Source organism: Adiantum capillus-veneris, chromosome 4, assembly GCF_014529385.1.
Source record: "Adiantum capillus-veneris isolate H3 chromosome 4, ASM1452938v2, whole genome shotgun sequence".
NCBI lineage: Eukaryota > Viridiplantae > Streptophyta > Polypodiopsida > Polypodiales > Pteridaceae > Adiantum > Adiantum capillus-veneris.
The window spans coordinates 158,569,145-158,713,323 of NC_140934.1; the positions used below are offsets into that span (position 1 = coordinate 158,569,145).

The 144,179-nt window shown below is 41.1% G+C and overlaps 1 pseudogene; it reads right to left on the reverse strand.

Moving 5' to 3' along the window:
• Positions 1-27,959: 27,959 nt before the first annotated feature.
• On the reverse strand, positions 27,960-87,364 carry LOC147460223 (tubulin alpha chain-like; annotated as a pseudogene).
• Between the last annotated feature and the right edge of the window lie 56,815 nt (positions 87,365-144,179).

Below are 144,179 nucleotides of genomic sequence, written 5' to 3' on the forward strand. Positions count from 1 at the left end.
TATTGACTAAAGTGGTTAGTTCAGGAAGGACAGATTGGGAAATGAATCTCCATGCCTCTCTATGGGCTTATAGAGTTTCATTCACGATAGATTTAAATGCTACACCCTTTAACCTTGTTTATGGTCTTGATGCCATACTGTTGATAGAATTTCTATTGCTGACAATAAGGGTTACTAAGGATCTTGAGTGGACTGGACATGAGCTGTTAGAGAGGCTTGAAGATTTAGAAAATCTTGATGAGCAAAGGCTAACTACTGTAGCTCACATCTATGCACGAAAGCGGAAACAAAAACAGTTTTTTGATTCCCATCTAGTTACAAAAATCTTCAAGAAAGGGGACTTAGTTTTAGTCTATTCCCTTAAGCAACACATTTCCAAGTTTAAGAAAAAGAAAAATAGATTATTTTTCATTGAAGATGTATTTCCAAGTGGAGCAGTTAATTTGTCCACTCTAGATGGTGAACCAATGGCTAATTGGATTAGTGGATGCCCATTAAAGGAGTACAATTTTCCACTAACCAATGAATTTCTAGAAAAGATGCATGCAACAAAGCAAAGAAAGATAAAACGACAACATGTTATTGATGAAGCCCAAGAGGAAGCTCGGCTTTGAGTACTCAAAAGGAAAGCTGCTCTCAAGAATCAACAAATACCTATTCCCATCAACACTCTGGAACTAGATGACTGACAAGGGGAATTACAGAAAGATGCAGTGTCGACAGATGATGAATGATTAGATGGAATGGACCTTTGCATCAAAGTACTGTTGAACAATCATAGCTTAGAAGCTTGACAGGAGCCGATGTTGTTTTGGTTTTGAACGACCCTTTCTTCTATTCCTTGCAATTAATGGTATTCGAGCCATGGGTATAGTAGCTTGAGTGCTTTTTCTAAAGGGGTAACGAGGAGTAACAACTAGGGCTTGAAGTGCCAAAGTACACCTAAAAAAAATTACACCTAAAAGTTGTTAGAAGGGATGACAATAGTAAAGAGAGTGAAATCAATGTTGATAGCTTTTATTTTGCTAATGAGAAGGCTACTAATGATGCCCCTATGCTTGTTAACTATCTTATTTCTAGGCTTCAACAATCCATGGGCAATCCATCCCTCCAAAGTGAAGTGCAACGGCAGCTTTGTGCTCGTGGGATTCTTCAAACACCCCACCATGATGCAAGAGTACCTAGGAAGCCTCCTTGCAAGACTCCCAAAAGAGGCCTCTCTCCGATTCAAGACGAAGAAGAGGATCCATACAAAGGGCTCAAAAATTTTCTTCTTGAAGATGCATATCCTTCTCAAAGGAGAACTCAAGAGCCCCCACCAAAGGAACGAGAAATAAGTGAGTCTCCTGCCACCTCGCTGGAGATGGCTCCAAAAAGACGACGGGCTAAATGCTCTCCATCACCCCCTAAACGGAGAAGACGATCGCACACTTCTCCACACCATAATTCAAAGAGGGATAACAAAAAGCAAGAGAAAAAAAAGGCGAGAAAGAGGTCACCCTCTTCTCCATCTTCCTCATCCTCTTCCTCTTATGAAGAAAGTGACGGTGCGAACAAAGAGAACCACGGCAAGAAAAAGGCGAAAAGAGGTCACCCTCTTCTCCATCTTCCTCAAATTCTTCATCTTCTGAAGAAAGCGATGGTGCAACTTTTGAACCATAAAAAAGAAGAGGCCATAGAAAATCCTATGCCGCGCGGAAGAGGTCATCCAAGCTCAAGAAGTTTAAAGAGGGAGGAAAGAGCATCTCTTTCCTTACCTACGATGGAACCTTTGGTGCTACGGACAAAGTCTTGTTAACTGCCAAAGGCCACACACCATATCAGTGGTTATACACCATACTATGGTGGCTTCTTGAATCAATTTCCAAACGGGGGCTAAAAGAAATTGTAAGCCCACAGAAAACAAGGGTTCCAATGAGCCTAAGGGGAAGGACAATGTCCAAAAGTCTCCTAAGGGCAATTCCAACAAAGATAAGGAGAAGGGAGTTTACAAATGCAAAAACAAACTCTCTCCTGAAGAGCTTGAGTGTTATCGCAAGGATAACTGCTGTTTCAAGTGCGGCGAGCAAGGGCATGCGTACCGCGCTTGTCCCCAAAAGAACACCTGCCATGAGTCGGGCCTAGAGCTACCTTGGTCAAAATCCAAGAGGAGGAAACTCACCACAAAGCTATGCCATTCTCGGGAAAAGGTAAGAGAACATGATGCTTTTATTCTTTTTGACCCTGCTCATAATTTCATATCCACAGAGTTGGCCACCAAGCTAGGAATACTAGCCTATGAGATGGGAGATTTCCTACTCGCAGATGGTGCTTTAAAGGGGCAAGAAGCTTCAGTCACTCCCTTACTTGGGAAATTGAGGCTCCATGTCCAAAGCTATGTGGACAAAGAGGACTTCTTTACCTCTCCTCTCAAGCATGAGGATGTAATCCTAGGGGCACCATGGTTTGATAGCATGGCTGCCAATGTTAAATTCCCTGAAAGGAGAATCTACTTTAAGTACAGGGAAAAAGATATGTACATAGATGCTAAAGAAAATGGTAACACCATACCCATTGTACATACGCAAGCTTTCAATAAGTCAATAAAGAGCTCTATTTTTGTGTACATGATTTTTGTTAAAGATTCTCAAAATGAACCTAATGCTTTAGCAAAAGAAAGTATAAATGATCACAAGGAATTAGAGTTATCCAATTTTCTCAAGGGGTTTCAACATGTCTTTATTGATGACATCCCTTGTGAACTACCTCCTAAATGAGGCAATGATGACCAGGCAATTGAACTTCTTCCAGGAAGTTCATCGCCTAATAAACCTCCTTATAGAGTTTCTCAAGCTCAACAAGAGGAGATCATGCGGCAAGTGCATGAGTTAGTTGAAAAGAGCATGGTTAGGCCTAGCTCATCTCCATTTTTCTCTCTCGTGTTACTAGTGCAAAATAAAGACGGCACATATCGTATGTGTGTCGACTATAGAGCACTAAATAGGATCACTATCAAGAATAGGTTTCCCGTTCCATGGGTAGAAGACCTATTTGATAAGCTACAAGGATAGACCTACTTCAGTAGGATTGACCTAAAAAGTGGCTATCATCAAATAAGGATAGGTAATCAAGATATTGTAAAGACCGCATTTTGCACTACATTTGGTCTTTATGAATACATTGTCATGCCTTTTGGCTTGACCAATGCACCAGCCACATTCAACCGCTTAATGGAGAATCTATTCAGGCCTCACCAAACCTTTACTAGAGTGTTCTTTGATGATATTATCATCTACTCTAATTCATTAGACGAACACAAGCAACACCTCTAGGTAATATTTCAAGTTTTAAGAGAGAATAAACATCGGGGGGTCCACCTCTATGTATATAAGTATACCATGAGAGTTCAACAGGAGGGGTTTTTTTATTCAAAAATTTTGGGTAAATTTACATAAATATATTTAAATAAGGTGTTTTTTTATTACACTTTGGAAAAAAAACCCGTAAGTTCATAAAGAAAGAGGGGTTGTTTTATTAGTTCAAGATTCACAAATAAGGGGTTTTTTAAATACCCTTCAAACGCACGTTTTATAGATGGTTTAAATATAGTGAACCCCCCAAGGAATAAACTTTATGTTAATCGAAAGAAAAGTGAATCTTTCTTGCAAGAGATTCAGTATTTAGGTCGCATTATCTCTCAAGATGGCATCCAAATGGATCCATTAAAGTTAGAGGTAATAAAAGGATGGCCTAAACCAAGGAATCTTCATGAACTAAGAAGCTTTATAGGTATGTGTGCATACTATAGACGCTTCATAGAAAAGTTCTCACAAATTGCAGGACCATTACATGACCTAACAAAGAAAAACGTTAGGTTTACATGGTCTGCCAAGGAGAACAATGCTTTCGAAAAGCTTATCTCTCAACCTGTGCTTACACTGTCGGATCTCTCAAAGCCATTTGAGGTTTAATGTGATGCTTGTGGTGATTGCCTTGGACCTGTCTTGCTCCAAGAAGGGCACGCCATAGCCTATGAAAGTCGAAGGCTTGACCTTGTTGAGCAAGCTCTAGGCATATATGAAAAGGAACTCCTCGCAGTTCTACATGCCTTAGACCCATGGAAGCACTATTTATTGGGGACTCCTTTCATTCTACAAACGGATCACCAAAGTCTTAAGTATTTCATGACACAAACCAAGATCTCTGACAAACAAGGGTAGAAGCATGTTAACGTGTCACTAAATATGTTGTCCCGGACAGTGCTAGTTACTTGTGCTTGTTAGCATATACGGAAAACGGATGGGCAAGTCCTTGAATTCCAAATGTTCCATAAAAAAATTATTTTCCCTCCTTATGTGCTTCTGTTTTTAGTTACTGAAGATGACGTGGGGAGTCTCTCTCTCTCTCTCTCTCTCTCATTTGTTCCTTGCACCGAGAATCCTACCTGAGAGATTAGTTGTCAAAGCTGAGCTCTTTCTCTCGTTATGACACAAACCTATAGAAATGGAGAACCAACAGCCAACAAATTACCACTCCACCCACCCCAAATGAAGTCATTGGTTTTTTTGGTCACATCTATAGTTTTGTGAGGGCATTTGTTCATAGTATGTGTGTATTACAACACAAGTGTTGACAGCTATACATTTAAGTGATTTTAAGTAAGTAACATATTATGAACGTCTACAGTTCTCAGGAAAAAGAAGAAGAGAGCCACTATAGGCAATGAATTACAACTCCCAAGATCCAGCTCTTTCTGTAATCAGGGAATATGAGAGAGTAAGAAAGAGGAAACAATGGGAGCAGAAACAAATGAAATTTGAGCGACAACATCATGCCGTCAACGATGAGAAGAAAAAGAAAATCTTCTCCGAGATTGTGAGAGCTTTCAAGAGTAGGAATGAAGGTTTTAGTACAGAAGCAAAGCGGAAAATCTGGAATCTTGCTGCTCAACATTCGCATGTTCAGGTGATCCATGATGAGTCTTTTGAGGAGGAGACTGCTGTACAGACCACAATTGTCTCCAATGTTTGCAGCACACTGGCTACCGTCCAAGCAGCCAGGTTCCAATGAGGATTTGTTTTTGAAGAATGCAGCATTGCAGATGATGTGGAATTCAAAGGAAAACATGTCTATTGCAAAAAAATTCCAGGGTCCTAAATGTCAATTGTTGCACCTTGCACAAGGCGAGATCACGACAGGCAAAGCCCGATGCTGATGGTTGATTTTTTTTATTGGTTGCATGTCACAACCAACACCATCATAGCCCTATCACATATGAAATTTAGGAATTGGTCTACACATTTTGGAAAGTGGAGACTCACGTTTCACCGAACAAGAAGGATGTTTGTCGAAAGAGGATGGGGAGGAAAAGGTACATACAACACCCAATGACCTCCTAGACGAGCCTCAGGTGATCAATGAAATACTTGTACCATAACTTATGCATTTTATGCATTACATCTCTAGTGCTTAGTAACTTGTAGATGCTGATCAATAGCATACTGATCTGTAGACTTTTGCAAGTTAGCATATGGATTGTGTTGGTTAGCATATTGACTATGCTAGTTAGCGTATGGAGTATGTTAGTTAGCATATCTTGGGTTCTAAATCGCATACAGAGCTAGTTGGTTAACACAATATGTATGCTAATTAACATACCTGGTATGCTAGTTAACAAACCTAGTATGCTAGTTACATACCTAGTATTCTCAATTGCATTATAAGTACATTGTCTAATAGAAAGTGATTATGCTAGTAAGCATATGGAGTTTCCTAGGTACCATACAAAGTATGATAATTAGCAGGACTTCAATCCTAAATAGCATACATAGTTAGTTGGTCAACACAAAAGGTATGCAAGTTAACACCACTTATGCTAGTTAGCACCTAGTATGCTCACTAGCATGATCGGTATGCTATTCAAGACAAGGGTTATGCTAGTTAGAACTAGCAGTTGGGCTGGGTATGGTAGTAAGCATATGGAGTATGCTAGTTAGCATGCCTTGTGTTCTACCTAGCATATAAAGTTAGCTAGTCAGCACAAGATGTATGGTAATTAACATCATTTATGCTAGTTAGCACCTAGTATGCTCAATAGCATGATGGGTGTCCTAATGCGTATACTAGTTAGCATAGTGAGTATGATAGTTAGCATATGGAGTATGCTAGTTAGCATATAGACTATGCTAGTTAGCATATGGAGTATGCTAGTTAGCATATGGAATGTGCTAGTTAGAATATGGACTATGCTAGTTAGCATGCCTTGGGTCCTAAATAACATACAGAGCTAGTTGGTTAACACAATATGTATGCTAATTAACATACCTAGTATGCTAGGTAACAAACCTATTATGCTAGGTAACAAACCTAGTATGCTCAATTGCATGATAAGTACATTGTCTAATAGAAAGTGATTATGCTTGTTAGCATATGGAGTTTGTTAGGTAGCATACGGAGTATGCTAGTTAGCAGGCCTTCAGTTATAAATAGCATACAGAGCTAGTTGATCAACACAAAAGGTATGCAAGTTAACACCACTTATGCTAGTTAACACATAGTATGCTCACTAGCATGATGGGTATGCTATTTAAAACAAGGGTTATGCTAGTTAGAACTAGCAGTTGGGATGGGTATGGTAGTAAGCATATGGAGTATGCTGGTTGGCATAAGGAGTATGCTAGTTAGCATGCCTTTTGTTCTACCTAGCATATAAAGTTAGCTAGTCAGCACAAGATGTATGCTAATTAACATCATTTATGCTAGTTAGCACCTAGTATGCTCAATAGCATGATGGGTGTCCTAATGCGTATACTATTTAGCATAGTGAGTATGATAGTTAGCATATGGAGTATGCTAGTTAGCATATAGACTGTGCTAGTTAGCATATGGACTCTGCTAGTTAGCTTATGAATTATTCTATTTAGCATATGGAGTATGCTAGTTAGCATGCCTTGGGTCCTAAATAGCATACAAAGCTAGTTGGTTAACACAATATGTATGCTAATTAACATACCTGATATGCTAGTTAACATACCTAGTATACTAGTTACATACCTAGTATGCTCAATTGCATGATAAGTACGTTGTCTAACAGAAAGTGAATATGCTAGCTAGCACATGGAGTTTTCTAGGTAGCATACGGAGTATGCTAGTTACTAGGCCTTGAGTTCTAAATAGCATACAAAGTTAGTTCGTCAACACAAAAAGTATGTAAGTTAACACCACTTATGCTAGTTAACACCTAGTATGCTCACTAGCATGATGGGTATGCTATTTAAAACAAGGGTTATGCTAGCTAGAACTAGCAACTGGGTTGGGTATGCTAGTTAGCATATGGAGTATGCTAGTTAGCACGCCTTGTGTTCTACCTAGCATAAAGAGCTAGCTAGTCAGCACAAGATCTATGCTAATTAACATAATGTCTTCTAGTTAACACCTAGTATGCTCAACAGCATGATGGGTGTCCTAATGAGTATGCTAGTTAGCATATGGTCTGTGCTAGTTAGCATGCCTTGTGCTCTACCTAGCATACATAGTTACCTGGTAAACACAAGATATATGCTAGCTAACACTCTTTATGCTAGTTAACATACACTGTTGCATGCATATTAGGATGTCGATTGTCACTATGATTTGTTTTCATGAAATTGCTGGATGTCCTAGTTAGCAATCTGAATATTGATCATCATTTGGATGTTGTAGGTTGAGTTATTTTGTAGATTCAAGGAAAAACATCCAGATTGCAAGATTGGCATGAGAATGTTTGAGATGTTGAAGCCATTCTTTTGTAGGTGGCTAAAGGATAGATACACATGCTGTTGTGAATACCACGTGCAAATGTCTTTGTTGAAGGACACACTGAACCACATGCTCTCTCGTGCTTTTGGGATGCATGGAGCAGGTTGTGACTGTATATGCAGTATCTGTGCCCCAGGTGAGAACATTAGCAAGGGTTTCTTGGCTTCACGTCACACGTTCAAAGGTGTCACACATATGTGGGAGTCTATTCTCTGTCCAAAGCCCGCAAATGCAGTTTTCCATAGAAGGGAATGCCTGATGGGAGAGTGTTTGACATGTGGAGTGAATACGTTGGAATTATGCTTCTTGGAGATAGCAAAGCCAGGTAATAGTATTAATGTGAAAGTATTTGCATATGTACAAGCTCAAGACAAGCATGGAAATAGTAACAAAAGAAAAGATCTTTTGCACAAAGAAATGTAGTGATGGGAGTTTCTTCAACTCTTGAAGACCAAGTTGGAGCTCTTTATCACTCATAACTATGTGGCTCGATGGCAAGGACAACAAATCAAGGATTGCCTTCTTTGGTTTCCAAATGATGTCGTTGTGTCAGTTGTTGATTTTGCAAGGAATTATGCCTTCAAGGAACAAAATGAGATTTAGTCAATGCATTGGCACTCTAGTCAAGTAACCATTTTTGTACCTATAACATACTACCGCAGGGCAGGGGAGGTAGTCAAAACCATCCACTCCTTCATATCAGATGACATGTTGTTCGTGCAACACTACTTCATGCTACACCATGACTGGTTACAACAAGAGAGTGTCACTCCTAAGCAACATTGGGTGTGGTTACAATAAGAGGGTGTCACTCCTAAGCAACATTGGGTGTGGTCTGATGGTGCGGCCTCACAGTTCAAGGGAGCCATGACTTTTTACTTCGTTGCAAGATATGGTGGACTCACAGAGATGGGGATGAGCTGGTTCTTCTTTGGATCAGGGAACGACAAGGGAGAGCATGATGGTGCAGGAATAGTTGTGAAAAGAACCTTGACCCATGAACAACTAAAACCTAGTGGAGCTATTTTGTGGTGTGTAGCTGATGTGGTTGCTTATTGCCAAGCCAACCTGTTGCAAGGAGCACCTTCACACTATTCTTCAAAAGAAAGGGAATGTGCCCGTGTGTTCTGGGAGGTTAAAGAGGGGGAAGTGAACAAGGAGGTGAAGTGGAATTGTGCCACTGTGGAAAAAACTCGCTCTCTACATGCTTTTCGTGGCCACAACCTTGGGGATCCAACTGCCCTTGCAACAAGAGCCTTGGCATGCTTATGTGATGCATGCATGCACGAAAGATGGAATCGCTGCGTCAATAAAGCTCACGTGCAGCCTTGGGATTATCATACTCTACTGTCATTACCTGATGAGGCTGTGTCAGATTCCGAAGATGAAACAGCCGCCTACAATGACTTCACATGCGAAGGTCATCATGATGTGTTGAGTAGCGCTCTACGTGCTAGCGACACATTTTCTATAAATCCAGATGCTTCGACCAACGTCGAGGATGTGGATTTCTACCTGGTCAAGTGTGTTGCAGCAAAGGAGAAGGTGGAGAAGGGGTACCTCTATTGATAGAGGCTCATATGCTGTGCAAGGTCTATATTATGAGAAATTGGATGCATACACCTTCAAGCTAGACCACAAGAAGCCCATCGTCCATGTACTTTCATCTGGTACGATGTATCAAAATACCCATAGAGCACATCCCAAGGAGACGGCAGGTGTACACAATCAACCCAAAAATCTATGAAGCAATCTATAACAGCATGCCCTTCAGATTTTAAGTTGTAATCACTGCATCTTCAATATACTTCTTGCTCGGAATAATGCAGTTTTATCAAAAACTTGGGTATCTTGTGTCTCTTGTGTCTCTTGTGTGCTTTGTTTATACATGGCTTTGGTGTCTATCACAGAGGGGTCTCAGTTTAAGAGAGATCATTTGTACAACATGTCTCATTGTGTTCTAATTGTGTTCTGTGGGTATGCTAATTAGCATACTATTAATGCTAGTTAGCATACAAAATGTTCTAATTAGCATACCTTTTGCTGGTTTTCAAGGAGAAGAGATGGCAGCTTCCTGTATACTGTGTATGATAATGCTAATTAGCATACTATTTATGCTGATTAGCATAAACTTATATATGATAGTTAGCATAAACAATATGCTAAATAGCATAACTTTGCTAATTTTCAAGGAGAAGAGATGGCAGCTTTCTGTATACTGTGTATGCTGATTAGTATACTATGTTGTGAGTGGAATGCTAATTAGCATATTGTTTATGCTTGTTGGCATACCCTTGCTGGTTTAGGGAAGAAGAGATGGCAACTTTTTGTATATTGTGTATGCTAATTAGCATACCTTTGCTATGTTACCATATACATGTGGTAGTGATGTGTGTGAACACACTAGGACCGCCGGGGCATTTTTTCCCTCTTTAGGAGGTTTTTTCCCCCGTGCATTGTATATACGCCCATCACTCTAGGGCTATCTATCTTTCCATTGCACACTAAGGAATACACTCTCTATTGTGTGCCTTGAGCTTCCTTCGTCTTCTCCAAGCTGTGTGTGTTTCTCTGCAACCCTAATTCCAACAATTGGTATCAGAGCAGGTCACGTCCTCCCGGGCTTAGTCGCCAGCTGCACCAGCACACGCCTACTCACTTTCTCCGATTTCAGTGAGCTTTGGCAAGCGTTCGCAGGTCGACAAATATTTTGGGACAGCTCGAAGAGCTTGGTCTGCTCAGAATTTTGATTTGGGCTCATTTCGGCCTCCGTTTCCACTACGGGCAGTACTGCACAGGTTATTTCGTCATTTTGTGCAGATTTTCTGTCAGTGCCGTTTTCTGCATAACAGGTGCCTTATAGTCTTCTACGGTTTGTGCTATATAGCACAAGTTGTTCCCGCTCCATTTCTCCTATTTTTGGGCAGTTTTGACATCAGGTGCAGCATTTACCATGGCTGACAACAACAACACAGATGTGTTCAAGATGTTTGCTGCTGAGGACAGGTTGGATGGGGACAACTACCCTATGTGGGCTTATATGATGCAACACGTTCTTGTGTCAAAAGGTGTCTGGAACATTGTGCAGGGCATTGATGTACGTCCTGGTTCTGAAGATGTAGGCGATATTGAGGATGTTGCAGGTCTTGCTGCAAGGATTGCAGCTGTTAGAGTTGTTTTGCCTACAGCAGAACAAGCTCGTTGGGATGTTAAGGATGCGCAGGCTCATGCATTGATTGCGTTGTCTGTGAAGCGCACCATTATTCCTCACATCCGTTCAGCAAAATCTGCAAAACAGGCTTGGGATATTCTAGCAGGTCTTTATGCAAGCCGCAATGAGGCTAAAATTGCTTTGCTGCGTAAAGAGCTAGAGTCGAAGATTATGCATGAGGAAGATGATATGGACACTTTCCTTGCTAGTGTCAAGGATATCAATGAGCAACTCGTTTCTGCAGGTGAAGTCATTTCTGACAGTTCCCTTGTGCAGACTGTTCTTGATGCCTTACCAGATTCCTACCAGACTTTTGCTAGTACTTGGAGACTGATGACCCAAGGAAATCCTGAAGTTGTCAAGTTTGATGCATTATGCACATTGCTGTTGCAAGAGTCACTTTCTAGAAAAAACAGGACTAGGCAGCGTGCAGTTGAGCAGGCTTTTATTGCTTCTCAAAGAAAGGGTGGTAACAGTAATGCAGCCACTTCTTATGGTTCTGCTGCGAGTGGCAAAAATTTTGTTCCTAATGCTTCTGCTGGCAGCACTTCGTCTGGAAATTCTGGTGATAAGGGCAAAAAGAAGATGCGTTGCCATTATTGTAAAGCCAATGATCACTTGATCAAGTCGTGTCCTAAGTTGAAGGCCAAAGAGGCTAAGAAGAAAGAGGGTGGTTCCATTGCAAATGCTGGTTCCACTACAAATGCAGCCATTGTTGAGTCTTCTGTGAAAGGAGATTTTGATGCTGATGTTGATGCAGAATGGGCTTTTAGCGCAGAGTGCACTTACAATCCTGCTGTCCATGATGCATGCTTGTCAGTTGCTGCAGATTCACATGTGTGGTATTTCGACAGTGGTGCTACAAAGCACATTACCTCACATCGTGAATTGTTTACCTCTCTCGAGTCTGTCCCTCATGGGAATTCAGTCACTTGTGCCAACAACGCCTCTTATCCAGTTCAGGGAGTTGGAAAGATTGTGCTCACTGCTGCTAATGGCAGTTCCTTCACACTTGTTGATGCACTTTATGTACCTGGGATCAAGAAGAATCTATTGTCTGTATCCGCACTTGCTAGACTTGGACTTGTAGTCAAATTTGTGGATGACAGATGTACAGTTCATGATCTCAGTTTTGGTGATGAAATTGTTGCATCTAGGCTTTTGTGCCATGGGCTGTATAAGCTCACTTTGTATGACAAGTGTGGACAAAATTTTGCAAATGCTGTTGCAGATTCAAGGGCTATTTCAGATGCAAAACTTTGGCATGCACGTTTTGGTCATCTGAATTTTGCCAGTTTGCTGCGTTTGCAGAAATCTGATATGGTTGCTTCTTTGCCGCCTCTTGAAGCACCTATCAAACATGTTTGTGAAGGCTGTATTCTGGGTAAAATGCAGCGTTCTAAGTTTCCAAAGGATGGTTCAGTTAGGGCCACATGCAGGTTGCAGCTTGTGCATAGTGACGTTTGTGGGCCCATGCAAACTCCGTCCTTGGGCAATTACCTGTACTTCGTGACTTTCATTGATGATTACTCCAGGCATGCGTGGGTATTTCCGCTTAAAGCGAAGTCCGAAGTTTTTATGTGCTTCAAACAATTTTTGGCTATGGCTGAAAATGTCTCAAAATGTACTATGGGCACCCTCCGTTCCGATCGAGGGGGGGAGTATATGTCTCATGAATTTAATGCATTTCTGGCTAGTCGTGGGATAAAACACCAATGTACAGTGCCTTATACACCTCAGCAAAATGGTGTTGCTGAGAGGAAAAACAGGTCACTAACGGAAATGGCACGATGTATGGTCAAAAGTCAAGCTTTGCCGCATTCTTTTTGGCTTGAGGCCATCATGTGTGCCACTTATGCACTTAACAGGTGTCCTACGAAAGCTTTGCAGTCTATTACTCCATATGAAGCATGGCATGATAGAAAACCTTCTATTGAGCACATGCGTGTTTTTGGCTGTTTGGCATATGCTTTGGTGCCACAAGTGCAGCGCAGAAAATTGGATGATAAGGCTGTCAAATGTATTTTTGTTGGTTATAGTGCTGAAAGCAAAGGTTACAGGTTGTATCATCCGCAAACAAAACGTATTTTGGTTTCACGGGATGTAGTGTTTGTGGAAGATTCTGTTCAACCCTTGCTGTCATGTACTAGAGACAGTAATGTAAGCTCACAGGACATTTATGACACTTTGTTGCCTCTTTTCAGTGGTGGAAATACGAATGTAAGTTCCAATGAGGCAAATGTACAGCCTATGGGGGTTTCTGAAAATGTTTTAGAACAGCCTATTACTGATGCAGATGTACATGATGTACTTGATGAGGAAAGGGCTGAAAATGAGCAGGCTAGAGGTATGCCAAAATGGCTGGTGCACACTTTGCGTGACAGTAAATTGGATGCACCTTTATCTAGTCGTACTCGTTCAGGCTCTCGCCATGCATCTTATGCATCAGATTGTTATGCTTTGGCTGTGTCTAGTTTACATGATGTTGAGGAGCCTCTGTCCTTTGATGAAGCACAGAATTCAGAAAATTGGATTGCTGCCATGAAATCAGAATATGATGCACTTATAGAGAATGACACATGGACTTTATGTGATTTGCCTCCTGGCAAAAAGGCCATTGGTACGAAGTGGGTTTACAAGTTGAAACGCAAGCCGGATGGTGAGATCGATCGCCATAAGGCTCGACTTGTTGCAAAGGGTTATGCACAACAAAAAGGCATAGATTATGAAGAGACTTTTGCTCCCACTTGTCGTATGACTACTGTGCGTTTTCTATGTGCATTGGCAGCTCATTTTGGTTGGGATGTACATCAATCAGACATTGTTACTGCTTTCTTGAATGGTGACATATTTGAGGAAGTTTATGTAACGCAGCCTCGCGGTTTTGTCATAAAAGGACAAGAGGACAAATTGTGCAAATGTAAGAAGGCTTTGTATGGGTTGAAGCAATCTCCTCGTGCTTGGTATGAGAAAGCTGACACTCATTTGGTTAAACGAGGCTTTCGTAACAGTCCAACAGAAAGCACATTGTATGTAAAGCGTGAGGATGATGTATTTCTCATTGTGGTTCTTTATGTTGATGATTTGCTGATCACTGGACCAAATGAGAGACATATTGCTGAATTTAAGGCTGATTTGAATGCTACTTTCAAGGTGAAAGATTTGGGGCTGTTGCATCATTACTTGGGTATACAATTTAAGCAGTGTGATGGTGGTATTGCCTTGTGTCAGAAAAGTTACATAGAGACATTGCTATGTAAGTTTGGACTTGAGGATTGCAAACCTATTGCCACTCCCATGGAAACAGGTTTGAAGTTGAGTCTACATGATGCTGGCGATCCTGCTGATGTCACTCTTTACCAAACTGCTGTTGGCTGCCTCATTTATGTATGCAACACGAGGCCAGATATTCAGTTTGCAGTCTCGCAGGTCAGCAGATTTATGCATAGTCCAGGGTCTAAGCATTGGCAGGCTGTCAAGAGGATTTTCCGCTACCTTAGTGGCACTTTACATCTTGGCTTGTTTTATCCCAAGGGGGGATCATTGCCGCCAGACTTACATGCTTTTTCGGACTCAGATTGGGCTGGTTGTTTTGACACGCGAGTGTCCACAAGTGGTTTTTGTTTCATGCTTGGCAGTTCATGTATATCATGGTTGAGCAAGAAGCAACCTACTGTGGCCACTTCGAGTTGTGAGGCTGAGTATAGGGCAGTCTTCACAGCTACGGTTGAGTGTGTATGGCTCAGACGCCTTATGGCTGACTTGGGTGTTGGACAGGACACTGCCAACACTATCTACACTGACAGTCAGAGCGCATTGGCAGTTGCGAGGAACCCAGTTTTTCATGCTCGCACAAAGCACATTGAGGTGCATTACCACTATGTCAGGGAGAGGCTCTCAGCAGGAGAGATCAGCTTGGCTTATGTGCCAACACAGGACAACCTTGCAGATCTTTTCACAAAGGCATTGTCTCGTGAGAAGCTTGAAGCTTTCCGCAAAGCTTTGGGCTTACTCCCCTTTGTGGACTGATCCTGTCCTCAGGGCATGGCACTTCCCTTTACTCATGTGCCAGCTCTCGTTCACCGCATCACTCCAGGGGGTATTTGTTACCATATACATGTGGTAGTGATGTGTGTGAACACACTAGGACCGCCGGGGCATTTTTTCCCTCTTTAGGAGGTTTTTTCCCCCGTGCATTGTATATACGCCCATCACTCTAGGGCTATCTATCTTTCCATTGCACACTAAGGAATACACTCTCTATTGTGTGCCTTGAGCTTCCTTCGTCTTCTCCAAGCTGTGTGTGTTTCTCTGCAACCCTAATTCCAACATGCTAGTTTCAAGGAGAAGAGATAGCAGCTTTCAGTTTGAAACCAGCATACCTTTGCTGGTTTCAAGGAGAAGAGATAGCAGCTTTCAGTTCTTTGTGTATGCTAATTAGCATACTGTTTATGCTAGTTGGCATAAACAGTATGCTAATTGGCATACCTTCGCTGGTTTCAAGGAGAAGAGATAGCAGCTTTCAGTTCTTTGTGTATGCTAATTAGCATACTGTTTATGCTAGTTGGCATAAACAGTATGCTAATTGGCATGCCTTTGCTGGTTTTAAGGAGAAGAGATGACAAATTTTTGTATATTGTGTGGTCTAATTAGCATACTATGCTGTGAGTGAAAGTTAGCACAAACAAAAATGCACAGTATGCTAATTAGCATACTATGTATGCTAAAAAGCATAATGTTTTTGCCAGTTGGCATAAACAAAAGCTAATAAGCATATCTTTGCTGGTTTTAAGGAGAAGAGATGACAGGTCTCTGCATCCTGTCTATGCTAATTAGCATACTATTTATGCCAATTCGCATTCTGTGGGTATGCTAATTAGCATAGTTAACTGGCATAAACAGTATGCTAATAAGAATATCTTTGCTGATTTTAAGGAGAAGAGATGACAGATCTCTGCATCCTGTGTATGCTAATTAGCATATTGTTTATGCCAATTCGCATTTTGTGGGTATGATAATTAGCATAGTTAACTGGCATAAACAGTATGCCAATTAGCATAGTTAACTGGCATAAATAGTATGCTAATTGACATGCCTTTGCTGGTTTTAAGGAGAAGAGATAACATCTCTCTTTATACTGTGTATGCCAATAAGCATACCATGTATGCTAATTAGCATACTGTATGCTGGTTTCAAGAAGGGATGGCAGCTTTCTATATACTGTGTATTCTAATTAGCATACTATGCTATGAGTGGAAGTTAGAAAAAACGAAAATCCACAGTATGCTAATTGAAGGAATGCTAATTAGCATACCATGCATGCTAATTAGCATATTGTTCATGCCAGTTGGCATGGACAGTATGCTGATTAGCTTACCATTGTTGGTTTCAAGGAGAAAACATGGCAGCTTCCTGTATATTGTATATGCTAATTAGCATATTATGGTATGCTGTGAGTGGAAGTTAGCACAAACAAAAATGATCAATATGCTAATTAGAATGTATTTTAATTATACTGTGAGTATGCTAATTAGCATACTGTTTTGGCTGTGTTAGCATAAGCAATCTGCTAACTAGCATAGACATTATGCTAATTAGCATACCTTTGCTGATTTCCAACGAGAATGTATACAAATTCAATGTTTACAAGACGCCAACAGTACACATAGATAGTCTTCAAAAAAAGAATAGTACAGGATCTGATCATTACTATCTAAAGTGAATGTCGGAATAGTTACAAACATTGGAAAGGCAATTTACAAATTTCCCTCATAATGTTACAAAATTGCAAAGAGCCTCCTACTCTGGATAAGATCGTGGTTTAGTGTGCTTGTACACTCGCTTTTGCCTAGTGTACGTTTGCTTCTTTGTTTGCTGAGCTTTTGGGTCTTGCTCTCTTTCTTCTTCTTGCTGAGCTTTTGGTTCTTGCAACTCTCTTTCTTCTTCTTCTTGCTGCTACTTCTCTAATTTTTTCCTCTGTAGCCTCTCTCTCTTATGTCTTTCATCTTCTTCATCAACCTCTCTTTGTCTCCTACACATGGCTTCATTATGCTAGGCCTCGTTGCACCAGTGCATTTGTGATTCCAGCTTCTTGATCACTTGATGTGAAAAAAAATCTGGGGCAATATCAAACACATTTTCAGCTGTATATCTACACGATCCTCTAATTGCAGCCATAGGAACAGCCAGCTACTCAAAGTATCTATCAGGAAGTTTTTCCGCTGTTCTTTGGTCTACTAGTCCTCTATTTTAGGAGTAACAAGCCAACTTCCTTCAGGGTTCTGGCACACTTTGTACATACTCTCATCAATAATTAGACTGTTTTCGGGCCCAAAGTTGCAATTCTTCCAAAACAATCTCAAATCCTTCAAGAATACAGGCTTATTATATATCTGCCAAGGCTGGCCACTACAATGACTGTGTAAAAACACCTCTCAACTTATCCCGCTGCTCTTTGAATAATGTTTTTAATATTGCATTCACTTTAGGTGCCATGCAGGTGCTCCATATATACACATGGAAAAACCGGAGGCACCAATCCAAAAATTTCTGGCTGTCTTTGCGACAAAATACCAACCTCCTATCTTGCAGATTGTACTTTATCATTTCCCCTGCATGTTTAAGGGGAATGTCATCGTGCATTGGCTCTATAACTTGAACAAGTATGCCATTTAAATCAAGAACCAAAGCACGCCCCTCGTCTAGCAATGGCTTTGGCACGCATATTGGGTATGGTAGTGCATACCACTCAACAAAAATATTGGGTCTGGCAGTGAATACTGTGCGCTCCTTGCCGCACTGTCGAAGCAAGGGACTTTCCTAACACTGTGTGCGAGCCACAGACGCTTCCAAGCACACAACTAGCTTAACTAGTAAGCTCAAAAGAGGGCAATGCTGTGTCACTCACCGCTCTATGCTCCTGCCGTGGAGGATTCCTCGCCGCGAAGAAGAAGGAGACGCCGCTACGTCGCACTCAACCGCTTCACCGCCGTCGTGCCGCCGCAATGCTCGATCGCACACTCTCTCTCTCTCTCTCTCTCTCTCTCTCTCGCTCTCTCGCTCTCTCTCTCTCTCTCTCACACACACACACACACACACACACACACACACACACACACAAGGAGGTGAAGAAGAAGAAGATGGAGATGGAGATGGAGCAAGAGCACTCCTCTATTGCACAAATGAGAGAATGCGTGAATTTTAGGTTTAGTTGGCTTTTATATGAGCTCACCCCATTCACACTTGGGCGCCCATGCTTAGCCAACTAATCCCTTGAATGTCCCAGTTAGAGTGCGCCTCTTATCGGCGATCACTCTTACCCTTTTCCTATTGGACCGACAAGCCCGGTACCTGACTCTACCAAATAAATAATGCAATGTCCACCGTAGTTTACAACGTCCGTCTCGTAGGTGATAGGGTGTCTGTGAGCCGTGAGGGTTAACATGCCCCCCTTCCTGATGTAGATTCCGTCCTCGGAAGCTATTGAGTTGAAGCTCGTTGGTCGAGGTGGAAGAGCATTTGAGATGAATGTCCTTAGCCTTCATTAGTCACTGCAAAATCAAACAACATTGCACAGTAATTGCATTTTCATAAGCGATTAAAAAGCATATGCAATTTTAGGCAGACAATTGATTGGTAACAGAATTTTAAACAATTTGTCAGCAATAAGCATTAAATTGCAATGTAATCAAATGCATAAACAGATGTAAAGGTAAAAAATTAAACAAGTATGGGGTCACTAATTTAACGTTCGAAAGGCACTAGAGATCGACTATTAATACCATGGGTAAGCTTCTTAATTTTCTCTGGTTAATTAAGTTGTTTAATCGCGAGAGCCAAGTATTTCATGTTCGAGGGCTGACTAGAGGCTATACCTAGAGGACCTTGTAGTTAAGCTACGATACAAGGAATTTCTCATGAAATCATCGCCTGACTGATTACCTTTTCTTTGACCCCCCAAAGTGTTTTCACAGTGATTCAATTTGATGTGTGTGCTTATTTTGTATGCCTTAGGTTTTTTTCTTTTCAAGGAAAAGCGTCCACACTGGGAACCTCTAGGGCTCTAGTACCATAGGCAATACATGTGAGTGAAGTGCCAAATCAAGCTGAGATTTCTCTTCCAGCTTAATATTTTACATTGTGGCACTTTGATTTTTTGTTTGTTCATTTTCAACATTTTAATTTTGTAACTTTGGGGGGTCATATAACACTGATACACCTCCCCAAGCTCATCACACTAGTAAACTCCCTTTATAATACTTAAGCGAAAGGTCAATAGGGTCAAGCCCACTAGAAAGCCCTAGTACATTTCACACAATGCTGCCTAAATTGGATTAAGAACCTAAGTAACCATTGATTATTAGGAAGGCATTCCCCATGGTATTAAGAGAAGATCTCTAACACGTAACTTGGTCAAACTAGCTTAGTCGGACTGCTTGATTTTTAAACCTAGACAAGTGATTATGACAAAAAATTACATTGAATTAAATGTTTGATACTAAGCAAATGCGGTGAATATGAGGCTACCAATCACAATTAAAGCAGACAATCATAGATGCAAAAAAGATAAGGGGCAATGGTAATGGACAAGAAACACCTATTTGTGTCGATTTCGTGCTTGATTTGAAGAGTGAGTCGAGATAAAGATTCCATGAAGGTCCAAATCCTATCAATAGCAACACGCTCCTGTACACACTAGGAAACAAAAGGAATACCTCCAGGAGGCACATTAGTGGGAAAAGGTACCAACACTTATTGAACACAACAAAAAACATAAGGAACCCTAACCTAATTATTTGCACTCCCCCTAGAGAGTCAAGGGAATAGGATATTGTATAGGTTGGGGGGAAACCCTAAGGCTAAACCCCTATCCTCGTCGTCGAGATAAACAAAGTCATCATCCATGAGACCATATGTGCCATCCGTGTAGTCCTGTAAATTTTCTTCTTCATCATAGGTGCCCATGTTTACTAAGAAGGTCACTAGACGCCTATAGTCATCTTGGTCAAAAGGGTAGGCTTGTGCAATGGGAGAAACGCTCTCTACTAAGTATGGATCAGACGTGGTCAAGAGACGTATCAGCCATTCTAACTCCTCAAAATTCCTCTCACATGCTAGCGTACCTATCAAATCCCATTCACATGCAAGCACTGGAAAGACCATGTGAAATATTTGTGAAAAGTAACGAGGGTACCTCTCACCCAAGGCAGGAGTGGATGACTCTAGCGTACTAGCCATATGTGTACTCACAAATATATGATGGTTAGAGTGAAAATATTACAAGGGTCGTGTTCTTGTGCATAATTTGTTTTTATGATTTGTGTTATGGCTCTTGCTCTTTTACTTTTTTATCTTGTTTTTGTGAGTATAAGGCTTTATATATACATTCCCTAAGATTGGAGATTAAGAGGTCAGGGAGAAAGGTTGAGAGGGAAGCAAGTGAATAATGGATGTCCACAAACACTCCCCCCTTCCTTGGGTAGATCATATCATTTGAAATGATGTCGTCACCCTTTGAAACCAGTTGTTCCAAGTTGTTATAGGTGAAGATTTTTGCCAGTAGTTTTCTATTACCTTAGGTGCCTCGTCGAGTTGCAAGGGTGGTAAGGTACTCTCCCAGGATCGAACTTGAAGTGATTCATCAGGTGATTCTTGAACACTGGAAGGTGTGGATTCCTTTGTAGCTTCATGGAGGTCCACTATTGTAGGTGGAGGCTGTGTAGAAGCTTTACCTCTATGGATGTATTACATGAGGAGCTAGAAGCTTCATGGAACTCCCCCCTTCCTGAGCTAGGTGGAATAAATTGGTTTTGCCTTGGAGCCCAAACTAGCTCTGGACTAGGTGTGTAGCATTCTGTGATCTTTCCCTTCCCACGGTCTGCCATTGGCTTTAGCGTTACACTGTTTGACTCATATGGGTTTGTTGTCGATAGGGAAAGACACATTTTACGTTTAGGTACCCAGATTTGCTCATTTCCATCATAGTAGCCTTGGGCTTCTAATAGTCGTTTTGGAATCCATCGTGATTTGGTCTTGACTCTCCTAGAGCGCTCTCTTGGTTTTCCAGGGGAATGTTTTCTTGGAATGGATGGGAGGGTTGAGGTAGTTGGAAGTAAGGCCTTGGGGACCCATTGATATGTACTCTTAGGTCGTGCACGTTGAGTACTTGCAATATTACTGCTTGCTGCAACTACAAGTGTTGAAGTGCTAGGTTCATGGGTAGCCGGCCAAAGACAAGTTAACCACCTTGGCTTGTGAATGTTGGCTATCCTTCAACTTTGCTAGATTTTGCAACGTAGGTGATATTGCTTGAATGATAGGGGTAAGAGTCGGTGGTCGCGTCGTGATACTACCAGTATCCCAATCAATAGTGCATTTGGTTGCCAACATCCACGTGCGTCCCAGGTTTACGTTGCCTTCCATATTCCCGCGGGCATGACTAGAAACCTCTGCACTATGTATCCATTTTTATAGACAACAGGGGTCTGAAGGACTCCAAGAATAGTAGTTTTCTTTTTATTAATGCCCTTGACTTGCATCGTACTCGGGGATAGGGTCGGTTTTCCTAATTGACACCAAACTCCATAGGACAACAAATTGTGTTTAGCTCCTGTATCTAATAAGGCATTGTATAGTACTTTCCCATAGGGGCTATTTAGCTCAATTGGGTATTGTAGGGGTGGCTCAGATTCTAATGAGTCGTCATCTGTGTCCTCGAAAAATGCTTGCGTGATTCCCAGATTAGCCTCTCGTTGGCGTCTAAGACGTTGTTGTCGTTCTCGAGCCTCAACTCTTGCTTGGATTTTTTTAAGCTCTGCTTGTTCCTTGGCAGCCTTCTTTTGATGGATGGCTTGCAACTCTTCCTGGCTTAGAGGATCATAATATCTTTTGAATTTACTCCCATTAAGGAATCCAATGGTTTCAACTCCATCTAGAGTCTCCACACGAATGGTACCTTGCGGGGTAATTTCACACACTCGATATGGTCCCTTACCAGCGTATTTCAATTTCTTCTTTTATTTACGTACCCCGTACATAAGAACTTTATCACCAACCTTGATGTCTTTATCCTTTAAATGGCTATCAAACCACTTCTTTCTCCTATCCTTCTCCACTAGATCATTTCGCACAGCTAATTGCCTCTCTTCATCTAGCCTTTCCAGGATATATAATCGCTCCACTAAGGGGTTACCATCCCAACCTTCTTGAGAAGCTACTCGAAGACTAGGAATGAAAAACTCCCATGGCATAACTGCTTCTTGGCCATACACCATCTTAAACGGTGTGCAATTAATAGCAACTTTATACGCAGTACGATAAGCCCATAAAGCTGATGTAAGCTTTAGGTCCCAATCAGTGCGATGAGCCTCAACTGTCTTTGTCAAAATGGAGATGAGAGTTTTGTTGGTACTCTCAGCTTGGCCATTTGCTTGGGGATAATAGGGTGTAGACTTGTGGTGAGATATTATGAAGTTTGATGTGAGTTCTTTTATTACTTCATTTATAAAATGAGTTCCATTGTCACTCACAAGTTCAAAGGGGCATCCAAAACGTGTGATAATGTTCTCAAAGAGGAACTTAGCTGTTGTTTTTGCATCCACCTTTCGTGTTGCTTTTGCTTCAGCCCATTTGGTTACATAGTCGGTAGCCACAATGATATATCGTGATTGCGTGTTATGTGCAACCGAACTAATCGGTCCTTCAAAGTCTAAGACCCACTTTTCAAATGGTTGGGTTACCTTGATGGGATGTAGAGGCATCCTATCCCTTCTTTGTGGCTTCTTGAAGCGTTGGCATTCATCACATCCCTTTGCAAAAAGTGATGCATCCTTAAACAGAGTGGGCCACCAATAGCCTGACTGTAAGATCTTTCGGGCAGTCAACTTTCTTGAAAAGTGTCCTCCAGCTACGCCCATGTGTGCCTCTTGTAGAATATATAAATACTCATCCTCGCGGGCATAGCATCTAAGAACATCATCTTTTCCTCTCTTATAGAGAGTTCCAGCCAGTAAGCAATAGGGTTCGCATTCCTTGATTAATTTTTGAGCTATATCTTTTCGTAGCTCTTTGGGTGAAAAACCATTAACTAAGAAGTTAACAATCTTTTCACTCCATTCAGGCATTGTCTCAACAATGAACAAAGGAGTATCAGGCAATTCATCATCAACCCCATAGAAGCTTCGCCATTAGGGATACGAGATAAATGATCCGCCATGACATGTTTCCTCCCAGGCCTCACAACAACGGTGAAGTCAAACTCAAGAAGAATTAACAACCATCGTGTAATTCGACCCGTGGAACACGTCTTGTTTACCAAATATAGCAATGCTTGATGATCAACATAAAACACAAACTTGGTAGCAAGAAGGTAATAACGAAATTTCTTTACTGCGTAAATAATAGCTAGGCCTTCACGCTCTGTAGTAGTGTAGTTCATCTCGGCATCATTTAATTGGCGACTTGCAAAGCTAATAGGGTAGTCCAATTTATGTTCTCTTGGTTGAGTTAGAACACATCCAATAGCAAAATTTGATGCATCAATATGCACATGAAAAGGTACATTCCAATCAGGTGTTTGCAGGATTGGAGCACTTGTTAGGGCCTTCTTTAATAACTCATAAGATTGATGACATTCTTCCGTCCAGTGAAACTCGATAAGAAGCTTGTACAATGGATGCGCTATCTCGGCAAAGTTTAAAATAAACCTTCAATAATAACCAAAATGGCCCATAAATCTTTGAACTCCTTTATAGTTAGTAGGTGGTGGCAAATTGGCAATGTCTTTAATCTTACTCTCATTTGTGGATATCCCGTTCTTGGACACTATATGCCCTAGAATGACTCCATGCTTTCTGTGTGAGCTTAGCTACTTGAACTGCCTTTCTCCTAGGCTCTCTATCAGGTGCACTACGCATGTTTTCCGCAATAGAGCGACCGATAGTTTGAGCAAATGCTGCCAAATCTCCTATTTGAGCAGGTATAATGGGTGTATGTGCTCCTGGAACCACATGTGAGATGGGAGTTGGCCTTGGCCTTGGCATACGCGCGGCTCTTGGGTCCCATATTTCGTATGGTGGTGTACCAGACGGTGGTCCAAAGTTTACAGGCGTGGCCCTAGGCATAGGGGGTGCCTGATATGGCATGTTATTATTAAATGGCATGGCTCCACTTGTATAAGAGCTTAGATAATGCCGTTGTGGATTGTAAGCTCTTGGAATAATCGGAGGTGTAGGAGCTACATGAGGCTGAGGTACGACAGGTGCACATGATTGATACATACATGTAGGTATAGTTGGGGGCACTGTGCTACTAGGCATCAGCGCAGTATTAACAAATGAACTCCATGGTGTACTTCTTGTCATGCTCACCACTGGGATATGCATGGTAGCCGTAGTGTCATTAAGAGAAAGATGAGCTAGATCTGGGAAGGTAAAGCTGCCACTTGTGGGCTCAGATTGTACTGAGGCTCCTGGAGAAACAACATATGGAGGATCAATAGGGCTCACTGAGGGAGTCTCCATTTGTGATAGGGTTGGTTGGTTGGCCTTTCCTGTATCCAAGAATCTCATTAGGCCTGTTGAAGGCATGTTGATCCCTGTGTTCTGTCTTTCTAACTCGACAATCCTATGGAGAACATCACAGACTTTCTGTTGTTGCTCATCTATGCTAGTAGCACCCGATGTGGATTGTAGAACATCTAACCAACCCACATGATAGGTGTGTCGTGTGTACCGATCAGTTAAGGCTTCTTCTTGTAGGTCATACTCCCAATTTTCGTTTAGAAATATCCCATCTAGGCCTGGCGTGCTGGAGGTTTCCCTCACAGTGGAAGCATTATTGCTCCCCATCACTTGCCCCTCCGTGACTGCTACCTTGGGAACACTCGGTTGCTCGTCTGGCACGATTGTTGTCATAGGAGCCTTTGCTTTCAGGGCTCGACTTTGTTCTAGCCTTCGTAGGTTCTCAATTTCCCTCTCCCTTGTTGCTTGCATATAGCGTTCGATCTCTTGTACTTCCGCAAGACTCCTACCATCGGGTAGTAAAACCTCAGAGGGAGATAGTCCTAAAGGATCAGGAGGTGCAGTGGATGGAACATTCACATGCACACTCTCAAGAAGCATAGGGTCTATTTTAGGCATGAATGACTAATTTACCTCCCCACTCCCTTCATTTATTTCATTAACCGCATGTTCGGAGCGAGTAGCTCTACTAAGGGTCTCTTTTAAGCGGCTAAACACGCTGGACCCGGGCCGTGGGCCCATGGCATGCATGTCTTGACTTGAACTATCAGGGTTTGGTGTAGGATACCCCTCCATGACTTCATAGTCAGAGGAAGAATCACTAGACGCGATATGAGGATCTTGGGTCGCGCTACCTTGAGTCCCGGCCGAAGGTCCAGAACCTAGGGTGGAGGAATAATGGGTGCCCGCGTAAATGAAGGCACTACCTATATGCTCGTGCTCTAACACACGTCAGAGCGTAGGTTCATATGACTTGGATCCCTTAGAAGTGTCAGTGAGTGCCCGTGAAGGTTGCTCACCTAGTAATTTTGGGTGTTTTGCAACCCAAGTCTTTTCTTATTTATTTATTTTTTCTTTTTTTTTGACCCAGCTATAGAATAGAACGTATGATAGATCAAAACGATCGTCTCGGTCAGAGGGACGTGTCGTGCTTTACAGCCCTCCGTTTGGTCACTTTATGCCCTCGGAATCCCTAAAACCGTCAATTTCTAGTAGGGAACTAGGCCCAAATTAGAAAGTCTAAGGGTGCAAGTGGGAAGAGAAGGGAGGAGAGTGGAGGACTTGCCCCACATGCTCTCATTCCCTCTTCAGGGGGTAGGGTATATATATAAGAGTGAGTCTAGTATATATCATAAGACTGAGGACCGAGGCCTGGGCCTGCGAAAATGATCCCGATCCCGATCCCGATCAAAATTTTAGTGTAGCCCCCCAGTCACTCACGCTTAAATTTTTTAAAATTTTTTAATTTTTTTAACAAAATTATTATTATTTTTTTTTACAAAATTATTATTATCTTTTTTAATTAATTATTTATTATTTATTATTTTTTTGAGGCGACGATCGCGCGCGGTTTAGGTGACCCTTTCTTGGCCACACACACTATCAACACCTACCTAACCTCTCTGTCAACAGCTCACAGACAGCTCGCTACCTTATCTACTTACTAACAATGCTGCTAACCACTAATTAATCTACTAACTAATCTGTTAACCACTCTGCTAACTGCTTACTGACAGTGGGCTAACTGTCCACCTACTGCCTCTCTCACTACCTTACTGTGCAAAGACTATGTGCAGGCAAACCTTGACAGAAAACTGTGTACAGACTATGTGCAAACAGAAATTGCTAACTGTCTACCTACTTATTCATTCACTACGAACAAGCTAACGACTACTAATTGTGCAAAGACTATGTGCAAACAGAAAACACAACATTATGCAGAAATCACAGAACTTGCAGACAATACAAAAATTAACAACTTGCAGAAAAATAACTCATTCCTCTTCCTCTTCCTCTTCTTTCCTACTACAAACAACTCATAGGAGAAGCACAAAGTGCCTCTTGGGCTTAGTGCAGGGCGATTCCCCGGCAGCGGCGCTAAAAATGTGCGCTCCTTGCTGCACTGTCGAAGCAAGGGACTTGCCTAACACTGTGTGCGAGCCACAGACAGCTCCAAGCACACAACTAGCTTAACAAGTAAGCTCAAAAGAGGGCAATGGTGTGTCACTCACCGCTCTATGCTCCTGCCGTGGAGGATTCCTTGCCGCGCACACACACACACACACACACACACACACACACACACACACACACACACACACACACACACACACACATACACACACACACAAGGAGGTGAAGAAGAAGAAGATGGAGATGGAGATGGAGCAAGAGCACTCTTCTATTGCACAAATGAGAGAATGCGTGAATTTTAGGTTTAGTTGGCTTTTATATGAGCTCACCCCATTCACACTTGGGCGCCCATGCTTAGCCAACTAATCCCTTGAATGTCCCAGTTAGAGTGCGCCTCTCATCGGCGATCACTCTTACCCTTTTCCTATTGGACCGACAAGCCCAGTACCTAACTCTACCAAATAAATAATACAATGTCCACCGTAGGTTACAACGTCCGTCTCCTAGGTGATAGGGTGTCCGTGAGCCGTGAGGGTTAACACATACCACTCAACAAAAATAACTTCCCCCGAGGGATGAACATAATTGAAGTACTCATTTATTTTTGTTAAGCGTTTAAAATAGCTAGCCACGTGCTTCTCGATCTCGGCTTTTTCTTGGAAATATGCTGCTTTTGTATGGTTTTGCATGCAATGGCATAATTCAAATCATGCAGGGCAACCAACTGCAATTTTTCTTGCCCTGTGACACAGAAATGGTATCAAATAAAGACATCATAAAGGACAAGCAAAAAACTATTGAATTGTTGCACAGTAAAATAATATTGAAAAGAGTTTTTCCATTATAAATATCTAGAGGGATACATGCCACAGGGTGTGGAGCTTGCTAACACTACATAACTTGGACACAATAGGGAACAAATTCAACATTGTTTCTTGCAAGCACGTGAGTGAATGGATTTCTTTTCACCTCTGTTGTGTTTGTTTATGTCATCCAGGGTTCTCGGAGGGGGAACACATTTCTCATCCAGGGTGCTCGGAGAGGGAACACATTTCTCATCCAGGGTGCTCGGAGAGGGAACACATTTCTCATCCAGAGGTTCTTCCAGAATCTGTTCCAGGCCACCTTTTCTCTTTAATTTCACTTTGTTTACAAAACCCTGTAGGGGGCTGTCATCACCGGCTTCTTGCGCAGCCAGCCCCCTGTCAGTCCTGAAACCTTCCTCTTGAGCACTCTTATCTTCCTCTTGCATACTCCTAAGTGTTTCCTCTAAGACGTTTGTTTGATCATTTGTAGGGGGCTTGGGTTTGGGATGAGTATCATGATAAATCTTCATCATCATCATCTGTTTCTTTACCATCTACATCAGCCTTGTGTGCTGTCGCATGTTGTGGCATTACATCTGCCCTTTCCTGTTGTCCATCTAGCTCATCAGATTCATCATTACACAGCTTCTCTTATTTCCTTTGATTGACAGGTGTCTTGTTAGGTTATCATCTTGAATCATTGATACCTGTGTCTTCCCTTCACCCGTTAATTCTCATCGATACCATTATGATTGCTTGTATGCATAGTGTGACAAGTAGCATTCCATGTATGGTAGGCATCTATATCCTGTAGACATTCAAATTGTCTATGCTAACTATGCTAATTAGTATACAAAGTGTGCTAACCACCATGATCAATATGATAACTAGCATATTGATCATTGTTAGCATACAAAATATGCTAACAAGAAAGTGTGAATATAGTGTGTATGCTAAATAGCAGAGAATGTATGCTAATTAGCATATATAAAATGTTAATAGGCAAAATTGTGTGTATGCTAATGGTATGTTTATTATTGATGGTGTGCTAATTAGCATACATGCTATGTTAATTAGCATAAATGGTATGCTAACTAGAGGATAAGTTATGCTAATAAACATAACATCTCTGCTAATTAGTATACCATTTTTGCTGGTTAGCATATTGTGCATGCTAACTAAAATACACATTACGATAACTAGCAAAGAGGTATGCTAACCAGCATACAAATTATGCTAGCTAGCTCAAAATGTATGCTAACTAGCATAGAGATATGCTAACAAGCATACACATTATGCTAGCTAGCAAAGAAGGTATGCTAACTAAACTTTGAATGCTTGTTAGCATGCACCAAATGCTAGCTAGCATACAAGGTATGCTAGTTAGCATACTGAGTATGCTAATTATCATACCTTTTTTTATAGTTATCATACTTGCATGCTAGCCATCATATAAAATGTTCTAATTTTTATGCTAATTAGCATAATTTTTATGCTAATTATAATATTTTGTATGATGGCTAGCATGCAAGTATGATAACTATAAGAAAAGGTATGCTTATGCATGCTAATTAGCATACTCTTTATGATAATTATAATATTTTGTATGATGGCTAGCATGCAAGTATGATAACTATAAGAAAAGGTATGCTTATGCATGCTAATTAGCATACCTTTTTGCTAACTAGCATACTTGCATGCTAGACATCATACAATGTTCTAATTAGGATAAAATGTATGCTAATTAGAATACCCTGTATGTTACTTAGCACATTGTGTGTGCTAACTAATTTACAGGGTATGCTAATTAGCAAACCTTATTTAATAGTTAGCAAAATGTGCAATAATTAGCTTATTTAACATGCTGATAGAGAGGGGTGTTGCCCTGGCAGCAAAAACAACATTCTGAGCTACTTGGCCAGCACAATCGTCCTTTGTTTCCACGGAGCCCTCCTCTATTTTGTGACTTGAGGGGTGGGTATTACGCACCCTCCACTTTTCAACATAGGCATCGTAGTATCCTTTTTCTTGAAGGTCATGCAAATACTGGACAACAACTCAGCCCAATTGAACTGCATGATTGAGCCACTTGCAATTGCCACTGGACTGAATTGTTTTACAAAACCCTTCGCAAAAGCCGAATTAATCTCCGTGTTGGTGGGGGTCTTCTGGTACACCATGTAGTGCAGCTGAAGTACTTGGTCGTACATGTCGCTACAAATGCTACTGCATTTGAAGCAATATTTGTTGCGATCCTTTGCCTCTCTGAATACACTGGACCACTCCAAATCTGTAATCTTCTCCCACTTCACCAATTTGGGGTCATCACCATCCATGGAGAGGCCATGGACAACATTAAACTCTTCTGCTATTACACAAAAATTTTCCTGCAGTGGGATGTTCAGCTTGGGAGCTTTTCATCAGCTTGCACAACACACACGATCATAAGATTAAAACCTTACAAAACTCCACTAGAATAGGGCTATCAAGTAATTTCTACGTAGGCAATTGCACGAGCTCTCCTTAGATGCAATCATCTAAGCATGCACCTTGAATGCCTAAGGCAATGCACAAGCACCTGATCAGTGTGAGAGAATTCACAACTAGATTGCATACAGGGGCTACTGCAAAAAAAAGCATATAAGCTGAATGCATAGTCCTCTGTGTTGATTGCAGCATATGCTTAGCAACACAATTTTCTCATGGGTGAGAGGATTCACTAACAGATTAGTATTCAGGGCATGCTGGAGAAATGTGTCATGCTTTGCTTGATTTACAACTTCCAAATGTGGCCCCCTCATTGAAGAGAGAGAGAGAGAGAGAGAGAGAGAGAGAGAGAGAGAGAGAGAGAGAGAGAGAGAGAGAGAGAGAGAGAGAGAGAGAGTACCTGAGTCCTGGTTCCCCTTCCCTACATGCATGTACTTTGACATTGGGGATCCTTGGGAATTAGAAGCATTCAATCTTTGCAGGGTGGAGGAGAAGCAACAGAACCTTTGCCCTCGACTTCCTTCTCGGTGGAGTACTGTCAAGATTGTTGTTGGGGATGGCTGTCTCCAGTGGTGAGCTATCCTCCACTTGGGCCTACTGCTAGCCTTTGACTGCAGGCTTGCTTACAACTCGCAATTGCTTTCCTCCCTCTCTCTGACCTATGGCCACTGCGTTGTGCTTCCCTCCACGCTTCATGACTACACCACTACCTCAACCTAACGACTGAGCTTAACTGTTAGAGATTTTAAAGATATTACGATTCATTTTGTCAAAGTCCAAGTATTACACTTTGTATAGTTCATGATGGTGGCCCACACACTTGAAAAAACATGGCTATCCTATCCATGTGTTATGCTTACAAGATGTGCTTGTTGGCATATGTTAACTAGCACAAAAAGCGTGACACGTTAACATGCTTTCACCCACAAATGACATGGGAAGATTTCCTTTCACAATTTCATTTTCATATTGCTCACATTGCTGGCAAGCATAATCAAGTAGCCGATGCACTCTCAAGACGGCCGAGAGTGAATGTGGTTTCCATAGCAACTCACAATGATCTATCCTCTATGATAGATGAGTATGCTATTGATCCTGATTTTAGAGATGTGATACAACCCTTGCACTAGGGAAGAAAGAGGAGCCATTTACTTTATAGGATGGTTATCTTCTCTATGGCAATAGACTATGTGTTACTAACTCACTCTGTGAGAAAGTAATGTATGAATCTCATGCTCCTCCTTAGGTGGGGCATAGAGGGATTCAGTCTACCCTAAAAGGGATTGAAACATATTTCTATTGGCCCACCATGAAAGAAAACATACAAGAGTATGTTTCTAAATGTGTGGTATGCCAAAAGACGAAGTTTGATAGAGGGAAGCAACCTGGATTGCTTCAACCTTTGCCAATCCCTAATTCACCATGGGAGAGCATATCCATGGATTTTATCTTTGGATTTCCCATGGGAATACGAGAATATGGATGATAGTAGACAGGTTCACCAAACAAGCTCATTTTATACCTATCAAAAAGACTATCAAAGCCCATCAAATGGAAACCCTCTTCATTTCACACATCTTCAAGTACCATGGCTTGCCAATGTCCATAGTGTCTGATAGCGATCCTAGAATGACCGTTTAGGGACAAGGATAAATTTCTCTTTGGCCTATCACTTGCAAACGGATGGTCAAAGTGAAATAGCTAACCTAACAATTCTTGATCTGCTAAAATCCTATGTAACGGAAGTAGATCAAAGGTCCCAATGGGAGAAGTTCATTACCCTTAGTGGAGTATGCCCAAAATAACACTATACATACTTCCACGGGAAAATCACCTTTTGAGGTAATTGTGGGAAGATCAAAAAGTCCCCTGCTACTTAAGGTACATAGGAAGATCTTCGCTCTGCAGATGAGTATAGCCAAGACCTACAAGAATCTTTCCAAAAGATTAAGGATGCTATCTCTATCTCACAGCAAAGGCAAAAGGCTGCTGTTGATAAGCATAGAAGATCCCAAGCCTTTAAATAAAATGATTGGGTCTTACTCAAATTTCCCAAGGCTCTATTAAGGAACACGATGGGTAAGAATCCTACGGGACACCAAAAGTACTATGCTAAGTTAGCAAAAAGGTATTATGGTCCCTTCCAGATTCTTAGACCAATCAATGAGATGGCCTATCAACTCAAGTTGCCCAGCCATTGGCTCATACACAATGCTTTTCATGTGAGCCTACTAAATCCTTACAAAGGAGAGCCACCTCAAGAACCAACTATTGAAGACCCACCGGAGATTGAGGACCAAGAAGAGGTGTTGCAGCCCGAGTCCATTCTCCGACATGAAGAGAAGGTATTAAGAGACGGTAAGACTATCCAATGATATCTTATTAAGTTTAAGAATTATCCTTTTTAAGATGCTAGATTAATGCAAGGCATACAATTAAAGGATAACCTTAACCTTGTCAATGCTTACAATGCTTCCCTAGAGTAAGTAGATGTACAAATGTTTAAAATGAACAAAGTTTTTGTCTTATAAGACTCTCTCTTTATTTATTGTGCACAAATGTTAAGTAGTATGCATGCTTAGAATCAATTTTGTGGAGACAACGTCTTCCAAACACCAAGTAGAGCTTGTCACTCTACTATGAAAGATTGATAGGACTAATGCACAGACATGCTTGCGACAACTTAGGCTCTCAAGCACCAAATGGATTAGTCATCCATTCTGGAACAATGTCGTAGGGTAAGATAGGGATCCTCTACCCGCTAACAAAAGGACTGATGAATGGGCTTTATCTTCTCTACCCCATAGTCAAGGACGACTATGATTTCAAGAGAGAGGTAACGTCATAATAACTAATATCTAATTCTTCTAAATGGTTTTCTCATGTTAAATTGATCATTTAATACGGGGAAGTGCCAGGGGAGAGAAAGTTAGAATATTGGTTAAGCTGGCAGACCGGCCACAATAGGGATCCAAAGGAGGGAAAATAGGGATTCAAAGGGGGGGCCATCTGCAAAAGAGCAATGTGAAACAATGGGATTTAAAGACCCTAAGGTTCAGCCCATAAAGACTTCCAAAATGCTAAACTTCCAAAAATCAAAGGTTGTGTCCAATGGTCAAGCTTAGGAAAAATTGGATGCTTTGTGTGTGTACCAAAAAGGCTTCATGATTCCTACATAGGAGGGGGCGAGCCCTGTAAGTAGGGGATGAGAGAAACACACACACACACACACACACACACACACACACACACACACACACACACACACACACACACACACACACACACACACACACACACACTCACAAGCTTCCTTTACAAAAAGGAAATGAGGGACACATGTCACCTCCCTAGCCCAGATGCCCACAAGGTGCACTCAAATCCTATTGAATGGCCATGGAGGTGGACCAATGAGAATTAGGCTAGAGTAAATCTAGTTTAATTCATTTAAAAACACTAAATAAAAGAAATAAAAATAATTAAGCTCTCTAGAAGACTATTGGACAGTCTCCCAAGGGGTCCAATGAGCATTCAGTAGCCCAATGGCTTGCCTGATTCCTATTGGCCAGGAGACAAAGAGGTCCAATGAGAGTTTAGTTGCATTAATTAATTACCTAAAGCTCTCACAAAAGGGAAAAGGGGGACACACATCAGAAGGCTATCACTTATGCTACTTAGTTCTCATTGGATAAGCTTGGAGTGGTCCAATGGGGTGTTAGCATGAGTAATTTGCATAAGGGGTCGACCAAGAGAGAGAGGGGGCTGAATTTTTAAAGGGATTATCACACACACACACACACACACACACACACACACACACACACACAATCTCATTTATGGAGCAAGAAGACTCTCTCTCTCTCTCTCTCTCTCTCTCTCTCTCTCTCTCTCTCTCTCTCTCTTCTTCTCAAGCTTTAATAATAAGCTTATCACCTACTCCAAGCTTGTGAGAAGGGAGGCCTACACCAAGAACCCTTGGCTTTGTGATGAAAATCCAACCAAGAGCCAAGATTCAATGCATGCTCATCTCCTCTACCATGCTAGCTACTAAGCCATGCTATGCTAATATGAGTGATTATGTGAGGAGATGTACATTTTTCTTGTAAGACTACTTCTTCTTCCTCTCAATCTACCCTCATACCCCGCTATCTCTCACCATCTTCGAAGGTGTGTGAGGTCTTGGATTTGAGACCGTGAGGGACTTGATGTTGTGTTTTATAAGTGTTTTGCTTAGTGCTTGAAGCTTCCATCTTCATTGCACTAGCTAGTTTTGAAGGAACACAAAGAATTGTATTGTAAAATGTCTCTCTTGATGGGAGAAACCTATAATACAAGGCCTTTTGGAGGGGGGACCGGCTCCATGTAAATCCGGTCCTCAACTGTAATCAATACCTTAATTTCTCTCTCTTTTGAAGTATTGTTCATGCTATGTAACTAGGTGTTATGCTTTTTGTTGCTCTCTCTCCAACCCAAGCACTCTTGTTATTCTCATTATAAATCTATTCTAATGAAATGCTCACTATGTTCATGCTATTTTCCGCTACACAAAAGTTACTAGGTCATCAAATGTTACACCACATTTCAAGTATGAGCCAAAATGATCAGTGATAACTTAGAAAATTGTCAAAAAACGCAAAGAAGTCTTCCAAAGCAAATTTTGAGTTACGTGTCACATTTTTTGATCCAAATCACACCATATCTCATACACAGGGTCTATATCATGCCTAGAACCAAGTTGCACCAAAAAATGTTCATTTTGATGAAAAGTTTAATAATCAAAATGGGGGAAAATTGCAACTTTGACCTTATGGGACCAAAGCACATGATGTGCCAAGGCCACTGACCAAATTTGAGCTACTTTGGATCTCAAAATCTCAAAATCCTTTTATATCTAGTGTTTCAAAGACAGAAAGCCTAAATATGGCACCATTTCCACCCTATGCACTCAAATGAGCCCAAACTTCAGTCAAAGTATCTAATTGCTATATATTTCAAGCCTATCATGCCAAGAATGCAAAAAGTTGGAAAAATTCTTCAGTTGTAAATAATCGCGATCATTTACTTTTATTGAAAAATTTTGTTTGGACTTTATGATTTTGATCTTTACATGTTTTTATGCATCTATGGATGTTCCAAAATTGATTTGAAGCAAACTGGACTCAATTTTTCAACAATTCAAACTCAAGGACATTTCAGAGCAGAAATTACAAAAAATTTCTAACTTTGGCACTGACTTTCCCTAACAGGAGCAATGCAAGATGCAGAGAAGGCCAAGAAAAGGGTATCCCAAAAATAAAAGCTGCAAGAGATGCCACCGTACCAACTGGACCCAAGTTCAATAAAGAATGCCAAGGCAGCATACTTGTCTAGAGAATAGCTTGAAGAAAACAACACCAGAGTTTTCATAGGCAGGTTCAAGAGTGAAGAAAGACTCCAAGTAGATGCAATTACGAGCGAAAGAGATCTATGAGCAAAAGAGATCTATGATGTCGCGGCAAAGCCTGACACAAAAGAAGCCAACAAAAGGTTGGGCCTCAGGGACTTCTACGACCATGAACCATGTGGTGTAGATTTTCAGAAAGCCTATGAGTTGTTGGCTACAATTAAAGAGGATGGATTAGCCCAAATCACTGACCAACAAGGGCAAAAAGTAGAAGTGGTGATCAAGAAAGAAATTGTGGCCGAGGCACTGAAGTTTTCGACACAAGGGATGACAATGAGGGCCCGTGATGACAGGAAGACAACAGACACTTTCACCAAGGAGACTGTGGTAGAAACCTTTGCCGACCTCATCCAAAAGCAAGTGGAAGAACTAGCACGGTTGTATCATCAGCACTTCCATTTTCAGCAAAAAGACCGCCAAGGTACACCACACCAAATCATGCAATTACGATTGCATTCACCCAAGTGTTGAAGTTGACAACCATGCAACCAATTGACCACGTTCAGTATGTACTATCAACACTAAAGGGCACCAAGCAAGAAGGTAAAATCACGTATCTGGGTGCACCTAAGGTATTGACAAGAATAGCATACCATGCTATTGCATGGCAGACAATTTGTCACCTCCCCCAGAACAGAACACGTGGATTGTGTCTGCACAGTCTTCTCCAAGAACCACCTGCTCGTCAAAGAGAGTTTACAAATCTGATGAAGAATTTGCAGAAAGTTCTCATGAGGCTCATAGCAATGAGAGCTCAAATAATGAAGAGAGGAGAGCCAGGATGGAAGAGATGAAGAAGAAAGAAGTGGCTGCACATCAAGAAGAACCTCAACAAAAGAAGGCGAGGTTTGAAAGAGAAAAACAAACTTACAAAAGAAGCCGCCAAGCTACAAGTGAGGACCCGACAAGATGGGTTCCAAGAGATATAAGAGGACCCCAAACCAAGAATCGTGCCAGGAGAGAACCGGAAGATCCCAAGGATTCTCTTGAATGCATGTACATGGAAGCAGAAGCCTTAAAGCTAAAAGAAGCTGAAAGAAAAGCAAAGGAAGATGCGGCGGAGCAGCAGAGACAAGATGAAGCGATCCAACAAAGTGAAGCCCAACACAAACAGAGTGAGATGTCTCCCAGACCATCATAACCATATACGTAACAGGAATACCAACCGATGCCAAACCCTCCACCTTCACCAACCTTTAGATCCAATGAGGGGAACGAAGCCAAAGAAAGGGAGCCTGAACTAGAGGAGGCAAAAAATTTTGAGCAACCCAAGGCAATAGAAACACAAACCACCCCTTCTACAACCACCCAATAGGAAACGGCCGAGGCATCCACAAAGCCTCATGAAAACAAAGCAGCCGAGGAAATCGCAACGCCTCAAGGAGAGGTAGAACCCCGCAACAACCACAAGCTACCACAGAACCACCCAAAGAGCTACAAGCTGAAACGACTGAAACATCCACACAACCTATAGAGTCAGAATATTGGTAGACAAATGATGAAGTCATTTTATAGGTAGACGAATATGCCAAGAAGATGCAGGTAATGACCGAGACAATGCAAACATCGGCAGTTAGTCGTAGTGCTAAAGCTAGAGCTGGAGATACTCATCGATGCTCTACAAGGAGAATTAGATGACAGAATGAATGTCATCTCAGATCTGCAGAGATAAATCCAAGAGCTGAGAGCAGAATCTGAACAACACCAGCTAGCCAAAGAGAAGCAACAAAAAGAAATGGAGGAGCTAGGCAAACTTCTCACGAAGTTATCAGATGCCTGCAAGACCAAAGACCAATAACTGATAGAGGTAACCAATGAATTCTTAACCACAATTATGTCAGTACAAAAGATCCAAGTGCAGCTCGACGTAGAAAATGCCTCTCTGCAATATTCAAAGCAAAGGATCAATGATTAGGTTACCTTCTTGACACAAATAATGAAAAATCCAACAGTTGCCTCGATCAAAGGTACATATGAAATATATAAATCTTTGGAAGAGAAAACTAAGGATCTCGAACTTGAGCTAAAGCTAGAGCAATCCCAAAGAAGAGACCTTGCACTGATGCGGTTACAAAGAGAAGAACAACTGCTCAAGGAGATAGCCGAGCTCAAGAGAGTCAATTAGCTGTTGCGAGAGGGACAGTCAAAAACACAGGAAGAAGATGGTACCTCAGAGCAACCAAATGTTGAAATTCCATCAGTGTCTTTTGCTGAGATGGAAACACAGCCGACAGAAGGGCTAGGAGGAGAAGAAGAGTTTCAGGTACCACTAAAAAATGTTGAGCAAGTGTCCATGGTCCAACTGTCTAAAGCTGAAGAAGATTCACTTAAAGAACAGGTTGCTCAAGAGAGAGATGAACAATGGAAATCAACGATGGATTGGGAGTTGAGAGTTCTCCATTTAGTTAATGTCACTCAACTCACTCCCAACAACCAAATCAATGCACAATGGCATAAAAAATCATTGCCATATCCCTTGATTAAGGTAGAGTTTTTACAAGTTAAAGAAAAATTACTTAAAGACATGCAGACAGAAGGCACAAAGGAAGTCCACCCCAAGTGGAGAAAGAGCTGGCTAAACAAGAATCCATGATATTTGATACTGTTCACAAGAGCACCTGCAGCCCTTCAGAAAGACCCAACCTTTTGTCCTCTCCCACGGGTAAGGACATGGCAAGCACATGAAGCACTGATTAAGAAGCAGCCTACATGGCTCAAATATCCAAGATTGCCAGCTCCAGAGCAGGGAACACCGACAGAGGAATACATAGTGAAAACCCTAACGGGCGCCATGACATTCTTCAAAAGTCTCCCTGATCTCTCATGTGCCATGCTCTACAAAATTTGCCGAATGCTGCTCACATGCATTGAAGCTTTTCACGAGCCAGAGCAAGCAGGGGCATTGTGGATGTCATTCCTTGAGGGCAATAAGGGTCTTTTCTACGACCTAAGTGGCCAGCCTTCCGAAGAAGTTCTTTACGGCTTCTACAACCGATGCATGTTCTTACCTTCTAGCAATATGTTGGTGTTTGAGGAAGCATTTTACACAGGGTTCTTCACTTAGCGAACGAAAATATTTGGGCCAGTGATAAGCAACCTAACCTCCAGATTTTTTGGCTACTGAGCCGTTGACCTCAAAAACAGGGTCACCATGCAGTTCTTGCAGGTTCTAGACAAAGAAAGAAAGATCAGATATGAGAAGGCACTCCATGCACTTAATGACCGCCTCGCTAGCCGTCAACCCGAAGATTACTTCAACCATAAACCTATGTCAAGGGACGACATAGGCAAGGAGGGGGGGAATGTTAGCAGCAAGCTAACTTGGATACCATTTTTCGGAGCTCTCATTGTAAAAATATTTATTATTTTGATGAATCGGGAATATTTTAACTCTTACTTTCCAGATAAAATTTGTAATTGAGATGAACTGGGGCTACAAGCTTCCAGATTGTATCAACCTGTCTTTAGTTAGAGCTTCTAGATTATTAGTTTTGACCACCAAAAACCTTGGCTAAGGTATAAAAGTCAATTTTTGTAAGTTTTTTATAAGTTTTGGTAAGCTCACTTCTCTCCTTCTCGTGCTTCCTACTCCCTCCCCGGTTGTCACATTGCAGTCGCATCTATTGCGTTGCAAACGCAACCATAGGTAAGATCTCTACGCATTGATGTAAGCATTTCACTGTATTTCATAGCTTTTGGTGTCATCGACCCAAGGCCTAATCTCATCATAAGTATGAATTTAAGCTTAAAAATCAGAAACTAAGTATAGGCGGGGTATTGGGGCATCATTGCTAAGCATTTAGATGCATTCTGGGTCGAAAACGACTTGGTCAAAAACTCACTGCTGTTAATAATCACGATTTTTTCACTTGAACTAAAGTGAGATTTGAGACCATAAGCATGTTGCTTAGCTCTTATAAACATTTTCTAGAAGTTTTGTTATGTTTGGATGTCGTTTGATGCTGTAACGGATGTGATTTGTTTGCCGATGAGTGATTAGCTTATGGTGATTTCAGTCATTTGAGTGTAGCTTGAGTTAAATGCGAGTTGTTTGTTGTTTTTCAAGAGATTGACAACCTCTTGTAGCCTCTATGCACTAGTCAAGTCAGCTTCGTCCCATGGATTGACAATTATATTCGTGGTTCTTGCTACGTTTGCAATAAGATAGGAGTGAGGTTAGACACCCGTCCCACACTTTGTACATATAAGACTCTTAGCAAGGGTATAAAAGGAAAGTTTGTAAGGTTTTGAACAACTAGTTCTTATTATCGTAAATAAATAGACTTTAAATAGACAAGGTTTCTTTGTACATCGTGAGCGCTCTCATGCTATCAAGATTTTATCTCTTTGCACTACATCACACAGTTACCGGATGGACAAATCGAGAGCATCAGCACGTTAGTGTCAAAGAGCTCTTCACATCGGTATCTATCTTGCAAGCATTTCACGAGATCCAAGCATCGACTCCCACAACCTTTCAGGTGACATATCTCACTATCCGAGCATTATTTTGAGATTACGTGAGTTGCATTAGATTCCCAGTGCTTAGAAGCACCTAGAGGAGTTTGACAACAGATTCAACGACGTGCATTTTTGCCTGCTAGCAAAAATTGCAACTTCCCTAGTGTGTAGATTTTATGTGTGATGGTCTAGAAGTGTTCTTGACCTAGTAAGGAATGTGCCTACCAAGTTTGGTGTTGATTGGATTTGATGTGCTCTTGGTTTTGCATGTCTATATGTGATTGGATCAAAGAGGTAGAAATCAGGGTTTGCGTAGTTAGAGAGTTCATAGATTGTCTCCACGGAGTGTATTGTGCTAAAAAACGAGATTGAAAACCTCTTGGCATGCCTCCATGCCCTAATCGAGTCACTTGCTCCCTCGAATTGACATAGTCTTGGGACAGTCTCTTGTTAGATGTGATAGATGCAGTAAAAAGCCCCCTTAGACATTTTGCCATTGCCGGTGAACGAGTACCTAGACTAGCACGAACATATACAAAGACCGACAAAGTTACTTAGATAAACTAGTTAGATAGATTAGGATAGGAATGGAGATCGTGGCACCCTTGGTTTTCATGTTTTTTATTAGTGAGTTTATCGTCATAAGAGTGGTTGAAAGATAGAGTAAATAATTGATCATAGGTTTAGAGCTTGATGCGTAGCTTTGTGGCTCTTAGAGCAATGAAGTTCACACTAGCCTGAAAAAACGTAAATTTTAGTGTTTTCATAGTAAGCTTTTTTTGAGAGTTTTTTTCTTTTATTTTAGGAATAGGATAAGTAGATGCATCTCTCAATGACCTTTTATCCACATTTTGGTTGAGATTTGTGTTAGCATGTGCTTCATATCAGAAAATCAGCAAAAAGAGTGAACAAAAGTTGCTAGAGAGGTTGAGTTCTTAGTTTGAGGAGAAAGGAAATTCACCTAAGGAGTTCGATTTTTGTGGAAATTTTGATTTCTTGTGACACATTGGACCTACAGTGATAGTCACAACCTGTGAAAAATTAAAATTTGGAAAAAATTGTGATTTTTCTCATTGACAAGAAAAAATCACATTTTTTTTCTTGACCTCAGATTTTGATGCAAATTTTGCAGTGAAATTTTACATAGAGAATCCACTAACCAATTCTAGCATACTTGTATAGTCAAAAGTTGAGAAATCACTCCACAAGTCAACCCTAGGAGAAAAAAAATGTATTTTTCTTCCCACTCCTTGCTAGAAAAAGAATTTCTAGCCAAGATTTATTTCAGTGGGAGGCCCCGATGCAAGGATCACCCTCATCAAGTCCAAATTGAAAAAAAATTTACCAGAAGCAATAGTAGAGGAAAAAATCGCTTTTTTCCCAACACCCAGCTACAGGAGGTAGCATTTGATAACATTTGGGACAAAGATTCTTCTTAACCCAAGAAAGCAAGCCATCAAATCAAAAGTGAGGTTGGACTCATAGTGAGAGGAAGTTAAACTCAAACCAGTTACCCAAACATTGTGAAATTTGGTGAGTGTACTCTTCAAAGAAGGTAAAACACTTGAGAATTGGAAAATTTTGAAAAACGTTGCTAGAAGTAGGAGTAGAGGAAGGAAATTACATTTTTCTCCCAGCTACCTGCAAGAAGAAGATTTTTTTGCCAAGCTTTGGACTAGAGGGGGACCTTGATGCAAAGATCGCACTCATCAAGAAAAAAGTAAAATTGGGATTTTGCACATCATGCTAGACCAAATCCTAGTCAAAAAGTGCCAAAAGATGCTAAAATTGGCGTAGAACACTCAAAAGAGTTCAAAACAGAACCAAAATTGGTAGGTAAGACCTATAGAGAGTGAGGAACCTAACAAAACAAGAAAAAATTCATTTGGGAAACTTTGTGTTGATCTTAGGAAGAAAATCACATTTTTTCTTGACCTCAGAAACAAGTGAAACATAGTGTGCTCACAGGCCTTCGTGTGAGAAACTCACTGGTCTTTTCAAAATCTGGGCACTCAAATCATAGGTTAGGTCCAAACAGTCAGCAAAGGACTCTAAACTACCAAAACGAGGTTTTGGGGATCATCTGGAACTCCAAACTGGACCAGAATTGGTGAGTAGACTATTCATGAGGTGAATAACCTAGCCTAAGGGAAAGAATTTGAAAAAGTTTTCAAGAAAGCACCTTGAGGGAGAAAATTGCATTTTTTTTCCAAGTACTTCTCAAGGTTGTTAGAATGGGCTCAAATTTGGTGTGCTTGTAGTACATGATGTATTAAGTGAATAGTTAAAATTTTTTGTCAATTGGACATTGGGGTGGCAATAAACAAGCAAAACAATTTGCTATTAGAACAGGCTAAAACTACAATTTTTTGTGTTTTCCTTGACCATAAAAGATCAAAACTTGACAAATAAGGTATATTGAGAGTGAGGAACCTAGTGAGCTCAGCAAAGCTGAAAAAAGATGCAAAAAATATACTTTGAGGAAAAAAGCAATTTTTTTCTTGACCATCTGCTGCTACAAGAGTCAGAACTTGAGAAGACGTGGTGAACTTGTAGTGCAATTCATATACATTGCATTAACTATGTTTGGGCTAATAATACCGAACATAGCTCAAGCTACAAGCAATTTTGTGTTGCAAGTGAAAACTAGCTTTCACTAAAAAGATCATAACGTTGACATATGACTCCGATTCCAAAACTTCTTTTATTAAAACATAGCTTGAAAGCGGCTCTACAAATGTTAAAGTAATTCTTGACCTAAAGTATATCTATGGAAACACTTTAATTTGATGGTTTGAGAAAACATCATTTAAGGCCTCAAATTTCCATTTTCTTTCAAGGGTGTCCACTGTCTGAAACTAGCTTTTTGGTAGTGCTGGGAGAAAACGGTCAAAATGTAGGATATGTTTTCTATCTTGACCACTGGGAACAACTAAGATAAGACCTTAGGAACAAAGAAAAGTCTGTCTTGAGATATACCATTTAAGAGCTGACATCTGCAACTTGAAAGGAGAGCTAGTTTTCTGGGTTGGCTTAGCATTTTTGAATATTTAATCGTATACACAAATTTCACACAAGTTCTAGACAAGAACACAAGATTCAAAGAGAGTTCAATAGCTTCCGGACAAGCTGAAATAATTTTTGCTTGTGATTTCATGCTTTTAAGATCTGGTATCTTTTATACCTTGAAGGCTAGGTCACAGATAGAAATTGAGATTATAATTTCATTAGACAAGAGCATCAATTAGGAAATTATAGCAGAGCCTATGGAAGTCCTAGAACCAATCATTGAGGACTACGTGTCTAATACAACTTCATAGTCTTCTGGTTTCTACAAAATGGCTTATGATCTACAAGAGAAATGATATGACATAGCTAGTTCTAGACGAGTGCCACTAAAGGCAATGGATTACAACTGAACTTAGTGTACCAATTTGAGAACCAATTTGAGGCAAACATCTATGCAGATCCCTATAATCACTTTGTATGTCAAATTGATAATCTTCCAATGAAATTCATTGAAGATCCAGCTGTGAAGTATCTAAATGATAGATATGTGGATCGCATTGGTGTCACTTATAAATTGGTAGAGTATCTAGACCTAGTAGAAAACCTAGGATGAGTGGTATCATAAAACCAAAGAGATGCAATGCCAAAATGATGGCCATTGCCATCTTCATAACTTCTCATGAAAGTACATTCCTTGAAAAAAAAACACAGGGACAAATGATACATCCATAGCTCTCTATTGGACATTCATAGGAGAAGATATCAACATGTATAGAGGTAAGTCCATTGGATACAAGGCGGTCACGAAAGACAAGATTCTATATGTTTTTGCTTCACTAGCTACAGACACTGTCTTAATCTTAGACAAGTTTGAATACAAATTTGAAGCAATATCAAGAAACGATTTTTGAAAGACCACTTTTTGTGGGATTCCAGTGAATGTCCAATTGACAATGCCTAGTGCTCCAAGTGTAAACCTAGATCTAAGAACCTTAAAACCCATCATTGGAGTTTTTGAAACACCGACAAAGCTGAGAGAATAACTAAGCATCAGAAGAGTAGATTCTACCACAATAACAACTAGAATGGAGGATACTCATCTAGAGAGAGCTGCAGATAGAGGAGGCTTTACGTCTGTTATTACAGGGTCACCTATGCCACACCTAGTACTGAGCAAGAGTAGTGCTAGATGTGATTAAAAGAGAAGTACCAAGAGGTGTACCTAGAGCACCATCACTTACCATACATGAGGATGCTTTCCTAGTAGCTCTGAGAGTGATGAGATATGTCATTGAGCCAAGGTCCATGCCTCCATCTCAAGTTGTAAAATGCACGACATTGAAGTACAATGAATCAGAGGATCCCCATGCAAATTCAACATGATTCAAGCTGGTATTGAGACCTGAGTACATAAAAAATTTCCACATCCACTTTGAAGGTTTTGGACTAGATTTGGAAGGCACTTCCCTTACATAGTTCCAACCTGTGGAAAAGGAAGACTAGGAAACATAGAGGCATTATTGTAAGACTTTGTGGAGGAGTTTTCCATGCAAGAAATTAAGCCCAATAGAGTGTCACAAATCTATTATTTCAAGCAAAAATATAATGAGAGAGTACGAGACTTTACATTGCAAATCAAGCAATATATTGAGAGATGTCCACCACAAGAGAAACCCCATGAGGATTTCCAAGTAACATTGTTCATTGAGGGGCTTACAAACGAGCACCTCAAGAAGGATTTGCCCTTGAAAAAAATACACAACTTTAGATGAGGTCACAAGATATGCTGCCTATTTAATAAACACAGTTGCACGATCTACGGAGAGCTATCATAGGAAATGGATATGGATTTAGATGACTCACGAGCTACAACTAGTGATGTAAATTAGTGAGGACAACACTGATATAGCAACAAGTGAATATGGATCATCTTGCTGATGAACTTATGAAGAGGTGGATTGGACCTTGAGAGTCCAAAACCAAAGAATACCACCATTGAGACATTGCTTGACATGTGGAGGAGACCATCCTATGATACATCAATGTCCTGTGTTGCCACAAATATATCCTAGAGAGTATTGGTATGCCATTGAGCATAGGAGGACTAACCACACCACTGAGGAAAAGTTACTACAATAGAGGTCAAGTGAGGGAAAGGCCTTATCAACCTAGTCTATAGTACCAGTGAGTCCTTAGTATCATCATAATAGGCCAGAACATGCCACCACCAAGATATGCATTAGGATTAGTAACTCCACAACTAGGCGTTCAAAGATCAAGACCAGTGTTTGGCCATCAATCAGCACTACCAATAGTGAGCACCAAGCAACTGTGAGGTCTGTGTATCGAGACCAATACCAAAAAAAAATTGGGTATGCAAGCCCACTTGTCCAGTGTCTAGCTCGTGGGTACAAGCCCTATAGCATGCAATTCAGTTTCAGTTGCAAGTTAAGTTTGCATGGCCTCTTTGACTTTGTATATACATTGTAAGGTTTTAGAAAGTACAATCAATAAAAAAAAGTGTGTTCTGTATCGAAGCTCTCTCTCTCTCTCTCTCTCTCTCTCTCTCTCTCTCTCTCTCTCTCTCTCTCTCTCTCTCTCTCTCTCTCTCTCTCTCTCTCTCTCTCTCTCTCTCTCTCTCTCTCTCTCTCTCTCTCTCTCTCTCTCTCTCTCTCTCTCTCTCTCTCTCTCTCTCTCTCTCTCTCTCTCTCTCTCTCGCTCTTTCTCGTTTTCTGTTGTACCACAGTATCTCTCCATGCCTCCATAGCATAAACCCATCACATGGTATCAGAGCAAGGTTAGGCTTGTGCTCGAGAAGCTTGGCGGCGACCGCTACCTTACAGAGGGGAACATGCAAGTGTCGACCTGCAACAAACTGATCAAACCCGGCATCAATTGTTTTTCCCTGGCCTAAGCAACATTTTTTGACACTTTAGCGACTCTAAATGGGCTTGTATAGCCCCCGCCTTGAGCACGTCTGTGGCTTCGACCTGTCGCCTGCACCATTTCTGGTGTTATAGAGTTTTTTTATTTTATTTTCGCACTAAAATTAAGTGTCCACTTATTTTTGGTCCAAACTCCCTAAGTCAGTGGGAATTCCCACCCTTGGTTACATTCCGACTCCGCACTCAATGATTGGATAGGAAATTGATAATTTCTTGAAGGTTTAAACTGAGAATTTTCCGACCAGCGGCAGTAATATCAACCTGTTGACAAACTTGGCTCCCACTCTCAGAATATCACCGCCTCTCAAAACACTACAAGCTTCTAAAGCCTTCAACATGGCATCGAAAGTCGACAAATATAATGGATCTGGTTTCCACACTTGGCAGATCAAAGTTAAATCTGATGCGAAAAAACCTATGGAATGTGGTCAAGCCTCTCACCCAATGAAGCAGGCACTATAGCTACAGTAACTCGAGCCCTCTCTACCGAGCAACAGAGGAAAGACGAACAAGCTTTTGGTATCATTCTAACTTCCTTAGAAGACGACTTTATTCATTATTTGGATGATGTTGATTTTTCAAGTGCTGCATCAATAGAGTTAGAGAAGCTTTTTGGTGCCAAAGCTAAGTATTCCAAAATGAGTTAAAAAATGGAATTATGTTCTATTTGCATGCGTGAAGATGAAAACATCGTAGCTTTAGCTAATAGACTGAAGAGCATCAAAACACAGCTCCTTTATGTTGAAGCCCTTGTGCCAGATGAAGATCTTATGGCTGTTTTTCTGAATAGCCTCCCTGAAGAATTTTGTCAAATTGTCACTATTTTAAAGGAGAAGGATCCTCTACCTTCTTTGGATGGGATTGTTAACTCATTGCAAGAAGAAGAGAAACGAGTACCACGAATAAGCTCTTTCGTACCAACTGCATATGTAGCCCGTGGTTGCACTTTAACTGCCAATTCCACCAGGTCTACTACCAACACTAGACCTTGTGCTATATGTGGACGCCGCAATGATCAAGCCAAGGATTGTTTCAACAAAAATCCTTGCACCCATTGTGGAAAGACTAATCATTCGTCGGACAAATGCTTTAAGAAGAACAATCGACAGATCAATATGGTTGAAGGTGATGAAGATGATGCAGCACCAATGTTTTTTTGTAGAAAGTGATGTCATGTAGTTTGTTTTTCTTTAGTCTGTCTTTATGTTTCCTTTATGTCAGTTATTTTTCAATAATTGTATGGGTTATAGACACTACCACAAAATATAATGGTAAGACCACCCTTTTGTTGTTTGGTTGAGTTATGGTATGTCTGACATTGATGGTTGTTTGAGGGAAGTACACACACACACCTATGCTATTGTCAAGAGGGGGACTTCTACTCATGGTTTCAGGTGAATGAACTCTGCCATAGTCTGTCTCAAGTCCATTGTCAGTGGTTTGGGCTTTGGGGGGGGGGGGGTGTTGTTGGGTATGCAAGTCCACTTGTTCGGTGTCTAGCTTGTGGGTACAATCCCTATAGCATGCACTTCACTTTCAGTTGCAAGTCAAGTTTGCATGGCCTCTTTGGCATTTTTATATACATTGTAAGGTTTTAGAAAGTACAATCAATAAAAAAGTGTGTTTTGTATCGAAGCTCTCTCTCTCTCTCTCTCTCTCTCTCTCTCTCTCTCTCTCTCTCTCTCTCTCTCTCTCTCTCTCTCTCTCTCTCTGTTTCTCGTTTTTTGCTGCACCACAGTATCTCGCCATGCCTCCATAGCCTAAACCCATCAAAAAAGATAGCCATAGTGCTTGTACACATGTATTACAAAGAGGAAATCTATGGGTACCACCATGCATATGATCCTAACCCACTAGTGGTTATGGAGTCATATGAACATAAGAATATCGCTTCATCCTCTAGTAATCCTTAGTCAAGAATAGGGAGTGTACATGTGAGTCAAGGAACACTAATGTTCATAGCCAATCAAGGAGAGGATAAACAAAACGCATATCCTCAGAAATCATGAGACAAAAAGGAACCGTAGAACCTAGTTTCAAATGTCAAGGAGACCATTTGGATAGGAATTTCCCAGTTGACCAAATTGATGGTGCAAAAAAAGTTCCTAATGTGACTAGTAGTGATTGTGCACATTTGTATCAGGATTGTTCTCAAATCCCAGATAAGGAAGGAAAGGTGATGATGAACATTGTAGATGTCATGCCCTCTTCAAGAGGTTCTAATTTAGATGTTAAAGTTCCATTCAAGGCGATAACAAGATCATAAGAAAAAAAGAAATCAAAAAGTGAGAAAATTAATGATGACTCTAACAAGACCGTGAGTGTGAAATCAACAAAGAAAGCTACAAGAGATAAAGTTAGAGCTCAGTATCATAGGAAGCTAAAGGTTGTTATAGTTGAGCTGTCACAATAAAGATGGTTCAAGACTAGGCTATGATTATTTCTACTTGCACCACATGGAAACCACCACTCACATCAATTCAAATGACCATAGCTACAAAGAAGTATGGAGAACACCCATAGAGGATTTTGATTTGGTGATTGCTATAGAGTCTAAAGTACCTACATGGCTGCTCTAAAGCTCATCTATGGATGTGTGGAGCTTCAAACTATGTCAATTCTATAAAAGACAAGTGCAAGCAAGATAGACAATTTGAAGATTCAAACTATATACTTGAACCTTTCCCAGAAGAAATAATGGAACCCTTAGAGTAGATGTGTGTATCAATGAGATCACGCCTACAAAATTTTGTGACAAGAATGGTCTAGACTTGATTCCATTTTGCATGATAAATGGGATTCAATAATAATAACATGAAGGGAAAATGGATGACAATGTTAGCACCAAACCTAGAGATTAGTGTGCAGTGTTTGTGTATCTAGGATGATATTTTTGTTGAAAAAGGATGCATGAAAGTGTTTCATGACAAGCATGTGAAATCTAAAGACTTTGTGCCAGGAGATTATGTGCTTGTTTGTACTCTTAAACAAAAAAACAAAGAAGCTGAGAAAGCAAGGTATGGGACCATTTTTTATTTAGTCTATATCACCAAGTGGGGCCATAAGGCTTGCTACATTGGATGGATAGGAAATGCTCAATTGGATTAGTGATTATAGATTGAAAAATTTTCACTTACCATTGACGCAAGAAATGCTTGAAAGGGCACATGCAGCTAAGAACACGAACGACAAGCATGAAAAAGTTCATTCAACAAGCACAACAAGAAGCCAAAGAACAAGCTACGAAGAGGAAACACATGCTGGAGGACTTCAAAAGCAAGAAAGCTATTTGAATCTACTAGCTAACGAGCATTAAGGAAGACAAAGAGATTTTGGATCCATACATTTCTATAGAGCTAGGACCCAACATATTACCTATTGATGTGCTAGTATATTTTGCTGCACATTTGAACATAATTAGTTGGGATCTATATCAAAAAATACTAGAGTTGGTCCTACAACCATTGAAAAGGAAACTCCCAAGATGGTGAGATGGGAAGCATCATAAAGAGAGCAAGAGGATGTTGTAGAAGATGATACGGTACCGAGGCTGCTCAAGAAGCAAAAAACTCTGCTTGTTGTAGCACGATTTGGTAGAGAGCTATAGTGCTCCATTCTAACCAGGTTGTCATTGGCCCCTCTCTAAAAGCGATCATGTATGTGTGATTCTTGAAAAAGGTCTCCCCCACCACCCCTTGGGCATGCATGCAAGCACCACTCCCTATATTTTTCCCAAAATTAGCTCTATGCCCCTTCCTTGCCAAAACCAAGGGCTGATACAGGGAAGTTTGAACCTACACTCTCCTCCCTTCCACTACCTCTATTTGGGCACCCCCAAGCCATTCAAACTAGCCCTTCTAGCCTCTGTACTTTGGCTTGACATCCTTAGAGAGAGAGAGAGAGAGAGAGAGAGAGAGAGAGAGAGAGAGAGAGAGAGAGAGAGAGAGAGAGAGAGAGAGAGAGTTAATATTTTACTAATTATTTCCATTGATGGAGGAGTATGAAGCCAATAAGGAGCCTCCTCAAAGTGAAGAGAGTTTCCCATTGCAACACATGATTGCACTGATAAATCATACATTTTTATTTTGATGCATGGAGAGACACCTCATGAATTAACTTCCCCATGCATTCAAAAATTCATCCCAATGGTTATCCAAATTGAAAATTTGCATCAATGCAAGATCCTATGGCCAATCCCATTATTCAGTGTGGCTACATAGCATTGCAAGCAAGGTAGCACATCACCTTACTGTGCTTGCCTTTGCTCATACTTGCACAATAACTTGGAACCAACACACGACATGTAGCATGATTTGAGATTGGAGGTGATAATCAACTATTAGCATGTTCAGTGTATGCAAGTCTTGGAATAGTTGCACAAGGTGTGTGTGTGTGTGTGTGTGTGTGTGTGTGTGTGTGTGTGTGTGTGTGTGTGTGTGTGTGTGTGTGTGTGTGTGTGTGTGTGTGTGTGTGTGTGTGTGTGTGTGTGTGTGTGTGTGTGTGTGTGTGTGAGAGAGAGAGAGAGAGAGAGAGAGAGAGAGATCTCATAATAGTAGTTTAATACTAAAAACCTTTTATTTATTCTTGGGAATCAATTATTTTTCTCTTTTTCCATCTTCACTGCCTGTCTAGGCCATAATCTAAAATTTTGAATGTCTTCACGCTTAAAATTTGTTGTATTTATAAACAATATAGGATTAATTGAGTTGGATCTTTTTCTAGTGAAAGAACTTGACTTAGGTTTAAAATAAACTCTCTCTCTCTCTCTCTCTCTCTCTCTCTCTCTCTCTCTCTCTCTCTCTCTCTCCTAGCTAGATAATTAAGGACCTCAATATTTAAAGGATACCTTGGGGAGCTCACCTAACATACATGTAACTACCACTTAGGTTCATTAGAATATTTTCAACTTAAAAAATTCCATCTTTATTTATAAAAGGGTATCAAGAAAACACTCAATATTTGTAATGTATGTATTTCCAATGTCAAATAACAAAGTAATTCAAGGTTCTAAACTCACAAACATCTCGTAATTTTTTTAGTTTATTAAAAAATATTAAGTGTATAATTTCATGAAAAATTTTTTAATGAAAGTATATATATAAAATTTCTAATTGAATGTATATTAGCTATTTGTAGACATAGAGAAACAATAGAGTATGAATTTTAGTGAAACATTGACTATTGTTTTGCGAATATGTTATTCATTAGGGTAGACACTTGTTAGCAGCAAGCTAACTCGGATGTTAGGGGTCCCATCGTTGCGATAGCTCCAATGACCAACAAAATTGTCAATACGGAGGGATAAGCTACCCGGCTAGGGCATGGAAACACTCACACGGTTAGTGAGCTAATTGTGGCAACACAAATGGTTAACTCTACAAGGTGAGCTTCTCCGCCTATGGAGGAGCTAAGCCGCAATGAAGGGAAATCTCCATATCCACTTCTCTCCACCTCCAATCAACCCAATCACACACACTACAATTGCAAGACGCACACAACACTAATCCTATCATGCAACACGCTAATCGCAAGCACACACACAAAGATCTGTCGAGCACCACACTCCAATCAAACCTACATGCACACACAAGCAAAAGAGGGCAATCACACAAGATTAGAGAGGAATTAACCACTAACTAGTTAAGATCTAGCTAATCTAATCATCATAGGCAATCATAAGAAGCATGAGAGAGCCATAGTGAAAGAGAATGAATCATTGATTAGCGTTAATCAAGTGTCGTGAGCAAGGAGAAGCTCAAGGAATCCATAGCCACACACCTCAGGAGCTCTCACCAAAGAGTGCTCTCAACAAATGAGCTTGAGAACCCTAATTTCTTTTACACATTGCCTTATATACCTAGGTTAAACATATGCAATGTCCGGGCGCCCAAGGCCTTTAGGGCTCACCACTTACGGAATCTGCAACCTAGACACAATAAGTGACATATTTTTTACAACTTGGAACTCCCATTGAGCCCGTAACACATTAAAATATTACAATGTCTTAAAATAAATGGGGAATTTACAATACGCGACCATTTTGGGAAAACCTGGAAAATATGTAACTCCAATATTTACTGCTTCTTTGCATTCATCCTCGATGTACATTCATACGTCTTCGGTATTTAGCAGCTTCTTGAATGTTAACTGATGTTGAATCAGTTAACATTCCCCCCTTCCTATTTTAGTGCCCGTACTCGGGCACTATCGAAAAGTGTCCGTGGACCTCGGGGGGTTCATTATGTGTAAAACTACCTTATCACGTGCGTTCAAGACATGTTTGTAAAACCCCTTATCTGTGAATTTTGTCAGAAATATAATGTACCCTTTTCTTTTAAAATCTGTAAGGTTTTTTCAGATTTGAAAAAACAATGCCCTTCTGTATATATATTTATGTAAGTTTCAAGAACTTTAAATACCCTTCTGTTGAACTCACATGATAGGTTACATTTTTATTAGGTGACCTCCCCAGGCCGTGGACGTAAGGGAAGATTTTCATTGGTTGTTGATGGGCTGATTTCTTCAATTGTCATTGAATCTATTGATGAGGTTCAATTTGTTGCAGCATCTTCATTGGTCCAAATATGTATGATGTGAGAGATGATGTTGCATTTGTCCGTTGTAATAGCATAATGAGGAGGCTTCTATTTATTTATGAAAAATATGTACAAGGGAAATAGAATGATGAGGTTCTAAATTAGGGTCTAATACCTGGATGACCAAAGGAGAAAAACCCAGTGGGAAAAAAGTGCCTTTGGGATAAGCGCATTATTGGAGTACTTATGAGCATGGGAAATATTAATAAAGTACTCAAGGGGTTATTTGCTGATAGATATGGAATTAAAAAAACAGCAAATATGAAAGGGTAGCATGATGGAACATTGGTTTGCCTTTTGTAGTCCACTCAAGGTGCAGAGGTGGAAGCAAAAAAAAGAGTGTCTAATGCATATGTCCGATGATGGGACATCCTATTTATGCATACACAGAAATGCATGGTAAACAATATACTGTGCAAGAAAGATTTTGAGGGGTTATTCAAAAAGATAGTGTAGCTATAAAAGCATATGACATGGCTTTGCAAGTTGGCACCCCTTTAAAAATGGTTTTTGTTGACAAGGATATGTGCTCTCATCTTACTGTGCATTGTGCGTGAGTGTTGGACTCTACGACACTCCACCAATTGTAAGTTAATAGACTTTGACTCTTATGCTCATCTCATCCAGCATGAGAAACATGAATTAGATATGCTCAACTCTTCCAGCTTGAGTGTAAGCCTAATAACTACGACTCTTAGCACAGAGTTTAATATGATTTGAAGCTTTGGGACTAATGCTTTGCTCATTTTATGGCTCAGCAACCCGACTCTGACTATGCCAAAGAGTGTTTTTTGCACTATGGTGACTTGACTTTTTACATTCTTGAGCTTACATCAAACATTTCTTTAGGTAAAAGTAAGCTTGAATCCTCAAAAAGAGGATTAGTAAAGGACCAAGTTGGCATTGAAGGTTTCTTTTGCCATACCTGTTTTCTCATCTTTGAATCTGCATTCATGTTGGTTGGGTTGTCCTTCTTTGACTATGAAGACTCCATTATTTGTTTGATTCTCCAATTGGGCATGTTGATAGGAGTATTTGATATTGTTGTAGTCCTCTGTTCAATGTCGGCATGTGGCTTTTGACTCGGAGCATTGGAAGACTTAGGAATCCACATCTTTTGAGGACCTTGGTGATTCCTTTTTTTACTTTGTTGAGTTGTAGGTCTTGTTGAGCTCTTCAGATCTTCATGCAGATCTAGTGTAGCTGTAGTTGGATTGTGGTTGACTGGTAGCCAAATCTTTGTATACCGTGTGTAAAATTTGTTTCCAAGAGGAGCATTCTTTGAAATCCGTCTTTGTTCTGTATCCTCTTGAGTGTTGTGGTTAACTTTAGCATCTTTTGATGTTGTTCCATTGTATACCTGCTTCTTAGGTATCCTAGAATATTGTTGAGGTTGATACCTTGTGGGCCTACCTTCTTGGGAGGGACTTGAAGTTACTTCATATGCTCTAACCTGTGGTTTTGGTAACCATATTTGTCTGTTACCTCCATAGTAATGTTGTTCTTTTAAGCTCCATTGTGATGCCATCCATCCCATGTGTTTGTCTTTTTGTGTTGATTTCTTGTCTTTAATCCAAATCAGATCATTGACTTTGACTAAACTGCTTGGAACAAACACTTGCTTGACTTTCTTTTGCTTTCTTGAGTACTTTGGCTAATATACCTTTGATTTGTTGGGTGGCTCCTTAGAGGTTTTAGTTGGGTCAGCAATTGACTTGAAATTTTGAAATTTTGACTTGCTTGAAGAAGCTAATCCATGAGGGTTCTTTGATGTAGAGGCATATGTTGTCACACCTTCTTTGCTAGTCGGTGGAAGTTCCACTTTAGCTTTACCTTTGTCTGCAAGATTTGACTTTGATTCTTGTGACTTATGCAACTCTGAATCTAGCATTAATGGTACCTATAAATGCTGCTTGCTACCTCTTGTAAAAGAGATTATTAGCATTGTATCTTCTTTGTAGGCCTTGTGTTGGTCTAACCAATGATGTCCAAGGATGACATCTGCAAGAATTTCCTTTGAAGGCTTCACCTGAAACTTTACCTGCTCTTCATGATTTTGGATGCTAAGGATAGCAACCATTTCTTCTTGACCTGTATGCATACCTAGCATTGTTTTGCTATCATGTTTGCATAGCGTAATCTCTAGAATGCTCTGGATGTTATCTGCAACCATATTACACTTTGCTTTTGTATCCAGTAGAGCATTACATCTGATACTTGCTCCTTTTGTACTACTGAGAACTATAGTTATTCTCATTGTTGGCTCTATTGAAGATCTTTGTCCTGCTTTTTCCATGGTCTCAACTTGATTTAGTTGTGTCTATGGAGGGTGGCTTGAGACTTTGTTTTCCAATCTGACTTGTATCAGCTGACTCAACTGGCAATGTCTAATTGATCTGTGGACTTCCTATTGTTTCTTCCTGGTTGTTTGCAATCTCGTTCTTCTTAACTTCTAGCTTTGGTGTCATTCTATGCTCAATAGCTATTGTGGTTTCTCTTTGCTTTGTTTGATTTGCACTTGTTGTTGCGTGATTTGCTTTAATCTCTTCTGAGGTTCTGATTGATGGAGATGAATCATCTTCAATAAGATCTGCTTTGACATAAGTCTCCATTTTAACTGTGGTTGAGGACTTTGTGCTTTCATCCACGGGTGACCAGTCTTGTTCTTCATTCTTGATTGTCTCTAAAGACTGCATCTTGTTTGCATTCTGTATCTCTAACATCTTTTGGGCCATTGGCATTCCCATTATGATGTCATCCATAAAATACTTTGTTGTGTATTAGGAAAAAATTGGACCCCCTTGGGGCCATGTAAGGAATCCTAACTTTAAGGGATTAAAGCTAATTTTGTAGGGGATGGAGGGAACAAAGACAATAAATAGGGCTACTTTTGTAGCTCTCTCTCTAACTTCTCTCTAGATAGGAGAGGGGGGGAAAGTAGGGAATGAGGGTGGTAAAGTAGGAGGAAGAGGGGGGATAAAGTAGGAGAGAGAGGGAAGTAAAAAGAGAGAGAGAGGAGTAAAAGTAGAGAGAAGAACCATTCTCTCTCTACCTATCACCAAACAAAGAGAGTAAGTAGTTATGACAAAAGCCACTTTTCAGTTTGTGGATCAATTTACCCCAAAAAAATGGATTTTTTATAAAATCTTCAAAATGGATCTTTTAAGCTTTCAAAAGGTCCCTATATATATATATATATATATATATATATATATATATATATATATATATATAACAATATTTTTTTAGAAGAATCTAGCTTTTATAAGCTCCAAATCTAAATTCCTTGGGTCCCTCTCTACATTAACTCCAAGAATAAATAGATAATGCCACATCATCAAAACGTCCATCTAATAAAGCCTAAAAATTAAAAATTTAAAAATTTCCCTCCTTTGAGCTCAAAAATTGAACCTATATATGAAAAAATATATTTTTAAGTTTTTTTATCCCAAAAATTGTCTGTTTATCCCAAAAAGTATATCTTATCAAATTTTTTCCCCATCATAACTTTTCACCATGTCTCTTCGCGACATAACCAATGAATCACCTGCGCCGTCATCTACTAGGTCAACTAATGTTAGTCTGCGTCTACCGATCGAATTTGCTCCCACAAAAAAAAATGATGAGAAAGCATCTCAACCAGCATCCGTACGACGGTTTCGAGGAGAAACCAATGTTGACTTGTGGCTTGATGGAGAGTTGTATCCAAAAGATCCGCTCATGGGCTGTCATCCGACATTCCGTACACTCCCAAGCTTAATCAAATATGTGGGAGAAGGAGAACGTGGTCTTCTTGGGTATTGCAAGAGATTGGACTCCAATCACGCAGGTGCGTCGGCATATTTCCAACAACAATGTCAAGTGTTACACATTCATTCCACAAATCTCCAACAACAACTACATTCCACAGAGAAACAACTCAAAGATCTTAAAGAGGAGATGAATGCTACAGAAACAGAGGTAATTAAGCTACAGATTGCAATGATGCACCTAAAAGCCACTCCATTTGGCATGCGTGAGCGTAAGAGGGAGTTCTCTTCCATTGAAAATTTAGCCTCTAATGGAGGGGCACGTAAGAAGTGGATCACGGAAACCAGGTATTTTTTTAAATTCACAGTGTTCATAACTCTCAAATAATTTTCATCAATTTGTAACTCGGTTCACCTTTTGAAATAGGACATATATACAAGATGTGTGTGGAAGTTTTAGACAAGAGGACCGTTGCAATCTTCTCCTAGGATGCATCTCAAAGGAAGATATACTTTACATCATAGGTTGTGAAAAGGCCAAACACATGAAAGATGCCATCACAAAGGAGATCCTAAAAAAGATCTCTAACCTTGTAAAAATATCTTGGTATTCTTTTAATAAGCTTAACAAAATCTCTTCTTCTTCTTCCGTCAAGTCATTTGCAATGTAGGCAGGTCTATGCTCTTCTCTTGGTTCGATCAGATCTATCTTTTTTGCATTTTCAGGTCCTTTGTAGGACTCGACAGGTTGTTTGACTATGATATTTTGGTCTTGGAGAGTATATTTCTTGTAATGGGATGGAACACTCAGTACATATTTACCTTCCTCCTCAATGGTTTCCATCTCAGTTGCATATATCTCCTTAGAAATTTCTTCAACTCTTGATACTTCTTTTTTCATTCAACTCATGTCATGGTTGAAACCTTGTCCTGGTATTTAGGTTTTGCTTGAGTTTCCTTTCTCATTTTTCTCGTTGTTTTTAATATTTCTTGCTTTTTGTCTAAAGGATATCTACCAGTGATTTTGTCTTTGACACAATCATGTGCATCTATCCGCATCAAAAATTGTGTTCTACTAGAGAGTGATGGCATAGGTCTAGATTTCAAGTTTCTCGTGTCTCTTTTTCCTCTATACCATTTCTGTCTTCTTGGTTTTCGGTTTGGAAAGTCAAAAAACTTTCCCTCCCCTCCTTTTATGAGTAGTTTATCTCTCACATGTTCTTTTTCCGACCCCGAATCATCTGCGGTAGCTGAATATTCTTCTAACTCATCTGTTGCATCATAGTAGAGGTCTAAAAAGACTTGTTGAGATTTCATTAAGTCCTTGGATTCTTGACTTTTGTCTTCAATGTGAAGGGTTGAGATCATTGTATCGGAATTATGTCATAGCCATCCTCATTGCAAAATTGAGTAGGCATAGACATATTTACACACACATCCATTGTTGCGCCAAAATTTGAGTCCACTTAAATGGCTCAAATAAATGCTCCGAAAAGGGCTCAGGTACATAAGCTTCATCTGTGCAATCCCTTTCTAAGATACATTCTTCCCATTTTAAGCTCCCGTTTTTTGAAGCCTCACACATCCAAATAGGTGTGTCTTTGTTCAGCCAAGATGGAAGCTTAGTTTCACCCAAAGAGATTGAGTCAAATTCTTGTATGGGCATTTTCATGACATCTCTATAAGTGTGATCTTTTATATTAACCCTTGTTATTGATCCCACTTACTTCAGGTACAGATAATTGTTTCCCCAATCCCGAATGAGTTGTACTTGTCGCATGAAAGGTCTTCCCAAGATGACTTCATAATTGACTTTCTTCCCAAATTCCACTATTGCAAGTATGTTGATAATCAATTCCACAAGAACTAACTATCACTTTTTCAAGCAGCCCTAAGGGTTTTTTGATGTGTCCATCAGCCAATTGCAATTTCATTCGAGTTTGTCTAATGGCTGGTTTTCCCCATGACTCTTATAATTCTTTCATGGCTATGGCTATTCCTGCCCCACTATCCAATATTGACATGGTTTCTATATCGTTGTATCTCACTCAAAGAGTTGTGTTTCCTTTCTTCTCCTTCGTAGTATTCTTCGACTTTGTTCATTAGGACGGATCTTATCTCCTTGTTATCCAATTCGTGTTTCAATTTTTTATGGTTAGCCCTGTTATCTCCACCTTCTCTAGAGTTTTTTGTAGATCCTTCCATAAATATGGTCTGATTTTTAACAGACCTCCTAGAGTAAGAGTGCATTGAATGGGTGTAGACATGATTAAATGGATGTTTTCTACCTCTAGGGTTTGTTCCGTTCTTTTTATCTAAGTGGTTTTACACACTATGGATTCGTCTCCGTTATCTCCCAAGTAAGAGGGTAGTGTTTTCAGAGTCACTGGTTTAGACATTCCTAAAGCTTTAGAGCGGCAATCCCCATACAAGGATTGTACATCCATGTCCATATTAGGAGGTAGATTGTCTAACTAAACTTCCTCTATACGAGCTGACTTCAGAGTTAGGCTCCCATCATTAATCTCTCTAACCTTTTCCCACAAGTGTCCTGGCCAGTCTTCTTCTACGAAGGGAATTCCATCTAAGACATCTTCACTGTCAGTCACTATGAGTTCTGGCTCTTTAGTTTTAAGGTGGGGTTCTACCACCACTTTGGATTTCTCTTTGCATGTTCCTTCCAAAAGCTCCTCAGGTTTTGCCATATTCTCGAGCTTGGGTTTTTGTTTTTCTAGCCTCTCTTAAGTAATTCTTACCAGATTTTGATAAGCTTCAAGATTAGCTACTTCCATAACTGGAGAAGGAAATTTGTTTTCCATGTGTTGGCCTGCTTTAAGTCCCGCTTGGTAAGTTTCCAAGCCTGCATTGATTGGCTCAAAAATATTGTCTACCAAAATTGATCCTCCATATTTCACTGTGGTTTCCTTGATTAGTTTCTTTCACTTTTTCTTGGAATAGTTTCTTGGCTTTCTAATCGATTTCATCCCTTTGTTTTTGTTTTCTCATCTCATACCGTGTGCTTCTACTTCTCTTGGTCTTTTGAGAGGAAATTTTAGTATTCTCCGAATCATCAGAGGAGTTATGTTTCTTTATCTTGGCCTCGACTCTGGTGATTACCTTGATTGGAACAATAGGTTCACTCTCCGATGAGCTACTAGGTATCACTTGGACTATGTTCACTACTATTTTACCCTTGTTTAAAGGATTTTTGGGACAATCTTCAGGGAAATGTCCTCCCTTTTTGCAACATTGCATACAAAAAGCTTCAACTGGCTTAATGTTCTTGTCAGGCTCTAGGCATTCATTTTTCTAGTGATCATTTGCACCACAGTTATGACAATTCCCAGTTCTTGGCTTAATCATGGGTCTTACCATCGGAGGCCTGACACCTTGATTAGTACATTGGTGCAACTTCTGGTGTAGTATAAGTCACAGGTTCTTCCATTGCTGGTGGATGTGAATTATACCAATATCCTTCTACCATTACTATAGATGGACTAGGCTAAACATAGGGTGTAACAGGCACTAGTGCTTGTTCATCTATGACTCCCTGTGAATGCATGTACTTTTACAGGCACTGCATTATGTCCTGGATATGGAGATTGTTGACCCAACATAGGTTGAGGTCTTTCCATACCCGCCGAAGGTCTTTGAGATGGTGCCATATTAGGCTGATGTTTGTACATGGGTTGTCCTTGTGGCCTCATAGGCACATATTGAACATTTCCATCATACTTTGGTCGGTAATAGCATGGTCTCATGGTTGGTCCATTTATCCTCGATTGTACACCATTTTGCGGCCTAATTGGTTGTCCCTGTTGAGGTATCCCTTGCCCTGGTCCCCTCAAAGGTGCTTTTTGCATGTTATTCATCATTTCATTCATCCTTTTGAGCATGTCTTCTATGGTTGTAAGCGGTACGGTGCAGCAGTCGTTCCCACTTGTACTGGTTTGGTGGATGTTATTTTCTTGCTTTGATTATCCTTAGGGACATCTTCTTCATTGAAAATATCACAATTATCTCCTAAGTTATTGCATCTAACACACACTCGGCTAGGACCATATGTTTCTTGCTACACAATATAGCATGAAGTTCTTTGTTTAGCAGTCCCTCTAGAAACAATGATACTAATCTTTCTTCTGCAGGTATTTCTAGTTCTAGGCATCTTGCAATCTATTGCTTCATTCTAGTTACACAATCCCTAACAAATTCACTTTGTTTCTATTTGAATCTATAGATTTGAGCTACAGTATTATGTTTGATCCCTGTTTTGGAACATGCAGCTACAAATCCTTGAGCTAATGTATTCAAGCCCATGATTGACCTTGGTGGAATGTTTTGGAACCATGTCAGTGCTTTTCCTTCTAATGTCATTCCAAATCCCTCGAGCTGAGTATGGAAATCAAATATGAGTTATGCTCTTAGCACTTGTTTAAAAGCTTGCTAATTGGTCATATGGATCCCCAGATCCATTGTATTTTTTGACCCGTTTTTTAAAATCAGCTGGTCTGACACGTCTATTTGGTTCAACTCCCGGTCTCCTGACAGTTGGTCATGTTTCAAGTCCTTCAAACCAATCTATTGGAAATAGTGACTCATGTAGCCCTGGACTTGCTTTAGTGTCACCCGATTTTCTTTGTGATGAGGTAGTTTTGAGGTTTTTAACATTGCTCTCAAAAGATCTCTCACGGAGTTCCTCTCCTGAAATAGTTTCTGGTCCTTAGCCCAATATCAAATCTCTTATGGAGTACCCTTGGTATTTGGTTTGTTCCACCTCCTAAGGACTCATCATAACAAATTTATTGTTATAACAATCCCTAAATAGGTAGGTGGGTAGATCTGTTGAACCCTTGTCTTTGATTTTGAAGATATAGATGATCTCCATGGGTGTTAACTGTCCTGATTTGGCATGAGAAGTTCATAGAAGATCTTTGACATTTCTATCCTCCCAACAATAGACTCCAATCCTAGGATTATCCATGCTAAGCCATTTCAAAGGCTTCAAATCGACTTGATTGTATCCCTTGAACTCTAAAGTTGGTGTTCCTTCTTTTGTTGCTATCTGGAATTATGGTATTTACTTCTAACCCCCATTTGTTTATCACATCAGGGTTTTCAACTTGTAAATACTGAGTTCCGTTTTCATCCATTTACATTTTTCCTTATTTGTTTGCCCTAATTTCCTCTTCAAACTCTATGTCATGGTCATCAATGTGAATACCATACTCTTCATTAGGATCCAGGTAAACTTGAGCTCCATGGCCATTAGTCTTATAAAAGGTAAGTATGTGCTTATATCGATTGTCGTTCCGGTTCCTGAATGAGTTGAATAGGAAGACATTTCAGATATTGATTCTGAAAAAGTGTATGAGACTTCTTCAAAGATAGTGTCCTAGTGATTGCCTTGATTCACACTCTCTTCGGTGGATACTCTACTAGCGGTCTCTCCAAATATGCCTTGGTTTGTTAGTATATGACCAGATCTAAGGTTCATATAGACATGTGAAGCCCTGGATAGAGTACTTACCGTCGGATTGATTTGTTATCAGTTTCTTCCACCTGACTTGATTGCAACTCCTATCAAGCTTTCAATTCCTTGTCTGCAACCTGATTCCTATATCAATTTTAATCAAGTTAGCTATTCTTTCACAAAGACTGTACAATTGTTACTCACTATTGTGATTGGTCTATGTGTATCACTTCAACTTGAGCTAAGTGAGTCAGCAATTGAGACTTTCAGATTTTGCTTTTGCAAAAAGCCAAAGGACTAATCTGCAGTTTGGAAACCAAGTGAACATGCACTAATTTGGATCCGACAGAACCCAAAATTGACCAGTGGCCTTGTATTATTTGATCTAACACTGTACAAGTTCAAAAGTCCAAAATTTTGTCTCTGTGTATCACAAGTAAATAATCGCGATTATTTACTTTTCTCAATTTTTTACCTTTTTTGGCTTGATTTTCCAAGTATTCAACTTGTTAAGGTCTCTGGACAAGTTTCACTGAGTTTGAATAAAATTTGTTGAAGTTATCAGTTGTTTGGTGTCCGCAGACTCAGTTTTCAAGAATCTGGCTTAAGTCTCACTTTTGTGATCCAAATTTCACCAAATTTGATTTGTGTGGTCTACTTGATATGCTTGACCTTGTGGTATACTCAAATGTGCAAAAATGTCTAATTTTATAGCAGATGTAAATAATCGCAATTATTTTCTCCTGGTATTTTTATGCAACTTTTTGCCACAATGTTGACACAGATTGGTTAAGCAACTCAACTTAAGCTCCCCAACCAAGTCTCATCAAGTTTTGATAATCCCTGTTCAAATGGTCAACAGTTTTGTGTCTGCAAAAACTGACTTTACAAATTTGGCCACAATTTTCACTTCAATGATCCAAATCTTACCAAATTTTATTTGTGGGCTTAGTATAACATGCTAAAACTAGTGGTATGTTGGATTAGTCAAAAAAGTTGAAAAATGGGTCAAAAGTAAATATTAGTGATTATTTACTTCTGACAAATTTTTGCATCTTTTTGGTCAATTGAGCATGTACACTTGTTTATCACTTCAATATAAGCCTATGAGTCAAGTTTCACTGAGTTTGAACAATATTTTCCCAATTTACACTCAAGTTCTTGACAATCAATACAGATTTCAGTTTTGGTCAGTTTGGTGATCCAAATTCTATGGGCCTTTACAAAAGATGTTTGTACACATGCATAGAGTCTCTGGTATCAACCTTGGTCACTTTTGAGCTGAAAGTAAATAATCATGATTATTTACTTTTGGCCTAAAACGAGCACTTTTTTCAACTTTTGCAGTGGACAGTCTTTTTATGATCTATTTTAAGCCTCTGAGTCAAGTCAAAACTTAATTTGGCCTAAAATGTCAAGAAAAAGTAAATAATTTGAGTTTTTGCACTCTTAAAATTTTACCTCACATGTGTCCTTAAGCTTACCCACTGGTTCATACAACTTTTAAAGCATACTCTCCAGCCGGATCCAATGGTGGACAGTCTTCTGATGCAATTTCTAGCTGTGGACCTAAAATTATGCAACTTCACATAAGCAACTCACAATTGATTCTTCTGGAGAGAGCAATGTTCTGAGATTCCACCTCGGATTCTACTTACCCTACTCCTAGGTTCTATTGCAATGGGATTGTGAAAAGTGTCCACAAATACTCATTTTCTTGTTTTTTATGGTTTATTGAGCCTTGATCTTAAGACTTGTCTCATCCATCAATCATTCTCAAAATCATAATCTAATTTTACAATCCTACAATCCTAAAAGGTACTTAGCAAATACACTTACTTCCAAGCTATCTCTACACAGCAAAAGACGACAATATTAAGCTATGCGGTTTAAAGGAAATTTTTGACTCTAGGTGATCCTAAAGGAAGTTGAAGGACAACAACACAAGATGCTCGTGTTTTTCCCTAGTTTAGGTCTCTTAGATCCCCGGCAGCGGCGCCAAATGTGGGACGGGTGTCTAACCTCACTCATATCTTATTGTAGACATTACGAGAACCACGAAGATAATTGTCAATCCATGGGACGAAGCTGACTAGACTAGTGCGTAAAGGCTACAAGAGTTTATCAATCTCTTGAAAAACAATAAACAACTCACATCTAACTCAAGCTACACTCAAATGATAGAAATTACCAAAAGCTAGTCGCTAATCGGCAAACAAATCACAACCGTTACAACATCAAACGACATCTAAACGTTACGAAACTTCTAGGACATGTTTATAAGACCTAGGCACACATGCTTATGGTTTCAAATCTCACTTTAGGTCAAGTGTAAAAATCACAATTATTAACAGCAGTGAGTTTTTGACCTAGTCGTTTTCAATCCAGAATGCATCTAAATGCTTAGCAATGATGCCCCAATGCCCCACCTATACTTATTTTATGATTTTAAAGCTTAAATTTCTACTTATGATCAGATTAGTCCGCGGGTCGTTGACGACGTCAAAAGCTATGGATTACCATGAAATGCTTGCGTCAATGCATAGAGCTCTTACCTGCGGTTGCAATGCAATAGACGGCACTGCAATGTGACAACCAGGAAGGGAGTAGGAAGTGCGAGAACGAGAGAAGTGAGCGTTGCTAGATCACACTGTGTTTCTATTATCCAAAACTTATAAAATACTTACAAAATTTGGCTTTTATACCTTAGCCAAGGTTTTTGTGGTCAAAACTATCTGGGAGCTCTAACTAAAGATAGGTTGATACAATCTGGAAGCTTGTAGCCCCGGCGTAGCCCCGGCTCATCAATTACACTGTTTATCTGGAAGTAGGAGTTACAACATTCCCGATTCATCAAAATAATAAGTGTTTTTACAATAAAGAAGCTCCAAAATTGGTCGGGATTTTGGTTCATAGACCTTAGGGAGAGCGACCTATTGGTATTAGTAGGGTCTCCTTCAAGTTCTATGGTGTTTCGAGATTGTTTGATGGGTGTTCGGCTCTAGGGAGCGCTGTAGGAAGTTTCCTCTTTTGCACTCTTGAAGGCTGTGACTTAGACAATTGGTAGAGACCTCTATAGGAATTAGTTAGGAGTCGGTCGAGTGTAGGTTGACACCTTATGCTTGCTTCCACGCACCTATGGGTCGAGCTTCATCCTTAGCTGACATTACATGTTAAGTGAGTTCTCGCTGTGCTGACGTCCGTCGTGGCGTATCCGTCCAACATTGGCGCCGCTGCCGAGGACGAAACCTTAGGTAGGTGACTGAGACTAATCCTTGAGGATTGCGATTTTTGGCTTGCCAAGAGTCTCGCTTTACATTTAGATAGGATCAGAGGGTGGAGGACTCTCTAGGTCTTAGAGGGAGTCTAGGAAGCGTGTGTCTGGCTTCGATCCTTCGACTTAGGTAGAGGAGGTTGACTTAGGTAGTTTTAGGTAGTAGTCGAGTTCTAGAGTAGGAGTTGGATTGGTAGAAGCGGTGAGAGGAGAGCTTGAGAGTCCGGAGAGTCCAAAAAGCAACCAAAAACACCATTATCACCATTTCACATAATAGGTAGGAGTAGAGTAAGTAGGACATCATGATTCAAGATCTAGAGCATTTCATGCATGTACACTTGCTTGGTAGAATCATTACAAGTTTGTAAAAGACGCAAAAAGACGCAAAAGTGTGTTTGAAAGCCTAATTGAAGTCCAAAAGTTAGTGTGAGTGTTTCTGATAGATCTACAGAGCATCAGGAGCATTCCTGCCAGAAAAAACTTTAATTTTAAGCCAGGAGACATCCTACACGTAGGATGTCTATAGGCCCATCTGGGAGGAATTTTGGGATTTTGAGTTGACCAGTGTGTTCAGGAGATAGAGTTTACCCTAATTTCAACTGGAAAGTGGAAATTTGGCCATATCTTGACAGGATAAGGCCAGATAAACTGAAATTGCCAGACATCCTACCCAAATAGTGCCAAAACATTATTTTGGGACCAAAACCATAAGATTGTTGCATGAGCATGTCTTGCATGATGTATTGAGTGACTGAAAGGGGTTTCACCTCATTTGGGTAAGAAAATTGGGTTCAAAGCGGACTTTAGCACTTTTGACTAAAAAAGCAAAAACAGTTGAAATTTGGGACTTTTGACATCCAAAACAAAATCTAAGCATACCACTGGGTTACTGACATCAAAGGGAAGCTGTGGGACAAATCTGGGGTCAAACAGGCCAAAAAGACATCCTACGCGTAGGATGTCTTCTGAGTGATTTTGGACTCCAAACTGAATTTTGAGTATACCAAAGTGATCAACAACTCAAGGGGAGCCTGGGTTTTGAGTTTGAAGCCATTCTGACAAAAAAGACATCTTACGCGTAGAATGTCTAATGCAAGAAATTGAAGCCAGACTTTGACTTTGAGCATAGTAAGGTGTTATATAGCCTAAGGCAAGCCTCCTAATCAATTTTGGTCCAATTTGGAGTTGATTAGACTGATCACTACCATCAAAAGGCCGTCGAAACAGATTCTGACTCTTTGACCAGCTAATAGGTGTCCAAATCAAAAAGTAAAAGCAGTTGTAAGCTCAGTACAACAAGAGGAAACAACAGTGCAAAAATCCAAGCAAAACACAGCAGGAGACATCCTACGCGTAGGATGTCTATTGGGGCATACTACAAAGAAAATTTGACCTGGCATAGACAATGAGGTTCCATTTGGCTTAAGGGTTCCATAACTTCTTTCAGAAGTGAATTTGGACCTTGTTTGCCCATTTGATGAAGCAAAGACTGAATTCACACTTTTTCGCGTAAATTGACCAACATCTAAGGGAAGTACTGTTTTAGATTAGCAAACCTAATCCAGAACATCAACAGTGTATAAAATACAGCAGTGGTTGAGATTAACTCTCCAGTTATACCAATCATTACTAAAATAACCTCTAGCAGATAAATGCTTTGATTCGATTGCCGAAATTAAAACGCTTGTGTACAGGTATATTCAGCAACAAAGCAAGAAGTTGTGCAAAAACTGACCCATTGCCAGGTGAGTGGTTGAATTTGTGATAAATTGCATTGATAAGTTTGATGAATTTAAGATCAGGAAGATACATTGTTAGAGACCAAAAAGTGGCAAGTGACCAAAGTAGCTTAGTGTCCACCGAAGAGAGTGTAACTCAGGCAAGGCTAGATCCGCTAGCACCGATTATTGAGGAAGGTAGTGATACTGACACTTCGTCAGACAAATCTTTCTTCATGATGGGTAGTCAACAGCCAGGAGGTTTCACCTATGATGGACCTATGCGAGGAGGAAACACCTCCCAAAATCCTTTGAATGATTCCAGGCTCACGGTGATCTTCTTAGAGGGAACAAACTCGAGAGGAGCCCTAGTCTATTCTGACTATCGAGGCCGCAAGTGCATTTGTATCAAACAGAGGCCAGCTCAAAGATTGGAGATAATTCGAGTGTATGATGATGGAGATAGATTCCGAGACGAAAAGGGGAACCACTATTTAATAGTTAGTAACCCTGAAGATTACAACAGATATGGAGATAACGTGGCTAAAGGGAAAATGGTTTCAGAAACTCAAGAACCTCCACCAAACATTGATCGAACCGGAGATATTTTTATGTATGATAAGAAAACAACCAGGGTTCCAACTTATAATGAGAATGTGGGAATCTACAAACATGAAAGCGAGGGTATAGTCTCTTACTTTCGCAGCAAACAACCATACGTAAACGAATTAAGCAAAGACAAGGTTCTTTACTTATTCTCTTATGAAACTGCTACGGGGAAGGGCATAGTTTTTGTTGATAGATACGGGCGAGACTACCAACGTATTCTCCCAGAGGAAGTAGAGAGAGCAATAGGTCCACGAGCATCAGCATATGCCCGTGAGGAAGTGCCAAGAGCCTCCCACACCCCAAGCAAGTCAACGAATCCTTTTTCAGATGAGTATGACACTACCTCACATTCCACCCGACCGCAAGCATTCAACAACCAAGACCAACCAGCAAACCAGCCATCATTGCAGGCATGGCTTCGACAGAGTGCAACAATGGAACCAGACCGAAACCGAGATGGTTATCAAGCCGCACGAGGGCTCAGGGATTTGCAAGAACCACCACTCTATTCAAGGTATCAAGCAGAGAGTAAGCCAAAGACACAAGGGTCGACAGAGCCTGGAGGACCACCCATAGAACGAGTTTGCAGAGAAGAACCACCTCCAGCGAAAACCGTTAGAAATTATGGCTTAGGAGCACCATTGGGAGAGGAATCAGCCTATTATAGAAGGCCTGAGGAGGTGTATCGACTGGGACGGGGTGATCCAATGATGAGGTTTATAGACCATCGCAGAATTAGACCTTCTCAAGTGCAAAAATGGGTAAACAAGAAATACACAGGAAGCAGAGACCCAAGAGATCATGTAGCAGCCTTTGTGCGTGTAATTAGAGCCGAAGAGGTGTTAGATTTTCCCACCCAATTTGCAGGGTTTGGACTAACCCTAGAGGATGATGCTGCCACTTGGTTTGACTCTGTAGAGCGTAGAGACTTTGAGTCGATGGAGGAAGTGTTTGACGAGTTTATTGAGGAATTCTCTCAAAGGGGAATAGCTCATAATACTGTGTCACAAATCCATAAATTCAAACAGAAAGATGGAGAATCTATACGAAAGGCAGCCCTAAGACTAAAAAGATATGTTAAGTTCTGTCCTGTTGAAGAACTGCCAACTCAGTCCAGACTTATGCTGATATTCATCCAAGGACTAAGGAATGCAGATCTCCAGAAAGACTTACATATGAAAAGGAGCACTACGTTGAATGAGTTGACCAAAGAGGCTATGTACCTTGTGGAGAATTGTGCGGTCTACAAAGAAGGGGAGTTCAAGGACCTTGATGACGATTCGTCTTCACAGCAAAGTGGAAGCAAGTCTTCCAAGACGGGACCGAAAGGAGAAGTAGCGGTAAACCAGGAGCAGCTTGTAGATGAAGTGCTAAAAAAGATCAACTTGTACACCAAACCCCAGGCTAAACAGCCCAAGTGGTGTGCTATTGAACAAAAATGGACAAACCATGGGACCGAGGAATGTTATTATAACAAGGGATATGTGAGAGAGAGACCTTACGCTCCCCAAGCTCCAGTAGCTTCCCCTCAAGTTCCACCGATCCCTAGATATCAAGCAGGCAACTTACCATGACCTATAGGTGTAGAAAGACCACAACCGGTGTTGGGGCAACAACCACTCCTACCAGGATTACGACCAGTTGGTATAAGATACACACCAACAGTAACTGAATCAGAGGAAAAGGCTTTGGTGCCTATGCATGCGTATTATGAAGATCCCAATGGATATGCGGCAAACCCTGTCTATTATCCACCAGAAGAACCCTCGATGCTAGAACCATGGAGCATGATAGGGAATCAAGGACCACCAACTACTGCACAGGCCGCAGGAGAAGGAAGATATAGCCTAGATGAACGAACACTGATGTTCATAGCCAATGGAGGCATGGGCGGACAGAGACATGCTTACCAACAAAGAGGGGCTCAAGGAGCACCTCAACAACCCAAGGGACCCTGTTACAAGTGTGGTGGAGACCATTGGCTGAGAGACTGTCCTCATGATGAAATCATTGGAGTCAATGCGTATTGCCCAGAATGTGGAATTACTCATTTGATTCCCGATTGCCCTAAAAACCCGAACAAAGGAGCAAAAACCACCTTGAACATGTTAGAAACAAAACCTTCCAGTGGAGGATCGGAAAATGAAACAATCATACCTATTTAGGCAGTAACACGGGCCCAAGCCCAAAGAAGGACAAACGAACCCATAGTTGAAGAACCAAAAACCGATGCCCAAAGTTCAGAAATGAAAAATCAGAGAAGCACTTGGAAATCTAGAAAGGCACGTAGGAAGGCCAAGAAGGAACGAGAGCAAACAGACCTATCCGAGAGTTGAAACATGCAAAGAACAGATTGGAGCGGTTAGAGGATCTAGCTAGCTTAAGCTCACACACCACAGCAGTCATAGCACCCAAGGAAATAGCAAAGCCCAAAAGTGCAGGATCAGGAGGATCTGTACTGGCACACAAGGTAAACGAGCAGTTGGATGCGCTTCTAAAAGCTTATGAAGCTCTACTTAAAAAGAACCAAACCCAGGAGCAAAGGTGGATGATTTATCCATATGCAGAAATAGAAAAACAGAGGTTGGATATGTGTGAAAAGATGATCTAGACGGCTCAATCATTGATGGAAGACTCGCTGGGTAAACCGGAAAATTGTCATGAAGCACCAGCTCCAACCCCTATCCAACCAACATAAGAGAAACATGAGGAAACAAAGGAAATACTCACTAATGACTATGAGTCCAGAGGAGCGCCTATCATAGTGCCAAATACCACCGATGGGGCAAGTGACGGGCTCCAGCCTAGAATATTGACAGAAACGGGTAAGGACTGTAAAGGTCTAGATGATCTGTGGAAGCAAATCCGTGAGGCCAACGAGGCTAATAGGATGAGTAACCACCTGAATAGCGCGAGAAAAGAAAAGAATGTGATCTTACCTCCTATTGAAGAATTTGAGGCAACGTCGCAAATGAACTTTGAGATACATTCACAAGGGGGAGATCAAGGATCAATTAGTTCGGGGCACAGCCAACCAGACTCTTTGATAACTTTACCCTCTTACCTAGGAGAGTACGAAGCTAAGTCGGAAGTGAGAGTAATCCCATCTCAAAGACTTTCTTCTAACAAGGTGATGGATTCTCAAGGATTGATTGAGTTGTTATCCACTCCGGTGGCATGCACAATCACGTTAGCAGAACTCCTAAGGTGCCAAACATGTGGACCACAGTAGGAAAATGCCTAGAAAAATTTGGAGTGAAAGACCCCACCTTGAAGCTACAAGAAGGAATCAGAGAGTTGGACAAACCTCAACTAAACACTAGGCCCGTACCATTGAATAAGGTTGGAGAATATTGCGAGGGAGAAGATGGAAACACTACTCTACCAGTAGAATTCCAAGGAGTAGTTTCCAAAGCTATTCTTGACAGTGGAGCGGGGGTTGCTATCGCCACCAAAGAAATCTGAAAAAAATGGGGAAAACCAGCTTTGAGAGCTACCAGAATGAAACTGCAATTGGCAGATGGGTTCATGGAGAAGCCGTTGGGACTCCTAGAAAAAGTGATTGTCTTTTCGTGCGGAATAGAGTATGAGCATACATTTGCAATAGTCGATTTCGACAAAAAGAAAAATTATGAGATAATCTTGGGACGACCATTCATGTGACAATTGAAGATGGTCCAAGATTGGGGTTATGACCACATATACCTCAGACATGGCGAAACGACAACTAAAATACACCTGAAAGACCATAGTTACAAGGATGTGAACCAAACACCGGTGGAAGAGCTTAATTCAGCTACAGTAGCAGGATCAGAACTACCAGCATGGTTAGGGCAACCAAAAGAGCTATGGATGTGTGGAGCTTCACATTGTGGAAGCTTAAGAAGAGAGAAATGTGTCTTAGAAAGAGCAATTGAGGACAAGGAGTATATTCCGGAACCTTTCCCTGAAGATGCCTTGGAACCTCTAGAATGGGAACACATACTGGCAACATTGGATGTCTGTACCATTACCGAAAGTCCAACAACAAAATTTTGTGATAAGGATGGCTATGATGTGTTACCCTATTACATGGTAAGCATTATACCACAAAAGGAGATGGTAGAACCACCGGAACAAGAAGAGTTTTACAACTCCTCTGAACATTTGGAAGTAAATGATGATGCAGATAATGAGTGTTCAGACACCTCAAGTGAGCATGGAAATGAAGCCGAGAATATCAAGTTTTATGATTTTTCTAATCGACATCCTAGACGCCAAGAACGCTATAGGAGGAAACGAGCAGGAAACAAAGCGAGAGAGAACCTGATGCCCAGGATAAAAGGTAAAACTCACTATTTGATGCTTGTAAGAGCAGAGGATTGTGTAAAAGATCAAATATCAAAAAAATCGAATAGAACGAACGCGAGAGGAAATAAAATAGGTACGAAAAGCTAAAACCGAAACAAAATCACAAAAATCTCAAAATTCAAAAAAAGAAATAACAAAGGACCAAGGGTGGACCAAACTGTAGGGTAAACAGAAATACCATGAACTGAAACGGTCTTTGAGAGAGATATGGACTACGGAAGAAGATAGTGATGGTAAAGGGGAGTCAGAAATGGGGAACATGAATGTACCATCACACTATCGGAAATTTACTATCCAGGACAGAAAAATCATCATGACACCACCAGTCAGGGAAAGAACCAACCAAGAATCGTACGATGGGCCTGAAAAAGCAAAAAAGATAGACCTCGCAGAACCAGGTGAAAAGCCTCAACCGGTCTATATAGCTAACGATTTAGAGTCTGAGGAGGAAGCACAGCTAACACAACTTCTCAAGAAGTATAAAGATGTGTTCGCTTGGTCCTATAAAGACCTCAAAGGAGTTGATCCATTGATATGCCAACATACAATTCCTTTAAAATCGGATGCAAAACCTAGCAAACAACGTCCTTATACATATAATGACACATTTGCTAAACGAATCAAAGAAGAGATTGATAAACTAATGGAAGCTGAATTCATCTATGAAATCGAACATACAGATTGGGTGTCACCCATTGTGGTAGTTCCCAAAAAGAATGGAAAACTGCGAGTGGGTGTAAACCTCAAGAAGGTGAATGCAGCAACCATAAGGGATAATTATTCCTTGCCAATTACAGAACATGTACTTGAGCGAGTGGCTGGGAAACGGGCTTATTCCTTTCTAGATGGGTTTTCAGGATACAACCAACTGGCAATAGCAAGGGAGGATCAACACAAAACAGCGTTTGCCACAGAATGGGGGATTTATGCGTATCGAGTTATGCCATTTGGCTTAACTAATGCACCAGCCACTTTCCAGAGGTTAATGACTCACGCATTCAAGGAATACCTAAGAATATTCTTAGAAATTTACATGGATGACCTGTGTGTACACTCTCTTCTGCGAGAGGAACATATGGACCATTTGCAAAAGGTCTTTGAAAAGTGCAGGACATATGAATCTGTCTTAACCCGGAAAAGTGTGTATTTATGGTTAAGCAAGGAGGAATCTTAGGACACAGTGTCTCAAGAAATGGCATAACCACAGACATAGACAAATTCAAAGTCATTGTAGACCTGCCCAGGCCTACTAATGTGAAACAAGTGCAATCCTTCATGGGACACTGCAGATATTATCGAAGATTCATATACATGTATGCGGTTATTGCACAACCTCTGTATCGTTTGCTAGTCAATTTCGAGTGGACCGAGGAGTGTGAAACTTCATTCCAAAAGTTGAAGGAAAACCTTATATCAGCACATGTACTAAAGGCACCAGATTGGGAAAAGATATTCCATCTGCACATTGATGCTTTAGCATATGCCATTGGAAGTATTCTAGCTCAACCTGGAGATAGAACAATGGATTTTCCAGTTTGCTATGCGAGCCGACAGTTAAATAGTGCAGAAAAGAACTACACAACCACCGAGAGGGAAGGGTTAGGAAGGATTTATGCTGTAAAGAAATTTCGGCATTATTTGCTTGCAAACAAATTTGTGTTCTTCACAGATCATCAAGCTCTTTTGTACCTAGTAAATAAACCTTGCAATACAGGGAGAATCGTACGCTGGTTTATTATATTGCTAGAATTTGACTTCACAGTGGTGGTCAAAAAGGGTAAAACCCATCTACGAGCGGATCATCTTTCAAGAATACACAACGGGGAAGATCCTGAAGGAGTAGATGATGACATACCAGATGCTTATCTTTTCAACATTGAAATGGTACCCAAATGGTCTCAAGAAATTGTTAGCATTCTTTCCTGTGGAAGTAGGTTTGATAATACGGAATGCAGATCCAAATAGCAAATAATTCGACAAACAAAAAACTTCCAGTTGATAGCAGGACGGATGTATCATCTTGGATCTGACCTAATCCTACGATTATGTATAAATCCGGAAGAATTCGAGTGCTACCTTGAAGAGGCACATGTCCAGGGTTGTGCATTTCATTGTTCGACAGTGAAGATGCAGCAGAGACTGAAACAGTTAGGGGTTTATTGGCCAACTATGTATGCGGATACACATTCTTATGTTACCAATTGTACTATATGTAGTGACAAACGACCAATGGATCACGCAACTTTGTTTCAGGTAAACATAGCACCTGCATGGAGTCAATATATCATTGACTTCTTAACCACCAGGACGTTCCCTGAGAATATCACAAGAGCACGGGAAAAAGCTATAGAGCTGGAATCACGTGACTTTCAGTTAATTGGAAATCAACTCTATAAGCGGGGAAAGGACAATCAACTTAGAATCTGTGCAAGTGAAAGAGAATACCTATTGATTCTAGAACATGCACATAGCGGAATAAGTGGAGGCCATTTTTCAGGCGATAAGACGGCAAAAATTGTCTTGACCGCAGGAATTTGGTGGCCTACATTGCACATGGATGCTGAAGAGTTTGTAAAGCGTTGTGATGCATGTCAACGCACCAAGATGCCAATAAAAAGAGATGAGATGCCATTACGGCCAATGATGGGAGCAAGAGCATTTGCAAAATGGGGCATTGATTTTGTGGGACCTATATCACCCCCTGCATATCGCACCCATACCCAATATATCATTGTGGCTACGGACTATCTCACAAAATGGGTCGAAGCCAAAGCAACACAAAAAACTGATGCACGCACCACGGCACAATTTTTGTATGAGAATGTTTTTGTACGTTACGGGTTACCAATAGAAATTGTCAGCGACCGTGGAACACATTTTATCAATGAAGTCATTGAATATCTGCTAGAGGAATTCATGGTCATACATAGGAAATCCGCACCATACCATCCACAGGCCAATGGGCAAGCTGAGGCCACAAATAAAACACTATGCACGGTTCTCACTAAAATAGTGTCAGAATCAAGAACAGATTGGGATCAACAGCTACACTCAACACTATGGGCATACAGGGTAGCTTACAAAACATCAATAGGAACAACACCATACAACATGGTATTTGGCCTAAATGCTATACTACCCATAGAGTTTTTAATCCCAACTCTACGAGTAGCAAAAAGCTTGGAATGGACAGGGCATGAGCTCTCTTCAAGGATTGATGATCTTGAAAAGCTAGATGAACTGTGCTTACGAGCTGTCGCTTCAATCTATGCTATAAAGAGAAGACAAAAGGAATGTTTTGACAAACATGTGGGTACCAAAGAGTTCAAAACAGGTGATTACGTACTTGTTTATACCTTGAAGCAACATGCCAAGAAACTTAAAAAGCGAGGGATGGGACCATTTGTGATTAGCGATCCATCACAAAGTGGAGCTGTCAAGCTTGCTACATTAGCAGGTGAAGAAATGCCAAACTGGATTAGTGGATGTCGACTGAGGAGGTATCATCTACCACTCACACAGGAGATGCTCCAACAAATTCATCAAGGAAAACAAAGAATGAAGGAAAAATAGAGAGTACGGGAGGATGCTCAAGCCGAAGCACAAGAACGCATTGCAAAAAGACGGCTTCTACGACAACAACAACAAAGTGGACCACCATTGAGAATCAATGCCATTCGACTGACGAAGTTGGAGGAGGAAACAGTGGAGCCAATAATTGCGGTCAAAGTGGGCAGCAATAAAGTTGAATCAACAGCATTGCTTGATTCGGGTGCTCAAGCAAATGTAATCTCTTACGGAGTATACCAACAGCTCAAAGTCACAGATCAACTTCATCCTACTCCTCAAGTGCTGGAAAATAGCACATCACACCCATTGAAAACATTGGGATGGACTATATTTCATGTATAGCTACATCAATATATTTACCCACACAAATTCTATGTGGTGACAGATGAAAGCACACAACACCCAATGATGTTGGGGCAACCTTGGCAAAAAGAGTACAATGTGCAGATAGATTGGAAAGCAAAGGCAGTCAAAATTCAACATGAACATGAACAACAGGTGATATCTTTTGCTCAGCAATACCAGCATGATCAACAGCAAGCCATGCAATCACTGGAAACAAAGCCCAAAGCACAAATGCCATTAAAGAACATGATACCCGCGACAAACAATCAAGTAAAAGCCAACCATGCTAATTACAGACATATGAAGTCACCGGCCGCAATGCACAGATCTAGGCTACCAAAACAAGGTAAACAAGTATGGATGCGGAAGGATAGAAATGCCATGGCAGACAGAGAACAATGCAACTACAAAATTCGAACAAAGCAGATGGTTCCACCACAACCCAGGGTCATAAAACAGATATGGATTACGAAGAAAATGCTTAGCCATAACCCAAATGTCACTCACATTTGGATACCAAAGCAAAAGCAAAAGGAATTACCTTCAGTACAAGAAACAATGGAAAACAGACAGCGGCATTTCAAAAAGGAAAACCGACATATGTGGATGCCGATGAAAGACAAACCAGCGGCAAACAAGAAAGAGCCAAACCATCTACAAAAATTGGCAGCAACAAAATACCAATGGAAAGCCAAGGTCATAAGGCCCATAGCTATTACATCACAGCCAATTCTATCCTTAGAAACAGCTACGACTCCATCAACACTGTTGGCAAAGCAATTGCCTTTTGCAAAAAAGACAATTAAACAGAGAGCAGTAGAGTTACAGTTGTTACTTGCAAAGAAAGCAGAAAACCTCGACGGCGAATGCCAATAAGCATCTTGCTTATTCCCTTCTCTTGCACAACATTAATTTTTCCATGCATTGACAGAGTATGCATAAATTAGGGTCACATTAATCGGCCAGGCATTAGAACAACTTTTTTAACCTATGCACAGCACATACTCCAAGGCGAAACCTTATCGTCCAGGAGGACTCTGGCTAGGAGGGGGGGAAGCATTCTAGAGGCACTCTCAAATGCGGAACCAATGACAGAAACAGCAAAAAAAGGGCATGATTTTCGACTATTTTAAGGGTTGTTGTTTGATTGCGAAATTTTCTGGAGTAACCCAAGTACATATTCCCTTATATAGCATGAATCTACAGGTATATGGGGCCAAACGCCAAATCAAGCCCCTAGGTGTGTGTATATAAGTAGAAATAGCCATTTTTCAAGCAAAATATTAGTAAAACGGAGAAATCCGGCCATAAAAATTGTATGTGAGTGTATATAATGTGTTGCGGTGATGTTTGTGATTTATTATGATTTTTGGGGATTTTCTGGGTTTGATTTGCTATTTTCCTTTTAATTTTGCTAATTTTCGGCAGAAAAACTTCAAAAATACAAAAAGCGGGTGAAAAACAGTCGTAATGAAAAACAAAAAATATGGTGATGATCAATGACTATAGGACAACCTATGGTACAGTGGGGGTGCAATTATGAGACTGGAGCGGAAAGCCTGTTGACCGAAATGCCAAATTTTTAGTAAACAGAGCAAATGGAGTCCAAATCAAGAAATTTTTGAGCCTAAACCGCATCTCGCAAGAAGATAGGAGCACATGTCAAATTTCATGAAAAGTAGTTCGGGGACCTCCATTATAAGAAATTTTCACCCCATTTTTAGCTCATTCTCACTATTGACTTTGTGGAGAGAGCTTCTGCCACCTAGAGTGGATCGACCTTCCAGCAGCTTCTACGACGCGCACGACTACCCGACCAGTTCCAGACATGAGAGGTAGACTCACCACCTTGAGCTTTTCGCGCATGTTTGTCATTATGTCGCGAAAACTGGCGTAGGGGTCACACACAAAGCGAGCGGTAGAGACCTACAAGTAGAGACTGCGGCCTAACAGCTAACCCGAAAGCAACAAGACTTCATCGGCAACTTACCCTAGTCTAGGAGACCAGTCCTAGATGTCCAAAGGCAGTAGGAAACCATCGGGAAAAACCCTAATTCCCAGAAACCCGCAAGAGGCCACCAAATGGGAAATCGGCGAAACGGCGACCAAATGCTACCAAAATTCATGTGTAGGAGCATCTCGACATGCTCGACAAGTCTATATGACCCGCATGACCAAAAAGTGACTCGAGGCGGCACTAAACTTCAGAAACGGCATCAGACACACAAAGCGTCAAATTGCACTTGCGGCCAAACCGCAAGTCCGTTTGTCACCAAACTTCAAGAGCGGCTTTCCTAGACCATCAACAACCATGTCCTATGGTGGTAGACCACCACAAATCATCAAAGGTATGTAAACGCAACCACGGGTGCTTCTAGAGCGACAAATTTCCAAATGGAGCTCCGGTGAAGCCAAAGTCTACAAAAACCATACGGCAAGGATCCCCAAGGGATCGGGAAGCTATGGAGATCAACATCGAGAAATTTCATCGCCAAAAAGCACTCCAAAAGTCATAAAACGGCTCGGAGGCTCTGAAGTCCACACAGGGAGTTATACTCTATCCATTTGACTTTTTTGTTGAAATTAGGCTCAAAAGGGACTTAGGGGAGCAAAGGGCAAGCACTGGGAGCACTAGCACAGAAAAAATCACCAGGAGACATCCTACGCGTAGGATGTCTCAAGGGCACTTTTTGGCACAGACTCCAACATTTTTTTATCATGCACATGTTCTAAATGACATTTACAAGCCATACACCAAGTTTCATCACATTTGGACCAAGCTTGACCTCATATGCATGGAAAAACGCAAAGTTATGGCGTAGAGGCAATAATGGGCCAAAGACCTACCAAATTTTGTCCAAATCCCATGAAACTTGCACAACACATTCACCAACACATCAGCAAACAATCTGTGTGGCTAGGGAGAAAAAATGATGAAATAGACATCCTACGCGTAGGATGTCTATTTGACCTTTTTGGCATGCAAGGGATGTTTTATCATTCCAAATCCAATTACCTCATCACCAAGATCCCATATGTCAAGTTTGAAGCCATTCTAATCACTTTTGACCCCCAACACCTTCAAGATACACTTTTTGAGCCCAAAAACACCTCACAGAGCCTTACAAGCATCAAATCTTGTCCAAATTCAAATCCAAGAACATGGCCATGTTCCATAGGCCAAGGACAACCCACAAAACAAGTTTGATATCATTTTGATGAAAAAAGACATCCTACGCGTAGGATGTCTCCAGCATAAATTTAGCCTTCTGTGCAAACAATGACATCATGGGAGCCAATACCATGGTGCAATAAGCCCATATACCAGTTTTCAACCCATTTGGACATCAATTGCTACCTATGATGGACATTCTACCCAAATTGTGACCTAATTCTTGAATCAACCCAAAAATCAACTTTTTGATATCCAAATTCAAATCCAAGCCTATAGCCATGTTCCATGAGCCTTACACTACCTGCATGTCAAGCATGAACCAATTCTGATGAAAAAGACATCCTACGCGTAGGATGTCTAGATAAAAAATTTTGGCCAGATTTACACTGTGAGCACATGCACAGCTTCACAAGTTCCTTTTAAGCCTTATTTTCAATTTTCAAGTCATTTGGATAAGTAAAACTCAGTTTCGCAGCTAATATGTAAAAAACGCTAACTTCGGACTACTGAGTGCAACAGGATCAATGGCAGCCTCGAAGTCACCGGCAAAGAGGAAAAGAACGATCATCAAAGATTATCTGGACGAAGTGGAACCCTTTGTCATTCCAGAAGGAACATTAAAGCCCACCATCACTTGGATACAAGAAGATCTGTTAGAGTCAAACGACCTAAAGATCTACCAGGGAGTGTTCAAGGACAATGAAGGCAATGTCATAGAGCTACCAATGCTACCGAGAGAGCTCTGTACGAAGCAAAATGGCCAGCTACTTGGAGAAAATTGACCTCCACAACTACTTCAAAGCAATGCCGGCAGGGGTGGACATCAAAAGAGTATGGGAATTTGTAACAAGCATCAAAGAGGATGGAGTGTCCAAGGTAACAGATTTACAAGGCATACCAGATACAGAGATCATAATCACGAAGCGGGTTGTAGCCCATGCACTAGACCTCTCCAATGAGGGGGACAACGTCACAAAAAGAAGGGATGAAGTCAAAGTGTACAAAGAGAAAAAGGAAAATTACACCTTTGAAGACATTGCCAACCCAAAGGTGGCAATTATGAGCCAGTTGTACAACAAATACTTCCACATGTGCACTAAGAGGCCACAGAAGTACAGGATGCCACCAGAGCAAATTTCCACAACATTTACTTGGGCAATGACAAAAGGCACCCCAAAGATAATCAACTATGTGGCATACATACATGACAGCTTAGTAAAGATGGGCAACAAAAAGCCAACCTACATAGTGCCAGGAGAGCTGATCACCAAAGTGGTTTATGGGGCACTACACGCTAAAGGAAGGTGGCTTGACCCCCCATCTCAGAATGAATGGCTGAGAGTAAAAGAAGACAAGGAAGATGAGCCGCAAAGGGCACCAAGGGTGGCTACGAGATAGAAGAGACGGCTGGAGCCAATTGAAGAGGAGCACCCCGAGCAGAAGAAAGGAAAGAAGGAGTTTGCTCAAGTGCCAGCCAAAGAAACCAGGTCTCAGAAAGCGGCAAGACTTGAGAGGCTGATGGAGAGTTTCCGACCAGAAAGAGCCCTCAAGGGTGATTTAAACGAACTCTGGAAGCCATCTCTCGAGTCTATGTCCGGATCATCCAGAAGAGTACAAAGGGACCGCTTTGAAGATTATATCAAGATTTTCGAGATTCTTGATGCTACAGCGGAAAACATTCCCCATGTCCCTTTCACCGAGGAGGAAGTGGAGCAGATAAGGCAGACACTGCTAGATGAACAAGAAAGCCAAGAAAGAGAAAGGAAAACAAAAGCAGACAGGGACTTAAAGGGCAAACCGGCAGCTTTACCAGATAGCCCTAAACCCAGCCCACAGCCATCACCACCTCCTAGCAGCCCTCCACCAGAAGATAAGGAGGCTGAGGACAAACAAGATGAAAGGCAAGCTGAGAAGCAAGAGCAAAGGCAGGAACCTGAGCCAAAAGAAGATGCCAAGCCTGAGTCTGAGCAAAAAGGATTAGATGAGGCCTACTACACATTTTTGGACCTGCTAGCTGCAGGCTATACAAAGGAAGAAGCTGCCACAGTCACATTCGACTTGGCAAAGACAGGGCATAAAGAACAAATGCAAGGCATCCAGCTAGTGGAACTAAAAGAAATTTCTACCGACACGATAGACCTGCACCCACCCTCCAATGACTGGGACGTGGTGATGACAAAGCTAGCCGGATTGAGGGCACAATCTATGGCTTCAGAGAAAGAGATGATAACTCTCAAAGCCACCGAAGAAAAGAACAAAATGGAAAGGGATTCTCTGCAAGCACAAAGCGAAGGGCAAAAAGAGAGAGAAGCTAACCTCCAGGCCAGCTTGGCAACGGCTCTACAAAATTGCCAAGCAATGAAAGAAGCAAATGAGGCAGCAGCAAAAAGAATACAAGCAGTTGAAGAAGAGTGTCTGCAGTTCAGCAAGTCATTGCGAGATGCCGAAAGAGAAAGAGATAATCTGACACTACAGTTGGCCGAAGAATCGAAAGAAGTAGAGGCCATGAGAAACGCCAAGGAACAAGCAGAGATAGAACAAGAAGCAAGCCTAGATGAAGTCCTTGAGCTCAAGGACCAATTAAAATTCAAAGATCAAACCATTCAGAGGCTGCGAGCATCACCTGCTAGAGTCAGAGCTACGAGATCGACTCAAATCATTTCCGAGAGTCAACTATATGAAGAGCAAATGCAGGAACTTTAGAAGGAGCTGACTCTCGAGAAAAAGCAGAGGTTAATGATGCTGAAGGTTCTATCGTAATGCATACAAGAATGGAGGAGGGCCAAAAATCCCTGCAAGAAGAAGTGGAAAGCATAAAGAAAAAGCTCGAGGAGGCGGAAAGAGTAAACGCTGAACTTAATGACCTCCTCGTGAATATGGGCGAAGAAGCTGAAACTTAATGACCTCCTCAGGAAAATTGAGGAGTTGAAAGGCCAGCAAGGAGGAGAGGCAGAAAGCTCAGGGCCAGCCGCCAATGAGGGCATCGACCTCTACAATGTGGCAGATCTTGTGGACACACCCATGCAAGACGGAAGCATAGCAAGATCCTCTCAAGAGCCACAGGATCTAACACAAGAAGAGGAGGAAAATTTGCGTAAGGCAATAGAGGAAGAGCTAAGAGAAAGCACGAAGGAAGCCTTGGAATGGGAGCAGAGGGTCTTCAAATCTATGACAATTCAGAAGATCGACGCCAGCAATCTCAGGCACGAGTGGCTTCAACCCTCTCTCCCATATCCATTGCTGAAATATGAGGCAGCTACAATAAACAAGCGGATCAGAGAAGAGCCAATGGTACATCTCTACAATGCAGACACCTCGAAGCCAGAAGGAGTTAAGCTTATAGTGGATTCTCAGCCAAAGTGGAGGAAGGCTTGGCTTACAAAGTACCCACAATACCTAATCCACCTGGTAGAGGCACCTAAAGATATCAGAGACAATCTCATCTTTGTCCCCTACCAAGGGTTAGGACGTGGAAGGCACAGGAAATTTTGCAAGGAAGACAACCCACTTGGCTAAATTACCCAAAGCTGCTGGGCGTGAAGGCAGGTGAGAGAATAAGTGTCCAATACATGGTGAAAACCCTAACGGGCGCCATAAAGTTGTTCACTGGCTCACCTGATCTTACATGCATTATGATGAGAAAAATCTGCAGAACCATCTTAACAATGTTCGAGACCTTCAAGCCAGGCCAGGTGACCGACAGCATATTCTTCTTCAAGGATACATACAGATGTGCTTATGATCTGTCAGGTCAGCCTTCCAAGGAGGTGATACATGCGCTGTATCAAAGAATCATGTTTCTACCATCCTATCACCTCCAGGCTTTTGAAGAAGCATTCTATACGGGGTTCTTCACCATGAATACAGATATCTTTGGCCCAACAATGCTGAACCTACATGCCAGGTAGGAATCACTGTTAAAGATGAGGGAAACAATAAGATGAAGCAGCTGATCAAGGCCATGTCGAGGACAACATGAGCAAGGAGGGGGGGAGTGTTAGAAGCTGGACACACCCCACGGCATCTAACTACTCGGAGGACTATTATTTTTTGTAATTATTCATTCATTGAGGAAAACCATATTTTTCACCTTGTAATTATTGGGACTTACAGAAGTTTCCAGATTGTATCCCAATTTTGATAGTTAGATTGAGTAGATGGTTGATTTTGGAACTTTAGGGTTTGAGAAATTGTAAGGTATATATACCACTTTTTGACCTTAATGAAAAACCTTTTGTCATTTTAAACAAAGTTTTGAAGTCTGTGAGTGAGCGTACTGTGTACGAGAGAGAGAGAGTGTGTGTGAGCTTCATCTTGACGTTACGTGTGCTCCGGAGGTCGGAATCGAGTGCGGAGAAGTGCAGCGTGTTGCCCCCGACTAGAGCTACGCGCCGATACCAACATTGCGCGCGTATGGTCCGGCTTTGTGAGCTCCTTCTACGAGCTTCATCGGTTGTTTGGGTGAGCATACGTTGTCTGATTTTGCATTGCAACATATCCACGCGTTCACATTGAGTAGAATTACACATTAGGCACTTTAGATTTTGGAAACGAAGACCTGCAGATTTCGGCCAGACATCCTACGTGTTTCTGCACCAGGTGTTTTGGGTCGGAATTTTGGTTCGTAGACCTTAGGGAGAGCGACCTATTCGTATTAGTAGGGTCTCCTTCAAGTTCTATGGTGTTTCGAGATTGTTTGATGGGTGTTCGGCTCTAGGGAGCGTTGTAGAAAGTTTCCTCTTTTGCACTCTTGAAGGCTGTGACTTAGACAATTGGTAAAGACCTCTATAGGAATTAGTTAGGAGTTGGTCGAGTGTAGGTTGACACCTTATGCTTGCTTCCATGCACCTGCGGGTCGAGCTTTGTCCTTAGCTGACACCTTATGCTTCCACGTGCCTGCGGGTCGAGCTTCGTCCTTAGCTGACATTACATGTTAGGTGAGTTCTCGCTGTGCTGACATCCGTCGCGGCGTATCTGTCCAACAGAAGGCAAACCACCGAGGTGCAACGGGGCGATTTTGCATCCCTAAACTGCCCAAGCTCAAACTAATCCATATCTCAAGCGAGCTTCTCTTTCTTTTTAATAACAAAAAACTGCAAGCTAACTCTTCATTATTTGAATTCTTTAAACCAAAACCATGAATGGACAAATGGAATAATTAAGATCAACATATGTTATGAGCTAGCAACTTGTGCCCAAACCATCATTACAACAATGATTGTCACGATGCTCCAAAACTATTACTAGATGCATCCTTAGACACATGTTGCTCATGCAAAACTAAACACCTTGGACACTCAAGTTGTAAGGTCTCTGACCCTGATCAAAAAGAGCACCATTGTACCTTGAAATGAAAATAATGGAATAAGTGACTATTTTGAGCAGTTTTCCAGATTCTGTCAGTGCCATAATGTTTAGAATTTTTTAAAGCTCCGAAATGTGAATTAAAATAATTTTGTAAAAAATTTCCAAAAATAGGAAGTTTTTGGTCACCCGACCCGTTTAGCTTTGATCGTCTCGAAAAACTGCACCCGTATCCCGAATTTCAAAAAAATGCATTTTCGGACCCCGGGGGCTGCTAAATATAGCAGGTACTCGGGCCAGTACGCCTTAGTTAGAGCTTGCTATAGCAATTTTCGGCATCAAAATCCGACTCGTATGACCCGTTTTAGCCTAGAATCAAATTTTCTCAAAATTGCTCGGGGAGGTATTTAGGGCCCGGGACTGTGTGGGAACAGGTTCTAGGCCACTCCAGACCAGCTTTAGCAGCTAGGGGGCGCCCTCTTGCTTTGTGGGAGTCCAGGGAGAGTTTCCAAGCCAGTAACTAAGTCTCAGAGTCAGTTAACCAAGCCAACCTGACACTTGGTGGGTAGGAGAACTGAACTTGCCAATGCAGATACTGAGTGCTCACTCAGATGCTTATAGCAGCACAAATCGATTTTCAGCTTGTAGGAGCCTATCTAAAGACCTGCACACACACACACACACACATATGCTCACACACACACAGTGCACACACACATGAACATTAGCTCTTACGGACATTAGCTCTTTTCCCCAAGTTAATTACTTAAAGTAGTGAGTTTAAAATGGCCCCGGTTAAGAGGACTCGCTTTGGTGGAGCCCACAACCACGAGTCAGGAACGAGCAAGGTGAACGGGAAGGGAAAAGCTCCCATGGAGGAACAAATACCGGCCATCTCACGGGCCATCAACGAAGAAATGGAAGAGGTAGATCATAATTTCATTCAAGTTGTTTAATTTAACATTGCACACGTTTAGTTAGGAATGAAAATATACCCAAACATGTTGGAGAAATCCGACGGAAACCTCGGCATTGAATTCATTGTACATTAAGTTCTAAAGTAGGAAGGAAATGATTGATGGGTATGCTGGTTGCAATTAGGAAAGAATGTCTGCTAGGGAAAATTTAGCTCGACAAGTTCATTTTATTTCCAATGTTGAATCAGTCCTGACCCCCCTACTGATCACAGGGGGCAGAGTTCCTCGTTAAGGGCTCTTGAATCCACGACTTGCTTTCTATGCGGTGGATACCCACGACTTACTTTCTATGCGGTGGGAACCCACGTCTTGCTTTCTATGCGGTGGGAGTGTCCATGACGTGCTTTCTATGCGGTGGACATACCTAGTTGTATGGGCAGCTAGGCGACAACGGGAGGAGTGAATTCTCGTTGGAGGGGGGATGTTGTACCTCCAGAACATTGGAACTTTTATGAATAAGTTTGAGTAGAATTTTTACTAGAATTCTGTCTTGGTGCTGTTTGCAATACTGGTTGAAGGGCTGTATTAACGAACAATGTGATTCGGAATTAAACAAGGAATCTTTATGTTGAACAACCTTTGTAGTAGTAATTAGGTCACACAAGGAAGTGTGATTGTGGGGGTGGAAAGTGGGGGCTTGGCTCAGGTTGCCAATGCCTACGAGATGGGTGGTCCCGATTGGTCGGGAACTCTCTGTCCCCATTGTGCTTACTTCGATATTAGTAATACTCATTGCCCTAGAGCGGTGAAATCTCGAGTGTACGTGCCTCTGAAACATGGGGAAAAAGGCGCTCGGGGTTTCTCTCCTCTTGGAAGGTGGGTCTTAGGATCGCTAGATAGTTCAAGTACGCTTCCCTTGTGAGGTGGAGCTAGATCTCCCTACTAGTAGGCTCGAACTCGACTCACTTTGTGATGAGAGATCGTCCGCTAGTCGAGCCCTGAACCATTTTGTTTGCTTCCGCAATAGATCTAGTGGCCACCGGGTTCACCATCAGATCTGCCATTGGAAATGGCGGGGTGGGGACCTCACACAAGCCATGCAATAATTCACCGCCAAAGGTGTTGAGACCCCCCCATTTTTGGATGATGTCACAGTACAAAAGGAAAACATTCTTGCTATTGTGCTGGCAAGTGTAAACCTCGCTGAAGTTGCCATGGACATACCGGCCTATTGTTGCCCAAAGATGCTTGCTATCCATTGTCCCCAAAATGCACTACAAGTTGTCGTATCGCAGCCCTAGCAATATGTCTGTACAATTTAAAAAAAGTCAAGAAAGAAGAGAATCATAGGAGATCCAGTTTTTTTGTGTGGCTCTAGTTTTCACACACGCGAGCTGTTGAGCCTACAGGGACAATAGGATAGGGTGAGGCAGGTCGAGTTCTCTCTCTCTCTCTCTCTCTCTCTCTCTCTCTCTCTCTCTCTCTCTCTCTCTCTCTCTCTCTCTCTCTCTCTCTCTCTCTCTCTCTCTCTCTCTCTCTCTCTCGGTAAAAACACAAATCCATATGATAATTATTAAGAAAGATACATTAAATGCAAGCACACTGATACACTCCCCACATAAATAGAAGCCCCAATGACAATTTTTGGAAAAATATGTCTCAGCTTAATATTGTGTCGTATTCAATTTCAAAAATGCCGATTGAGAGCAAGGGGAAAAGGAGAAATTCTACCCCCAAAATATAGCAAAATAGGTTAAAAACCTAGAAAATAGACCTGATTTTCTGAAATTTCCTCTTGGTAAATTCAAGGAAAGGAATTTTCTATGTTTGAAAAATTGATCTTTTCTGGACACTTCCCGACAAAGTGTTCTTTGAAATTTTAAAGAGAAAAAAAGATAATTGACCTACCTCCTGAGCTAGTTATAATTAGTAGTTTAGATAATGATTCCATGTAGATTTCACCATCCTCATCATCACCATCAGCAGACTCGGATCCAACCTCCTCATATTCCTTTTCCAAAGCGTCTAGGTCTTCACATGCCTCAAAGAATTGTCCTTCCTCCATGCCCTCACCAACGTACCAGTGAACAAAAGCCCTCTTATCATACCTGAGATCAAACTTGATGTCAATTTTGGAGAACACCTTGGCAACACTGTTTGAGTTAGAGATCATGCAAATGGCTCTTTGAATGCAAGATATACACTAGGCACCACAGTCAAGGGCTGATAATTGACATCGCACTTGAAACCAATTGGACACTGATCCACAAATTGAATTGTTATCTTTGTCTTCATGGATGCAACAACAGCATTCACATATTTGGGTACAACATCTCCTCTATACATAAAGTGGAATTCCATGTATTTACCATGACAAGGATCACATTTTTTCATCATTGACGATGGCTCAAATGCACTGTTGGTTATCTCTACAACGAACAATTGCTCATGATAGTCCGTAGTTGCCAAAATCACGGGGGCATATGATAAAAGCATGAAGTGAATTCTAGGGTAAGGAACCAAGTTTCTTTGGAACTCATTCATATCCACGTTTAATGCACCATCAAAGCAAAGAGATCGAATCAAAGATGAGATGACCTGAGAGAAAAGTCGATTAAGATTTGTGTAGGTTGGCTAGATGGAGGAGGAGAGTGCTCCTTGGATGTGGGTTTGCAAAGAGTTGGCTGGTGGATAAGTTTATGAAGATGCTTCTTCAACTCTCTCTCTCTCTCTCTCTCTCTCTCTCTCTCTCTCTCTCTCTCTCTCTCTCTCTCTCTCTCTCTCTCTCTCTATAGTAGAGATTTTCTATGCAATAGTCCTGTGCGCTCTTTGCCGCACTGTCGAACCAAGGGACTTGCCGATACACCGTGTGCGAGCCACAAATGGCTCCAAGCACACAACAAGACTAATCTAGCAAGCTCAAGAGAGCAAAGGGTGTGTCACTCACCGCTCTACGCTCGCCTTCGTGGTGGATTCCTCGCCGCGATGAAGAAGAAGCTGCAGTCGTGCCGCGCTCAACCGCTTTGCCGCCGTCGTGCCTTCGTAATGCTCGATCGCACACACACTCTCCCTCTCTCTCTCTCTCTCTCTCTCTCACATACACACACACACACACACAAGGAGGTGAAGAAGAAGAAGATGGAGATGGAGATGGAGATGGATCAAGAGCACTCTTCTATTGCACAAATGAGAGAATGAGTGAATTTTAGGTTTAGTTGGCTTTTATATGAGCTCACCCCATTCACACTTGGGCGCCCATGCTTAGCCAACTAATCCCTTGAATGTCCCAGTTAGAGTGCGCCTCTCATCGGCGATCACTCTTACCCTTTTCCTATTGGTCCGACAAGCTCGGTACCTGACTCTACCAAATACATAATACACGTCCGTCGTAGGTGATGGGGTGTCCGTGAGCCATGAGGGTTAACATGCCCCCCTTCTTGATGTAGATTCCGTCCTCGGAAGCTATTGAGTTGAAGCTCGTTCGTCGAGGTGGAAGAGCATTTGAGATGAATGTCCTTAGCCTTCTCCAGTCACTGCAAAATCAAGCAACATTGGCACAGTAATTGCATTCTCATAAGTGATTAAAAAGCATATGCAGTTTTAGGTAGCAACTTTATACGCAGTACGATAAGCCCATAAAGTTGATGTAAGCTTTAGGTCCCAATCAGTGCGATGAGCCTCGACTGTCTTTGTCAAAATGGAGATGAGAGTTTTGTTGGTACTCTCAGCTTGGCCATTTTCTTGGGGATCATAGGGTGTAGACTTGTGGTGAGATATCATGAAGTTTGATGTGAGTTCTTTTATTACTTCATTTATAAAATGAGTTCCATTGTCACTCACAAGTTCAAAGGGGTATCCAAAACGTGTGATAATGTTCTCAAAGAGGAACTTAGCTATTGTTTTTGCATCCGCCTTTCGTGGTGCTTTTGCTTCAGCCCATTTGGTTACATAGTCGATAGTGACAATGATATATCGTGATTGCGTGTTACGTGCAGCCGGACTAATCGGTCCTACAAAGTCTAAGCCCCACTTTTCAAATGGTTGGGTTACCTTGATGGGATGTAGAGGCATCCTATCACTTCTTTGTGGCTTCTTGAAGCGTTGGCATTCATCACATCCCTTTGCAAAAAGTGATGCATCCTTAAACAGAGTGGGCCACCAATAGCCTGACTGTAAGATCTTTTGGGCAGTCAAGTTTCCTGAAAAGTGACCACCAGCTACGCCCATGTGTGCCTCTTGTACAATATATAAATACTCATCCTCGCGGGCACAGCGTCTAAGAACATCATCTTTTCCTCTCGTATAGAGAGTTCTAGCCAGTAAGCAATAGGGTTCGTATTCCTTGATTAATTTTTGAGCTATATCTTTTCACAGTTCTTTGGGTGGAAAACCATTAACTAAGAAGTTAACAATCTTTTCACTCCATTCAGGCATTGTCTCAACAATGAACAAAGGAGTATCAGGAAATTCATCATCAACCCCCGTAGGAGCTTCGCCATTAGGGATACGAGATAAATGATCCACCATGACATGCTTCCTCCCAGGCCTCACAACAACGGTGAAGTCAAACTCAAGAAGAATTAACAACCATCGTGTAATTCGACCTGTGGAACACGGCTTGTTTACCAAATATAGCAATGCTTGATGATCAACATAAAACACAAACTTGGTAGCAAGAAGGTAATAGCGAAATTTCTTTACTGCGTAAATCATAGCTAGACCTTTGCGCTCTGTAGTAGTGTAGTTCATCTGGGCATCATTTAATTGGCGACTTGCAAAGCTAATAGGGTAGTCCAATTTATGTTCTCCTGGTTGAGTTAGAACACACCCAATAGAAAAATTTGATGCATCAATATGCACATGAAAAGGTACATTCCAATCAGGTGTTCGCAAGATTGGAGCACTTGTTAGGGCCTTCTTTAATAACTCATAAGATTGATGACATTCTTCCGTCAAGTGAAACTCGATAAGAAGCTTGTACAATGGACGCGCTATCTCGGCAAAGTTTAAAATAAATCTTCGATAATAACCAACATGGCCCATAAATCTTTGAACTCCTTTATAGTTAGTAGGTGGTGGAAAATCGGCAATGGCTTTAATCTTACTCTCATCTGTGGATATCCCGTTCTTGGACACTATATGCCCTAGAATGACTCCATCCTTAACCCACAATTGGCATTTGAAAGGGTTCAATGAGATGCGATAAAATCTGCACCTTTCAAATATTTTTCGTAGATATAACAAATGCTTCTCCCAAGAAGAATAAACACAAAGGTCGTCTAGGAAAGCTTCACAAAACTCCCTTAGAAATTCTTTAAACGCAGTGTTTATTAATCGTTGGAATGTAGCAGGGGCATTCGTTAAGCCAAAAGCCATAACACGAAATGCAAACACTCCAAACTCTGTGATAAAAGCAGTTTTAGCTTGGTCCTCTAATGCAATTGTGATTTGATTGTAACTAGAGTACCCATCTAAAAAGCTATAAGCTTCCTTGCCCGCAACTCTTTCAAGCACATGTTCTGAATATGGCAAGGGATAATGATCTCTCCTAGTAGTTGCATTAACTTTCTTGAGGTCCACGCACACTCTTAGTTTCCCATTCTTTTTTGGCACAATGACTATTGGAGAAACCCATTCTGAGTGCTCAATAGGGTATATGAATCCACATTGGATAAGTTTTTCAATCTCCTCTTGTACAATTTTGGCGTACTTAGGATTCATTGGATAGGGTCGTTGCTGGACGGGTTTAGCAGTGTTGATCATGGGAATTGTATGTTGCACCACAGAAGGTGGAACGCCCTTCATGTCATGATATGTCCAAGCAAAGATATCCTTGTATTCCTTGAGGAGCTCCTTAAGTACAGCCTCTTCAGTTTCGGTAAGGTAATTAGCAATAAAGACTAATTTAGACTCCTCGCCTGGTTCTGCTAATTCTATCTCTTTAACTATCGCTGGACCATCATAGACTCCACTGCTTCCATTGGTAGGTATTCGTTGGGCTTTGGCATACACAACCTTTCGCTCCCCCGTGGTATAAGATTTAAAATGTTCAGGAGCCGTATGTAAGTCAGCAGGCTCTTGTCCTAACGGAGATCTTTTTTTTAGTTATGCCTCCTTTTGTTGTTGTGCTAACTCTCGGTTATGACGTCTACTTATAGTTCGACTCAATTTCGGCTCTGTAACCTCCAATTGAGCGAGGTAAATGGGTCGCGGGCTGCACCACATGACACTCTGGAGATGTTCACCCCAATTGTCTACTAGCTTTCGATGAGCATCACATGCCCCTAGATAGCTAAGCCATTCTGCAGTAGATCTTTCCTTGTTTATCCTAGCTCTCACATTTTCTTGATATCGTCGTCTCTTATATGACCTTTGTTTCTTGTTAAGGTTTTGATTTTGGTAAATGTTTGAACTCGACTCACTTGATAGGTCTTCGCTTGTATCTTCTTCACTCTCATATAAATTACCATAGATGGTCGTACTAGACCTTGAGTGTTCAGTTTCTATACTTGGCTCACTCGATGTTTCCTCAGGTTCCGAATCCATTTCTCCCTGAGATTCCGTTTTTGATGTGTATTGGCCTGAAGCCTTTGAGGAATCATCGGTTTCACTCTCAGGTAGGTGTGCCTCTTTCTTATCATCGGATGTTACATGCGCTACACCTAACATGTTTACTGGTGCAATGTGTGGTATCTCTTCCCCATCTGGTGTTACCCAGGTTCTTCCTCTAGCTCCCCATGTATCTATAGTTGCCGCTAGGTGTACCCAATCGACATTGTCTGACTCAGCCATTCTGGGTAGGATATCCATATAAGGAGAGTTCTCCCCAATATCCGTGTCTTCGTTACACGTGTAACAATACTGTAATGGAGCTGAGTGAATTGTTGTGTCTGATCGATTATCAATGATGAATTTATTTCCTAGAGGATGCATTCGACCACTTAAAAGATCAACTCGAATGACAGAGTCTTGGAACTGTAAGTAGACGTGGTTTTTGGACCAGTCATGCACCACTTTTGCTCCCCTCATGAATGGACGCCCTAAGATCATCTCAAATGACATAGGATGCTTGGAAAAATCCATAACAATGAAAGTTTGCCTTACCTTGTGTCCCAAGACCTTGATTCTGAGATCCTTTAGCATTCCAATAGGCGTAACAATAGATCCATTAGCCATTTTTACCACTACGCTTGTGGCTTCAAGGTGAGGTCGCCCCATAGACTCCCAACAACTCTTTGTCACCATGTTGACTCCCGCACCACCGTCAAGGACCCCCTTTACAGTTAATCCTTTAGTAGTGATTGGTAGAGTAGCATTAGATTCATCACCTTCAAAGTATTGCCCCAACTTGTTAACGGGTACTTAAATTACAGATTCATGTCCCGCTAGGTCAGATGGTGGTGCTAAATGTTCCTCATCATTCATTACCGAGTCAGGTTTGTTCATATGTGCAAACTATGGTAATCCGGCCTGTAATTCTCCATTGAGGAAGGCTCGAAGAGCTGAGACTAGCTCGGGGTCTTTATATAGTTTGGACATGATGGTGGTTCTAACTTCTGAAGACATGAAATCCATCAATTTGGCAACATTTAATGGCATCTTGTGGGACGTAGGACCCTGACAAGAGAATGGTGAAGATGGAATCTCCACTTCCTCAAGGGGGTCGGATATTCCCTCACCAAACATTCTCTCTAGTAGGAAAGGTGTGTGTCCACTTTCAGATGTCCTACCCTCACTCTCTTCCCGAATGATACTCGGTATCGCTAACGGCCTGTAGTTCTTGTGAGGTTGAACTTGTGTGGGAAACACTGTGTCCGACATCTGGATATGTTTGGGTTCAGGTTCTAATTTTCGTTGAGTTTCTTCCACCAAACCCCTCAGTTGTTGGACTCGTTCGATTTCCACTGTTGGGCTTGGATAGGTTCCAATCTTTCTCTTGCAATCCTCATTTTTTATCTCTCGTGGCTTATCTTGGGGGTTCGCAACTGGGTGGTTTAACTTTGAATACTCTTTTGGTGTTCGTCGTAATTCCCTCTTGTGATCCTCCTCACTGGCTTTTTCCTTTGTAGTAACAGTTTTGGTCTCCGTGGTCTGTATCGAATCTGAGTCATCCTCAGGGTCATTCATATACACGGGATCCTCTCCTGTCCCTATGTTAGTCTTTGAACTAGGTTTTGAGCTAGAAGCATTAAGGGATTTCTTTCTTCGTGTTTTCTTCTTTCTCGCTCGGCCAATGGATGCAGCATCTCTCTCTTCGAGGATGTAATTTTGCTTTTGGAGCATCGACCGTGTGAGTGCATTCACTGGTGCTATGTTTATAGTTGGTGGTGTCCCATCAACGATCTCTATTATGTTCAATGGTGTGATTTTCGGTGCGTTTGGATTGTTAGGACACTGTGCGATCAAATGATCTATGCCACAACGATTACAAGTGAGTATTGGCATTGCCAATGCACTCCCTTGACTTGTTTGCATTAGTGCAGCATTCTTTTGCATTCTAATGGGGCACTCAGCTACTCGATGTGGTCCACCACATTCGTAGCACTGAAGAGGTGGTCTCCTGGAAAAACTATTAATGTTTTGGCCTCTTGCTGCTAGCGCAGTAGCTTGATATACCGATTTGATTTGTCCCCAATGGTCTTCCATATAGTACATGGGACACTCCTCAAGCATGTTGACTCCATAGGTGATACTAGAGTCTATGTCTTCTTCGCAATCTACATAAGTACTAGATGACTCGCAAGCTATTTGGTTCATAGGTGTAACTCTTGGATGAGGGGGTTGCGGTCCTAGCACTAGAGGTGGCAACGGTGTGGTTTGGACCACATTTTGGGTTCTAGGGACCATGTGCTGTAATGGCAATTGTTGCTCCATGGGTGGGGTAGGCATCAATGCAGGAACTCGAGGTGAGTCTGCCCAAGCTATAGGCGGTCTATTTTCCATGATGTGTTTAAGCATTAGGCAATCCTTCGCTTGATGGCCATACCTACCACATGCGTTACAAGTCCCGTTAAACTTTACTCTAAAAGTAGGGCATTCACTCGTAGTATGTGGGCCCAAGCAAATTGAGCACCATTGTTGCTCCCTTCTTGGATACATGTGAGTGTTTTGTGGAGCACGATTACCCCTTAGGCTTTCTTGGATGGCCTTGGTGAGATCTGCCAAAGTCATCTCAGATATCGTTTGCTCTTTCACGATTGGCTTTATCTTCATTGGCTCATGCCCTGATGCTTGCGAGCTACTAGACTTCGGCTCGGCAGACACTCTTTCTCTTGCAATCATTGAATTATCCTCCAATTGGAGGGGAGATAGTCCTAAAGGATCAGGAGGTGCAGTGGATGGAACATTCACATGCACACTCTCAAGAAGCATAGGGTCCATTTTAGGCATGAATGACGAATTTACTTCCCCACTCCCTTCATTTATTTCATTAACCGCATGTTCGGAGCGAGTAGCTCTACTAAGGGTCTCTTTTAAGCGGCTAAACACGCTGGACCCGGGCCATGGGCCCATGGCATGCATGTCTTGACTTGAACTATCAGGGTTTGGTGTAGGATACCCCTCCATGACTTCGTAGTCAGAGGAAGAATCACTAGACGCAATATGAGGATCTTGGGTCGCGCTACCTTGAGTCCCGACGGAAGGTCGAGAACCTAGGGTGGAGGAATAATGGGTTCCCGCGTAAATGGAGGCACTACCAATATGCTCGTGCTCTAACACTCGTCCAGAGCGTAGGTTCATATGACTTGGATCCCCTAGAAGTGTCAGTGAGGGCCCGTGAAGGCTGCTCACCTAGTAATTTTGGGTGTTTTGCAACCCAAGTCTTTTCTTATTTATTTATTTTTTGATTTTTTGGTCCTTTTTTTCTGACCCAGCTATAGAATAGAACGTATGATAGCTCAAAACGAGCGTCTCGGTCAGAGGGACGTGCCGTGCTTTACAGCCCTCCGTTTGGTCACTTTATGCCCTCGGAATCCCTAAAACCGTCAATTTCTAGTAGGGAACTAGGCCCAAATTAGAAAGTCTAAGGGTGCAAGTGGGAAGAGAAGGGAGGAGAGTGGAGGAATTGCCCCACATGCTCTCATTCCCTCTTGAGGAGGTAGGGTATATATATAAGAGTGAGTCTAGTATATATCATAAGACTGAGGACTGAGGTTTGGGCTTGGGAAAATGTGTTAAAGAATATGTCCATTGTGCTATGGGCGGCTGGACACTGACTATACTATGTTGTAAATATACTTTGGATAATAGTTCAAAAGAGGAGAAGAAGAGAAGAGCAGCTCGTTGAATGGCTGCTGCAGGGTAACGATTGTGTGTGTGTGTCTCGATGTGTGTTGGTGTGTATGCGTAGTCTTCTTTTCTACCTTCTCCATCACCTGCGCACTCTACAAAGTGGTATCAGAGCTCAGTTTGAGAAGCTACAGTCAATACACAGGTTTCCGCAGCTCTGGAAAACAGCAAAAAAGAGAGGTTTTTTGGTCATAACTCCCTCACGCGAACTCGGAATACAGTGATCCAGGAGTCTATCTTTATGTTTTTGGGCGTTCTGGACGCATTGGCATACTTGGATTTTCCAAAATCTACAATTTTCTGCAGCAAACAGCCAGCTCACACAAGCATAGGAGATGTCCAGTTCTGCACTCGGCAGTAGATTTACAGGTTACAAGTGAAGAATTCAGCATTTACACAGGTTTTGGAGAGCGACATAGAGATTTTGCATCATGATATTGTGTTATCGAAGATTATGTTTGGTTGTTGTGGGTCCGTTATGGACAGCCGCCTATGTAAGAAAGGTTGTGGGAAGAAGTTGAGGCGGTTATATTGTCAGATTGAGTACTTTGTGGTTATGTATGGATATGAGGTCAATGTATTTTGGAAAACTGCAGCCTTTGTGAGGTTCGAGTGAGGTTTTTTGAAGCCTTTCCTTGGGAGCTTTGGTACCTTGGCAAGGTGGATTAGGTACTGGAGCGAACCCCCGACTAGCCCTACGAAAGACCTCATATGTCGTTTACGACTATGGGAAGAAGATGGATGTATGGATATGTGGTACAGGGCAGCGTATGGATTGCATTTGCATACAGGTCCATGTGGACATTGTTTTAGAGTATTTATGCATAGTATCGTCAGCTTGTGGCAAAGTGAGTCAGTGGATTTTTCCTTGGCAGTGAGAGATTTTCTGTCAGTGTTTATGAGAACTTTGGTTGAGATTGTCACTTGAGATATTGACCAAATACAAACGAAACTCTGCCGAAATTTTGTCAAAATCCTTTGAAAGAAATTGAGAGAGTGAAGATGGCAGAAAGTTCAACTCAAGTCACACAGATTGTTGGAGAGAAGCTGACCAGAGAGAACTAGAGCATATGGTCTTACAGGATGGAGAACTTTATCATGGGCAAAGGTTTATGGGATTATATTACAGGTGAACAAGAGTGTCCCGAGGTTGGTTTGGAACCAAATAGAGAGAATGTTGAAGCACATAAAACATGGCAAGCAGGAGTAGAAGCTTACAAGAAGTGGATCGAGAATTCAAGGAAAGTGATGCATTGGATTTCATTATGCATTAGTGACTTCTTTATACCACATGTGAAGAAGGCTCGATCTCCAAAGGAAGCATGGGAGATACTAGCAAGAATGAACAGCTCCAATACAGAACCACAAAAAGTTCACTTGAAGCAAAGTTTACATTGTGTATGGCGAGGAAATAGATCCATATCAGATTATGTGACAGAGATAAAGCAAATACAGGAAGATCTTGCGAGCATTAATGTTGAAGTTCCAGATAATGACTTAGTTTCAGTGCCATTGAATGGTTTGGGACCGGAATACAAGTCATTGGATACATCTATATCTGTTCGAGGACACATGCCTGATTTTGAAGAGTTAATAAACCTTTGTTCGCAAGAAGAGGTGAAGTTAGGCAAGTCAGGTCCTTCTACATCAAATAAAAATTCCAGAGATCAGGTTTTTTACTCTAGAGGTCGTGGAAACAATAGAGGTGGAAGAGGAAACTATGGTCGTGGAAACAATGTTGGAAGAGGTCAATGGAAAAACCAACAAAGTCAAAGTTACAATGATTATATCCAAAGAGGCAGGGGGAGAGCCCGAACTCGTGGACGTGGAGGTGGACGATTTGTACATCCTCAAAGAGATGGATATTGTAACAGATGTGGCATTTATGGTCACTTTGAAAGAGAATGTTACACAAGGCTAAATCAAAATCGTGATCGTGGTGGAAGAGGCCGAGGTTATGGCAGACATGGAGGAAACTTTGTTGGATCCAATCCTCATGATCAAAATATATATGACAATAGGTCGAGTGAACATTTATTTCCTATGGAGCATGTTGTTGGGAGCATGGTGGAACCACATCATACAGATGATTGGTATTTAGATAGTGGTGCCACAAATCATATGACATATCATGGTGAATGGTTTGACAGAAAAGAGAAGTTAGAAGAGGATGAGTTTGTCGCTACAGGTGATGATATTATGCATCGGATTACACATGTTGGTTCAGTTCCATTGCTAGAAAAAGATGGGACATACAACACATTGGGAGATGTTCTATATGTGCCTTCAATCACAAAGAATTTAGCATCAGTTGGACAAATGATAGATCAAGGGTTGCAAGTCCATTTTAATCGTTATGGATGCTTCATAGAGGAGTTTCACAATGGCAGAGCAGGCAAGGTATTGGCACATGGAAGAAAGAAAGGTCGCTTGTTCTCATTGGAAGCTGGAGATCCATGTTTACACAGTGGTATGTATGCAAACAAATCAGCCACTCAAGATGATTGGGTAGAGTTATGGCATAAGAGGATTGGTCATGTCAATTTTAGAAGATTAAAGCATATGCAATCAAATCAAATTGTACGTGGATTACCAAAGTTTTGCAGATTGAATTTTGATCATGTTTGTGAAGCTTGTCAATTTGGAAATAAATCTCGTTTACCAATTCCAAAGAGGGGGAGAATTAGCCAAAGTCCTTTGGAAATTGTTCATTCAAATATTTGGGGACCTTATGATCATGCTACGCCAAATGGTTGTCGATATTTTATCACATTCACGGATGATTATAGCAGAATGACATGGGTTTACTTTCTAAAGGCAAAGTCAGAGGCATTTGAGGTGTTCTTGGAGTTCAAAGTTATGGTTGAGAAAGAGAATGGTTGTCAAATTAAATGTCTACGTACAGATGGAGGGGGAGAGTACATGTCACACAATTTTGATGATTACTTACGTGAACAAGGCATAAGAAGACAGATTACTTGTAGATACACACCACAACAAAATGGAGTTGCTGAGAGAAATAATAGAGTCATAGCAGAGATTGCAAGAGCCATGATGAATGAGATGAATATGCCATTAACATATTGGGCTGAAGCAGTTCATACAGCAGTACACATTATGAATCAAACACCAACAGCTGCCATTCATGAAATTTCACCTTATGAGAGACTTTATGGGATCAAGCCAACAGTTTCCTACATGAAAGTTTTTGGATGTGTTTGCTATGTTCATGTGCCAAATGAAGCAAGAAAGAAGATGGAGCCAAAGGGAGTGAAGTGTATATTCTTGGGCTACCCAGTTGAAAAGAAAGGTTACAAGTGCTATGATCCTACGACAAGACAAGTTTATGTCAGTAGAGATGTCAGATTTTGTGAGCATGAACCATGGTATAAACCAAAGCCAGTGATGATAGAAGATGAGTATGAAGAGCAAGAGAATGTGCGTCATGTTGTTGATAAGCCAGGACCATCAACAAGAACTATTTCAGGACCACATATGGTAGAGGAGAGTACAGGAAGTGTCAACCCATGGAGCGGTCGTTTGCGAGATAAGAAGCAAGACGAGAAAGGCAAGAAGAAAGTGGTTGAAGAGAGTTCTGGAGATGAAAGCCTCGATGAAGAGCATGGTTTACCACATTTAAGGACACCTGACAGTAAGCATATTGAGAAATATGTACCCCCATATGCAAGAGTTGAAGAGAAGAGTGCACCACAGTTGAGAAGATCAGAGAGGGTGCGTTATCCAGTTGATAGATTGACATACAACGGTTACATGCGTACACATTATGCATACATGGTTTCACGTGTGCAACATAAAGAGCCTACATGTTTTCAAGAGGCAATTGGAAAATCAGAATGGGAGTCGGCTATGGATGATGAGATGGATGCTCTTGTGAAGAATGACACTTGGGATTTGGTTCACTTGCCAAGTGGAAAGAAAGCAATTGGTTCAAAATGGGTATACAAAGTCAAGTGCAAGTCAGATGGTAGTGTGGAAAGATACAAAGCGAGGCTTGTTGCTAAAGGTTATGCACAAACAAAAGGTCTTGATTATGATGAGACATTTAGTCCAGTTGCAAAGATGACAACAGTCAGATTGGTGATAGCAATGGCAAGTATGTTCGGTTGGAAGTTACGGCAAATGGATGTGGATAATGCATTCTTGAATGGTGACTTGGAAGAAGAAGTTTATATGATACAGCCAGAGGGTTATCAACATCCAGAGTTTCCATATTATGTGTGTAAGTTGAAGAAAGCATTGTATGGTTTGAAGCAAGCATCCAGAGCTTGGTGTGAAAAGATAACCAGATTCTTGAAGAAGATTGGATTTAAACAATCTACTGCTGATCACTCATTATTTTTGAAGCATGTTGATGGAGAGATCGTCGTTATTGTTATCTATGTTGATGACTTGATTCTCACTGGAAGTCATGCTGAGCAAATTTTGCATGATTGATTTGGTGTATGTGAAGACAAATGATCAAGTTGCAGATATATTCACAAAAGCTCTTGGAAAGGAGAAGTTTTGCTACTTTCGTGAAGCATTGGGAATCCATCATATGCAAGCTCACTCTGAGCTTGAGGGGGAGTGTTAAAGAATATGATGTTAAAGAATATGTCCATTGTGCTATGGGCGGCTGGACACTGACTATACTATGTTGTAAATATACTTTGGATAATAGTTCAAAAGAGGAGAAGAAGAGAAGAGCAGCTCGTTGAATGGCTGTTGCAGGGTAACGATTGTGTGTGTGTGTCTTGATGTGTGTTGGTGTGTATGCGTAGTCTTCTTTTCTACCTTCTCCATCACCTGCGCACTCTACAAAATGATCCCGATCCCGATCAAAATTTTAGTGTAGCCCCCCAATCACTCACGCGCGCGACGACCGCGCGCGGTTTTGGTGGCCCTTTCTTGGCCACACACACTGTCACCTACCTACCCTCCCAGTCAACAGCTCACAACTCACAGACAGCTCACTACCTTATCTACTTACTAACAGTGCTGCTAACCACTAACTAATCTGTTAACTACTTACTGACAGTGAGCTAACTGTCCACCTACTTCCTCTCTCACTACCTTACTGTGCAAAGACTGTGTGCAGCCAAACCTTGACAGAAAACTGTGTGCAGACTGTGTGCAAACAGAAATTGCTAACTGCCTTCCTACTTATTCATTCACTGCAAACAAGCTAACGACTACTAATTGTGCAAAGACTGTGTGCAAACAGAAAACACAACATTATGCAGAAATCACAGAACTTGCAGACAACACAGAAATTAACAACTTACAGAAAAACAACTCATTCCTCTTCCTCTTCCTCTTCTTTCCTACTACAAACAACTCATAGGAGAAGCACAAAGTGCCTCTTGGGCTTAGTGCAGGGCGATTCTCCGGCAACGGCGCCAAAAATGTGCGCTCCTTGCCGCACTGTCGAAGCAAGGGACTTGCCGATACACGTGTGCGAGCCACAAATGGCTCCAAGCACACAACAAGACTAATCTAGCAATCTCAAGAGAGCAAAGGGTGTGTCACTCACCGCTCTACGCTCGCCTTCGTGGTGGATTCCTCGCCGCGATGAAGAAGAAGCTGCAGTTGTGCCGCGCTCAACTGCTTCGCCGCCGTCGTGCCTTCGTAATGCTCGATCGCACACACACTCTCCCTCTCTCTCTCTCTCTCACACATACACACACACACACACACACAAGGAGGTGAAGAAGAAGAAGATGGAGATGGAGATGGAGCAAGAGCACTCTTCTATTGCACAAATGAGAGAATGAGTGAATTTTAGGTTTAGTTGGCTTTTATATGAGCTCACCCCATTCACACTTGGGTGCCTATGCTTAGCCAACTTATCCCTTGAATGTCCCAGTTAGAGTGCGCCTCTCATCGGCGATCACTCTTACCCTTTTCCTATTGGTCCGACAAGCCCGGTACCTGACTCTACCAAATACATAATACACGTCCATCGTAGGTGATGGGGTGTCCATGAGCCGTGAGGGTTAACAAGTCCCCACTCCCCAACAAGCTTTAATGGCATCCCTCACCATCTCTCCCCCTCCCTCTTGCTATGAGTGAAACTATAGTCTTTCCAAAAACTTGGAACCACTACCTGCCGCCCGGCCCTAGGAGTACTCTAAAATCTTTTTTTCCAAAATCTTGGAACCATTGCATGCCACCATGCGGCTCTAGCAGTACTTGAAAAATTTTATTCAAAAAATAGTTTCTCCAAAAACTTAGAACCATTGGACGCCCCGCCGACCATGTCCCTAGCATTATTCAAAAAATCTTTTTACAAGCCGCATGTGCGGCCCTAGCAGTACCTGAAAAATGTTACTCAAAAAATCTTTTTTCCAAAAACTTGGAACCACTACATGCCATCATGCGGTCCTATCCGTACTTGAAACATGTTTTCTTCAAAAACTAAGAATCGCTGCACGTCACTGTGTGGCCCTAACAGATCTCAAAAAGATATTTTTTCCCAGAACTTGGCAAACGTACATATAAGAATTTTTGTAGGTAAATGTACCAAACTTGAAGCTTCTATAGCTTTTTAACACAAAATTACACTAACTCTCTCTACATTTTGTAGGTTTCTTCACCTTCAAATGTATGGAGGTGAAACTCACCGTCTGTAGGTGGGATTATCTTGAACGTATGTTTTTATTTAGTAGTAGGCCCTAGTCAAAACTAGCCTTCTATGATTTTGAATTGGTTCTTGCAATGTGATTCAGTAGGTTTATCCACACACTTATTATTTTGCATACACTATTCATTTGTTACAAGGTCTGCTTCGGAGTTAGAGCAATGGTCAAGAGATATGCTAGGCAGAATGATTGTGTTAAATAGAACTCATTGATTATAACTTTTTGAGTGAAGAACGATTGAAGAACAATTGGGTTTGAGTCTCTATAATACTTATTATATAAAGCAATATATGCAAAGTTTAATGATGGTGCTAGATAGCACTGATTGATTATAACTTTTCAAGCAAAGAAAAAATTGGAGGAGTCTCTAAAAAAATTATTTCGGGCGTGATTCACTGTGGGCATGCATTGGAGACGAAACACACACACACACACACACACACACACACAGAGGGAAGGGGGTGCGGGAAGAAGTTTCCGTTTATTAGGTTGACACTCTTCACATATACTGCATCATTGACAACATGCTATAAGTTAGGTTGGTTTGGCTCAATCAATGTAGATGAAGCTTCCTATTTGAATCAAATTTTATTGTTACTTCGGGGCTGTATTGCAAAATGGCCCTTATCAGCAAACTCTAGATAAAACTTTTTTACTTTTTACTATGAGGCTCTAAAGTAATCATTATTATCATTTTACATAGTAGATACATTTGACTCTGTTGTTCAAAGGGCAATTACTTAGTCTAAATAATGCTCAGCCGGATTTTTGGCTAGTCGGAATTATTCTCAGTCGGATATGGCTAGGTCAGACTATTCTCACTCGGATGTGTATGCCAAGAACATCTAGTTAAAATAGTTGTAACTATTCCTTCAGTAGTTGTAGTATGTACGTAGGGAGAGAGACAGAGAGAGAGAGAGAGAGAGAGAGAGAAAGAATGGGATGTAGAATTTTTCAGCTATGGTGTTTCTGTGTTGTGTCTCATCTTCTCTTATATTCTATTTTGTTGTATCTGAATTTATATGTATGTGTTCTTTGAGAGAGAGAGAGAGAGAGAGAGAGAGAGAGAGAGAGAGAGAGAGAGAGAGAGAGAGAGAGAGAGAGAGAGAGAGAGAGAGAGAGAGAGAGAGAGAGAGAGAGAGAGAGAGAGAGAGAGATTTGTGTGTTGAGAACACACACATTTGGTGATCCCGATGTGTTATAGCTTTGTTAGGCTACAATCTTTGGGATTGTATTGGAGAGAGCCTAGACAAGAGGAATAGTGAGTAGTCAAGAGAAGCTTGTTGTATCGGTTATTTGTTGTGCCTGATGTATAGGGTTACCATTGTGTGTTGATTTGTGTGTTGAGTTGTTGATGATGCATGTTAGAGAGACCTAGAAGAGTATCTAGAGTCTATTATACAAGGGCCCAAGCCTAAGCAAGGAATGTGTATCCCTTTTATTATGATCAAACCATTGATGAAGAAGGAGAACAAGATTTCTCTGCAATGCAGATGGAAGGCTAGTGAGGCAATTTGTAGGAGCTTTACACTTGACAACAAGATCTACAAGAAGTAGGAGAGACTTCACTTTGACCCACTATAGGTCTCTATTAGGCAAAGAACTAGGAGAGTACCTCAACCTATCCATATGGCCCAACCACCTAACCCCAAGGTTAAAGAAATGAAATTCAAAGGCAAGTCTAGTGAAGATGCAGATTGTCATGTGGCTTAGTTTGAAACTAAATGGCAAGCAAGTGGATATCATGTCATGTTTGGTGATCCAATAAAACTTCAGCAGTTTGCAGCAACATTGGAAGGTAAAGCTATGAACTGGTTTAGCTAGTATTGTATTCTACACTTTGCAGCTTATGATGCACTCAGAGATGCATTTTTATAGAGGTTTAGAAAGGAGAAAACTCCAACATATTTATTGAATAAAATCAAAGATAGCACGCAAGGAAATATGTTTGTGGAAGATTATGCTCAGAAATTCAAAATTTTGGTGGAAAGATTACAGGGTAATGAGAGACCCATAGATGAAATATTAGCAGGTTGCTTTTTGAAAGAGATTGAAGAATGATCTTGCTAGCATTGACATTGTAGGTGGTTTCAACAATTTGGTCACAATTGCATCAAGAGTTGAAAAGAGGCTTCATATGACCAAGATAAAAACCAAAAGCAAGAATAGATCTGATTCAGAAGTTGAATCATATGATGAGTCTGAAATTGATGAAGACAGTGATTCAGAGGAGTCATCTAAAAGTGAGGCTGAAAGAAGCATCAAGGGGAAGAAGAAGAAGAAGCATAGTGATAAGAAGACTAAGGATAAGAAGGATAAGGAGAAAGAGCTAATTACCAAGTTAAAGAGGATTGGGTATTCTATGGGACCTCAGAAGGAAAAGCAGTATTGTCATATTTGTGAAAGAGAAAGACATAATACAGCACAATGTTGGTATAATCCCAATAACAGGGGTAGACCAAGTACCAATGCAGATAGAGGAAGGAATGATGCTGAAACAAATCAAGTGGCTCCATTCAGGGGAAGACCACCATTTCAAATACCTCCAAGACCTTGAAGAAATTAGGACGATAATCAAAGAATACCACCAAGTGTAATGCCATATGTTTATTGTGGTGCACCAAATCATTAGGTTGGTCTAAATTGTTCTTTGTAGCTAAAGCATAGAGAGGAAAGAGGAATGCCACAGTGGCACCATACAATCAAGATAATTAGCAAGCTAACCCACAACTACAGCAGAAAAATCAGCCCACAGGCTCAAGAAAATACGATCATAATTGACATCACTGAGCAAAAAGCACCAAAGGAGTTATCTGAAGAAAATCTAGAGTAGTAAACTGAAGAGGATTGTGGTGAGTGGGCATGTGATTGTAGCCAATGTTGGGAAAGTCAGGAGATAGATGTAATGGTTGCTAAGTCTAAGGGACCCATTGATTGGAAAGAGCAAAGAGGAATCGGGGACCAAGTTCATAAGCAGGTTCAGAAGGAGCAGAAGAATCAAACTGTGGATGACATTACTTTACACATTCAGGAGGATCAGTTGCAGCAGCACTATGAAAGACTCTTAATGAAAAAGTATGACAAGGATTGATTTAAGGTATTAATTAACTCTCTATTGCAATTGTCCTTAGATCAGTTATTATGTATGGTTCTAGCCTTCAAAGAAATATTGTTGAATAGACCGTTATCAAGGGAGTAACCAATTCAGGCAAATCACATAGTTGAGCTAGTAGTGAACAACAATGTTGATCCAGCAGATATGGACTTTGTAGTTCTAGTTATAAGGATGGAGTTTCAAGGCACTTTTTTTGAGGAAGTGTTATTGGATGGAGGATCTGGAGTCAACATATTGGCTGAGTCTCGATACCATAAGATGAAATTGGGAAAATTGGAGCCAGCACCATTTTAGGTGAAGATGGCAGATTAGAGGAGAGTTCAACCTTGAAGAATTTTGAGGCATCAGTCTATTCAGATTGCAGGTATCTAGTTCTAGGTGAATTTTTTTTGTTTTGAACATGGAGAAGGGTGATACCTACTATGATATGTTATTGGGGAGGCCTTGGTTTAGGCTGGCTAAAGTCAAGCAGGATTGGGGTGAGAAGGAAGTTGTTTTAAAGAAAGAGAAGTAGGTAGTTGCAATCCCTATGAAGGGGAGAAAGAACACTCCTTTTAAGGAAAGACCATTGTATGCTCAAACAATTAATCTGGTAGAAGACGTGGAAGATGATGAGGAAGAATAAATTTTAACAGTTAATCCAACCATTGTACCAGTATTTGAAGTTGATGTTGAAGGAATCTTGTAGAAGGAAGAAGTAGAAGAGGAAAACTCAAACTTACTACGTGGACAGGAAATCAGGGATTAGTGTTTGTGCAGATGGTGGATTAAAATTTGAGTCCTAGTCCAAAGGAAGCTTTACAACAGGAGGAAAGGGAAGCAAGAGATTTGGCTGAGAAGATCTACAATAAAAGGTTTAGAGGATCAACTAGAGTCAAGCAAGATGAGTTAAAGGACCTCAATGTAGGTATTGAAGAGGATCCCAAGATAGTCAAGGTCGGTATTCATGTGGATGAACGATTTTTTTATGATTTGTTTGAGTTGTTGAAGGAGTACAAAGATGTTTTTGCATGGGACTACTCTGAGGTTAAAGGAATAGATCATGAACTACATCAACAACATAGTAATCTTAAGGAGGATTCAGTTCCAATTGTGCAACAAAGGTGCAAAATGAATCCAAACTTTTCACAACATGCTAAGCAAGATATTGATAAGTTGTTGGTTGTTGGGTTTATCAAACTGGTCCATGAAGTTACATGGTTGTCACCAATCATTGTGGTGTCTAAGAAAAATGAAAAGATTCAAGCTTGTGTTGGCTATATAAAGTTGGATGTAGCTACTATTACAGATACATTCCCAATGCCATTTTGTGTTGCAATATTGGATGCAGTAAACAGGGAAACGAATATATATCTTCTTGGATGGTTTTTTAGGGTACAATCAGAGGTTGTTGAAGAGGATCAGCATAAAACAGCTTTCATCACAGAATGGGAAGCTTTTGCATCTACAGTGATGAATTCTGGACTAAAAAAATGGACCACCATCATTCAAACTTACAGCATACAAAAATTTGAACCTTACCTGCAAGATTTCATGAGAGTCATTGTGGATAATTTTTCAATATTTGGAAAGAAGGATTTGCACATACATCACCTAAAGTTGTGTTTTGAAAGGTGTAGACAGTTCAGAATGTGCCTTAATCCTTTCAAGAGTGTCATTACTATGAGGAGTGGGTTACTTTTAGGTCATGTGGTTTCTCAAGAAGGGATGTCCATTGATGAGAAGAAGATTAAAGTTATCAAAGCAGCAAAAGCTCTAGATAGTGTAAAGGAAGTAAGCAGGTTTGTTGGTTTGGTTAAATGGCATGCTAGGTATTTCAGATATTTAGCAAATTTTTGTATGCCCCTCATTTGACAAAGAAAAATGTGCCCTTTGTTTGGGATGTACCTCAAGAGAACTCATTTCAGATGTTGAAGAAGATGTTGTCAGTTGCACCAATACTACAACCTCCAGATTGGATTTTCATGTATTTTTTGATGCATTGAATATGGCTATTGGTGTTGTCCTTACGCAAGAAAAGTTAGGGGATGGTTTAGACATGTCTACTATGATAGTAGGGTGTTAACATTAGTTGAAAAGAATTATTTTGTGACAAAAAGAGAAGCTCTTGGCATGGTATATTCTTTAAACAAATTTAGACATTATTGTTCAACAGGGTGATTTTTCATGTCGACCATCAAGCATTGTTGTATCTAATTAAGAAGCCATTGCTAACAGGGAGATTAGCTAGATGGATGTTGTTGTTGCAAAAGTTTGACTTTGTGATTGTTCATACTCCTGGCAAAGAGCATAATATAGCTAATTTTCTAAGTAGAATTGACACTAGTGAAGAGCCAAGAGGTGTTCAAGATGATCCACCTGATGCTGAATTATATGAAGTTCAAAATGCACGGTATGACCAGATGTTGATATTTTTTATAGATGGCACAATGCCAATGGGATTTTCAAGTGATCAGAGAAGGAAGTTTGCTCTGAAAAGTATACCATTTTTGGTGATAGCAGGAGCATTATACACGAAAGGGATTGATCAAGTAAACTAGAAGGTGTGTTCCAAATTTTGAACAAAAAATTGTCTTGCAAGAAGCTCATTCATGAATAGTAGGAGCATATTTTTCAAGTGATATAATAGGTAAAAAGGTGTTGCAAGCTAGATTGTGGTGGCCCATTGTGTTGAAGGATTCCCATGATGCTAGAAGTTGTGCAATTTTCCAAAATCTTGGTCAGCTTGATTCTAGAGATAGGATGTCTAATCATCCTGTATTACCTTTGGAATATTTTCACAAGTGGAGATTGGACTTTGTGGGACATGTAAAGCCCAATACTAGTAAAGTATGCAAGTATATTTTGGTTGCTATAGATTATTGTACTAAATGGGTGGAGGTTGTAGCTCTCAAGGATAACAAATCTCAGAGTGTAGCAAGACTTCTCTATCATAACATCGTAACCAAATTTGGCTGTCCTATGGAGTTGGTGAGTTATAGAGGAAGCCATTTTCTTAATGAGGTGATTTGAGTTAACAAAAACTCATATGATCATGCACAATAAATCCACATCTTATCATCTCCAACCTAATGGATAGGCTGAAAGCACAAGAAGGAGGAAATCTTGTGTGGGTATGAATGTTAAGTTTAAAGTTCTCCAGGTTGGAGATTGGGTCATGTTGTACAAGTCCAAATTAGGGCCACATCTAGGTAAGTTGACTTTGAGATATATTAGTCCCTATCATATTGTCCAAGATTTGGGCCAAGGAACATTCATTGTGGCTGATGTTTTTGGAACTAGAGTTGAAAATCCAGTTAATGGGTTCAAGTTGAAAAAGTTTCAGGGGCGACCATCTCATTTGGATTGGCCCATAGCTAGATTGGTTGAGTCAAAAAATTTGTTAGACATGAAACAACAGAAGACTGTGTCTTATACATTAATACAAGGGAAACAACTTGGAGGTGAAACTGATGCTACATCAGTTATGGAGTTGAATCTAGTAGTAGACCAGAGCTATCAATGTTCAAAAGGCATTAATTGGTTACTCAAAATATGTTGGGTCGGAGTTTTCAAGGTCGGAATTTTTAAATCCAAAAGGGGATATTGGGTTCAGTTAGTTGATTGCATGAGCTAACATATCCATCGAGTAGCTCTTTCGTGTATGCAATCACCATACCTTTTCAAGTGTTTTCCTGCGGAGCGGTAGCTTCTAGCTATGGTCAAGGCAAAGCATACTGCTATGATGCAGTTGGGTCGGGATGATGAACAACCACTAAGGAGATTGTGTAGGAAAGGAGCTACAGTAGCAAGTGCAGACATTAGTAGCCCTGAGGAGGATGAAGTCTCTGATTAGGAAAATGTAGTTATGAAGATTCCCTTGAATGCTTTAAAAATTCAGCAATCTCTCATGGAACCTTTCATGGATTTCAAAGTCTACCTCGACACCAAGTTAGAGGCTCATGCAATATGGTTATAGGGCATTGGATTGCAGGTGTTTGCATCTTTACCATGGATGAGTGGAAAAGCAACTACTATGCAAAGTTGCAGCTTGAAATTCTCAGAAAGAGCAAGGGCATGATATCCAGCACAGTATCATTAACCCCCGATTTGGTTGCACAGGTGTTTAAGCTGCCATTAAAAGGTATATCCATGATTTATAAATGTTTTGAAGTTTTGCTGTGGAAAGAATTTGGTCCAACTAAGGGCAGAAAAAAATACTACATGCTAAAGAATGTCAACTATGTCAAAAGGGAGCAATTAAAGTGGTACTTGGAGAGATTGTGTTTCCTTATGAAGTTTGACTACATGTCAAAAGACAAATATGGTCCATTGTGTTTTGTAGAGCAGGGAGGTACTGAAAGTTGGGGTAATTGACTTTATGACAAGATCTCTGCTAAAGTTTACCTGTCAGATAAGAGGAAAGCTCAGAATGGTAGCATGCTATGTGCATACTTAGCAACTTTGTTTAGTTATGCTAAAAGGCGCCAATTGAAGACAAGGATGCAAATGAGCGATCATTTTCAGGATCTTCAGACAGAGCACATGTTTTGAAGTTAGATTAGTTTTCAAGTCAAAAGGCTAAGCTTCTAGTAGGAATAAAGGAGAATCATGAAAAGATGACAACTTTCAAACGTTTGCTTTAGGCTAAGTGCTCAAAGGAGGAAGCATTGAAATGTGTGCAAACCCCAAAAATGGTAAAGTCTATGCAGAATCTAGATATCCCAATTGCTAACTTTGATGTAAAGGTGCAAACACTAAGAAAACTGGGGAAGGTTTTCACCTTGTCAAAGAAAAGAAAAGTGAGCAATGAAGTGTTTAATGTGGTGAAGCAGTTGGACTTTGACCTACAATGGTGAAGAGAGATAAAGGAAATGCTACCATTGAGGACTCAGAGATGGATGTACAGATGTTAACTGAAGTTCAAAATTTTTTGAGCAAGCAACAGATGCACTTACGAAATCAGATGCAGGTAGTGTCTAAAACAGGGGTAGCAAAGGTGTTTTTGCAAAGGCATAGTAACATGGTACTTAATTTGAGGTTGGAAATGGAGGACTTAAAGATTAAGCATAAAGATGAGGTGCATGATATTTTGATGCAACATAAAAGTGAATTGGCAAGAGTCAAAATGTCTTCAGGGATGTTCAGGGAGTAGACCATGACCTTGGAAGAAAAAGTAAGGAGTGAATTGGAGCAGTTGGCCAGTAAAATGGAGAGTTGCAGGCTCACAATATGGTGTTTGACCAAAGACTAAAGCCCTTGTTGGATATGGAAAAGTAGGTCCTGGGTCAAGAAGAGTTAGATGTTAATGGGGTGTTAATGTCTGAAGGGGATGTGCAGGTGCTTAGGCAACAACTGATGGATGGTATGCAGGAGGCATGGAAATCAATGAGAGAGAGGTTGACTACTGTGTTAAAGCACCCATATGAAACGATGAAAATTTGCTTTGTTAGTAACCATGAGGCTGATTTGCTGATGGAGGTGGATCAACTCAAGAAGCAAAGAGTGTATTGGATTAAGCAGGTGCATAAATTTAAAGCAAAACAAAAGGAGAAGTTGGTGATTGAAGTGGAGCAACAGACTATAGAGCAGGCTGAGTGTTCACACAAACCATTGCAAGACAAATGCAACCAAGGGTTAGAAAAGAAGGCAGGTGCTAAGCCAGAAGAGGAGGTAGCTAAAGTTGTCTTAGTAGATTCTAAAATACCAATAGATACTAATTTTGAGCAAGTGGAGGTTGCTATGCCTGAAGCTAAAGGTGTTGTTGTTGTTTCTGAAGATGTGGAGAAATGAAGTATAAGTCTAAGCATATTTAGACTGAGCAAAGATGTATCTTTTTGAACTTATTCTGTGGTTAGATTGTATTTTGATCAAGGGAGATGTAAATTTGGGTCCGATTTCTACAAAATCCACCATCAGGACATGCCATGTGGTCAAAGGGTAATTACCTAGTCTAAATGGTGCTCAGTCAAATTTCTGGTTAGTCAGATATTGCTACATTGGATTGTGCTGACTTGGATGTGTATGCCAAGAACATCTGGTTAAAACAATTGTAACTATTCCTTTAGTAGTTGTAGTTCGTACGTAGGGAAGAGAGAGAGAGAGCGAGAGAGAGAATGGGATGTACAAGTTTTCAGCTATGGTGTTTCTATGATGTGTTTGATCTTCTCTTATGTTCTATTTTGCTGCGAAGTTTGGGGCCTACGATACGGAATCTAAATGTTGAAAATTGAAAATGTTGATGCAAAGGAGGTAAGTACTCCTGTTTTTTTCTATTATCGGCCTCATTGAAAACTCGATTTTCAATCCAGGTTTACATGGTAAATCTGTTGCATTTTGAGTACCAAATCTACGTTTTTTGTACCTAGTTTTTAGTTCTTTAAGTCAGCGGTGGGACCTTCAATTATCCAAAACTGCTCATTTCTCCACCACTCTTCTAGTGTAATGCCCTATCGCCTTACCTCCAATAAGGCTGTAAGACACAGTACCATCGTCATTACTAGTAGGTAGACGAGAAAAATCACATTAAGAGTCTCCGCAATGAGCTTGTTGTTGAAAATGGAAACGCCTGAATCTACATCTTCTTAGCAACCAGTAGCCATTAATCCAGAGTCAAAGTGTTCCAATCTAAGGTAACCACCAGAGGAGTCCGCAAGCATCGTGAGCCTACATTTGGAACCACATCTTTTACAGAGACAAGGATTTATCTAGAGATTCCATATTTTAGCAATCGAGCCAAATCCCCAAGATGAGTCTCTATCTGAGGGGTGCCTATAAAGCAAGACCCCGGCCTAGCTATTCCACAAGCTGACAGATAACACCCATGCTCACACGTTGCATTTTTTGTAGCAAGCTTTCAGTTGTTCATTCCAACAAAGCTAAGTCTGTAGCATTCAACAAGTTGCAAAAGCTAGAGAAGATACTCCATCCAATTAGGTCCAAAAGAAATCATGATACCAAACAAGAAAGATATTATGAGGACTAGTCACCTAAGGTTGTTAATTTTTTACATAGCTAAAGCAATTCAACCTTTGAGATGGCTATAAATCGTGGGGATATCCCAGAGTACAACACCAAAATGTTGTCCAACCTTCCTTTGAAGGCCCCACTCGCTATGGTGAGACCAATCTACTACTGATTGCACAAACCTCTACAATGCAATGGGCTTGTCGATGATGTCGACGACAATAAGGACGATGATGAGACGGGCTGAAAACTGAAAACACTAAGGACTGAAATCTGCAAATCTTGTAACTACTGAATTGACTCTACGTCGATGATGACAGCAATGACAGCGACGCAACAACAACAACGTAGATGCTGAAATCTATAAACAGTGGGCTGAATCTACAAACGTTGGCTGACCTAACCATGTCGCGAGGATCTGCCTGCAGGAAGGTCAGATCTACAAGGTTTGGGGGCTGTAGTACGGAATCTAACTGCTAAAAAACTAAAAATGCTGATACAACGGAGGTAAGTGCTTTTGTTGATTTCAACCATCGGCCTCATTGAAAGCTGCATTTTCAGCATTGGTAAACATGATAATTTAGTCGTGTTTTGCATGTCAAATCCATGTTTTTTGTAGCTAGTTTTCAATTCTTTAAGCCAGCGCTAGTGCTTTTTATTACCTAGCTTATGTTCGCCTATAGGAACAGGACTAGAAAGTTTTGGGATGGTTTCAGCGAATGTAAAGCAACAGTTTCCCTAGATGTGTGTTGAACTGCACTTTAAGAGGATATGTATGGCAAGGGCTCCCCAAGCAAACAGTTCTTAATAGATGTAACTGTCAAAAATTTTGATGTGCTCAATGCATGGTGTTATGAAGGTCTAGAGAACCAGAGGCAAATGTATGTTAGTAACATGAGAAGAAATATAGCATTCCATCAAACAAAGAACACGCATTTGCATGGTTGATTCCTTTGACAAATCTATTTGGGTAATATTGCTGGTGCCATCAATTGACCACTGTTGTAGGTGCTCATGAAAATTGTTACAATGTTAAGCTTGAAAGGTTTGTGTATTAGTATACAAGCCCCATGAAATGCACAGGTTACGTCTTCATTAGTAATAGTCATGCTGGCATGCATAAGGAGGAAGAAACCATTTGGATGTGTGAGTTCTATGTAGAAGCTGCTGCTACGTTGATGCGAGTGAGTTTTTTATGTTTTTTTGTTTTTGCATACTTAGCACCCACAAAACTATTTCTTATGCTCAAACACACAATCCGTCTTCTCAAGCAAGGTCATCAATGTGACATAGAAAGATAGTACAGTTGCAGTAGAGGCCATTGCAGGGGTTCTCCATTTGTATCTCCGAGCTTGCCTGGCTTCAACGCACATACCCCCTTGCTTGTACATGGCTGCCTTATAGTGGCAAAAGACGCGTGGATGCTCTTTATTGGCCAAACACCTTTGCCAGTCCCACGATGGCAAGATAATGAGGAACTATGTGCATGGTGTCCAAGTAAGCGGCTGCCATAAAATCTACCTCAATGCAAGCCTACGTAAGACTATGCATGAGAGTAAAAATCCATGAGGGTTGTTTTGGGTAGCCCTATGTTCTTCGCAACTTGCCATCCATTAATGCGTGTATTAGTCTTCTCACAAAGGGATGCAACTGTGGAAGGATCTCATTTAGCAAGTCTTGCAATCTCATGGTTAAGTCTACTTAAACCATTTTCCTGGCCTCATACTTGTCCATGAATGCTGTCACTTTGGCAATAGTGGAGGATATGTTGCTAATGAGCCATCCTTAATCATATGAACGACACTATGAAAAGACGCATTAATCATATGATGCAGATTCTCCCACGATGAATGCATTAAATGGGTTTCTATTAAAGTGTCACCAAGATAGTAGGGATAGGGGTTGGATGTTGTGGGTTTGCAGCAAATGCAAAGTGAGGTCTTATGAAAAAATGCATGATGCCCAATGGAGGCAAGGGCAAAGTCTGCATCCACCTGCACATCATAGAATGAATTATCAAACTGGACCCTTCTTATTGCTAATGCAATGGACCATGTCTGTCGTCTTGTATAATTAAGTCACTTTGACCTCTGCTACCTAAAAAATGTAAAATAGTCAGAGTAATAAAACCATATTTAGTCTTCCTTCCCAATTGCAAGTTCCCACATAGTCCAAGTTCAATTGGATTGATGCAATTGGAGGTGTCCAATACTGCTTTCTCTCCAGTGAAGGTACTACTAAAGACTAGATGGTGAATATTCGATGCATAAGCAGTCGATTCTGAACATACCAGGATCCCCACACTATAGATTGATTCATTTTTAACCCCTATTCATTGTTTGCATAAAAGACTTGAATTAGACTTCATCACGTATTCTTCCTTTTATGCTTTAGCACCGTAGAATTTAAATTAGTAAATATTCTATGTGATCAAAACTTCCAAGGTTTGCCTACTCTATTGAACCATCTTCAAGTCTTCCAATTAAGTATAAACTTAAAAAACAGTAAAAGTAAACATTTTCGAAATGTTTTTTCTATACATTTATGAAAATAGAGAGAGAGAGAGAGAGAGAGAGAGAAGAGGGGGGGGGGGGGGGGGGGGGGGGGGGGGGGGAGGGAAGGAAAAAATAGAAATAATATTCATCTAAACTATGTGAAGATGGTATACATGTTAATAATAGTTTCTAGTGAATGGATGCACGTAATGTATTGTGACATGAATACAAATTTAAATGAGATTTTGATTCGTGAATTTCAAGTTCTTTGTTTGTCTTTGTAGAAAACTTCTGGTTCTTTCATATAGTGATGTAGTCATATCAACAAAAAAAAATTGATATTGATAATAGTTCATTGAAACTAAACAAAGAAAAAATATGTATCAACTTTGAATGCTATATGAGGTAAACTTCGAATTTAAATATATCTAGATTTAGTTTTTTTTTTCCTTTTGGAATGCACTCTACTATCCTGTTCTCAGGACGTAGTTGTGCGGGTAAGATCTTCTCATATTCAAATACACATTGTGAGCGTGCAAACAAGAAGGAAAACGAGAACCTCTATAGCCTTGCACACACTATATTGTCAGAAGGAAACACCATAAAGCTACGAAAAACACCTAGTGGAACACCTGTAAAGTCGGGCGGGAAACAGCCCTAACCCGAACCATGATTAAAATTGTTGAAAACCAAGACCATAAAGAGGAATCTCGTGTCATGTAGACCTCTTAGAGTATCCATATGATTGATTCTAACAACAGACGAGAGAGTTACAAGCTTTCGAAGTTGGGGTATCTCTCAAAAGCTCCAAAAAAGCTAATCTCTGTAAGCAAAAAAGGTGTGCAGGGAATTGCAGCTATTAAAAGGGGTATTTTTTTGGCTCTTATCCCAAGGGATTTTCTCTCCTCTTAGCCGACATGATTCCCCTTGTAGTCCTCTTTTAATTGGCTCATTTTGGGTTTAATTTGGGTAGAAAATGGCATGTCGGTCACTTTTTGACCAAGGAAACGGGGGAGGGGAAGTGTCTAGAGGACCAAAAGCATGCTAAGGTGCCTGTCCAGCTGGTGGGAACCCAAAATGGGTGCCTCCTCTCTCCCACAACACCCACGAGCCCCCATTAGCAAGGCAAGAGAGCACCATTTCCCCTTTGATACAACCTTAGGGGGTACCCACTCCCCTCCTTATACCCTCCATTTTCCACTTGCTCCCCCCAATGTGGGATTACTTCATTGCCACTCGGCACCTTCCTCCCACCTCCCCACTTAAGCACATAAATTTCATGTTTTGCTCCCCACACCACGAAATCTTGACGGAGGCATGGCGGGTGACTCCGAGCACCGAATGCGACGCTATAAAGCCCGGTTCAGAGCTTATCACTTCGGCCATTTCTAGAAATCTTTGACCACATCTTTTCTAATTGAATCTATCAAATTGGCCCACTTGCCTTTCCTTGCATGCATTCGCACCCACTTTCTAAGTAAGGAACCGTCCATTTCAAATGCATGTAACTCATGATGTATGAGTCCGATTCACCGGCTGTCAAGCACGACTGAAAATACTCATTGAAAACCACCTTTTAGAAGTTCGACCAACCTGAAACTCTTGCAAATGACTAAGCAGAACCAAGCCTTTATACATACATTTTACAAGAGCACTCTGAAAACTCAAAGTATTATGTACATCTATGTACTCGAGGCTCGTGAGCAAGCTTTTTAGCATGGATTAGGGACTTTATCTTCATCCAAAAAATGCCTGACAACATCAACGTCTTCTTCCAAATACTGAGAACATGGCTCAAGGCTTATGCCTAGGGATTTTGTATATGGATTTGGAATGTCACCATAGTCTTATGACTTGGGAAAAACAAAAAATTTGTTAATTGGTTTTGAGGTTTCTTTCAAATACATCTAGTTTTTTCATTTGATGATAGCCTTAATCCTCAAGTGAGGGTCTCTTCTACGATGGTCATTATTGGATTTTTTGAAATATTATGCAAAATACAAATGAAATATTGCCCAAATTTTTTAAATGGAAGTCTATGCTCTTATTGATAGATTTACTTCATCTTTGCTTAGTGGTTAGATTCTTTGTAATTTGACCAACCAAAAGGGTTCATTAACATCTGTTTGCCCAAGAAATACTAATATGATGTGCTTTGGTTTGTATCTTTGTGTTTTTAAATGATATTTACTTGATCTCTTCTTAGTTGTTAGTATCTTTGTGATTTTGACACCAATAACAAGGGGAAGGGTCGTTGACACCTTTCTTCTCGGTAATGCAAATTTTGATGGCTTGTGTTTCTTGGATGGTGGCAGGTAACATGTCTCTTCCTTGGAGTTATGATAGAAACTTCAATTGTAGTAGCAAATCCATTTTCCATAAACTTTTCTAAGTTCTCTTAATATAGTACAATTTTTGTAAAGTTTCAGAGTCGATGATAATGTAGTGTCAAAGTTTCTACAGAGGATCTAGTAATGAAATGGTTGTTGTAAACCCTCTTGGTGGGTTTGGTTGTAATGTATTGTTATTTAATAGCTTATTTAACACAATTATGAAAGTATGGTTCAAACTGAAGGGATTTTTAATCAAACACACACACCGTACACATGGGAGCTCAAAATATGGTTTCTATACTCAAGCACTTGGCTATGGATGCAAATCCATAGCCAAGTGAATATATGAAGGTGTTCTTCTTCTTCTCTATTACGCTATGCTATAGATGCAAATCCAAGCAAGTGAATATATGAAGGTGTTCTTCTTCTTCTCTATTACGCTATGCTAAAAGCTTTCATATAGAGTAGGCATATTATAAATGATTATCTCTTTGATTAAAGAATGTACCTCCATCCTTGGAGTTCTTTCTCCCAACTAGGGTATTTAAGGCTTTGAAAGGATTATTACACCATGTGTGATTAATTTCAATCATCTTAATTGATTCAAGGAAGATATATGCAAGAGCCAAGCTTGTATTGTAATTGAATCTCTCATTGAGACAATTATAATACAAAATTCCTTTTGAAGGGGAGATCGGCTTCAAGAAAATCCGACCGCAAGAAATTGACAATTTTAATGCGCTTTCTTTTCAAGTTATAATTCTTGGTTTGATGTTTAAATGTGCAAAGGATGCTACTATGAAATCCGCCATGCAGTACCTACAACTCTTCTCTAAAGGATCCTCTTTGTAAAAAAACTCCCTTTTCACTAATTAATTATGTTGTGATGAGAAATTTAGATATTGTGACTAGCAGCTTCCACCTACCATGGTCAATCCCCATGAAGATACAAAAGGATCTGCACCTCCCCACAATGTGTGCGAGCCACAGACGGCTCCAAGCACACAACTAGCTTAACTAGTTAGCTCAAAGAAAGCGATGGTGTGTCACTCACCGCTCTACGCTTGCTTCGTGGAGGATTCCTCGCCGCGAAGAAGAAGAAGCCGCCGCTTCGCCTCGCTCAACCGCCGTGCCGTCGTCGCAATGCTCGATCGCACTCTCTCTCTCTCTCTCTCTCTCTCTCTCTCTCTCTCTCTCTCTCTCTCTCTCTCTCTCTCTCTCTCTCTCTCTCTCTCTCTCTCTCTCTCTCTCTCTCATACACACACACACAAGGAGGTGAAGAAGAAGAAGATGGAGATGGAGATGGAGATGGAGCAAGAGCACTCTTCTATTGCACAAATGAGAGAATAAGTGAATTTTAGGTTTAGTTGGCTTTTATATGAGCTCACCCCATTCACACTTGGGCGCCCATGCTTAGCCAACTAATCCCTTGAATGTCCCAGTTAGACTGCGCCTCTCATCGGCGATCACTCTTACCCTTTTTCTATTGGTCCGACAAGCCCGGTACCTGACTCTACCAAATACATAATACACGTCTGTCGTAGGTGATGGGGTGTCCATGAGCCGTGAGGGCTAACATGCCCCCCTTCCTGATGTAGATTCCGTCCTTGGAAGCTATTGAGTTGAAGCTCGTTCGTCGAGGTGGAAGAGCATTTGAGATGAATGTCCTTAGCCTTCTTCAGTCACTGCAAAATCAAACAACATTAGCACAGTAATTGCATTCTCATAAGTGATTAAAAAGCATATGCAGTTTTAGGTAGACAAATTGATTGGTAAAAGAATTTCAAACAATTTGTCAGCAATGAACATTAAATTGCAATGTAATCAAATGCATAAACAGATGTAAAGGTAAAAAATTAAACAAGTCTGGGGTTGCTAATTTGACGGTCGAAAGGCATTAGAGATCGAATATTAATACCATGGGTAAGCTTCTTAATTTTCTGTGGTCAATTAAGTTGTTTAATTACGAGAGCCAAGTATTCATGTTCGAGGGCTGACTAGAGGCTATATCTAGAAGACCTTGTAGTTAAGCTACCATAAAAGGAATTTCTCATGAAATCATCGCCTGACTGATTACTTTTTCTTTGACCCCCCAAATTCTTTTCACAGTGATTCGATTTTGATGTGTGTGCTTATTTTGTATGCCTTGGGTTTTTTGCTTTTCAAGAAAAAGCGCCCATACTGGGAACCTCTAGGGCTCTAGTACCATAGGCAATACATGTGAGTGAAGTACCCAATCAAGCTGAGATTTCTCTTCCAGCTTAAGATTTTATAATGTGGCACTTTGATTTTTTGTTTGTTCATTTTCATCATTTTAATTTTGTAACTTTCGGGGGTCATATAACACTCATACACCTCCCCAGGCTCATCACACTAGTAAACTCCCTTTATAATACTTAAGCTAAAGGTCAATAGGGTCAAGTCCACTAGAAAGCCCTAGTACATTTCACACAATGCTGCCTAAGTCGGATTAAGAACCTAAGTAACCATTAATTATTAGGAAGGCATTCCCCATGGTATTAAGAGAAGATCTCTAACACCTAACTTGGTCAAACTAGCTTAGTCGGACTTGCTTGATGTTTAAACCTAGACAAGGGATTATGACAAAAAACATTGAAGTAAATGTTTGATACTAAGCAAATGTGCTGGATATTATGCTACCAATCACAATCAACAGACAATCATAGATGCAAAAAAGATAAGGGACAATGCTAATGGACAAGAAACACCTGTTTGTGTTGATGGTGGCGCTTGATCTGAAGTGTGAACGAGAGAAAGGTTCCATGAAGGTCCAAATCCTATCAATAGCAACACGCTCCTATACACACTAGGAAACAAAAGGAATACCTCCAGGAGGCACATTAGTGGGAAAAGGTACCAACACTTATTGAACACAACAAAAAACATTAGGAACCCTAACCTAATTAGTTGCACTCCCCCTAAAGAGTCAAGCAAATAGGATATTGTAAAGGTTGGGGGGAAACCCTACGGCTAAACCCCTATCCTCCTCGTCGAGATAAACAAAGTCATCATCCATGAGACCATATGTGCCATCTGTGTAGTCCTGTAAATTTTCTTCTTCATCATAGGTGCCCATGTTTACTAAGAAGGTCACTAGACGCCTATAGTCATCTTGGTCAAAAGGGTAGGCTTGTGCAATGGGAGAAACGCTCTCTACTAAGTATGGATCAAACGTGGTCAAGAGAAGTACCAGCCATTCTAACTCCTCAAAATTCCTCTCACATGCTAGCGTACCTATCAAATCCCATTCACATGCAAGCACTGGAAAGACCATGTGAAATATTTGTGAAAAGTAACGAGGGTACCTCTCACCCAAGGCAGGAGTGGATGAATCTAGCGTACTAGACATATCTGTACACGCAAATAGATGATGGTTAGAGTGCAAATATTACAAGGGTCGTGTTCTTGTGCATAATTTGTTTTTATGATTTTGTGTTATGGCTCTTGCTCTTTTACTTTTTTATCTTGTTTTTGTGAGTATAAGGCTTTATATATACATTCCCTAAGATTGGAGATTAAGAGGTCAGGGAGAAAGGTTGAGAGGGAAGCAAGTGAATGATGATTGTCACCAAACACTCCCCCCTTCCTTGGGTAGATCATACTGTTTGAAATGAGCTCGTCACACTTTGAAACCAATTGTTCCAGTTGGTAATAGGTGAGGATTTTTTTACAGTAGTTTTCTATTACCCTAGGTGCCTCGTCAAGTTGCAAGGGTGGTAAGGTACTCTCCCAGGATCGAACTTGAAGTGGTTCATCAAGTGATTCTTGAACACTGGGAGGTGTGGATTCTTTTGTAGCTTCATGGAGGTCCACTACTATAGATGGAGGCTGTGTAGAAGCTTTTACCTCTATGGATGTATTACATGATGAGCTAGAAGCTTCATGGAACACGCCCCTTCCTGAGCTAGGTGGAATAAATTGGTTTTGCCTTGGAGCCCAAACTAGCTCTGGACTAGGTGTGTAGCATTCTGTGATCTTTCCCTTCCTACGGTTTGCCATTGGCTTTAGCGTTACACTGTTTGACTCATATGGGTTTGTTGTCGATAGGGAAGGACACATTTTACTTTTAGGTACCCAAATTTTCTCATTTCCATCATAGTAGCCTTGGGCTTCTAATAGTCGTTTTGGAATCCATCGTAATTTGATTTGACTCTCCTAGAGCGCGCTCTTGGTTCTCCAAGGAAAATTTTTCTTGAAATGGATGGGAGGGTTGAGGTACTTGGAAGTAAGGCCTTGGGGACCCATTGATATGTACTCTTAGGTCGTGCAGGTTGAGTACTTGCAATATTACTGCTTGCTGCAACTACAAGTGTTGAAGTGCTAGGTTTATGGGTAGCCGGCAAAGACGAGTTAACCACCTTGGCTTGTGAATGTTGGCTATCCTTCAACTTTGCTAGAGTTTGCAACGTAGGTGACTTTGCTTGAATGATAGGGGTAAGAGTCGGTGGTCACGTCGTGACACTACCAGTATCCCAATCAATAGTGCATTTGATTGCCAACATCCACGTGCGTCCCAGGTTTACGTTGCCTTCCATAGCTCCTGCGGGCATGACTAGAAACCTCTGCACTATGCTTCCATTGTCATAGACAACAGGGGTCTGAAGAACTCCAAGAATAGCAGTTTTCTTTTTATTAATGCCCTTGACTTGCATCGTACTCGGGGATAGGGTCGGTTTCCCTAATTGACACCAAACTCCATAGGATAACAAATTGTGTTTAGCTCCCGTATCTAATAAGGCATTGTATAGTACTTTCCCATAGGGGCTATTTAGCTCAATTGGGTATTGTAGCGGTGGCTCACATTATAATGAGTCGTCATTTGTGTCCTCGAAAAATGCTTGCGTGATTCCCAGATTAGCCTTTCATTGGAGTCTAAGACGTTGTTGTCGTTCTCGAGCCTCAACTCTTGCTTGGATTTTTCTAAGCTCTACTTGTTCCTTGGAAGCCTTCTTTTGATGGATAGCTTGCAACTCTTCCTGGCTTAGAGGATCATAATATCTTTTGAATTTACACCCATTAAGGAATCCAATGGTATCAACTCCATCTAGAGTCTCCACACGAATGGTACCTTGCGGGGTAATTTCACACACTCGATATGGTCCCTTACCAGCGTATTTCAATTTCTTCTTTTCATTACGTACCTTGTACATAAGAAATTTATCACCAACCTTGATGTCTTTATCCTTTAAATGGCTATCAAACCACTTATTTCTCCTATCCTTCTCCACTAGAGCATTTTGCACAGCTAATTGCCTCTCTTCATTTAGCCTTTCAAGGATATATAATCGCTCAACTAAGGGGTTACCATCCCAACCTTCTTGAGAAGCTACTCGAAGACTAGGAATGACAAACTCCCATGGCATCACTGCTTCTTGGCCATACACCATCTTAAACGGTGTGCAATTAATAGCAACTTTATACGCAGTACGATAAGCCCATAAAGCTGATGTAAGCTTTAGGTCCCAATCAGTGCGATTAGCCTCCACTGTCTTTGTCAAAATGGAGATGAGAGTTTTGTTGGTACTCTCAGCTTGGCCATTTGCTTGGGGATAATAGGGTGTAGACTTGTGGTGAGATATCATGAAGTTTGATGTGAGTTCTTTTATTAATTCATTTATAAAATGAGTTCCATTGTCACTCACAAGTTCAAAGGGGAATCCAAAATGTGTGATAATGTTCTCAAAGAGGAACTTAGCTATTGTTTTTGCATCCGCCTTTCGTGTTGCTTTTGCTTCAGCCCATTTGGTTACCTAATCGGTAGCCACAATGATATATCATGATTGCGTGTTACGTGCAGCCGGACTAATCGGTCCTACAAAGTCTAAGCCCCACTTTTCAAATGGTTGGGTTACCTTGATGGGATGTAGAGGAATCCTATCACTTCTTTGTGGCTTCTTGAAGCGTTGGCATTCATCACATCCCTTTGCAAAAAGTGATGCATCCTTAAACAGAGTGGGCCACCAATAGCCTGACTGTAAGATCTTTCGGGCAGTCAACTTTCCTGAAAAGTGACCACCAGCTACGCCCATGTGTGCCTCTTGTAGAATATATAAATACTCATCCTCGCAGGCACAGCGTCTAAGAACATCATCTTTTCCTCTCTTATAGAGAGTTCCTGGCAGTAAGCAATAGGGTTCGCATTCCTTGATTAATTTTCGACCTATATCTTTTCGCAGCTCTTTGGGTGGAAAACCATTAACTAAGAAGTTAACAATCTTTTCACTCCATTCAGGCATTGTCTCAACAATGAAAAAAGGAGTATCAGGCAAATCATCATCAACCCCCGTAGGAGCTTCGCCATTAGGGATACGAGATAAATGATCCGCCATGACATGTTTTCTCCCAGGCCTCACAACAACGGTGAAGTCAAACTCAAGAAGAATTAACAATCATCGTGTAATTCGACCTGTGGAACACGGCTTGTTTACCAAATATAGCAATGCTTGATGATCCACATAAAACACAAACTTGGTAGCAAGAAGGTAATAGCGAAATTTCTTTACTGCGTAAATCATAGCTAGACCTTCGCGCTCTGTAGTAGTGTAGTTCATCTCGGCATCATTTAATTGGAGACCTGCAAAGCTAATAGGGTAGTCCAATTTATGTTCTCCTGGTTAAGTTAGAACACACCCAATAGCAAAATTTGATGCATCAATATGCACATGAAAAGGTACATTCCAATCAGGTGTTCGCAGGATTGGAGCACTTGTTAGGGCCTTCTTTAATAACTCATAAGATTGATGACATTCTTCCGTCCAGTGAAACTCCATAAAAATCTTGTACAATGGACGCGCTATCTCGGCAAAGTTTAAAATAAACCTTCGATAATAACAAACATGGCCCATAAATCTTTGAACTCCTTTATAGTTCGTAGGTGGTGGCAAATCGGCAATGGCTTTAATCTTACTCTCATCTGTGGATATCCCGTTCTTGGACACTTTATGCCCTAGACTAACTCCATGCTTAACCCAAAATTGGCATTTGAAAGGGTTCAATGAGATGTTATAAAATCTGCACCTTTCAAATATTTTTCGTAGATATAACAAATGCTTCTCCCAAGAAGAATAAACACAAAGGTCGTCTAGGAAAGCTTCACAAAACTCCCTTAGAAATACTTTAAACGCAGTGTTTATTAATCGTTGGAATGTAGCAGGGGCATTAGTTAAGTCAAAAGCCATAACACGAAATGCAAACACTCCAAACTCTGTGATAAAAGAAGTTTTAGCTTGGTCCTCTAATGCAATTGTGATTTTATTGTAACCAGAGTACCCATCTAAAAAGCTATAAGCTTCCTTGCCCGCAACTCTTTCAAGCACATGTTCTGAATATGGCAAGGGATAATGATCTCTCCTAGTGGCTGCATTAACTTTCTTGAGGTCCACGCACACTCTTAGTTTCCCATTCTTTTTTGGCACAATGACTATTGGAGAAACCCATTCTGAGTGCTCAATAGGGTATATGAATCCATATTGGATAAGTTTTTCAATCTCCTCTTGTACAATTTTGGTGTACTTAGGATTCATTGGATAGGGTCGTTGCTGGACGGGTTTAGCAGTGTTGATCATGGGAATTGTATGTTGCACCACAGAAGGTGGAACGCCCTTCATGTCATGATATGTCCAAGCAAAGATATCCTTGTATTCCTTGAGGAACTCCTTAAGTACAGCCTCTTCAGTTTCGGTAAGGTCTTGAGAAATAAAGACTGGTTTAGACTCCTCACCTGGTTCTGCTAATTCTATCTCTTTAACTACCGCTGGACCATCATAGACTCCCCTGCTTCCATTGGTAGGTATTCGTTGGGCTTTGGCATACACAACCTTTCGCTCCCCCGTGGTATAAGATTTAAAATGTTCAGGAGCTGTATGTAAGTCAGCAGGCTCTTGTCCTGACGGAGACCTTTCTTTTAGTTCTGCCTCCTTTTGTTGTTGTGCTAACTCTCGGTTTTTACGTCTTCTTATAGTTCGCCTCAATTTCGGCTCTGTAACCTCCAATTGAGCAAGGTCAATGGGTCGCGGGCTGCACCACATGACACTCTGGAGATGTTCACCCCAATTGTCTACTAGCTTTCCATGAGCAGCACATGCACCTAGATAGCTAAGCCATTCTGTAGTAGATCTTTCCTTGTTTATCCTATCTCTCACATTTGCTCGATATCGTCATCTCTTATATGACCTTTGTTTCTTGTTAAGGTTTTGATTTTGGTAAATGTTTGAACTCTACTCGCCTGATAGGTCTTCGCTTGTATCTTCTTCACTCTCATATAAATTACCATAGACGGTCGTACTAGGCCTTGAGTACTTATTTTCTATACTTGGTTCACTCGATGTTTCCTCAGGTTCTGAATCCATTTCTTCCTAAGATTCCGTTTCCGATGTGTATTGGCCTGAAGCCTTTGAGGAATCATCGGTTTCACTCTCAGGTAGGTGTGCCTCTTTCTTATCATCGGATGTTACATGCGCTACACCTAACATGTTTACTGGTGCAATGTGTGGTATCTCTTCCCCATCTGGTGTTACCCAAGTTGTTCCTCTAGCTCCCCATGTATCTATAGTTGCTGCTAGGTGCACCCAATCGACATTGTCTGACTCAGCCATTCCGGGTAGGATATCCATATAAGGAGAGTTCTCCCCAATATCCGTGTCTTCGTTACATGTGTAACAATACTGTAATGGAGGTGAGTGAATTGTTGTGTCTGATCGATTATCAATGATGAATTTATTTCCTAGAGGATGCGTTCGACCACTTAAAAGATCAACTCGAATGACAGAGTCTTGGAACTGTAAGTAGACGTGGTTTTTGGACCAGTCATGCACCATTTTTTCTTCCCTCATGAATGGACGCCCTAAGATCATCTCAAATGACATAGGATGCTTCGAAAAATCCATAACAATGAAATTCTGCCTTACCTTGTGTCCCAAGACCTTGATCCTGAGATCCTTTAGCATTCCAATAGGCGTAACAATAGATCCATTAGCCATTTTTACCACTACGCTTGTGGCTTCAAGGTGAGGTCTCCCTATTAAGTATGGAGCCTGATTTACCCTTTGTAATTTTCTGTGGTAAAAGCGCACATTTGTAAGGCCCCCATTATGAGGAGAAGCCATCGTGCGTGAAGGAAAATCACTCACCGGAAACCAAAATTTTCACGGACAAGAATCAGGGGCAACTTTAAAAGCCTCGGGGGCGGAGGCCCCCGAGACTTTTTTTTGCCGGAATATTCTTTTTTGCTGGAATATTATGGCGGGACGGCGGCCGGAAAGTGGTCAGAAAACAACTGGTCGGTTGGCCGGTGGCCGGTAGTCAATGGCCGATGGCCGGTGGTCGGAAGTCAGTGGCCGGTGGTCAGAAGTCAATGTCCGGTGGCCGGTGGCCGAATTCAATGGCCGGTGGCCGAATTCAAAAGCGGACTTGTCTTCTCAAGGGCGGCCACACATGGGCGGATTGGAGGGTCCGATTTGGACTTATTCGCACAAGGGCGGCTACACATGGCTGTCTCTCATAAGAGAGGGCAGCCCTTTTGGCCTATAAAAGGAGGCCATCTCTACACACATTTCATAGTGTGAAGTTGATGCAACAAGGTGAGTGTGAGGTGGTGAGAGTGAAGCAAGGCGGGAGCTCCATTAAGGGTATAATCCATTTGTAAACTACTTCTTGTTTTGAAGTACTAAAGCCATTGAGTGGCTGCTTTCCCGTGGACGTAGCCCACATTGGGTAAACCACGTATATTGTGTGTACTCTCTCTCTCTCTCTCTCTCTCTCTCTCTCTCTCTCTCTCTCTCTCTCTCTCTCTCTCTCTCTCTCTCTCTCTCTCTCTCTCTACTCTATAATCTCATGTATATAAATCTGTCTCTCTCAATTATCTATTTAGCTACGTCTTATTTCCTAACAACTGGTATCAGAGCAAGGTTTGCTCGTAGCTAAATTATCTCAAGGAAGGGATTCCTTGAATTGAGTGGGAGTTATGGTGGAGGAAGGGAAGCTGAAGATTGAGAAGTTCAACGGCAAAAACTACCAACATTGGAAGATGCAGATTGAAGACTATCTCTACCAGAAGGACCTCTATTTGCCACTAGGCGGTCTTGCGAAGAAGCCCTCAACAATGGCAAATGAATCATGGATTGTCCTTGATCGAAAGGCACTAGGAACAATCCGGTTAAGGTTGGCGTCAACAGTGGCCTTCAATGTTTCTGAGATGAAGACCACGGAGGACTTGATCAAGTCACTTGACGACTTCTACGAGAAACCATCGGCATCCAATAAGGTATTTCTTATGAAGCGCTTGTTCAATCTAAAGATGGCAGAGAATGGTTCAGTTGCAGAACACCTAAATGACTTTAACACAAACATAAGTCAACTTCGATCAGTGAAAATCAATTTCGATGACGAAGTGCGAGCTCTCCTTATACTATCATCTCTACCGGATAGTTGGGACGGCCTTGTGATGGTTGTAAGTAATTCTATCTCTGGCACAAATACTGTTAAGTTTGATGATGTTGTGGGTGTTCTCCTAAGAGAGGAAATGCGAAGGAGAAGCACAGGAGAATCATCAAGTGCTGCACTATCAGTGGAAACAAGAGGAAGGCCTAAGGAGAGGTTCAAAAACCAAAAGGGTCGTGATCGCTCAAGGCGGAGCAAGTCACGCACAAAGTCAGTTCTTGAATGTTGGAGGTAAAGTAGAGCAAGATGCTCTAATTCTCTCATTAGACAATGTGTCTAATTCCTGGATAGTAGATTTCGGGGCTTCATTCCATGCGACACCACACAAGCAACATTTCCAAGACTACACCAAAGGTAATTTTGGGTATGTATACTTGGGAGATGATGAAGCTTGTGAGATTGTCGGCAAAACTGCTAACGGAAATGAATGGAAGCTTAAAGATGTTAGGCATGTTCCTTCTCTTCGCAAAAATTTGATCTCTACAGGACAATTGGACGATGAAGGTCACAACATTGCATTCGGAAACAAACGGTGGAAGATCTCAAAGGGATCTTTGGTGGTTGCCAAGGGTGAAAAAGTCGGTACACTTTACTTGTGTACTGTTAGCACGCAACCTTCAGCTTGTGCAGCAACTACAAAAGTTGACAGTGCGGTGTGGCACTACCGACTTGGACATATGAGTGCCAAAGGAATGCAAATCATTCAAACAAAGAAGCTTCTACCAGGTTTGAAAGAAGTGGACTTAGAGTTCTGTGAAGATTGTGTTTATGGTAAACAAAAGAGGGTAAAATTTCAAAAATCAGGAAATGAAAGAAAAAATAAAAAACTTGAGTTGGTTCATTCTGATGTTTGGGGTCCTGCATGTACACCATCACTTGGTGGCTCATTGTACTATGTAACATTCATAGACGATGCGACTAGAAAAACATGGGTTTATGTCATGAAGAATAAATCCGATGTATTTTCCATATTTCAAAGGTGGAAAGCCTTTGTGGAGAACGAAACAGGTACCAAGGTTAAATGCCTCAGATCCGACAATGGAGGCGAATATTGTAGCCAAGCTTTTGAAAGCTTTTGTGCTAGCAATGGAATTTGGAGGCAAAGGACAACCCCAAGGACACCTCAAAAAAATGGGATTTCGGAAAGGATGAACAAGACAATTATGGAGCGAGCACGAAGCATGCGGCTACATGCAGGCCTACTGCTTGAGCTTTGGGCGAAAGCTGTAAGTACGTCTGTGTACTTAATCAATCGGTCACCCTCAACGGCATTGGATGGGGGAGTTCCAGAAGAGGCATGGACAGGTAAACCGGTGAATTATGCATTTCTCAAAGTGTTTGAGTGTGAGGCTTTCATGCACATAGATAGAAGCCTAAGATCAAAGTTAGATGCAAATTTCAAAAAGTGTTTCTTCATTGGCTATGGAGAAGGAGACTTTGGGTATCGCCTATGGAATCTTGAAGATGGTAAAATCTTAAGGAGTAGGGATGTAATTTTTAACGAACAAAATATGTACAAAGATTACTTGGAAAGAAAACAAACAAAAGAAACAGGTGATGAGTACATGGAGCTTGAGGACGGTGAAGACTCAAGGACTGCAAACGGTGACAATGTGCAACAACGTCAACCAAATGAGGAGCCTCAACCTATTCCCCGAACATCTACAAGAGCAAGTAGACCTTCAGAAAGGTTTGTTCCTTCCTTCAACCATCTCTTGATCTCAGATTCTGGAGAGCCGGAATCATATGAAGAAGCTATGCAACATGAATCCAAAGAAGAATGGACGAAGAGCATGCAAGTGGAGATGGACTCACTACATCGCAACCAAACATGGGATTTGGTTGAGTTGCCTAAAGGTAAGCGGGCACTTCAAAACAAATGGGTGTACAAGCTAAAGGAAGAAGAAGGTGGGAAGAAAAGGTACAAGTCTAGGCTTGTGGTAAAAGGTTTTTCTCAAAAAAAAGGTATTGACTTCAATGAAATATTTTCTCATGTTGTAAAAATGAACTCAATTAGGCTTGTCTTAAGCCTTGTGGCTGCTCATGATCTAAATCTCGAGCAAATGGATGTAAATATGGCATTCCCTCACGGTGACTTAGAGGAGGAAATCTACATGCTTCAACCAAAGGGGTATGAAGTAAAAAGTAAGGAGAAAATGGTTTGCAGATTAAAGAAGAGCTTGTATGGTTTAAAGCAAGCATCAAGACAATGGTACTTGAATTTGGATCAATGGATGTTGGATCATGGATTCACAAGATGCAACTCGGATCACTGCATCTACACGGAGAATTTGGGAGATGGGAAATTCATCATCCTAATGTTGTATGTTGATGACATGTTGATTGCAAGTGCTAACATGCAGGACATCAAAGACCTAAAAGAGGAGCTGTCCAAATCTTTTTCAATGAAAGATTTAGGTGCTGCAAAGAGGATACTTGGTATGAAAATATCAAGGGATAGGACAAAGAAGACAAAAAAGCTATCTCAAGAAGATAGCTTTGGCTGGACGAAGAAGACAATAAAGCTATCTCTACACCTTTGGCTGGTCATTTTAAACTAACGAAGGATATGTGTCCAAAGACACAAGAGGAGATAGCCTATATGTCTAAAGTTCCATATGCTGCAGCGGTAGGTTCTCTAATGTATGCTATGGTCTGGACAAGGCCAGACATTGCACATGCAGTGGGAGTTGTGAGTAGGTTCATGGACAACCCAGGTAAAGAGCATTGGCAAGCTGTGAAGTGGATACTTAGGTGTCTAAAAGGGACAACAACAAATGCTTTGTATTTTGGAGGAACTGATATTTTTCTAGAAGGGTATGCTGATGCACATATGGCAGGTGACAAAGATACTTGAAGGAGCACTACTGGCTATGTGTTCACGGTTGGAGGCACAGCAGTAAGCTGGGCTTCAAAGCTGCAAAAAGTGGTTTCACTTTCTACCACGGAAGCAAAGTATGTAGCAATGACGGAGACAAGCAAAGAAATTCTGTGGCTTCACAGATTCTTAGAAGAGCTTGGATTCAAACAAGACAATTGTGTCTTGTACAGTGATAGCCAAAGCGCTATCCATCTTGCGAAGAACTCAGCCTTTCATTCAAGGACAAAGCACATTGAGGTGAGATATCACTTCATACGCACTCTTTTGGAAGAGGGACAACTAAAGCTAGGAAAGATGCATACAAGTGAAAATCCTGCAGACATGTTTACAAAGGTGGTCAACAAGGAGAAGTTGAGCTTTTGCTCATCTTCAATCGGCATTCAAGGATAAGAAGCCAGAATGGAAAGCAGTCACAGGTTTGGTTTGGAGATCAGTCTCCAAGTGGGAGATTGTTAAGTATGGAGCCTTATTTACCCTTCTAATTTTCTATGGTAAAAGCGCACATTTGTAAGTCCCCCATTATGAGGAGAAGCCATCGTGCGTGAAGGAAAATCACTCACCGGAAACCAAAATTTTCACGGACAAGAATCAGGGGCAACTTTAACGGCCTCCGGGGCGGAGGTCCCCGAGACTTTTTTTTTCGCCGGAATATTATGGCCGCACGGCGGTCAAAAAGTGTTCGGAAAACAACCGGTCGGGTGGCCAGTGGTCGGAAGTCAATGGCCGGTGGCCGGTGGCCGAATTCAAAAGCGGACTTGTCTTCTCAAGGGCGGCCACACATGGGCGGATTGAAGGGTCCGATTTGGACTTATTCGCACAAGGGCGGCTACACATGGCTGTCTCTCATAAGAGAGGGCAGCCCTTTTGGCCTATAAAAGGAGGCCATTTCTACACACATTTCATAGTGTGAAGTTGATGCAACAAGGTGAGTGAGGTGGTGAGAGTGAAGCAAGGCGGGAGCTCTGTTAAGGGTATAATCCCTTTGTAAACTACTTCTTGTTTTGAAGTACTAAAGCCATTGAGTGGCTGCTTTCCCGTGGACGTAGCCCACATTGGGTAAACCACGTATATCGTGTGTACTCTCTCTCTCTCTCTCTCTCTCTCTCTCTCTCTCTCTCTCTCTCTCTCTCTCTCTCTCTCTCTCTCTCTCTCTCTCTCTCTCTCTACTCTATAATCTCGTGTATATAAATCTGTCTCTCTCCATTAAGTAATCTACTCAATTATCTATTTAGCTACGTCTTATTTCCTAACACTCCCCATAGACTCCCAACAACTCTTTGTCACCATGCTGACTCCCGCACCACCGTCAAGGACCCCCTTTACAGTTAATCCTTTAGTAGTGATTGGTAGAGTAGCATTAGATTCATCACCTTCAAAGTATTGCCCCAACTTGTTAATGGGTATTTCAATTACAGATTCATGTCCCGCTAGGTCAGATGGTGGTGCTAAATGTTCCTCATCATTCATCACCGAGTCAGGTTTGTTCATATGTGCAAATTGTGGTAATCCGGCCTGTAATTCTCCATTGAGAAGTGCTCGTAGTGCTAGGAATAATTCTGGATCTCCGTATAACTTAGATATGATAGTCGTACATGTTTCTGAGGACATGAAATCCATCAGCTTGGCAACATTTAATGGCATCTTGTGGGACGTAGGACCCTGACAAGAGAATGGTGAAGATGGAATCTCCACTTCCTCAAGGGGGTCGGGCATTCCCTCATTGAACATTCTCTCTAGTAGGAAAGGTGTGTGTCCACTTTCACATGTCCTACCCTCACTTTCTTCCCGAATGATACTCGGTATCGCTAACGGCCTGTAGTTCTTGTGAGGTTGAACTTGTGTGGGAAACACTGTGTCCGACATCTGGATATGTTTGGGTTCAGGTTCTAATTTTCGTTGAGTTTCTTCCACCAAACCCCTCAGTTGTTGGACTCGTTCAATTTCCACTGTTGGGTTTGGATAGGTTCCAATCTTTCTCTTGCAATCCTCATTTTTTGTCTCTCGTGGCTTATCTTGGGGGTTCGCAACTAGGTGGTTTAACTTTGAATACTCTTTTGGTGTTCGTCGTAATTCCCTCTTGTGATCCTCCTCACTGGCTTTTTCCTTTGTAGTAACAGTTTTGGTCTCCGTGGTCTCTATCGAATCTGAGTCATCCTCAGGGTCATTCGTATACACGGGATCCTCTCCTGTCCCTATGTTAGTCTTTGAACTAGGTTTTGAGCTAGAAGCATTAAGGGATTTCTTTCTTCGTGTTTTCTTCTTTCTCGCTCGGCCAATGGATGCAGCATCTCTCTCTTCGAGGATGTAATTTTGCTTTTGGAGCATCGACCGTGTGAGTGCATTCACTGGTGTTACGTTTATAGTTGGTGATGTCCCATCAACAATCTCTATTATGTTCAATGGTGTGATTTTCGGTGCGTTTGGATTGTTAGGACACTGTGCGATCAAATGATCTATGCCACAACGATTACAAGTGAGTATTGGCATTGCCAATGCACTCCCTTGACTTGTTTGCATTAGTGCAGCATTCTTTTGCATTCTAATGGGGCACTCAGCTACTCGATGTGGTCCACCACATTCGTAGCACTGAAGAGGTGCTCTCCTGGCAAAACTATTAATGTTTTGGCCTCTTGCTGCTAGCGCAATAGCTTGATATACCTGTTTGATTTGTCCCCAATGGTCTTCCATATAGTACATGGGACACTCCTCAAGCATGTTGACTCCATAGGTGATACTAGAGTCTATGTCTTCTTCGCAATCTACATAAGTACTAGATGACTCGCAACCTATTTGGTTCATAGGTGTAACTCTTGGATGAGGGGGTTGCGGTCCTAGCACTGGAGGTGGCAACGGTGTGGTTTGGACCACATTTTGGGTTCTAGGGACCATGTGCTGTAATGGCAACTGTTGCTCCATGGGTGGGGTAGGCATCAATGCAGGAACTCGAGGTGAGTCTGCCCAAGCTATAGGCGGTCTATTTTCCATGATGCGTTTAAGCATTAGGCAATCCTTCGCTTGATGGCCATACCTACCACATGCATTACAAGTCCCGTTAAACTTTACTCTGAAAGTAGGGCATTCACTCGTAGTATGTGGGCCCAAGCAAATTGAGCACCATTATTGCTCCCTTCTTGGATACATATGAGTGTTTTGTGGAGCACGATTACCCTTAAGGATTTCTTGGATGGCCTTGGTGAGATCTGCCAAAGTCATCTCAGATATCGTTTGCTCTTTCACGATTGGCTTTATCTTCATTGGCTCATGCCCTGACGCTTGCGAGCTACTAGACTTCGGCTCGGCAGACACTCTTTCTCCTGCAATCATTAAATTATCCTCCAATTGGATTGCATTCATGGTGACTGCTTCCCAAGTAGTGATACCTCTAATGACTAGGACATTATAGATACTTTCAAGTCGTAGTCCCCTAATGAATCTATCGAGCAATTGGTTGTTGTTGAATCGCTCGTTTGGATTGCATCGAGAATTCAAATTCTTTAGGCGACTAATGAAGTCTCTCATGGATTCACCTTCTTCTCGTTGGGCTTTCTGGAGCTGAGAGGCTACACCCCAAAGTACTCCCTCTCGTATGTGCTCTTTCAAGAACAATCTCCTAAGAGTAGAGTAGATCGTTTCCTCTTCTACTCTTAAGGTTCTATACCAATCTCCAGCCTTTCCGCTTAGGGTCAAACTCAAAGCCTTACACTTATGTAGCTCATTGTGCTCTTCCAAGGAATTGCACACATGTTCAAAGACTTCCATATGCTTTCTAGCATCTCCGTCTCCACTGAATTTCTGTGTGAGCTTAGCTACTTGAACTGCCTTGCTCCTAGGCTCTCTATCAGGTGCACTACGCATGTTTTTCGCAATAGAGCGACCAATAGTTTGAGCAAATGCTGCCAATCTCCTATTTGAGCAGGTATAATGGGTGTATGTGCTCCTGGAATCACATGTGAGATGGGAGTTGGCCTTGGCCTTGGCATACGCGCGGCTCTTGGGTCCCATATTTCGTATGGTGGTGTACCAGACGGTGGTCCAAAGTTTACAGGCGTGGCCCTAGGCATAGGGGGTGCCTCATATGGCATGTGATTATTAAATGGCATGGATCCACTTGTATAAGAGCTTGGATAATGCCATTGTGGATCTTAAGCTCTTGGAATAATCGGAGGTGTAGGAGCTACATGAGGCTGAGGTACGACAGGTGCACATGATTGATACATACATGTAGGTATAGTTGGGGGCACTGTGCTACTAGGCATCGGCGCAGTATTAACAAATGAACTCCATGGTGTACTTCTTGTCATGCTCACCACTGGGATATGCATGGTAGTCGTAGTGTCATTAAGAGAAAGATGAGCTAGATCTGGGAAGGTAAAGCTGCCACTTGTGGGCTCAGATTGTACTGAGGCTCCTGGCGAAACAACATATGGAGGATCAATGGGGCTCACTGAGGGAATCTCCATTTGTGATAGGGTTGGTTGGTTGGTTGGCCTTTCCCGTATCCAAGAATCTCATTAGGCCTGTTGAAGGCATGTTGATCCCTATGTTCTGTCTTTCTAACTCGACAATCCTATGGAGGACATCACAGAATTTCTGTTGTTTCTCATCTATGCTAGTAGCACCCGATGTGGATTGTAGAACATCTAACCAACCCACATGATAGGTGTGTCCTGTGTACCGATCAGTTAAAGCTTCTGCTTGTAGGTCATACTCCCAATTTTTCTTTAGGAATATCCCATCTAGGCCTGGTGTGCTGGAGGTTTCCCTCAAGGTGGAAGCATTATTGCTCCCCATCGCTTGCCCCTCCGTGATTGCTACCTTGGGAGCACTCGGTTGCTCGGCTGGAATGATTGTTGTCATAGGAGCCTTTGCTTTCAGGGCTCGACTTTGTTCTAGCCTTTGTAGGTTCTCAATTTCCCTCTCCCTTGTTGCTTGCATATAGCGTTCGATCTCTTGCACTTCGGCAAGACTCCTACCATCGGGTAGTAGAACCTCTGAGGGAGATAGTCCTAAAGGATCAGGAGGTGCAGTGGATGGAACATTCACATGCACACTCTCAAGAAGCATAGGGTCTATTTTAGGCATGAATGACGAATTTACTTCCCCACTCCCTTCATTTATTTCATTAACCGCATGTTCGGAGCGAGAAGCTCTACTAAGGGTCTCTTTTAAGCGGCTAAACACGCTGGACCCGGGCCGTGGGCCCATGGCATGCATGTCTTGACTTCAACTATCAAGGTTTGGTGTAGGATACCCCTCCATGACTTCGTAGTCAGAGGAAGAATCACTAGACGCGATATGAGGATCTTGGTTCGCGCTACCTTGAGTCCCGGCCGAAGGTCCAGAACCTAGGGTGGAGGAATAATGGGTGCCCGCGTAAATGGAGGCACTACCAATATGCTCGTGCTCTAACACTCGTCCAGAGCATAGGTACATGTGACCTCCACACTCTAAACGCGTTGGTAAGTGCCCGTAAAGGCCGCTCACTTAGGTTTTTTTTTTTTTTTTTTGGTGTTTATAACCCAAGTTTTTTCGTTATTCTTGGTTATTTTTTGTAACCAACCACAAAATATGGCGTATAATAGCTCAAGACGAGCGTTTTGGCTAAAGGAACGTGCCGTGCTTTACAGCTCCCTATTTGGCTACGTGAAGCCCTCAAAATCCTAAAAATAGTCTTTATAGTCCTCGAAATCCTAAAAATAGTTTTTAAATATAAAAAGGTGTATAAAGTATATTTTAAAACTGAGGACTGAGGTCTGGGTTTGAGCTTGGGCTTGGGGAATGATCCCCAACCCGATCCTTCTTTTTTTATTTATTTATTTTTTTTATTTTGAAAAAGTCGCCGCGGCCGCGCCGCACACGCGCGCACACACACACACACTTAACCTACACCTAACTTATCTACTTACAGCTAATAGAGATACTGCCACACACACTCTAACACTATTTACACAGTACTACATTAGCTAACAGATCTACAAAACTAACCTTACAGAACTAACATTGAACCTTACAGAACTAACATTCCATAGCTAATACCTTAATTCTAACAATACATTGCAAAAAAATTGTAACTCCTTCTTTACAGAAAACAAAAAAGACAGTACAGTGTAACAAAAATCTTCTCCACACAACCACACACCTTCCTTCTTCACAAATCCTTCTCCACACAACCACACACCTTCCTTCTTCACAAATCCTTCAATTGAAATTGCATCACAAGAAAGCGTAAGGTGCTTAACCGAGCTTAGTGTTGGGCATTTCCCCGGCAACGACGCCAAAAATGTGCGCTCCTTGCCGCACTATCGAAGCAAGGGACTTGCCTAACACTGTGTGCAAGCCACAGACGGCTCCAAGCACACAACTAGCTTAACTAGTAAGCTCAAAGAAAGCGATGGTGTGTCACTCACTGCTCTACGCTTGCTTCGTGGAGGATTCCTCGCCGCGAAGAAGAAGGAGCCGCTGCTTCGCCGCGCTCAACCGCTTCACCGCCGCCGTGCCATCGTCGCAATGCTCGATTGCACTCTCTCTCTCTCTCTCTCTCTCTCTCTCTCTCTCTCATACACACACACACACAAGGAGGTGAAGAAGAAGAAGATGGAGATGGAGATGGAGCAAGAGCACTCTTCTATTGCACAAATGAGAGAATAAGTGAATTTTAGGTTTAGTTGGCTTTTATATGAGCTCACCCCATTCACACTTGGGCGCCCATGCTTAGCCAACTAATCCCTTGCCTGTCCCAGTTAGAGTGCGCCTCTCATCGAAGATCACTCTTACCCTTTTCCTATTGGTCCGACAAGCCCGGTACCTGACTCTACCAAATACATAATACATGTCCGTCGTAGGTGATAGGGTGTCCGTGTGCCGTGAGGGTTAACAGTTGCCATTATTGTAAAGCTAATGATCACTTGATCAAGCAGTGTCCTAAGTTGAAAGCCAAAGAGGCTAAGAAGAAAGAGGGTGGTTTCACTACAATGCTGGTTCAACTACAAATGCAGCTATTGTTGAGTCTTCTACGAAAGGAGATTGTCATGCTGATGTTGATGCAGAATTGGCTTTTAGTACAGAGTGTACCTATAATCCTGTTGTCCATGATGCATGCATATCAGTTGGTGCAAACTCACATGTGTGGTATTTTGACAGCGGTGCTACAAAGCACATTACCTCACATTGTGATTTGTTCACCTCTCTTGAGTATGTCCCTCATGGGAATTCAGCTACTTGTGCCAACAATGCCTCTTATCCAGTTCAAGGAGTTGGAAAGATTGTGCTTACTACTGCAAATGGCAGTTCTTTCACACTTGTTGTTGCACTTTATGTACCTGGGATCAAGAAGAATCTCTTGTCTATATCTACACTTGCTAGACTTTGTCTTGTAGTCAAATTTGTGGATGACAGATGTACAGTACATGATCTCAGTTTTGGTGATGAAATTATTGCATCTGGCATTTTATATCGTGGGCTATATAAGCTCACTTTGTATGACAAGTGTGGGGAAAATTTTGCAAATGCATTTTTGGATTCAAAGGCTATTTTAGATTAAAAAAACTTTGGCATGCACGTTTTGGTCATTTGAATTTTGCCAGTTTGCTACGTTTGCAAAAATTTGATGTGGTTGCTTCTTTGCCGCCTCTTGAAGCACCTGTCAAACACATTTGTGAAGGCTGTATTTTGGGTAAGATGCAACGTTCTAAGTTTTCAAAGGATGGTTCAGTTAGGGCCACATGCAGGTTGTAGCTTGTGCATAGTGATGTTAGTGGGCACATGCAAACTCCGTCCTTGGGTAATTACCTTTACTTCGTGACTTTTATTGATGATTACTCCAAGCATACATGGGTATTTCCGTTTAAAGAAAAGTCCGAAGTATTTATGTGCTTCAAACAATTTTTGACTATGGCTGAAAATGTCTTGAAAACTATGGGCACCCTCCGTTCAGATCAAGGGGGAGAGTATATGTCTCATGAATTTAATACATTTTTGGCTAGTCGTAGGATAAAACACCAATGTACAGTGCCTTATACGCCTCAGTAAAATGGTATTGCTGAGAGGAAAACTCGTCACTTACAAAAATGGCACGATGTATGGTCAAAATTCAAGCTTTGTCGCATTCTTTTTGGCTTGAGGCCATCATGTGTGCCACTTATGTACTAAACAGGTGTCCTACAAAAGCTTTGCAGTCTATTACTCCATATAAAGCATGGCATGATAGAAAGCCTTTCTTAGCAGCAAGCTAACACGGACACCATTTTTCGGAGTTCTCTTTGTAAAACAATTATTATTTTGATAAATTGGGAATATTGTAACTCCTATTTTCTCGGATAAACTTTGTAATTAATGAGTCGGGGCTACAAGCTTTCAGATTGTACTAGCCAGTCATTTCCCAGCTTTGGTAGAACTCCAGATTATTAGTTTTGACCACCCAAAAACCTTGGCTAAGGTATAAAAGCCAATTTTTGTAAGTTTATAATAAGTTTTGGATAAGAAATACACAGTGTGAGCTAACGGCACTCACTCCTCTCCTTCTCACGCTTCCTACTCCCTCTCTGGTTGTCACATTGCGATTTCTTTTTGTTGCATTGCAACCGCAGGTAAGAGCTCTACGCATTGACGTAAGCCATTCATAGTATTTTGTAGCTTTTGGCGTCACCGACCCGTGGCCTAATTTCATCATAAGCTTCCAGATTGTATCAGCCAGTCATTTTTCAGCTTTGGTAGAACTCCAGATTATTAGTTTTGACCACCCAAAAACCTTGGCTAAGGTATAAAAGCCAGTTTTTAATAAGTTTTGGATAAGAGATACACAGTGTGAGCTAACGGCGCTCACTCCTCTCCTTCTCGTGCTTCCTACTCCCTCTCCGGTTGTCACATTGCAATTGCGTTTGTTGCATTGCAAGCGCAAGTAAGAGCTCTACGCATTGACGTAATCCATTCACAGTATTTTGTAGCTTTTTGGCATCGCTGACCCGCAGCCTAATTTCATCATAACTAAGAATTTACACTTTTAAATCAAAAACTAAGCTTAGGCAGGGTATTGGGACATCATTGCTAAGCATTTAGATGCATTCTGGGTCGAAAATGACTGGGTCAAAAATCCACTGCTGTTAATAATCGCGATTTTGAAACTTGACCTAAAGTGGGGTATGAGACCATAGGCATGTGTGCTTCGGTCTTATAAACTTGTCCTAGAAGTTGCGTTACGTTTTGATGTCATTTGATGCTGTAACGGATGTGATTTGCTTGCCGATGAGCGATTGGCTTTTGGTGATTTCAGTCACTTGAGTGTAGCTTGAGTTAGATGCGAGTTGTTAGTTGTTTTCCGAGAGATTGACAACCTCTTGTAGCCTCTATGCACTAGTCGAGTCAGCTTCGTCCCATGGTTTGACAAATTAATCATGGTTCTTGCTAATACTACAATAAGATAGGATGGTGAGGTTAGACATGTGTTCCACATTTGGCGCCATTGCTGGGGATCAAAGAGACCTAAACTAGGAAAAAACATGAGCGTCTTGTGCAGTTGTCCTCTAACTTCCTCTAGGTTCGCCTATAGTTCAAAACTTTCTTTTAGAAACCACATAGCTTAAGATTGTCGTCTTTTGTTGTGTAGAGGTAGCTTGGAAGTAATCGTACTTGCCGAGTACCTTTAGGACTGTAGGATTGTAGATTTAGAGTAGGATTTGGATAATAATTGGTAGACGAAACAAGTCTTAAGATCAAGGCTCTGAACAACATTAAAAAACACAAGAAAACGAGTGTTTGTGGACACTTTCCACAACCCCATTGCATGAGAAGCTAGGAGTAGGTTAAGTAGAATCCAAGGTGGATTTCAGAACATTTCTCTCTCTGAAAGAATCAAGTGTGAGTTGTTATTGGAAGTTGCAAAATTTCAAGTCTACAACTAGAAATAGTTCGAAAAGACTCGAATCCACTCAATCCGACTGGAGAGACCCTAAGAGTTGTCTGAACCAATTGGTAAGCTCAAAGACACTTCGAGGTAAAAATTTCAAGAGTTGGCCAAAACTTAGATTATTTACTTTTTCTTGACAATTTAGGCCAAATTAAGTTTTGACTTGATTCATAGGCTTAAAATACATCATGTAAAGACTGTCTTTGAGAAAATTGCAAAAAAGTGCTCATTTTAAGCCTAAAGTTAATAATCATGATTATTAACTTTCTGCTCTAAATTGGCCAAGGTTCATACCATTGACTCGTTGAATATATACTAACAACTTTTGTAAAGGCCCAAAAGATTTGGATTACTAAACTTGCAAAAAACTGGGTAAAAACTAAAGTTTGTACTGACTTTTTGAATCTTGAGTATAAATTTGGAAAAATTTTATCCAAACTTGTTGAAAATTGTTTCATAGGCTTATGTTGATGTGATAAACATGTCAGTTGACCAAAAATTTATCAAAAGTAAATAATCGTGATTATTTACATCTGCCCTATTTTTCAGCTTTTTTGACCAAGTCTGCATACCACTAGCTTCACCATGTTGTAATAAGCCCACAAACCAAATTTGGTAAGATTTGGACCACTGGAGTAAGATTTGTGACTAAAATTGCAAAGTTAGTCTACGGACAGATAATTGATGACCATTTGACCAAAAATTGTTCAAACTTGATGAAACTTTCCCAGGGACCTTAACTTAAGGTTAAGCAGATCTGTGTCAAAGTTGGGGCAAAAACTTGCAAAAATCTAGCTGAAGTAAATAATCGCGATTATTTACATCTGCTTCAAAACTTGATGATTTTGCAAATTTGGGTATACCACAAGGTCAACCACATCAAGTAGAACTCATAAATCAGTTTTGGTGAAATTTGGATCCCAAAAGTGAGACTTAAGCCAGATTCTCAAAATCAGAGTCTGCGGACACCAAACAGTTGATAAACTTGATCAGATTTTGTCCAAACTTGTTGAAACTTGCACAAGGACTCTAACAAGTTGTATACTTGTCAAACCTATCAAAAAAGTGTAAAAATTTTTCCAAAAGTAAATAGTCACGATTATTTACTTCTGCTAGCCAGAGACATCATTTTTTACTTTTGAACTTATACAGTGATAGACCAACATAATATAAAGCCACAGGGCAATTTTGGATTCAATTGGATCAAAATTGATACATGTACACTCAGTTTACAGGTTGCAGATTAGACCTTCGACTTTTTGCTAAAGTCGAATTTGAATGTCAAATTTTGACTCTCATAGCTCGATTTGAAGTGATACACAGAGACCAATCACAAGAATAGCAAAAACTCTACTATCTTTATAGGAGAATAGCTAACTTAATCAAATTTATACAGGAATGAGGTTGCAGACGAGGAATCCGTGGCTTGACAAAAAGTTCCAATTGAATCAAGTAGAAATTGACGCTAGTCAATCCAAAGGTGAGTACTCTATCCAGGGCTTCATAAGTCTATATGAACCTTAGATCTGGTCGTGTACTAGGAAATCAGGGCATACTCGAAGAAACCTCCAAAAGAGTATCCATCAAAGAATGCATGAATCAAGGTAATTCCTTGCACACAATTCCTGAACAAGTCTCAGACACTTTTTTAGATTCAACATCCGAAATGTCTTCTTACTCGACTCACTCGAAAATCGGAACAAGAGTGCGCTATAAGCATATACTATCTTTTTACACGACTAACCGTTATGGAGCCCAGGTTTACTTGGACCCTAACGAGGAGTATGCTATTTGCATTGATGACCATGGTATTGAGTTCGAAGAAGAGGTTAGGGCAAACAAACAAGGAAAATGTACATGGATTGAAATGGAACTCAGTATTTACAAGTCGAAAACCCTGACGTGATAGACAAATGGGGGTTAGAAGTAAACACCATAATCCCAGATATGTCAGCAAAAGAAGGACCACCAATTTTAGAATTCGAGGGATACGATCAAGTAGACTTGAAGCCTTTGAAACGGCTTAGTACGGATAATCCTAGGATCCAAGTCTATTGTTGGGAAGATAGAAACATAAAAGATCTTTTGTGGACTTCTCATGCCAAACTAGGACAATTAACGGCCATAAAGATCATCTATATCTTCAAGACCAATGATAAGGATTAGCAGACCTACCAACGTACCTGTTTAGGGATTGTTATAACAACAACTTTGTTATGGTGAGTCATGAGGAGGTAGAACAAACCAAATACCAAAGGTATTCCATAGGGGATTGGATATTGGGGCAAGGACCAGAAACAATTCCAAGAGATGAACATCGTGAGAGATCGTCTGAGAGTAATGTGAAGAAACCAGAAACCACCTCATCACACAGAAAACCGGGTGACAGTAAGGCCAGTCCAGGTCTACATGAGTCACTATTTCCAACAGACTGGTTTGAAGGACTCGGAACAAGACCAACTTCCAAAAGACCTGGAGTTGAACCCAGCAGACGCGTCAGACCAGCTGATTTTCAAAAATGGATCAAAAAATACAGTGGATCAGGGGATCCATATGACCACTTAGCAAGCTTTAAGAAAGTGCTAAGATCAAAGCATATATTCGATTTCTATACTCAATTTGAGGGGTTTAGAATGATATTAGAAGGAAAATCTTTAACATGGTTCCGAAACATTCCACCAAGGTCAATCATGGACTTGAACACATTAGCTCAAGGATTTGTTACTGCGTATTCCAAAACGGGGATTAAACATAATACGGTAGCTCAAATCTACAGCTTTAAATAGAAACATGGTGAGTGTGTTAGGGATTGTGCAACTCTAATGAAACAATACATTGCCAGATGCCTAGATCTGGAGATACCTACAAAAGAACGACTTGTATCTTTGTTTCTGGAGGGACTGCTAAACAAAGAACTTCATGCTATACTCTATAGTAAGAAGCATGCAACCCTAGAAGCATACAAAAGTTTCTTCTCAAAGAATCAAAAGGAGCTGAAGCAAAAGATATGAGATGAGAAAACAAAAACAACGGGTTGAAATCGAAGAGAAAGCAAAAATGCTAGCCTAGGACGAGTTCAAAGAAACTTGCAGTGAATTCAAGGAAACAACCATGAAATCGGGAGGATCCAATCTGGTTGATAAAATTTTTGAGCCTATCAATGCTGCATTGGAAGCCTACCAAGCAGGGCTTAAAGCAGGCCAAAACATGGAAAACAAGTGGAAAACTTATCCAGACATGGAAGCAGCGAAGCTAGAAGCTTATCAAAATTTGGTAATAATCACGCAAGAAATGCTGGAAAAACAAAAACCCAATCTTGAAAGTATTGCAAAACCATAAGAGCTTGCGGTAGAAGAAACAAAAGCAAAATCCGATGTTGGTAGAACCTCACCTTGAAACAAATGAACCAGCACTTATAGTGCCTGACAGCGAAGATGCCTTAGATGTAATTCCATTCGTAGAGGAAGACTGGCCAGGACACTTACGGGAAAAAGTGAGAGAGATCAATGATGGGAGCCTAACTTTAAAGTCAGCTCCTATAGAGGAAGTCTGGTTGGATAACCTACCTTCTGATATGAACATGGATTTACAATCCTTGTACGGGGATTGCGGATCAGAAGCTTCAGGAATGTCAAAACCATTGACATTAAAAACATTACCTTCTTACTTGGGAGATAATGAAGATGAATCCATCGTGTGAAAGACCGCTCAAGTAAAAAGACCTGAACAGACCCTAGAAGTAGACAACATTCATTCAATCATGTCTACACCCATCCAATGCACTCTTACCTTGGGAGAACTGTTAAAACTCAGACCATACCTATGGAATGATTCATAGAAAACCCTAGAGAAGGTGGGGATAACGGGGTTAATCTTGAAGAATTTGGGAAAATTGAAAAATGAAGTGGAAAACAAAGAGATTTGATCAGTTCCTATGAACAAAGTCGGAGAATATTATGAAGGGGAAGAAGGAAACACCACCCCCCCAGTGAAATATAAGGACATTGAAACCATGGCAATACTGGATAGTGGAGCTGGCATAGCCATAGCCACTAAAGCAATACTGGATAGTGGAGCTGGCATAGCCATAGCCACTAAAGCAATACTGGATAGTGGAGCTGGCATAGCCATAGCCACTAAAGCAGTATGGGAATCTTGCGGATAGCCAGCCATCAGACAAACTCGAATGAAATTGCAATTGGCTGACGGACACATTGAGAGACCACTAGGGCTGCTTGAAAAAGTGATAGTC